The following is a 144,179-nucleotide window of genomic DNA, read 5'->3' on the forward strand; positions in this document are numbered from 1 at the left end:
GGTTTAGAAAATGCGGTGTGGTTCATTGGCGATCCGGTGGATAGAGTAGATGCAGAGTACAAGCGATTTATTGCATGCATACCTCTAAAAATGCTTATGGGCTACTTTGAGGACATGAGGTAGATTATTATGCATGCTAAACAGGAACTCATTCTGGTACGGAGTGCGACGAATAGTAACTCATACATTCAAGCTGCTCAAGAGGAGAACATGTTCACAATCCGTAAGATAATATGAAAAATGCCTCACATCAGCGTATCAAACAAGGGGCGTTTGAAGCTTTTAAAAACCCTGATTTCCGTTACATTTCTATCACTAACATTTCGCTTGTGGGAAGTTTTCGAGTACCCAGTGCTACCGACTGCAAGCAGACAAGAATGGGTTATTAAAATCTCTTTGCAGCTAGAGATGCCTAGATTCATCATATTTGGGTTTCAGACTGATAGAAGAGGGAATATAGCAAATTATTCCACTGTATTCGACAGCTGCAAGTTAACTAATTCCAGAGTCTACCTGAATTCAGAATTCTACCCCATATGACAATTTACACCTGCTGTGGGACAAAAATGTATATGGTCTAACATATGACATGTATGCGAGGTTTCGTGCTTCTTACTGTTATATCCTAGCCAGTAATGCCACCCGAGCCCGCTGCCAAAAGGTTGGCAGCATCAAAGTCCGGACGCCGTCCGCATAAGCAGCGCAAGCGAGACAGGAAATCGCCGCAAGTCTGCGCGCGCCACCGCTGGCTTCTGGCTTCTTAAGCGCTGGAGTCGCGAGCGCTAGGAGTTCTGCATTCGCCGCTCAGTTGTATACTCGCCACCGAATTGTGTACTTGCTAGTCAGTCGTGTGTTCATCGCAGCAGAGTTGTTGTTTGTCGTCAGCCGACGCTGACCTAGCCGCTCCGACTCGAACTAGACAGATTTCTGTAGACACGGAGTTCACTACTGTGTTGCTGTATCTTCCTTAATAAAGATAAGTACCGACTTTTATTTAATCAGAGTGTTTGGGTTTTCCTCTTTCTGTTCACTGTTCCAGCGGACCGGTCGGCCCGCAATTAAAAGTGTGGCGGTGACTTCGTAAGCCGTTTCTACAGCGAATTGCTTGTCGCTACGAACGCCGCCACAAAACTGGCGACGAGGACTTCCGAACTCGTGTGCAGGGCTGGTTCAACTTGTTTCTGGTTATACTAATTATCGCGATAAAATTTTGGGGGCTGGTTTAATTTGTGTTCACTATGTCTGCCGACTTACAACAGTTGATCTTGTTACAGAGTCAGCAAATATAAAGTCTGGTGGAAGCAATCGCCAAACAAGCGGCTAATCCTCCAACACAAAAGGAACAAGCACAGGCAGCACCACCTTTCCGTGCTTTTGATGCATCCAGAGAAGAATGGCGAGAATATTTCGCGCAGTTGCAGGCGCACATGACAGTCTACCAAATCACAGGTACTGAGCGGCAGCTTTATTTAATTTCCACTGCAGGCGTGGAAATCTATCGACTACTTTGTAAGTTGTTCCCGGAATCCCAGCCAGAAGCTTTAGACTATGACGTTGTTGTTAACAAGCTTGCTGAGTATTTCGAGTCGCGAGTTCATGTGGCAGGAGCCAGATTCAAGTTCTTCAGATTAAAGAAACTGCCACATCAATCTAATAAACAGTGGTTAACAGATTTACGGGGCCTCACCCGTCAGTGCCGATTTAATTGTGTGTGTGGAGCTTCCTACAGTGATGTCATGTTACGAGACGCTATTACTCAAAACATTGCAGATTCTCGTATTCGTGCTGCTATCTTAAAGTTGCCTGACCCGTCATTAGAGACTGTGATGAACATCATTGAAGCCCAAGATACTTTTGACTATGCTGAGTGTGAGTTAGATCAGCCATGTATTTCTCAAATTGCCTGTGCTAAGCAAGTTCTGTCACGCCCGCGGCCCCACCGGCAGAGTCAGACTGTAAACACTAGCCGGCCGCGTCATGTTAAACACATTCGTCAGCCGCGTGTGCAAAATGATAGAGTTAAGTCTTGCCCTAAGTGTGTTCTTGCTCATCCTCGTGAACGTTGCCCGTTAAGAAACGCGGTTTGTCACTTTTGTCAAAGGAAAGGACACATCCAGACTGTTTGTTTGCGTAAACGCAAGAACAATTCTAGTGCTGCCCAGCCCATGGATATTCATGTTCTTCAAAGCCAGCCCGCCCAGAAGGTCGCGTTTAAAGACTCTTCCACGGTTCGTGTGGGTAATAAACTTGTTCGCAATAAGCCACTCACCCAGCCCTCTGCTATGCGACCCAAGCGTAATTCAAACGCTGTAAAACGTAATGTACAGACTGCACGTGAAGCGGGAGTTGTTGTTGTTCCACCCGCCCAACCCACGAGTTGTCGAAGCAGCGAACACGCGCTAAACGCGCTGATTTTGTGTCTTCCGCCTCCACTGCACCGATCCAGAGACAGTGTAATAAACTATTTGTGAAGCTACGCATCCAGGATAAGACCTTCAATTTTCAATTAGACACTGGTGCGTCTGTGACTCTCATAAATAGTGCTACGTATGCGGCTATCGGCCGCCCTAAACTTTCAGCGGCAAAACATTCTTTGGCTACTTATAGTGGAGAACAAATTCCTGTGTTAGGTGTATGTAGCGTGCCAGCCACATTCCGTGGCAATACAAAAACAGTTTCATTCACAGTGCTCCGCGCTACAGACAGTGTAAACATTTTCGGATTAGACTGTTTTGACTTGTTTGGCCTGTCTATCCAAGACAATGTGTTGCAAATTAATTCTGTTGTTGTTCCTCAAGACAGCATAACCGATTTGTGTAAACGATACAGTGACATATTTAAAGACGAACTAGGTTGTGCTGCGAACTTTGCCGCTCATATTACGTTAAAAGATAATGCTCAGCCTCGATTTTGTCGTGCTCGTCCAGTGCCTCGCGCCCTCCGGGCACCTGTAGAAGATGAACTTCGTCGTTGGCAAAACAACGGTGTTATTCAACCCGTTTCAGCGAGCCAGTGGGCTTCTCCCTTAGTTATTATAAAGAAACCGTCTGGCAAGTTACGTTTGTGTGCTGATTTTAAGTCGACAGTTAATCCTCAGACTGTCATTGATTCTTTTCCTTTGCCTAGACCGGACGAGCTGATGGATAAGTTAGGGGAAGCTCGTCTCTTTTCCAAAATTGATCTCCGTGAAGCATATTTGCAATTGCCCCTCGACGAGCAATCACAACAGTATTTTGTCATAAACACGTCGTTGGGGTTGTTCCGTTTTCGGCGTTTGCCTTTTGGTTGTGCGTCAGCTCCAGCTGTTTTTCAGCGTTTTTTGTCACAACTTCTGGCTAATGTGCCATCGTGTTGCAACTATTTAGACGATATTGTTGTGTCCGGTCGGACGCCTGCTGAACATTTCCGTAATTTGGAGTGTTTGTTTACAGTGTTGTCTCAGGCAGGCCTACGTTGCAACATCGATAAATGTTCATTTTTCCTTACGGAGATGGAGTATCTGGGACATGTTATTAATGCTCAAGGCATTCATCCCTCCCAGTCACATTTAGCAGCTATTCGTGATTTGCCCGCCCCTCGCAATCTGCATGAATTGCAAGCAGTTCTTGGCAAATTGACATATTATATTAGGTTTATACCTAATGCATCACAGATTGCTGCACCGTTGCATCGTCTCCGCCGTAAGAATGTTCCGTTTGTGTGGTCAGCTGATTGCCAATCAGCCTGTCAGCAGCTTAAAGAGGCTTTATTGAATGATCGTTGTCTGGTCCATTACGACCCTAACAAGCCTCTGGTGTTAGCTTGTGATGCCTCTTCTTTCGGCCTCGGTGCTGTGTTGTCTCACCGAGTCGGTAACACCGAACGTCCTATTGCGTTCGCATCTAAATTGCTAAACAAAGCTCAGTGTAATTATAGCCAATTGGACAAGGAAGCGTTGGCTATTGTGTTCGGTGTCACAAAATTCCATCACTACCTCTATGGTAGACCATTCTATTTAGTAACAGATCACAAGCCCCTGACGTCACTGTATCATCCGTCTAAACCAGTTCCGCAGCGGACAGCTCAGAGACTCCAACGTTGGGCTCTTTTGTTATCACAATACCAGTATGAGATACTGTATCGCCCTACAGCTCAGCATGCAAACGCTGACGCGCTTTCTAGATTGCCGATTGCTGCGGATGATGTCTTCGATTCCTCTGACGACACTTGCCATCAGATTGACGCCGATGAGCATCAATCCCTCCGGGATTTTCCGATTGATTATCGTCAGGTGGCACGTGAGACAGCTACGGATCCTCATCTGAGTTTACTATTACGTTTTGTTCAACGTGGTTGGCCGTCCAAGGCAAAGGACATATCGGATCCTGTGGTTCGTCGCTATTATCCGCAACGTCATCTGTTGTCTGTTTCGCACAGAGTTTTGCTGTTACGCACCGAGAATGACCAGCTTCGTGTAGTGGTTCCCCAAGTGCTCCAATCCAAGGTCCTCGACTTGTTGCATCAAGGTCATTGGGGAGTGGTCCGCACCAAGCAGCTTGCCCGCCGTCATTGTACATGGATCGGCATTGATAAGCAGATTACGCAGATGTCTACAGATTGTTCGACGTGTGCCGAACACCAAGCTGCTCCGCCTCAACGCTATTTTGAGTGGGCACGCCCTGCCGGTCCCTGGCAGCGAGTACATATTGATTTCGCTGGTCCATATTGGAATTCTCGTTGGCTCATCGTGATAGATGCATTTAGTAATTTTCCGTTTGTTGTGCCCATGCAGTCTACAACGTCTGCACAAACTATATAGGCGTTGACTTCAATTTTTTGTATTGAGGGTCTTCCAGAAGTTTTAGTGTCTGACAATGGTCCACAATTTACCTCTGCTGAATTTGAAAGTTTTTGTTCTGCCAATGGCATTCGCAATGTTCTTACTCCGCCGTTCCACCCTCAATCGAATGGTGCAGCGGAACGTTTTGTACGCACATTCAAGGATCATATGGACCGCCTTCGTGCTACGCACTCTCGTCAGCAGGCCCTCATCACGTTCCTGTCGTCGTACCGGACCACGCCACGCGACGGCCCTTCGCCTGCGGAGCTTCTCCACGGCCGTCGTCATCGCACCCTACTACGGTTGTTGCACCCCCCGGATCGACCCGCCGCTTCTGAGCATCGCACGCGTTTTCAGCGCAACGACGCCGTTTTTTTCAGAGTTTATCACGGTCGCCGTCGTTGGGAACGTGGTACCGTGATAAGTGTCCAGGGTCGCGGTTTTTATGCTGTTCAAGGTGCTACTGGGGTGCACAGGAGGCATCAGAACCAGTTGCGCCGCGCTGGCCGCCCGGATTCTGCCGCTCGTTCTTTGTCCACAGATTTGGTCCGCGGCGGGTTCCAGCCGCGCCTTCCGACTTCGTCGCCGCTACCACGCCGACAGCCCGTCCCGTTGATGCCTCCCGCGCAGCTTCATCCGGGAGCGCCCCAGGTGGTCGCTCCGGCGCCTGCGGTCCCTCTTCAGTTGCCACCGCCTTCGGAGCTGATGGACGTCGACCCCTCAGCCGGGCTGCCTTCCCAAGCGGTGGCTGTGCAGCCTGTTCTGCAGCCGCTTTTCTTGGGCACCCCCAAGGAGTCTGACACCGCAGCGCCTTGTCCGGCGCCCACTCAGCAGCCGTCGACGCAGCGTCAGGAGACGCTGCCTCTCTTCGTGGGTCCCGACGCCCCGTCGCGTCCAGTACCAGAAGCTGCGCCCGTGGTCACAGGCGTGCACCCTGACCTCGGTTTTCAGTCGGTGTTTCCCGAGGCCCCGCGCAGCCAATGCTGGGGTGCGGACCGGGGACTGCCACCGACAACAGTCTCCGCCCCGGTCTCTTCTGCTACGCCTGCGGCCAGACCCCTCCCCCGCCGTCGACGCTCGCCACATCATTATTCAACGACGGTGCGGCGATTTGGGGGGGAGGAGTGTTATATCCTAGCCAGTAATGCCACCCGAGCCCGCTGCCAAAAGGTTGGCAGCATCAAAGTCCGGACGCCGTCCGCATAAGCAGCGCAAGCGAGACAGGAAATCGCCGCAAGTCTGCGCGCGCCACCGCTGGCTTCTGGCTTCTTAAGCGCTGGAGTCGCGAGCGCTAGGAGTTCTGCATTCGCCGCTCAGTTGTATACTCGCCACCGAATTGTGTACTTGCTAGTCAGTCGTGTGTTCATCGCAGCAGAGTTGTTGTTTGTCGTCAGCCGACGCTGACCTAGCCGCTCCGACTCGAACTAGACAGATTTCTGTAGACACGGAGTTCACTACTGTGTTGCTGTATCTTCCTTAATAAAGATAAGTACCGACTTTTATTTAATCAGAGTGTTTGGGTTTTCCTCTTTCTGTTCACTGTTCCAGCGGACCGGTCGGCCCGCAATTAAAAGTGTGGCGGTGACTTCGTAAGCCGTTTCTACAGCGAATTGCTTGTCGCTACGAACGCCGCCACAAAACTTACTATGAAAGTAGTGAAGAAGAAGGATGAGGGTGCCTACTCAGTCCACGGGAATTCAAGGAGCTGTTACCGATCATCGTAATAGACTGCTCGAAACAGAACGAGAAGTCTGGACCTATAGATGTACGAATTGAACTTGAATCTTCAGCAAAGTTGCCGAACACACTGCCGCATATACTCTAGTTCCACATGACCATGTGATCAACTACTGCCCACTCATCTCAAGGTGTGAACATCATGTAGACACTCAGGGTTTCTGTGATGGTGAGCGTAGACAGTTCATATTTAAAGATGTTGCATTCGTAGCGTACACAAAAGATGCAGGAATAATAGAGATATTCTCAACAAATATTGTATCACCAAGGTCTTTCAAGGATATGAAGTACGCTAAAACACGGAAGAGTGCAAAGGGGTCACACATTTCCACCATGGAATTCACTGGGATGATCCTGGTATACCCTATAAAGATTTGGTGATGTCGCTTCGATTATTCGACCACACGGATACCATGATCTAAGTGAAGGGCAAGGAGAAGATCTCATAGATGCGTTGAATCTTCAAGTACGCTGCTATTCAAGGCCTGGAATCCTATGGGTGTCCTGCTCTCCATCGACACAGGAAGAAGAATATCTGTGAAAATAGTGTTTCTGTGTCTGCTTATGAAAATGTAATATTACTTTTAAGTTGGATGAGAAATAAATGAATTTTTACTTCACAATGTCCATGTTCTTTGTTCGAACCTGTTCCCTGTTTGACAGCGTACAGTTTTAACCTGATACTATGTCTGTGGTTTTCTTCAAGCACGGGAGACATAATTTCAGACCTGTTTGCTATATGTCTTTGGAAGTGGACGCAGTCATGTTCCTCCTGCTCCCACAACCCAATCCGTGCTGTACGATAGGCAAAATTCCGTGCAACTATTCTATACATTTTGTTATTCTTGATGTTAAACTTCACCTCCTCAATAGCACTCGTCCTCAGAAAAACGTCATTTGCGACCTGCACAGCCTATTGAATAGGGGATAGGGATTTATTTGTAAATAACAACAACAAAGACGTATTCTAACGATTTTTTCCGTTTATTCAGTTCCCACAAATACAATACGGTTCTTGAGGTACAATATAATTCTTGAGGTACAATATAGTTCTTGGGATACAATAGAGTATTCTTGAGGTACAATGTGACTCTGCTATTCCAATGCAGAGGTACTTTTAACTCACATGCCACAGCATTAACATTGGTCGAGAATACCTTTTTACAATTTTTTCCAGTAGCACTGGAATTTTTTTTTATAAATCAATGCTAAAAACTAACGTGGAGATACTTTCTTTACTACAACTAAATTCCACAGTCCCAGTAGCATAGGTTTTACAATAATTCTGATAGACTGTGAACACTTAGAATCTAACTTCAACAGCCCCAATAGCAAAGGTTTTTGCAATAACAATGCTGATGAACTATGAGAAAATTGATATATATACACTTAAAGACTACTCTGACTTGGATGGCTAGCAGCAGGCGAAGAATTTCAAAACTATCCTATTTACAAGATGCACTTGGTGCAGAAAAATATATATATATGGGCTGCACAAACATTACGTATAAATAAATAAATATACAAATATCTTTTTCTATTTATGCTTTTTTGAAAAGCTTTTTTTTAAAAAAAAAGTGTATCAAGGAAGCGGAGGATAATTCTTGGCGTCATTCGTTTGGAGAATGAAATGTATTTCTCGACGCTCTCAGGTAGGACACTGATCTGATTTTTCTCCCAACAGAAATAAGCCAAGTGCTCAGCTAGAAAGTGAGCGTCATACCCGCTTAAATTATGGAAGAAAACGGGTGTGTCTTGGTAGCTGGTACTTCAAATTGCACACATTGTGGGCTGTGCCATGGAATTTCGCTGTAAGATAACAGTGGTCCATACCAGGAGTTTCTGCTATTCTATCTAACGCCAGTCCGCAAATATGATAGTCATCCTCCTTCGATTTAGTCATGGGAACGTTGCTACTGTAAAGCTTATCAACCTCCTATGAAAGGTTTTCGAGATCAGTCAGCAGCCAAACTGCAGGATTATCCCCGAAATAAGATTTGTAGCAGTTGAGATTGGAATCATAGGACGATACAATTCGGTACGCTGTCGCATATGGTATGTGTTTTTCTGTAGAGGTGGTATGTGAGGTCGTGGGATCACCTTCACAGCGGGTCACAGAACCGAAGAGGCGTTCAAAGTCGGCGTTCACTAAAAATGGGCATCGCTCCAGGTGGTGTGCAAATTTACACTTTATAAATTTGGTTGCCTCAGTAGGCATAATAATATATACTGGGTCCTTGAAGTGCAGTCCCTCTAATAATTTGTCTGAAGAAAAATAATTCAGGCACCTTAAACAAATATGGTTTTTAGATTTGTCGCTATTCAGTTGAGAGAATAGAAGTTGGGACATGTCTTTGGTCCAAACAGACAGAGAAGAGCAACATGTTTACATGCATCTTACGCTCACCAGGAAACTTTGAGAAATGGAGGCGGCTGACGACAATATTCTTGCCCTGCTCATCTGACTTGCTTTCCTTCTTCAGGCCTTAAACATGAATCGATATTCCAGTATTCTGCACTTCAGTTTAGGTATGTCCTAGATCTCGATGGGGAACTCTATACCATAAAAGTGATAACACTTATGAATGTCAAGATATCTACTGCATCAATATGTGCACCGCAGATCTTTTGTGTAATTTCACTCGCAAGGCAGGACTAATCATGCAAAACGAACGTGATCGGTTTTACTTTCAACATCAATGCATGTCCGCTTATTAGCTATGTCTTTCTGTGGCTTGATATAGCTTGACTCTCCATTTACAGGATCATAGACATGTGTGTGGATATCAGGTGTTGTATTCGGCTGAGTGCTTTAGCTGATCCTCTGACTTCCATCTCAGGAAACCAGCCCAATATAGAACTCAAGGTGGCTTTATAAAACCAATCAGCGACTGATGTGCTGGCCGGCCGCGGTGGCGGAGCAGTTCTGGGCGCTTCAGTCTGGAACTGCGCGACTGCTACGGTCACAGGTTCGAATCCTGCCTCAGGCATGGATGTGTGTGATGTCCTTAGGTTAGTTAGATTTCAGTAGTTCTAAGTTCTAGGGGACTGATGACCTCAGATGTTAAGTCCCATAGTGCTCATGCCATTTGAACCATTTGAACCTCATCTCCTCACAACAACAAAGGTCTTCCTCGAGCTCCTCCACCCACTATGGCATTTCACCCTCTCGTGAACTGGGGAGAGCCCATCGATTCATCTCCCCTAAATCGCCTGCAACATAATGATCTAATAATAAAAAAACTTACACATGTAGAAACTAAAGGAAACAAAAACAATATATTTTTTTTTAGAATATACACTCACATGAGATCTGTGATGGCTCCTGCATATCTCCCTGTCCCCCTTCTTTGTTCGCTAGGAAATCATCTACAACATCAAAGAATATACACCAGATTATGTATATGATGGAATTTAATTACATAAAGGAAAGTTGCTACTCACCATATAGCTGAGAAGTTGAGTCACAGATAGGCACAGCACACACACACACACACACACACACACACACACACAAACGCCACTCTCACACACACAGCTGCAGTCTCAGGCAATTGAAACCACACTACAAGCTGCAGCGCCAGTGCATGATGGGAGTGACGACTGGGTGGGGGTAAGGAGGAGGCTGCAGTAGGGAGGAGGAAGGACAGTATGGTGGGGGTGGCGGACAGTGAAGTGCTGCAGGTTAGACAGAGGGCAGGAGAGGTGTGGAGGGGAATAGCAGCTAAAAAGGAGAGAAGTAAAAAGATTTGGTGTGATGGTGAAATGATGACTGTGTAGTTCTGGAATAGGAATAGGGAAGGGGCTGAATGGGTGAGGACAGTGATTAATGAAGGTTGAGGCCAGGAGGGTTATGGGAATGAAGGATGTATTGCAGGAAAAGTTCCCACCTGCGCAATTCACAAAAGCTGTTGTTGGTGGGAAGGATCCATATGGCACAGTCTCTGAAGCGATCATTAAAATGAAGCATATCATGTTTGGCAATGTGTTCACCAATAGGGTGGTCACTTGTTTCTTGGCCAGTTTGTCAGTCGCCATTCATGTGGACAAACAGCTTGTTCATTGTCATACCCACATAGAATGCAGCACAGTGGTTGCAGCTTAGCTTATAGATCACATGACTGGTTTCACAGATAGCTCTGCCTTTAATGGGATAGGTGATATTAATGACCAAACTGGAATAGGTGGTGGTGGGAGGATGTATGGGACAGGTTTTCCGTCTAGGTCTATAACAGGGATATGAGCCATGAAGCAAGGGGTTGGGAGCATAGGTTGTGTAAGGATGGATGAGTATATCTACACAATACACTCGTCCATTCTTACACAACATCTGCTCCCGTACAGGGTGTCCCAGCTATCTTGTCCACCCAAAATATCTCTGGAACAATAACAGCTATTGGAAAACGACTTTCACCGGTATCAATGTAGGGCTGGGGCCCATGAATTTACATATTTGGAAACATTCTAAAACGAAAGCGTATGTGTTTTTTAACACAAACTTATGTTTTTTTAAGTGGACCTCCTACGTTTGTTCTTCAGCAATCCATAGCATGACAAAGCACATACACAATGGCGTTGATTGCATCGCAATATTCCCATTATATCCCGAGATATTAAGACGCGAAGTTGACGCTTGAAAACACCCGACATGCGCTACTAGCGCACGTCCTGAGGCTCAGGCGTGAACCCCATGCTGCCCGTAATCGCGATGTGATTGACATGTGTAATGACACTTCCATACTTATCAAGAAGTCCGAAACGAATAATACGGTCTGCTGCCCTCCTGCATTAACGTTGTACATTCCAGCAGGTATTTATCCCATAGGCTAGGGGTGATGCGGTTCTGTAACATATCTGTGTACCGCAACGTTAGTCACAAAGTTAACTTCGCTTATCGTTAATCCGTTACTAATGCCGTTCAACGTTAAAACTTTACTTTACTGTAGATCTAGCGCAAGTGACAGTTAATCATTCACACGTAATAATAAGATTCATGTTGATGGTTTTAGTGAAACGAGCAAGTGGACTAAAAGTTTTACCGTTGTTTGGGAAGTTCAGGTAGGACATAGAAGATGAATGTAAACATGTTTAACCAATTAGTTTTATTATCACATAATTATGAATGTTATGTTTATCTAATGCGTTAAATGGCAAATTGTTGCAAACAAATGTTTCTTAACATCACTGGGTAAAATGGCCCTTTGTAGAAACTTCCACTGTGATACCAGCACTACATACTAAACATAGCGTTCACATCTCATGCTCAAAGTGATGCCCATTGGCTTGCATACATAGGGTCACTCTGCGGATGAAGGATGCCCTACTTCGTGCTACTGTTTCCTCTTTGATGGCTGTACAAGCATCAATAATGCGTCTCTTCATGTCCTCTGGTGTTGTTGGTTCATGTTGGTAAACAGCATCCTTCACTGCTCCCCAAAGAAAATAATCCAGCGGTGTAAGGTCCGGAGATCGGGCAGGCCACCTAACTGGGCCACCTCGTCCAATCCACCTACCAGGGAACTTACGGTTCAGAAGTCGTCGTGCTCGTATGGCGTTATGTGCAGGGCATCCGTCATGCTGATACATGACCATTCTCCGGTTCAGAGGTACGGTGTCCAAGAGAACAGGAAGATTGCGTCGTATAAATCTGGAGTATTGTCTGCCATTTTTGTTGCCATTTATAAAGAAAGGTCCGATAATGGTATCTCCAATAATCCCACACCAAACATTAACTTTCCACGGACGTTGATGCTCTACCTGACGGAGCCATTTTGGATTGTCTGCGGACCAATAATGCATATTCCTCATACTGACAATTCCTTTGTTGGAGAATGATGGATCGTCGGTAAAGAGAACATCTGCAAAAAAATTTGGATTAGTCAGAAGTTTTTGCTGAGCCCACCGACAAAATGTTACCCTATTGCGGAAGTCATTTCCATGAAGATCCTGGTGTAAATGAACATGATAAGGATGAAATTTATGACGTTTAAGAATACGCTGTGCACTTGATTTCGACACACCAACTTCACGTTCAATTTGACGTGTGCTGATTTGAGGATTCACAGCTTTGGTAGCGAGCACAGCAACTTCAGCACGTTCATCTGTGCGTGTTCTAGGACGATGCCGAGGTCTTGGTTTAAGCTTCCCGTTTCACGTAGACGAGACGTGAGACGACCAAACATCCGGCGCCAAGGCGATGGCTTGTCAGGGAATCGTCTTCTGTACAGTCGTTCTGCCTGAACAGCATTTCGTCCACCTACAACAGGGTACAGTACAGGTATGTAGAGTAGGATAGAAAACAGACATATTAATTTAATAATCATAATGTTCGTTAACAGTACTATCAACAAACAAGCAATCTCATAACGTATTTCCCGTCAACGTACATTCTCCATAGATCAGCAGCATTTTACCATATCTTCATGTGTGTACATTATACTGTACAGTGTAAGTTCCACAACACAACGTTTATTCACAATGTGTACTACCTCCGTGCCGTCACTAGATTACTCTGATGCACGATTACACTGGCAAGCGGTGTACTGCACGCCAAAGCAACAACAAATGGGATGCTCGGAGGGTGGTGGAGTTCAGGAGTTTGCATGGGTCGCAAATCATAAACAAGGCGAAGTGGTAACTGTGGCAGTAGTGGGAACTACGTTGGACACTTGGCTAGGTAGAGCCAGGCCCTGCGCGACAGGCACAATGGGTCATATAACGCATTAGATAAACCTTATTTTGGGTGTGCAGGATAAATACGACAACCTGACGGGTGTACACCGATCGGTACTGGTTCATATTGTGTACGTAGATACGTAAAACGTGCAAGAGGGAAACCATTATGTGCTTATGAGAGTTGATGGCAGCAGACCGTATTATTCGTTTCGGACCTCTTGATAAGTATGGAGGTGTGATTACACATGTCAATCACATCGCGATTACGGGCAGCATGGGGTTCACGCCTGAGCCTCAGGACGTGCGCTAGCAGCGCATGTCGGGTGTTTCAAGCGTCAACTTTGCGTCTCAATATCTCGGGATGTAATGGGAATATTGCGATGCAATCAACGCCATTGTGTATGTGCTTTGTCATGCTATGGATTGCTGAAGAAAAAATACAGGAGGTCCATTTAAAAAAACATAAGTTTGTGTTAAAAAACACATACGCTTTCGATTTAGAATGTTTCCAAATATGTAAATTCATGGGCCCCAGCCCTACATTGATACCGGTGAAAGTCGTTTTCCAATAGCTGTTATTGTTCCAGAGATATTTTGGGTGGACAAGATAGCTGGGACACCCTGTAACACGATATTATGGGTATATATACTGAAACAGTACGAAATTGTTAGTGAAAAGAAAAGAAGTAACATTTATCGATTTTGATCCTCGAAATCATCTACACCAACAACAACATAATACGTAAATGATGAAAAACATATATACTACTCACGATGACATTGCTGAAGCTGTTGGACCTCCACCTCCAGCTCTTCCATGATTTGGTGGATGCATGCTGAAACAACAAGGGGAAAAAAATTATCACCTAAATGTGAAATTGATACTGCAAGACTTTTTTCGAAAATAAACACTGCGAAATCCGCCCTCATGCTATGAAATTAAATATATGCTTAACTGGTAATTCCCATTGCCTCAAGTGATTGTCGCCACTGGCATTGCCACTGCAGCTTGTTGCCACTGATCGCTTCATTTTTTTCACCTAAACGGCTGACACGCTCGCAAAAAAGGAGCAAACTGAAGCGTATGAGCGAGAACAGCATAGCTCAGCAGACCCCGCCATGGAATATAGCAGAATGAGAGCGACTGCACTATGATGAGGGTTTATATAACCTCAGACCCCTATACCCGCCGTTTTACCCAGGAGCCAATAGGAGTGCGACATTCTATTCCACCTGCAGACGAATGCTGATCAGAGCTCACGAGACAAGTTGGTGGTCGTCTGGCTGGCTGAAGTTCTCAAACACTCGTGGATCCGGTTGGGACAACCCGTGCTTCCGGTCTGCACAACACTCTGCTGCGAGCTGCGGCTGCGAGCAGACTCTCTGCCGCTTTGCAGGGCCCCAGTTACGACCCTGTCTCGTGTAGCAAACTACTGTGATAGTGTATTTAACAATATATTGCAGGATTGCCTTCAGAGTTTCGATGATATGTATTTGCACATATTTATTTTAGCCATGTACTTTTTTCCGAGCGTTTTTTGCCGTTCGTATTTTCATTTCAATAGCACCTGGGAAAACAGTCCAGCGTTTTGTATGCAAGTGCATTTGAAACAAATTGTTTAAATCAACATTTGCACATGTACTGAGGCGTTACACGCTTTAACTAATTTAAAATAATTTCTTTATGCGCGGAAATATTCCGGAGTAGTGGAGGAAGGTTAAGAGCTTTCACAACTGTGTCAAAACCTGTTTTTAGAGTCAATGACGATTACATCGCAAAACTGATGCAAGCTACTGTGCAGTGATGTTTTTTTGAAGATGTATTTACAGACGTATTCAGTTGGATTTAGTAACTCCTGAAGCAGCTCGTGCTCAAAGACGAGTGTATTTTCAATCCCGTCTCCGGCCATCCTGATTTAGGTTTTCCGTGACTTCCCTAAATCGCTTCAGGCAAATGCCGGGATGGTTCCTTTGAAAGGGCACGGCCGATTTCCTTTCCCATCCTTCCCTCACCCGAGCTTGCGCTCCGTCTCTAATGACCTCGTTGTCGACGGGACGTTAAACACTAATCTCCTCCTCCTCCTCCTCCTCGAGTGTATTTCCCGCAAAAGCGCGCGAAGTATCTCAGGGACGGTTTCACAAGTATGTCGCGATCTTTTCTTTTGGGATATGTGTTCAAGTGTGCCTGTGGAGGTACTCCTCAAACTTTTTTAAATATTCTCACGTCATCTGCACAGCTCTCTCTCTCTTTGTGCATTCGGGCGCTGATGACCGCGCAGTTGAGTGCCCCACAAACCAAACATCATCGATATCATCTCTTTGTGCAGTGGTACATTTAATTCCTGTGATGCCTTCAAGTTATGTATGTGTCGATATTCTGCAACATTCGTGAAGCAGTTCGTGATATACATCACAAGAAAGTGTGTCAGGAGGGTTGGGGCAGTTTTGAGTCAATGGCGAAATCGATTCTCAAACAGGCACTTACCTTGGAAGGACGGTGTTCTCGCTCGCGTCAGTATTCCGCAGGCATTTACTGGGTAAACACTGCTTTGTTTGCGCTATGGTCCGACGGTGCATGCAGGCCCTGCAGGATACGAGGAGAAACAGAGAAAGAGCATGAGTTTCGACAGGAATTACATGGATGCTTTTGTTCGAGGGTTAGTGTAACATCCAGTCTGTCAGTCACGGGACTCGAGCGAACACCTGCTTGTGGTGGCCGCTTCTGAGGCTCTCGAAAATGCGACCCGACTCCTGGCAGCATGTGCGGTGGCGTTCTGTGTGGTCCAGTGGACGGGGGACTGTGAGCGGTGCGTGCTTCGCGATTGAAAGACTTTTAACAGCGTAATTACGTGTGATGGGTGTTTCATGACAGTATTCCTTGCATGATCGGAACGAGAAAAAAGCGATCGATGTAATTACTTCTTACAAGACCTGCATCTTCCCAAACAGCAGAGAATGATGAGCAGGAGAAGTCCATCCCCTGCAAACTGAATTTTTATAAATAAGCATTATACCCTTGAATTTCCTGTCATGAAAAAAAATGGCTCTGAGCACTATGCGACTTAACTTCTGAGGTCATCAGTCGCCTAGAACTTAGAACTAATTAAACCTAACTAACCTAAGGACATTACACACATCCATGCCCGAAGCAGGATTCGAACCTGCGACCGTAGCGGTCACGCGGTTCCAGACTGAAGCGCCTAGAACCGCACGGCCACACCGGCCGGCTCCTGTCATGAGATCCTTCATCTCCACCACAGAGCCGCCAATTTCTCGATTTTTGGGGGGGGGGGGAGGGGAGTGAGAGGGGTAGGGAGTTTACCAGAGGGGGAGGAGTTAATCAATTGATCAATTTAATTAAATAGTCAATGAAATTGATGAGAGGGGGCTACTCCAATAACTCAGATCTGAAAGTCTATCTGTATCAGCGAGGGTTAGGGGGTGGGTTGGAGGTTTTGTTAGTTGTTGGGAAGAGGGGGAGGAGGGGGAGGGGTGGGGGAATAATAGGCTAAGTACCTGTCAATCAAAAGAAGGGATTATCCCCAGGGGTCATTACCTGTCAATCAAAAGAGAACAATAGTATTGCCCCTAAGCACATACTTGCCCCTGATGTAGGCCACACGCACTAACAAAACGTGTTTGTGTCCTTGTTGTCCTACTACTTTTGCAAACTCATAGTGAAAGTGTTACATGTGGAGTATGGAGAGAGTCAGAATAGACATACTGATATAGATAAGCTTTGTGACCTGTACTGAAACCACAGCCATCTCCACAGTGACTAGTCCTTGGTTGAAGATAGACACCTGCTTGAAATTTGGCCTGGGCGCCATAATGCCCATCCCATTGGTAAACTAAATTAATTTCATGGTTTTCCCAAAACGTGAACTGTTCATATAGGTACAAAAAGAGACGTACAATACTTTCAATTACCTACTTTTGGCCACATTTCAAGGTCGCCCAACTACCCACTTCCCACAAACATTGATCATCATAAATAAGAGCCTTTTTAGAATTTTTAACAGGTTAACAAATAAGACAAGAAAATATTCTTGTGCAAAGTCTTCGTTACACTCTTGTTAAAAAAATACAAATAAAAAAATGGAACAACTTGAACGGCTATAGATAGGACGTTCATATTCACAGGACATGTACATTAGTATGATCTGCAGAAATGATTAGCATTTCAGTCACCTTGGTTGAGCATTTGTCCTGCTGCCTAATAGGCACAGGGTCCACCATGAGCTTCTTCCATGCATGATTAGATTAGATTAATACTAGTTCCATGGATCATGAATACGATATTTCGTAATGATGGCATCAACGCCTATAAGGAGCAAATGGCGTCCTGTGGTATAGCCATCCATGCTGCATCACCTGGTTCCAAAGTTCATCTGTGCTGGTTGGCACTGGGTCACAGTGCTGCACCTGTTATTTCACCATATCCCACATATTTTCGATTGGTGACAAGTCTGGTGATCTGGCGGGACAGGGAAAAAGGCTGACGTCCTGTGACACCAAGAAGGCAAGTGTTCGTGCAGCAACATCTGGCTGTGCACTGTCTTGCTAAAAATTTCGCCTATGGTGTTGTGCAGAAAGGGTATAGGTACAGGTTGCTGGCTGTCATTCAGTTAGGTCACACTGGTCACAGTGCCCTGAACATGCACCAACTGTGACTTGTGGCTGTACCCAGTAGCACCCGAGACCCTAAGGCTCTGAGGTTCAAATGGCTCTGAGCACTATGGGACTTAACATCTGAGGTCATCAGTCCCCTAGAACTACTTAAACCTAACTAACCTAAGGACATCACACACATCCATGCCCGAGGCAGGATTCGAACCTGCTACCGTAGCGGTAGCGCGGTTCCGGACTGAAGCGCCTGGAATCGCTCGGCCACATCGGCCGGCTCACGTCTTGTGCAAATGCAGTCACTATGATGCCACTTCCTCTGTCTGCGGAGTACCAGAAAGCAGCCATCATTTTCTAACAAACGGTACCTGGATTCGTCTGAAAACACTGTCTGATGCCGTTCCTGTCCCCAGTGACTTAGTTCCATGTTCCATTGCCGTCTAGCATGTTTCTGTATGGTCGTCAAGAGTAGGTGGAGAAGTGGATGACCCTCATGTAAGTGATGCCATAATAAACAGCAACGGACTATCACCCCTGATAGTGTACGATGTGTTACACAGTTACACTGTCGCACCAGAGCCGAGGAGGATGCAGATCTGTCCTGCAATGCCATTCGGATGAAGTGTCGATCTTCTCGAGGGTCGGTCAGGGTGGTGCGACCTGATCCACCTCGTCGTGCTCTGCTGCCTTCCGTGAACCATTCTGCACACACCGGTTGCACTGCCGGAACACTTCGTCCCACATGAGGAGCAGTTTTCCAGACAAATGCATCACACTCCCTCATGCCAAAAATGTGCCCTCTTTCAAACTCACTGACTTGACAGTACGGTTCGCGCATACGTCTGCAAGGCGTCCTGCTCAGTTACCCTCGGTTTCTAGCGACAACGAGAGCAGCAGGCACAGTTTACCAGTAGGTGGTGTTGCGCCGCGATATCGATGTTGACCTTGAAGTCGCGGGCCTACGTGGTTCAAATGCTAATCATTGCTGCAGGGCATACTAATGTACATGTACTGCGAATATGAATGTCCTATCTCTAGTCGTTCAAGGTGTTCTGAACAAGAGTGTAATTTCTACCTGTACATTTATACATAGAAAACTGCCCTTTTTCTGCTTGTTTGGAGTAGTTTTAATGACATCCAGCTTAATTTTTAACTTATCTACATTTTAATCTTCTAATCCCTTCTCCAACCAGTATTTTGACAGGTACGAAGAAGGTATGTTCTCGAATTCCAATCTGTAACTAAATTTTTCCCTTTAAATTATCTATTTTACGGCTTTAATAGTTAGTTGCGTCCTTGCCTGCAAACCTCTAGATGAGAGCATTCAGGAAGTTTAATTTTACTTCTTATTAAAACAGAAGAAACACATTTCTTTCAATCCATGGCATTGTTCCCCGCAATGCCATCAGAGATAAGGATATCACTGAATTAGGTCTGGTAACCACACACAATGTTACCCCACAGCTCCTAAAAAGAGGGTAAATATATCACACATATTTAAGCCATTTCCCATTAAGGAAATTACGCCTTTAAGGTGCAGTTAATGTGTTGTATGCACAAAAAATAAAACTGGAGTACGCAATTGGTGAAGACAAGTGCCACAAAGGACACATACATACTGCAACTGGGAAAAAAAAACCTATTGCAGATGTGCAAGCAAGGTTAAAATACTGCTTTAAACACAGTGTAAGGCAGAATCTGGCTACTCTGGGGAATATACAATATTTTCATTTACTGTTAATAACAATGGTAAGAGGCAACATGCCGGAGTTCTGGCCAAAAATGGTGAACTGGAGTACGTTTACTACATTAAAAGATACACGAAAAATCTGTTTATAAAGCTTCAGTCCCGCCTGGGTCTGCTTAGAAAGGATGGTTACATTGTATCTAAATGTGGTGGACTAGACGTTATGCACCTAGCAGCAGAACAACCGTTTGCGGAGCTGAAAACCAACGTAATGATAACATGTAGTCATAATTTGTTTGCAGAAGCTGTAGACTTAAAGGTATAAACGGAAGTTCCACAAGACAGTTGGTAACGTCCCCCCAGGAAGATGTGGAGTGTAATGACAATAGAGCCAAGCATGAAATAAGAGGTAAATTTAAGCACCTCAAAAGCTCTTCGCTAGATGATGTGCAGCAAGGAGTGGAACTAATTGATAAAGACATAAAACAGATATTGTGCAGGAAAAAAGTTCGATACTTGTTGAAATTCGAGAACATAACGTCTTTGTACCTGTCAAGTTACTGGCTGCAGAAAGAATTACAAGACTCCAATGTAAATTCAAATTATAAGCTAAAAAATAAGCAGGATGTTATTAAATTGCTCCAAACAAGCTTAAAGAAAGCGCTCTTTTCTTTGTATAAATGTACGCGCAGAAGTTAATAAAGACTTTGTACAAGAATATTTGCTTGTCTTCTTTGATAACCTGACGAAAATCCGTGAAGAGACACCTATTTATGATGATCCATGTGTAAGGGAAATGAGCAGTTGGGTGACCATGAAAAGTAGCTGAATCTAGGCAGCTGAAAGACCATTAACCCTTGATTCATGCCTATATGAATACTTACCTAAAACCTGTGAGGGGAGGAGGATGTGATTAATCGAAAAAATTCAGTTTTAAAAGACATCATTTATTGATAATCCAACTTATAAGTATTAGGGCATTGTCTAATGAACGTGTATAATCACTTATCACTGCCATAGATTTGTCTGAGTCTTCGGATTGAGGGGCGGTTATACTCTTCGAGTTTCCTTGTTGACGTACTTTTGAAAGTGTCACGAAACCACGACATTTTTTCCCGAGCTTTGACATAAATTACGATGTCCTTATGATCGTATAGTCGGGACGATATCGCCATTTCTTCATTCTGGATTCGCTCGTCGTCTCATCTTCTGTGGTAAAAGAGAGTCAACTAATAAACTATCCATCAGGTCTTGGCACTCTGTATTGTAGTAAACGGTTCGGGTAAAGTGGCGATGGTGGAAAACCTCGTCAGTCAGTAAATGCAACATATTTAAACTTAAACTGTGCAGACTCGTTGTAAAAGTCTTGCATATCCTCGACAATGTTCTCACTTCGGTGGGCCACTGTGGAATGTCTCGAATGTGAAGCAGCACCAACACATTTATACTACTCACTGTAGGATTCCTGTACGAGACGAGTAATTAATAACGAGCAGGCTACAGTGCTCGATGACTGAAATTCAATTCCGTCGATCTTGTGTTAATACTCTCGCTTTTATTTGTGCTATCAATCACAACTGGTGCTAATTCTTTAAACTTCTGTAGGCTGAGCACAGCCCTCATATTAAGCAGCGCGAAACATAGAGTACATATCGTATAGCAGATCGAGTATCTCATTGTTCAAGTCGAGCTGTAGATTATCGTATAGATAACATGCAGAATTCAGGAACGCTTCTGGATTTGTTAGTTTACAGTTGTCAGGCACACTGGAATCCTTACTTACATCCCCTCTCTCATCAGCCTGTAGTGTCACAATAATGAATCAAGGCGTTTCAAGTTGAAGTGCTATCTTCATAGCCCAAATATGTCTGGATGTCGTTGGCAGGAACAGAAACTTAATGGCAGCTGAACTCCAGAATTTCGCACATGTAAAAACGCTCCTCATCTGATATGCACCTGTGGTGTGCTTTCCACAACAACTTATCCAAAACAATTTCATTTTCTTTTTTTAATAGAATCCATTATGGAGTCGAGGTAGCAGTTGTCATTATACTGGTTATCACTGTTAGCATTCAACCGCGATTCTTATACATACATTTTAACAACGCGTTTCAAGAGACAATGCTCTCATCATCAGGTTGTAAAGTCTATGTCATGAAATTGAACGGACTAAAAAGGCAAAATACCATCACAAATAGTTGGGAAGTCCATAGAGTAAAACAGAATTAAAAGTATATTGGACTGTTGGTCCTCGTCTTACATTGAAGTTGTTGACACAAGTCGATGGCCGTCCCATAGCTACCAAGTACGCTGTCGCACTGTGCCGGCTCGGGAGCTGTTGTGGACTGACGTGCCTGGGTGTTGTGGCGTGGTTACAGCCGTGTGCTTGACGGTAACGCTATGCTATTGGGCGCCTTATTTCCTTATTGCATTGGTCTGCCATCGTTAGCCTCTCGCAACTCCGTCAGTGACATGCTACAAGTTTAAAGTCGCATACCTACCCTAAAATAATTCTAAAAACCCGCGAAAAAATCTCATTTCTTTAAAATTATCTTGTGCATTTAGAATACTGCTTTGTTTCTTTTCACGGATAGCTACCTCGAATTCCTCTAGTAAATCAAGTTTCCTCCCTTTCTTTTCTACATGCAATATTTCTACGTTATCTTCTATGCTATTAAGGGGATGGCCTGTTTCATATATATGGTTCGCAACAGCTGATTTGTCATAATTTCCTAACCTGAACGCATCTTTATGTTCTTTATACCGGATCGCGAATGATCTTCCTGTCCGCCCTATACATTTTGCATCACAAGTTCTGCACTGAATCTTATAAACTCCCGATCTTTCAAACTTATTTCTCGCCAATATCGTGCTTAAGACTATACCTCACTAGATTATTAGTCTGAAAAGCTATTTTAACATCGTATGGCTTAAAAATATTTGCTATCTTTTGTGAGACTGTTCCGTAGTACGGCATCGTGATAATTTTCACTTTCTCTCCATCAGGTTTTTTCTTTTTGCGCTTATTACTTTTCCGTAACAGTTTTTTAACCATATCTATTCTGTAATCGTTATTCGTCGCTATTCTCTTAACGGTATTAATTTCAGTCTCCCTATCTTTTTCGCTCATGGGTATATTGACTGCCCTATGCACGAGACTACGGAAAGCAGCTTCTTTATAAGCCTGCGGATGGCATGAATCATTCGGGATCACGTCATCAGTCGTAGTTTGTTTTCTATAAACGGAGAACGCATGTTTGTTGCCCTGCTTTTTTATATTCAAGTCCAGGAACTGTAAACAATTGTCAGTTTCATACTCCACGGTAAATTCTATTTTATTATGTGCGTCGTTGAGCTTTTTTACTATTTCCTCAATGTCCTCACGGGAACCATCGACAAGTAACAGAGTGTCGACAACATAACGTTTGTAATAAACAATTTTATCCATAATGTTATCGTCAGAATCTAGAACTTTATCTTCAAGGTCGTTGATAAAAATGTCCGCCATAGCTCCTGAAATACTGGACCCCATGGCTAACCCATCGTCCTGAATATAAAATTTGTCATTAAACGTAAAATAATTAAAACTTGTAATGAGCTGTAGAAGTTCAATAAATTCAGTTGTCTCTTGCGTTGAAATTTTACCGTATTTAAGGAAACTGCCGGAAACATAAACTTTAACAAAGAATGTGTGAAGAATCATGTTATCCCGAATTACGTGAAGTTGAAACTTTATGATTGCAAGCCATGGGCGGGACGACTAACTGTTTAAAAAACAAAAAAGTTTTGGATACGCGCAGAAATTAAATATCTGTATAAAAAGAAAGAGTTAATTGAAAAACAAATACTTCAAGCAGAGACTAAGGTCAAGGAACTATTACCGGTGAACGTATGGGAAGAGGTTACATGTAGACTTCACAAAATACTACAGAAGGAGTTTATAAAGATAAAAGAAAAACAAGATAAAAAACTTCGTAAATTAAGTAATAACACGCGCGAAGATGGAAAAGATCAACAACAAAGTCTTTCGTCTTTAGGCTTTTATCCACGGGTGGTTAACAAAACGGATATTGTATTTGATAATACAGAAGTAGAAATGTTAAATAAGGCATTAAAGTTTAATATTGAGCCGTCATTTAACAAGAAGATCGCGAAAGAAGTAATAGCACTCACTAACATGACAACAGAAATTGCCAAATTAAATAATACTGACACCGGGCATGTCGGTCATAAGCTACATAAATTAGGAAAAATGAACTAAATAAGCGAAATAGTGTTAATCATAAGACTAGAGCAGACCGACTAACTGTCGATTCTATAAATAAAAAACTTAATGAAGCGAAAGCTATTGCTACGAAAGCGGATAAGGGGAATACGGTCGTAATATTAAAAGAGGAGTACGTTTGGAAGGCCTTAGCGCTTTTTGTCGAAAATAGCATTACGGAAATACCGAAAGACATAACAGCCAATTTCCAAATTAAACTAAAAAATGTTCTTAAACGCACACACTTCCTGCTGACAGAAGCCGAAAAAAGAAGATGTGTTATCATGAATCCAACGGCCCCCAAATTAAGATCACAGGTGAAGATACATAAAGATCTGCATCCGGTTCGTCCGATTGTTAACGGTCGAAATAGTCCAGCATATAAAATAACGAAATTGTTGAATCAAATTCTGAAAAAGACTTACGTGTATAAAAATAACTATGCGGTGCGTAGTAGTATGACCATGATAGGCGAAATTAAAGATACGCCAGTCATTGTCACATCCTGTTTGGTTTCGTTGGATGTTAAGAACTTATACTCCAGTGTTCCGGTTAACGAAACTATAGAAATCATTATGAGAAATTTCCTTACATACGGTAAAATTTCAACGCAAGAGACAACTGAATTTATTGAACTTCTACAGCTCATTACAAGTTTTAATTATTTTACGTTTAATGACAAATTTTATATTCAGGACGATGGGTTAGCCATGGGGTCCAGTATTTCAGGAGCTATGGCGGACATTTTTATCAACGACCTTGAAGATAAAGTTCTAGATTCTGACGATAACATTATGGATAAAATTGTTTATTACAAACGTTATGTTGTCGACACTCTGTTACTTGTCGATGGTTCCCGTGAGGACATTGAGGAAATAGTAAAAAAGCTCAACGACGCACATAATAAAATAGAATTTACCGTGGAATATGAAACTGACAATTGTTTACAGTTCCTGGACTTGAATATAAAAAAGCAGGGCAACAAACATGCGTTCTCCGTTTATAGAAAACAAACTACGACTGATGACGTGATCCCGAATGATTCATGCCATCCGCAGGCTTATAAAGAAGCTGCTTTCCGTAGTCTCGTGCATAGGGCAGTCAATATACCCATGAGCGAAAAAGATAGGGAGACTGAAATTAATACCGTTAAGAGAATAGCGACGAATAACGATTACAGAATAGATATGGTTAAAAAACTGTTACGGAAAAGTAATAAGCGCAAAAAGAAAAAACCTGATGGAGAGAAAGTGAAAATTATCACGATGCCGTACTACGGAACAGTCTCACAAAAGATAGCAAATATTTTTAAGCCATACGATGTTAAAATAGCTTTTCAGACTAATAATCTAGTGAGGTATAGTCTTAAGCACGATATTGGCGAGAAATAAGTTTGAAAGATCGGGAGTTTATAAGATTCAGTGCAGAACTTGTGATGCAAAATGTATAGGGCAGACAGGAAGATCATTCGCGATCCGGTATAAAGAACATAAAGATGCGTTCAGGTTAGGAAATTATGACAAATCAGCTGTTGCGAACCATATATATGAAACAGGCCATCCCTTAATAGCATAGAAGATAACGTAGAAATATTGCATGTAGAAAAGAAAGGGAGGAAACTTGATTTACTAGAGGAATTCGAGGTAGCTATCCGTGAAAAGAAAAAGCAGTATTCTAAATGCACAAGATAATTTTAAAGAAATGAGATTTTTTAGCGGGTTTTCAGAATTATTTTAGGGTAGGTATGCGACTTTAAACTTGTAGCATGTCACTGACGGAGTTGCGAGAGGCTAACGATGGCAGACCAATGCAATAAGGAAATAAGGCGCCCAATAGCATAGCGTTACCGTCAAGCACACGGCTGTAACCACGCCACAACACCCAGGCACGTCAGTCCACAACAGCTCCCGAGCCGGCACAGTGCGACAGCGTACTTGGTAGCTATGGGACGGCCATCGACTTGTGTCAACAACTTCAATGTAAGACGAGGACCCACAGTCCAATATACTTTTAATTCTGTTTTTCTCTATGGACTTCCCAACTATTTGTGATGGTATTTTGTCTTTTTAGTCGGTTCAATTTCATGACATAGACTTTACAACCTGATGATGAGAGCATTGTCTCTTGAAACCTGTTGTTAAAATATATGTATAAGAATCGCGGTTGAATGCTAACAATGATAACCAATTTCATTTTCTACTGCTTGAACTTCTCGAATGTATGCGTTATTGTCTGTAGCATTTCGAACAAGAATCAGATCCTGTTTTTGATTCATAATAGCGCGCTGGTTATCCTCGAAGAACACCATAACGTTTTGATATGGATACATGTACTAAAGTGATTACTTATCGATCTGTCTATGAATCATCCAGCGTTTTGTGCAGCATCTAGGTCTCAAATTGAATCGGATGTGTAAATTTTGAGTGTTGATGTGATTCCAATGTTTCTTGTGCAATCAACTTCAATGCCATTAAATTCATATCATATTTCTTGAAACAGAAAGGCGAACGCATTAGTGTAATTCACAACGTTTCTGCTGGAGCGCTTCCCTCATTCTTCATAAATGTGCCTTCCAATTGTTAACTCGTCTTGATATTGAATTAGAATTCTTATCATTATTTTTGAATGTGGCTGAAGTAAATGGTTTTTGGAACATACATTCCTGACGATTGATTTGTTCGTCATATTGAACTAGAATTGTCATACTGAGTGGCGCCAGTGCTAGGTTTTAATTTTATGACCTTGAGGAACTAGTAATTCTGAGATGTTACCACATTGTCCTTTCACTGCCGTGTGGAGTACTGTGTGGTGTGTGGGCTGGGTTAAAACTTTAAAACCGCACTGTTGCTTTAAATGAAGACATACCATAATTTCCGCTCCTCAAAAATCGACTACATTCCTGTCCTGGTCAACAACATTCAACTCGAGGTGGTCTGATGTCTGGAAAGTCACTGGGAGGTACACCAGCCTGCTCGGCACCTCAGTGAGTTTGTATCCTGGCCCCACTGTAGGGAAAAATCCGTCGATTAAATGTATTAATCACTCACTGAGGTATGAATTCGTTGCAAGATTAGTTCAACACAGATCATGCTAAGAGGTGAGATATCCACTGATTGATCCGACTCATAAAGTTTCACGGTGTTATTAGCTAACACTTGAATCGTTGAGAAACGCAGTATTAACCCTACTAAGCCTTCCTGGCTAAACTCTGTCGTCTGTTTTGTGGTTTTTAGCTCTCTTTTAAGCATATTAACTACAGCCGTAATTTTTCCCGAGGTCATGCAGCTTTACTGTATGATTACATGATGATGGCGTCCTCTTGGGTAAAATATTCCGGAGGTAAAATAGTCCCCCATTCGGATCTCCGGGCGGGGACTACTCAAGAGGATGTCGTTATCAGGAGAAAGAAAACTGGCGTTCTACGGATCGGAGCGTGGAATGTCAGATCCCTTAATCGGGCAGGTAGGTTAGAAAATTTAAAAAGGGAAATGGATAGGTTGAAGTTAGATATAGTGGGAATTAGTGAAGTTCGGTGGCAGGAGGAACAAGACTTCTGGTCAGGTGACTACAGGGTTATAAACACAAAATCAAATAGGGGTAATGCAGGAGTAGGTTTAATAATGAATAGGAAAATAGGAATGCTGGTAAGCTACTACAAACAGCATAGTGAACGCATTATTGTGGCCAAGATAGATACGAAGCCCACGCCTACTACAGTAGTACAAGTTTATATGCCAACTAGCTCTGCAGATGACGAAGAAATTGAAGAAATGTATGATGAAATAAAAGAAATTATTCAGATTGTGAAGGGAGACGAAAATTTAATAGTCATGGGTGACTGGAATTCGAGTGTAGGAAAAGGGAGAGAAGGAAACGTAGTAGGTGAATATGGATTGGGGGACAGAAATGAAAGAGGAAGCCGCCTGGTCGAATTTTGCACAGAGCACAACATAATCATAACTAACACTTGGTTTAAGAATCATGAAAGAAGGTTGTATACATGGAAGAACCCTGGAGATACTAAAAGGTATCAGATAGATTATATAATGGTAAGACAGAGATTTAGGAACCAGGTTTTAAATTGTAAGACATTTCCAGGGGCAGATGTGGACTCTGACCACAATCTATTGGTTATGGCCTGTAGATTAAAACTGAAGAAACTGCAAAAAGGTGCCGGCCGAAGTGGCCGTGCGGTTAAAGGCGCTGCAGTCTGGAACCGCGAGACCGCTACGGTCGCAGGTTCGAATCCTGCCTCGGGCATGGATGTTTGTGATGTCCTTAGGTTAGTTAGGTTTAACTAGTTCTAAGTTCTAGGGGACTAATGACTTCAGCAGTTGAGTCCCATAGTGCTCAGAGCCATTTGAACCATTTTGCAAAAAGGTGGGAATTTAAGGAGATGGGACCTGGATAAACTAAAAGAACCAGAGGTTGTACAGAGATTCAGGGAGAGCATAAAGGAGCAATTGGCAGGAATGGGGGAAATAAATACAGAAGAAGAAGAATGGGTAGCTTTGAGGGATGAAGTAGTGAAGGCAGCAGAGGATCAAGTAGGTAAAAAGACGAGGGCTAGTAGAAATCCTTGGGTAACAGAAGAAATATTGAATTTAATTGATGAAAGGAGAAAATATAAAAATGCAGTAAGTGAAACAGGCAAAAAGGAATACAAACGTCTCAAAAATGATATCGACAGGAAGTGCAAAATGGCTAAGCAGGGATGGCTAGAGGACAAATGTAAGGATGTAGAGGCCTATCTCACTAGGGGTAAGATAGATACCGCCTACAGGAAAATTAAAGAGACCTTTGGAGATAAGAGAACGACTTGTATGAATATCAAGAGCTCAGATGGAAACCCAGTTCTAAGCAAAGAAGGGAAAGCAGAAAGGTGGAAGGAGTATATAGAGGGTCTATACAAGGGCGATGTACTTGAGGACAATATTATGGAAATGGAAGAGGATGTAGATGAAGATGAAATGGGAGATACGATACTGTGTGAAGAGTTTGACAGAATACTGAAAGACCTGAGTCGAAACAAGGCCCCCGGAGTAGACAATATTCCATTGGAACTACTGACGGCCGTGGGAGAGCCAGTCCTGACAAAACTCTACCATCTGGTGAGCAAGATGTATGAAACAGGCGAAATACCCTCAGACTTCAAGAAGAATATAATAATTCCAATCCAAAAGAAAGCAGGTGTTGACAGATGTGAAAATTACCGAACTATCAGCTTAATAAGCCACAGCTGCAAAATACTAACACGAATTCTTTACAGACGAATGGAAAAACTAGTAGAAGCCAACCTCGGGGAAGATCAGTTTGGATTCCGTAGAAACACTGGAACACGTGAGGCAATACTGACCTTACGACTTATCTTAGAAGAAAGATTAAGGAAAGGCAAACCTACGTTTCTAGCATTTGTAGACTTAGAGAAAGCTTTTGACAATGTTGACTGGAATACTCTCTTTCAAATTCTAAAAGTGGCAGGGGTAAAATACAGGGAGCGAAAGGCTATTTACAATTTGTACAGAAACCAGATGGCAGTTATAAGAGTCGAGGGACATGAAAGGGAAGCAGTGGTTGGGAAGGGAGTAAGACAGGGTTGTAGCCTCTCCCCGATGTTATTCAATCTGTATATTGAGCAAGCAGTAAAGGGAACAAAAGAAAAATTCGGAGTAGGTATTAAAATTCATGGAGAAGAAATAAAAACTTTGAGGTTCGCCGATGACATTGTCATTCTGTCAGAGACAGCCAAGGACTTGGAAGAGCAGTTGAATGGAATGGACAGTGTCTTGAAAGGAGGATATAAGATGAACATCAACAAAAGCAAAACAAGGATAATGGAATGTAGTCTAATTAAGTCGGGTGATGCTGAGGGAATTAGATTAGGAAATGAGGCACTTAAAGTAGTAAAGGAGTTTTGCTATTTGGGGAGCAAAATAACTGATGATGGTCGAAGTAGAGAGGATACAAAATGTAGGCTGGCAATGGCAAGGAAAGCGTTTCTGAAGAAGAGAAATTTGTTAACATCGGGTATTGATTTAAGTGTCAGGAAGTCATTTCTGAAAGTATTCGTATGGAGTGTAGCCATGTATGGAAGTGAAACATGGACGATAAATAGTTTGGACAATAAGAGAATAGAAGCTTTCGAAATGTGGTGCTACAGAAGAATGCTGAAGATTAGATGGGTAGATCACATAACTAATGAGGAAGTATTGAATAGGATTGGGGAGAAGAGAAGTTTGTGGCACAACTTGACCAGAAGAAAGGATCGGTTGGTAGGACATGTTCTGAGGCATCAAGGGATCACCAATTTAGTATTGGAGGGCAGCGTGGAGGGTAAAAATCGTAGAGGGAGACCAAGAGATGAATACACTAAGCAGATTCAGAAGGATGTAGGTTGCAGTAGGTACTGGGAGATGAAAAAGCTTGCACAGGATAGAGTAGCATGGAGAGCTGCATCAAACCAGTCTCAGGACTGAAGACCACAACAACAACAACAACAACTTTTGTATGTGGCTCAAATTCCTTTACAAATCGTTTCATACCAAATGATGTTAAACAATCGCAGCACCAAAGGAATCCTGTCTCATAAACGAAGTTGGTAGGCGTGTTACTACGTCTGAGAGATGTTATCTATTCAAGTTTCACGCCAATCGCATAAGCGTCATTATGAGGATGCAAATCAGGTTAGCTTTAAACACGCCCTGTAACGGTTGAGAGAGTTGGTTACCTTTGAGATTGGATGTGCTGAGTTGATTTTAGTCAAAAATGTCTTTAAGGCGATAAAGATGCCCTCAGCAGTACCTCACTGAGTTTGGACGAAGTCGTGTAATAGAGCTATGAGAAGCCGGAAGTTCCTTATGCGATACTCCAAAAAGACTTGGCAGGAATGTAGCCACTGTACGTGATTACTGTCAGTGGTGTTCAGGAGGATGTACGGTCATTAGAAGAACGGGCTCCGGCCAGTCACGTGGCACTAGCGAGAGGGAAGACCATCATGTTTGGCATACGGCACTGGTGCATTGTACTGTACCTGCAGCAGCAATTTGAGCAGCAGTTGGCACCACAGTGACACAACGAACTGCTACAAGTCGGTTACTTCAAGTGCAGCTCCGAGCCACACGATCTGTACCGAACTTTACACTGACAAGTGAGCCCAAACCACTGCTATCTGCGACTCCAGTGGTGTCAAGCGAGAGTTCATTGGAGGGCAGAGAGGAGGTCTGTTGTGTTTTCTGGTGGAAGCTGGTCCTGCCTTGGTGCCAGTGACGGCCGTGTGTTGGTTAGAAGGAAGTCAGTTGAGGGCCTGCAAACAACCTGTCTGCGTGCTAGACAAACTGGGCCTACACCTGAAGTTATGGTCCGGAGTTCAATTTTGTATGACAGAAGCGGCACTTCTGTGTTTATCCCAAGCATCCTGACTGCAAAATTGTATATCAGTCTGGTGACTCGACCTGCCGTGGTGCCATTCATGAACAACATTTCAGGGGGTGTTTTCCAACTGGATAACACTCACCCACTTAGCACTGTTTTAACTCAACATGCTGTACATAGTGTCGACATGCTGCCTTGACCTGCTCGATCACCAAATCTGTTTTCAATCAAACACATATGGGACATCATCCGACAAAAACTCCAGCGTCATCCATAAACAGCATTAAACGTCCGTGTATCGACCGACCAAGTACAACAGGCATGGAACTCCATCCCAAAAACTGGCATCCGTCACCTGTACAACACAAGGCAGACATGTTCGCGTGCTTGCATTCAACATTCTGGTGGTTACACCGGTTACTAATGCCAACATTTCACATTTGCAATGGCTTATCTCGTGCTTACATTAACCTATGATCTCGGAGCGTTAATCACTTACGTATGTTACGTACACAAATTTATTCCCGAAATTTCATTACTGTATATTAATTATATTTGGTGTCGCAACTTTTTTCCCATCAGTTTATGTATTTAAATAGTCATTGCCGTATGTGTTAGGAGATATCTCTACAACTTTGTCATCTTCTAGTTGAAGTTTATTGCTTGCGTTGGTGATATTGAGAATGCAGTTGTAGGTTTCCTTAACTGAGCTGAGAGTAATTTTCGCTTATACAGATGAGCGTCCTTTTATACTCATAGTGTGTACGACCTCACTTCTAATGCTCAACTGATGCAGTGATGTGCATGCTGTTTGTTTGTTTTTATGCATTCGCCACGAGAACCATTAGGCTGAAATGACCGCACAGGTATGCGCTGAAATCTTGGTAGCATGTAATTGACGGCGCAATTCTTCTGGCAAGTACAGATCCTAGTACGAGTCAAAGTAGAAAACATTATTCCGCTTTTTTTAATATACGCGACCCATTGTGTTCCATATCCTCCTGCAATGTCTAAATTTACCGTCTCACATTCCTTACATTTCCACAACGTCTTCGGTGGTAAATCCCACATAAACACAATATGAAATCTAGGAATTTTGAGTTACTTGGAAAATTTAAGAAAATCAGTATGTGTGAGCGGTCTGTCTGGTAGTATATTTAGAAGACTATTAAATAAATAGTCCAAGTCTTTGTTGTATGATTTTAAGTAATAACCGACCGAAATTTCGGTTTCGGTTTCTACCAGTTTCGGCCAAAATATTGGTTTCCACTGCGGTTTCGGTTTGGACAAGAAATCAGCCGAATCGTCGGCTTGGACCGAATGTGCTTTCGTAAACTCACGGATAAAATCAGGTCGCGTTCAGAATGGATTCAGTCAGTAATAGTGCTTGACCTCAGTTGCTGGGATGCCATTCATCTATTAGGAGAGTATTTTCTTGAGCGCAAGAGTGTATTTTTTGTTAATCACAATATAATGTAGTCGTATCTGATAATGATACTCTTATATTGAGATAATAACAATTTAACTTAATATTCTACTTGTTCAATACTGTACTCAATATTGTATTGGGTTATCACATTGTTATACTGAAAAGTTTTATTAACGAGTTTCTTTGACAGCGAGAAAACATTGGCCATGTGGTACACAGCTTTTTCGGTTCACTTTGCGTAAATTCACACTAACAAAAATCAAACTTTTAGTCGGAACTGTGACGTTCTTTTTCGAACTATCATTCGTAGCACTGACTGAAGTTGGTTTGCCGACTAACTAATATGATTTACATAATCAGGAATGAGAAACAGTAGATGTGTCAGGTTGTTTGTCGGTTGCAAAAATGGAAGATGGCTATATGAAGCTATCGTTCCATAGAAAGGAATTGTAAAGTCAGTATGGAAGCAAACAAATTATTCTTTTCTGCATATTTTGTCGTATGGTGTGATTTGTTATTAGTCATGTCCCTGATACACCATTGCGTAGTATCTACCTGGCAAGTTTGTGGTACACCTAAAGAATGTCTTCCTACGAGAAGATAGTAGTACTGTTTCGTTTTTAATATGGCGTGGAATTTTTTGTGATAGCTATATCTAGTTCAGTTTACTTATTCTTTAACATACTTTAACTTTTGAGGTATAAAATAGCACAGCAAAGAGAAAAAAAAACAATTTGGAAGTACTTCAATAAAAGTATCAACGATTTATCCAAAGCCCTTTGCACAATTTGCACCAAAACACTTTCGTTGGGCAGCCATGAACTCAAAAGACAAACATTGCATGGATTGAAGCAACATTATCAAAATTTCATGGTTTGGAATACAAACAGATTTTAAAACGTCCATCCGAATTAGTCCATTTGAAAAATGAAACCAAATCGATTCGGATGGATTCCACAGTCTTCTTGAGTACCACTACCGAGAAGGATGAAGAACCCATTCTAATTCAATTAGCCATTCCGAGTTTGATCACTAAATTTGCACACTGGCCAGACGAACATGAAATTAGGAAAAGAATAGATAAAGCTATTAGAATTTAATAATTGATGATATGCTGCCGTTTTCTTAGGTAGAGGACTCAATTTTACAGGTCCACAGACTGTTCACAAACATCGCCTCAAATCTGAAAAATTCTTTATGAACAACGTTGATGACGTAGACCTACGACAAAGTGAAAACCAAAGTAAATAATCTGACTGCGAAATGCGAGTGTTTAAGTGCCACCACCGACTTATGGAACAATGCAAGCAAAACATGCTCACTCCACAGCTTTACAGGACATGTCATCATTGAGTACCAACGTTTGAAAGTTATATTGGGTGCAACTGCGTTAGAATAAGATCAGACTACTAACTATATCGAACAAAAGTGAACAGAGATGGTTAATGAATGGCGTACAAGCAGAAAGATGTTTCTTGACACTTTGTGACTTGGTTTGTGCAGTTCGTGGGCAATGTGAGTCTATAGGTTGTGCGTCATATACGCTGCAGTTGGTGGTGAAACAGAGCCTATTCTCAAATAAACAAAGAAAATAGATAATAAAAAAGTGCAGGTAAATCGTGGAGGCACCACAATGGGCGAGCTTCCAGATACGAACACACTGTCAGAATCAGTGTGAAGTGCCAAAACATGCTTTATTACAAGACATCGATGTGAGATGGAACAGCACATACTTGAGGTTGCAAAGACTTTTGGAACAAAAAAGGGCAGTAGTGAACATGGTGGAATTAACACACTTTCACGTCCTGAGTGGGCTGTTATAAAACGTCTTATAGACGTCCTGAAATTTTTCTACGAAGCCACATCGGACTTAGCTCTCAGCTAAGCATATATTTCTGTAATAATACCTCTGTTATCTTTGCTGAACCGCAAATTGTCATTTCAATGAGGAAATGAAGATGAGACAGTGGCAAATACGGGAAATGCACTGCATGAATCTTTAAACAAGAAATGTTCCTACCTTAAAGGACATCCTTCACTGCCTGGTGCCACATTACTTGACCCAAAGTTTAAATTTAGGATTCTTGAATGGGCATGACGATAGTGTACTGGTAGAAAGAGGCAAAGTGCCTTTAACTTCTACAGAACAGAATCAGTCTGCACTCACTATTCAGCAGGAAGAAAAAAATCGATGGGATTCACACTATCAAGTCTCTGATCAGATGCAGTCGGACACAGACAAAACACTATTGCTGGATCAAACTTTGGGATTCAAGCGGACCATCCATTGTTATCTTTCGGAACAACTGTTACAACGCAACACTGACACTCTAGTCCATATCCCACATAAAAAAGTCTTTCTACCCCACCTACTAGCGTTCCTAGTGAGCAGCCGTTCAGTGCCACTGGCAAATTTACGATTTACCTAGATCGCCGAAGTAATTTACTCGATGAAAATGTGGAAAAACATCTTTTCTTAGCTTGGAGTATGAGGCTTTTTGATTACTATTCCTAGAACTACTAACTTAGCTAAACATTTAAAGCGTTTCTGATGTTATTTCAGTCCATAAATTATTGTTATTTCTTAGGCTTTTTGCAAATGATTTTATTTTGTATGTTGATTCAATTTTATTTATCTCGAAGATATAGCCATATCGTTATTTTGGGGCCGATAGTAGGAGAATGTCAAATGCAAGATCTCAGTGATTTAATTAATGACTTGTTGAATTGAGGAAAGAATATTGCTGCAGGAGACTACCAAATGTAATAAATATCATAAAATATATTACAGAACAAGCATCTAGCTATCAACCCATTAGTAACACTAGTTGATTATGATAGATAACAAGAGACTTAAAAATTGATGGAAAGTGTAGTGCAATGGATTTCTTTCGTTATCTACATTGAACTACATCTACATCTACATGGTTACTCTGCAATTCACACTTAAGTGCCTGGCAGAGGGTTCATCGAACCATTTTCATACTACTTCTCTACCATTCTATTCTCGAAAATAAAGTGATTTCCTAACAAAACGAAAACGTTTACTTTATCTTAATGGGATAATCTATTTCATAGTTCGGGTAAAACTAGTGATTGGGGGTGTAATGTAAATCTACCGAAATTTTAACTTAATTATATAAGTTTCGGTTTCGGTCATGATTTTAGCCAAAAAAAGATGACAAGCCGAATATTCTATTATGGTTTCAATTTCGGCGACAAATTATGTTTTGGTCGGACATTGGTTTTAAATATAGTCCTTTGTCGATAGTGACTGCCTCATCATCATGTTATGCCTTTTAGATACCTGTAGTAGCTCCCCTGCAGTTGTGCGTTCCTTACAATTCGGGCTATGGCAGCAGCTCCTTTTGCTAATGATCCAACTGCTGAAAGCATTGCTGGAATTAGAAAAGAGATCATTCCACCAGACATCACAGGTATTGGCTGCCGCTTGGCATTTTAATATAGCATCTTCTTATTCCTTCTTCCTTCTTGGCCAAGAATTCTTTACCGCCACTGCCTCTGCTTAGAAGCAATTTGCTAAACATCCTGAAGGTTTCTTCTTCTTCTTCTTCTTCTTCTTCTTCTTCTTCTCAGTGCATGGTGATCTGTGTTCATAATTTGTTCGAAATTTATTCCAGCAACCAATTCAATTTTAAATGCAGTGCTTTATCAATTGCAAATTCCACAGTAAGTTGTCCTATGTCCGTGTCCTTCCTCTGATGTATTTCCTTGGTTCTATAAGCTAAAATTCTATCCGCAACATGACATTCTGCCATACCTTGATTTGCAGCATACACTAAATCATGCTCCTTGCAGGCCTCAACAAGTATAGTAATCCCCTTATCACCATGAACCAGACAGTTTCGTTTCAGACCTGCAGAAGCTGTATCGAAGGATACGTAGTTCAACTTATCAAAAATATCGCCACCATCTCAAGCGCTTCCTACCACTCACGTCATGCTACTGCACATCCGTTTATATACTAAATTTCGAATGTTCACTCAACTGTTTTGCTGTGATGGAAAGCGGTGCCATTTCATTATGGCCTTCTCCCCTCTATGTCTTATGACACACCCTACGAAAAACATGTCTGGTTTAGGACTTTTCTATAATTCCTCTGTATAAAAACTCTCTGCAAGTTCGTCACCTTCGCTGTCCTTTAAGATGTAGGTTCATGGGTTTGTTGGCTGCGCTTCGGAGAGTGTAAATATCTCTGTTGACCAGTTTGTCAGGTAATACTTCTAAAAAGCAGTTTTGTATTTCGAAATATGCACCATATCACCTACACTGAATTTCAGCTTGTGTGGATCTACAATCTTCATATGATAATATATTGTATTTAGAAGCCCATTGTCACATCCATCAAGAGGTCTCATTTTAATCATACAATGATTTGCTCGATTATACTCCCCAGTAATTTGTGACCGAATGTTTAGCCGTTTCATGAACCTTGAAAATTAAATTACATCCACATATGGTTTTCTATGGTTCTGTTCGGATGGTCCACAGTATCAACTTTCAAGTGGGAGACTGTTGAATAGTGGTTTATTCCATATCATTCGTTTCCGTTACTGACTTGAAATATTTATTATAAAAATTTGCCTACTTGATTGGTTGGTAGGGTGTCAGGATACTGATTCGTTCCTGTCTGCAGCAATTATTCAAATACATGTGCGATTTCCATCCTAGTCTTTGCCTTCACAGGAACAGGCCAGGTGAATAACAGGTATTTATGTATGATCATTAAAACACTTATGAAACCTTTATCCGATCGTGAATATTCTCTCGTATCCACGAGATCGGCCTGCTGCAAATCATCCATACCTCATATTATGACTCGCCTGAACGGGAATGCTTTGCGAGGAAGACTGTGGAGTTCATGGGCCAATGTCTCCATTATTATGATTCAATAATGCATTTTTCTTAAACTGATATACTCCAGTGGTAATGTGTTCAACTTCTAATGCTGACTGTTAAACCTTTTTTGGCCCACAGCATGAAAAACATCATAATATAACATTTTAAATTGAATCTTCCACGTTAGCTTCTAACAGTTTCTTTATATTTCATACAATAAGCCTGTTTTGGAGGTGTAGCCATTGTGACGTACACGTCTAGCTGGGTGAGATGCATCACTGAGAACTGTCAACCAGCTGTCAAATTAACATGTGGCATTATTTTACCATCATAAAAACAGCGACAGTTGACAAAAGAATTCATCATTGCTGCAGTATGTACATTTCACTGAGCTAGATGTGTTACTGATGATGGCAATACTGCCAAAATAGGCCTATTGTATGAAATAAATGTAATAAAACTATTAGCAGCTAACTTGGAGGATTCAGTCTAAAAGAATGACAGTGCCTTCGGTTTTCCTGTATACACCACTTAATGTTGGTCTAATAATGTTAATGTATTTCTACTGTTTGCACTTTTTAATCGTCCTTTTGTGGTATTGTCTCGCCTATGGACATAATTGATGCATTATATTTCAGCATATAAGTTCTTATTTTTCAGCAAATACTTTTTGGGGTTTGAAGTTTTTAGGAATATTAGTTCCACTAATGCCGATGTTACCTCAAACCCACTGCCTCCAACATGTATGGTGTCCTTGGTTTAGTGTACAGGTAGCTTTCCCAGCATACATGGTTGATCTTGGCTGACCCTATATGTGGTATCTAATTCTCTAGCACTGTGATGGTTCGTCAAATCAGTGACAGTATATTCTTCTTCTTCTTTTACCACCACCTGCTGCCGTGTATGAAAGCTATTTACTGCTTTCTGTTATTCGTCCAAACGTTTCAGAGAGAGACTGTTCACACTCCAACTGTCCTAGTTTTAAGAGTCATAGTTTGTAGTTTGTGACGAATAGCTTACCACACTTCTGTGACTTTTGCAGTTTGTTGACCTGCTGTTGCATATTAATAACACTTCAAGATAGTGCACATCTCATACAATCATATTCATAGTGTCCTCAGTATTGTCAGCCTTTCCATTCATAACATTGAGTAACCTCAGAATGGCTTCACTACCTTCTTCTCAAGGTTTTCTTTCTGGGGTATTTACTGTGGAAGATTTATCTCTTCTAATGTCTTTTCAGTTACATGGACCTTTAAGGATTGTATCGTATTGTATTGCATGTGAACCGGGGACCCAGAAACGACGGAGAGGCTCCGTCTCCGCCGCAGCCGCAGTGGTCCACTTCACCCCTGCGCCGCCCCACACCGAACCCAGGGTTGACCTTTAAGAATACTATCTGTATTTTCGTAAGAGCCTCGTTGAGATTTGTGTTTGTCGCCTCGATGTATAACTGTGTTCTGTCATTCACCTGCTGCACTGAGACTCACCTTTTGTATTGCTGCCTTGGGACTGCTACCCAGTACCTTTAATCTTGCATTGATTGTTTCGATTTTTTTACCAGTGTATAGCTACAAGTTTGGTCTGCGCTTCACACCTTCAGAATGGTTTCGATAATAACGTTTGCATTGTCCCTGACCGTCTGCTTCAGAATCCTGGGGTATATCGGACACAAATAGAGGACATCGACTTTCATATGGCGGCCAAGACAGCAATATTTACGTATCTTATCCTGGTTTTCCACAGCAATGTCGTCACATATGAATATGCTGTTTAGATTTACTTTTTTAGGGAGTAGGGTATTGCTGCTTGCACTGAGTATCTGGTATATTACTCCGTCAGTGCCGCCTCCGGGACGATGACGACTATATGCTTACATCAGCATACAGTGTATTTCATAGAGAAAACGCACATGTGGCTCTTAAACTGTTTTTGTTCATAAACACTTAAATATTGCTGAGTATATGGAGAGACTTCAGTAGCATCACATCTATGTGGCTACACTTGGGGCACTTGGTTCATACAGGGTGACAATTTTTGAACTATATGACATAAAATCGTCATAACATACGATCGGTTTGAGATAGGACGTTCAAACTGCATGGTTGACCGTGGGGCATTGTGGGAATTAGAATGTGAATATGGTTTAGTTCAGCGACGAAGCCCACTTTCATTTGGATGAGTTTGTCAATCAGCAAAACTGGTACATTTGGAGGAATGAGAATCCGCATTTCGCGATCGAGTAGTCTCTTCACCCTCAACGGATGACTGTGCGGTGTGCAAAGCCCAGTCACGGAATAATCGGTGCGATATTCCTTGATGGCACGGTGACTAGAGAACGGTACGTGAAAGTTTTAGAAGATGGTTTCATCCCTATTATACAAAGTGACCCTGATTTCGACAAGATGTGGTTCATACAAGACGGAGCTCGACCCCATCGAAGCAGGAGAGTCTTTGATGTCCTGGAGGAGCACTCTGGGGAGGGCATTCTGGCTCTGAGGTACCCAGAGGCCACCGGCTGATGCTTGTGCTCATTCATTTCTGTTATTTGTAACTCAGTGTGTGCTTGCACAAGTAATGACACTTTTATGATCCACACCCCTGTGCATGGCAGGACTCCAACCCTAGATTTCTGTGATGCTATCGTGAGAAAATGTAGGTTCTGTAAGCCTCACCTTGTTCACTCTGATTTAACGTGTCGTTTCTTTGGAAGGTACATGGCCGATTTCTTTTCGTATCGTTCCCCAACCTGTATCTGTGTTGCGTCTCTATAACCTCGTCGTGGACGGGACGTTAAATCTAAATTTTCCTTCCCCCTGATTTAACGGTAAGTGATAGCCTGATGATGGGGACTCCTGCCTGCGTCATGCGAAAATTTTCATAACAAACATGGGTCTAATAAATGCAATAAAATTTTATCGGTGAAAATTACGAGTTGTGTATTGGTATCTTAAGTCACCAAAACTATTTTTAGTATTGCGAGAACAAGTTTTCGGATTTTTTTTTTTCCTTAGGTTAGTTAGGTTTAATTAGTTCTAAGTTCTAGGTGACTGATGACCTCAGAAGTTAAGTCGCATACAGGGCCTTTTTTTTTCAGACTGTTGTCGCATTTGTCTCGAAAACTTAATTTGATATCATGTCGAGATAAAAGATAAATCAGCGGTAACGGATTTATAGACCTATTATTTTTTAATTTCAGTCCTTTGACGCATATGTCTTTATAATCTTTACCAGTTTCGTTCAAATTTCGAACATCTTCATATTCATTGTAGTTGCTGAGCACCAGTCAGTTTTATGTGCTGTGTACAGCTTCCATATGCCACTGACGGTTTCTCTGCAACTACAATGGATCTGAAGATGATTAGAATTTGCACAAAACGGTATAACGACAAACACGACTATAGACTGCAATAAAAAATTGTATTATAAATCAGTTGTCGCTGATTTACCTCCAGTTGAAATCATGTCAAGGTTTCAGAAATTCTTGTTTAATGGAACGGGTCTGAATCTCCTTCGTTTGCTGATGACATTGTACTATCTGTATTACTAACCGACTATCCAAGATCCCAGTTCTAGGAGTAGCAAAAATTTGATTTTCAATTTAATATAATCCATTATGGAGTCGAGGTAGCAGTTGTCGTTATACTGGTTATCACTGTCAGCATTCAACCGCGATTCTTATACATATATTTTAACAACGCGTTTCAAGAGACAATGCTCTCATCATCAGGTTGTAAAGTCTATGTCATGAAATTGAACGGACTAAAAAGACAAAATACCATCACAAATAGTTGGGAAGTCCATAGAGTAAAACAGAATTAAAAGTATATTGGACTGTGGGTCCTCGTCTTACATTGAAGTTGTTGACACAAGTCGATGGCCATCCCATAGCTGCCAAGTATGCTGTCGCACTGTGCCTGCTCGGGAGCTGTTGTGGACTCACGTGCCTAGGTGTTGTGGCGTGGTTACAGCCGTGTGCTTGGCGGTAACGCTATGCTATTGGGCGCCTTATTTCCTTATTGCATTGGTCTGCCATCGTTAGCCTCTCGCAACTCCGTCAGTGACATGCTACAAGTTTAAAGTCGCATACCTACCCTAAAATAATTCTAAAAACCCGCGAAAAAATCTCATTTCTTTAAAATTATCTTGTGCATTTAGAATATTGCTTTGTTTCTTTTCATGGATACCTATCTCGAATTCCTCTAATAAATCAAGTTTCCTCCCTTTCTTTTCTACATGCAATATTTCTACGTTATCTTCTATGCTATTAAGGGGATGACCTGTTTCATATATATGGTTCGCAACAGCTGATTTGTCATAATTTCCTAACCTGAACGCATCTTTATGTTCTTTATACCGGATCGCGAATGATCTTCCTGTCTGCCCTATACATTTTGCATCACAAGTTCTGCACTGAATCTTATAAACTCCCGATCTTTCAAACTTATTTCTCGCCAATATCGTGCTTAAGACTATACCTCACTAGATTATTAGTCTGAAAAGCTATTTTAACATCGTATGGCTTAAAAATATTTGCTATCTTTTGTGAGACTGTTCCGTAGTACGGCATCGTGATAATTTTCACTTTCTCTCCATCAGGTTTTTTTCTTTTTGCGCTTATTACTTTTCCGTAACAGTTTTTTAACCATATCTATTCTGTAACCGTTATTCATCGCTATTCTCTTAACGGTATTAATTTCAGTCTCCCTATCTTTTTCGCTCATGGGTATATTGACTGCCCTATGCACGAGACTACGGAAAGCAGCTTCTTTATAAGCCTGCGGATGGCATGAATCATTCGGGATCACGTCATCAGTCGTAGTTTGTTTTCTATAAACGGAGAACGCATGTTTGTTGCCCTGCTTTTTTGTATTCAGGTCCAGGAACTGTAAACAATTGTCAGTTTCATACTCCACGGTAAATTCTATTTTATTATGTGCGTCGTTGAACTTTTTTACTATTTCCTCAATGTCCTCACGGGAACCATCGACAAGTAACAGAGTGTCGACAACATAACGTTTGTAATAAACAGTTTTATCCATAATGTTATCGTCAGAATTTAGAACTTTATCTTTAAGGTCGTTGATAAAAATGTCCGCCATAGTTCCTGAAGTACTGGACCCCATGGCTAACCCATCGTCCTGAATATAAAATTTGTTATTAAACGTAAAATAATTAAAACTTGTAATGAGCTGTAGGAGTTCAATAAATTCAATTGTCTCTTGCGTTGAAATTTACTTTGCGTAATTATTGGCGGGATTTAAAAATATAAAATGCTGTCGTAATCTACTCATAATGACGGATAATCTATCTTAAAATTTTAACGCAGTAGGCCAAGTATGACTATCAGAAACTGTGTGCTTTTCTTGAGGCAGCGTAACTGAAGATGCGCAAATATGCGGACTTTATTCATCCAGTATTTGAGACTGAGAGCACTTCTCAACTTCCAACGAACTTTTAACATAATTTATAGCTGTTTCTATACTTTTTGTCGCTTACGTGCTTAACATCAAATTTTTAACACTAACACATTCGCAAAATAATCAGACGTTCGATGCTTTTTATTCACAGGAATTCTATTCTTTAAAAAATCGGAGGTTTGCTGGTTTGCCGCTAGTGCAGATAAACAACGATGAATGGAAGCACTTTTAATAGAGCATATGTGAACGTAGAGCCCGAAATTAATTCTAATTAACTTAAAATAATTTACAATGAACCCACTGGAAAAAAGAGTACAAAATAACTACGAAGTCACAGATCCAGCCGACGAGTTTTGTATCTAGCTCAGCTAAAGACAAGACTGATGATGCGGAAAAAAAGAAGCGGAAGAGTAGAAAAAGTCGAAGTTGTTTTCAAAACTAAATAGAATTTCAAAACTAACCGTCCGATTTGTCGCAAACGGAATGTATGCAACCAGTGTGTATTACCGGTTTAAACACTCTATGCTGAGATTTATATTTTTGAAGCGAAAACTGAGTGAGCAGTGGTGTGGTGCCATGTTGGAAATTACTTGGAGGGAAAAGGAAAACAAGCAAATACGTCAGTGAACAAACTCTGGTAGGAAAGGAAACTGGGTCTGCAATGCAAATTAAACGGAGAAGGGTGTGACATGTAGCCAGATGTAGATGTTAGATAAAGCATAAAATTCTTTCTGCGATCCAAGAGATCAGAAAAGACCGAGACAAGGGTCAAGTATAAGTAAATGAAATCAGAAAATATCCAGGAGCGGCAGTGGTTGTGCGTATTTGAAGATCGTAATGCATGGATAATTCTGCAGGAGGTATGTATTCAGAGTTGGATGTCACATAGCTAATGATGAAGATTTATAGCACAAGTATTGTATCCCCCACTGTCTGCCCCACAGAATGCTTTACGTAGTTCTCGTAGCTAGCCGTGTTTCCAGCTACCACAGACACGAGTAGTGGAGCGATAAAACAGAGCACCGGTTACCACTCCCTGCTGCACTGCTGTTTATGGCCTCATTCACCACGTCAGACTAAACTGTTTACAGGACATGAACGGTCTATCGAGCCCAGTTGTGTGCGAGGGCGCAAGAGTCATTTTCTCTCACAAGGATCATCCCGCCTTTCGCCTTTGGTGATTCAGAGAAACATGTCCCGGTAGCAGGGCAGGATTTTGGAAATCAGCTACAAACCCCCCTCCCGGCGCGACGAACCATTCCGTTACAAGTTGCTATGACACCACACTAAATCCTTGGGTCAGTAAACGCCAGTTTAATGTGTGGACGGGAAAAACCGACAGGTTAAAACCGATACTGGTATTTTAGTTCTGAATGATCGCTATTTTTCGGTATTTTTTGGTATCGGTTATAACAGGTGTTTTTTTATTTTATACTAATAACCAAGTGAATATCAATTAGCCACAGCAGCAGAGTTAAAATTTTTCGTTTTTAAGTAAACTGATTTTTAAATAGGAGCAATTTTTATTCGTAAGATTAGCTTTGGTTTGAAATATTGCGTTATTATAAAAACGAGAAAAGCGATCAGTGCTATTTTAATAACAATGCCGACAGAAACGACCACCAAACACGTGGCATAACAATTGGTAGAGCATTGCAGGGACGATAACGTCACTGTTTCCGTGTGTCGTGGCTTACGATACAGTACGAGTGTACGTGCAGTGGGGAAGACTTTCTCTCACCTGGTGTATACGGCAGTTTGTTGCAGTCGTCACTGGACATCCAGTGCATTGTACAATGGCACCAACCCTAGTCTGAAAATATTTTTACAAAGTGGCGTAGCAATGAAGTACAAGGGTTCATTTGCTTCAAAAGATTAAAAACAAAAGAGGGAGGAAAGTAATGCTAACAGAAAAACATACACTAGATGATACGGTGCCTGTGTCCACATAATATTCGTGGTACAATAAAATTTTTGTTTGGTCTCGGTTGTAACAGGTGTTTTTTTATTTTTTCACTTATAACCGAGTAGAAAAAACCGAACTATGAATTAGCCATAATTTTAATTGTGCCTGTCTGCAACTTAACGTGTCATCTTTATGGTAAGTAGCAATCTATCCTGCCTTGCATTGTTTACATTCCAATCTAGAGCTTCCATTGTTTAAATTAACACGAAAAAATAGAGTTCTTCAAGCTCAGTTTTCACACTTTAGTTACGACCGTAATGCCCAGATAGTGGTATAATCCCCAATACGAAATGATTTTTGAGCAAGGTTTTAAAAACTCAAAATCAGTAGGAGAATACTGGTGATTTTTTTGTAATATTCAACTGTTTATCACCTTCCGTAAAAAGCAGTTAATGGTGGACAGACTAAGTTTTCTTTTATTTGCCTATTTGATTTAATATTTTGATTCTGTGTATCTTAGGGTGACCAAATTATTTTCGGTGAAAACTGGGACACATTTACCCAGGTGCCAATGGACACCTCATTCCACATGTACCCAGGTTTCTTAATTTTAAATATTAATGTTTTGTTGATACATTTTGTTAAACCGATTATTATAACTAATAAGAGGATACAAAAGATTGATATAATCTAGATTATCTGTATAATTAATGACATTTAATAAACGTATACAGTAATAAAGTGCTAAGCTGACTGTGAATGAACCATAAGTAGGCTTCACCTAAAAGGTTACTGAAAAACTGAACCAATATTTTGGGGGCTTTGTCTTCATTTAGGAAAAAATCTTTTAACGGTTCAAACAGGCGGATTACTCTTTCAACTGCTGGAAACAGTGATAACCAGCGAGTTTTCGAGTGACACATTACATTCATATATTCAGTTTCCACATAATCACAGAACTCCTTAAGCCTCTCTGTTCTAACAGTATATATGTAAAAGTGTGAGTATAACTATCACAGCTTAAACTGTCAGCAGATGTCTGCACGCTATTGTGTAAAACATGTGCAGTGCACCCTATGCCTTCAATGTTTTCATGCAATGTTGCCTTCAATTTGGAAAATACGTTGCATTTGCCTTGTCTTTTTAAACCACCAAAGTTTGTGTTGGTGTTGTCTCCACAAAATGCCACACATTTATTTTTCTCAAGATCAAACATTTCGATAGTATTAATACAAAATCTTGAAATTTCGTCAGATGTTTCATTAGGTAGGGAACTCACCTTCAAAAGTTTGGTCTGAATTCCCTGATTAATATCGAAAAACTGAACAACAAACGGAAATATTTTAGTGGCCTTATGATTGCTGGCATCAGTGGATACCCCGTAGAAAGAAGACTTTTTGATGTATTCAAGGCTTTCCTTTACACTCTGGGGAGCAATAACTCCTTTCACTGAGGCTGACACTTTAGTTCTTGCTGAACTAAACTTTTTTGCAATGGAAGAATCATCAAACATAATGCTGTTAAGCTTATTGGTACAATCACTAAATCTATAAGTTTGGTGATGTTTTACCGTGTGGTAGGCTAGTGTAAGCTCGGCTGCTCGAACTTTCGTCTCTTCACTTAACTGATGTTTAACAAAATAATATTGTAGAGTTTTACTGCAGCTCGGTGCACTGTATCTGTTAATGTGTTTCTTTGACCTGATGTGATAAACTATGATGGAACGTCCACCATGACTTATACTAATAAAATAGTTACATACGGAACACTCTGCTTCGTAATCAAAACGACCTTTCTTAATGAAATTCCATTCCTTGGAATAACAGTCACTGAACTTGGAGGCATGTTTCGGCATTGTGTTTCACAGTACTGCAGCAATAATACCACTAATATGAGAAAAAACTATTGCAGTTTGTCTGACAAAACATGAACTACTACACTGTTCTGACAATGAGTGTGTGAGTAAGTGGCGCGACAATCGGACGATTTCATAGCTCTGTTACAATAATACAACTTACTACTTGTTGGCCAAAGTACCACTCGAAGTAAATTATTGCATGAGTGTATCAATACTGATACTGTGATTACTAGTATGGGACAATGGAGGTTTTAGACAAATGAGCTAAAATATATTCATTTCTTGTGTTGTATTTCCTTTAATATAGCGAAATCCCAAAAATTTGAGAAAGTTTCACGAAATGTATTTAAAAACTGAATTCCGGGACTTTTGAGCGTCCCGAAACAAATTTTCGGGACACCGGAACACAGGGGCGAAAACCGGGACAATCCCGGTTTTCCGGGACGTTTGGTCACCCTACTGTATCTTGAAACTGAGTGAGACAAAATTTTTCAGTCGGTTTTGATTTCTATTTTTATTATAGAAAATAATAGAAATTGAAAATAGGGTGTTTCAGATTAAACTGGCGTGGAAAAAAAACTATATAACCGATGACGGGTTGTTTCAGCGATAACAGGCGTACCTGTTTTAATGCTGCTGAAGGCTCAGCACATCCCGCTTGCTACGCCGTATTGGCTTGTGCGCGGGTGCTGGAGGTGGGGCAGGTACGTGGAGTGTCACAGTGACGTACTCGTGTCAATACAGGGAACTGCCTTTCCATTGGCTGCCGTATTTAGACCTGCCTCGCAGTCCTGCTCCTTGCGCTGCTTTCAAAAGCTCACGGCTGCACCTGAGAGCTCGAAAGTGTCGCGGCCGAATCGCTGTAGTGTTCGTCCTTCCGACTAGCCTCTAAAAGTCACGTTTCGAAAGATATAATACATCACACATGCGTTCGTCCTAGACGTTCTTTAAAATACCTTTTCTGTTTGAAATTGTACGTCCGCAAGCTACTGTAAGATGTGAGCGTCCATAATGTTTGTCATTCTACTGGGTGAACATTACTAAAAACGACAAACTACAGCGACGGATTCCTGACTGGAATGGGGAAAAAAGGTCCTATGAACATGTGTCCGGGAATGGACGGTGTGAGTGCAACGACAGTAAATCGTCCCGGAACACAGTACAGAGCTGCATCCCATCGACGTCACAACAGGTGTTGAAAGTGGCCTCCATGCGATGCAATGCACGCGTTCACACGTTGCACCATCGGCTGCTGCACTCTTTCGCTAGTTCCGGCCTCTCTCTGAATAGCATCACAGGCGTCATGAACACTGTTGAAGGGTCTGCACACCAGGGATTGGTTCAACATACACAACGCTTTTCAGATGCCCGCAGAGGTAAAAATCCAAGGGGTTTAAATCCGGTGATCTAGCAGGCCATGGTACAGAGCCTCCGCGTCCTATCCAACGTCCGCGGAAGATGTTGAGGTGTCGGCGAACTGTAATGGTCCGCAGCTCGTGGTCGTGCGGTAGCGTTCTCGCTTCCCACGTCCGGGTTCGATTCCCGGCCGGGTCAGGGATTTTCTCTGCCTCGTGATGACTGGGTGTTGTGTGATGTCCTTAGGTTAGTTGGGTTTAAGTAGTTCTAAGTTGTAGGGGACTGATGACCGTAGATGTTAAGTCCCATAGTGCTCAGAGCCACTTGAACTGTAATGCAGAGTGGGGTGGTGCTCCATCATACAGAAACCACATAACCTGTCGTATTGCCAACAGTACGTTCTCAAACAGTCCAGACAGAGTATTCCGCATGAAGTCCATGTACGTTCCTCCGTCGAAGCATTGAGAAATAATAACCAGTCCAACTATGCGGTTGCCAAGAATCCCTGTCCATACACTGATGCTGAACCGATCCTGATGAAAAGCCTCAAGCATTCTCCGAGGATTGTCTGTAGCCCACAGATGACGATTATGCATATTGATGATGTCAGTTCTGTTAAAGGTTGCTTCGTCAGTAAGTACGACGAATGACAGAAATACTATAATTGCAGTGGTCTGGTGCACAAACCACAGACAAAATCTTTCCCATAGAGGGAAATCCGCAGCTCATAATTCTACCACTCGTAGCGGGTGACAGGGATAGAAGTGGCTGTCATGCAGGAACTCATAATCGTACTTTGGCCTACATCATGTGGGCGACGCACTTGCCTGGCGCTTGTACTTGGGTTCCTCTCAAGTTTTTATAGAACTCGGTCCTCCTGTGGTGTACGCACAGCAACAGACTTCCTGCTCGTTCGTCTGTATGGAAGGACCCATGACCACACAAACGCCCAAAAAGGGAGTGAAATGTTATGTGACGTGGTTGGTGTATGTGAGGGTACTTTCTGTGGTGCAGCCTTACTGTCTCTTGACCGTTTTCATCTGCTTGGTCGTGCACAAACTAGCTACGTCAATCACACCCTGCAACACTCAGGGAACACACGGCACGTGGGTAGCGCAACTGTCATTCGTCAGCACCATCTACCGTAGCAAAGATGTGTTCTACCTCTACAACTACATCTACATTTATACTCCGCAAGCCACTCAACGGTGTGTGGTGGAGGGCACTTTACGCGCCACTGTCATTACCTCCCTTTCCTGTTCCAGCCGCGTATGGTTTGCGGGAAGAACGACTGCCGGAAAGCATCCGTGCGCGCTCAAACCTCTCAAATTTTACATTCGTGATCTCCTCGGGAGGTATAAGTAGGGGGAAGCAATATATTCTTTACCTCATCCAGAAACGCACCGTCTCGAAACCTGGACAGCAAGCTACACCGCGATGCAGAGCGCCTCTCTTGCAGAGTCTGCCACTTGAGTTTGCTAAACATCTCCGTAACGCTATCACGCTTACCAAATAACCCTGTGACGAAACGCGCCGCTCTTCTTTGGATCTTCTCTATCTCCTCTGTCAACCCGACCTGCCACGGACCGCACACTGATGAGCAGTACTCAAGTATAGGTCGAACGAGTGTTTTGTAAGCCACCTCCTTTGTTGGTGGACTACATTTTCTAAGAACTCTCCCAATGAATCTCAACCTGGCACTCGCCTTACCAACAATTAATTTTATATGATCATTCCACTTCAAATCGTTCCATACAGAAGTAACTGCTACCAGTGTTTGTTCCGCTATCACATAATCATACAATAAAGGATGCTTCTTTCTATGTATTCGCAATACATTACATTTGTCTATGTTAAGGGTCAGTTGCCACTCCCTGCACCAAGTGCCTATCCGCTGCAGATCTTCCTGCATTTCGCTGCAATTTTCTAATGCTGCAACTTCTCTGTATATTACAGCATCATCCTGCGAAAAGCCGCATGGAACTTCTGACACTATCTACTAGGTCGTTTATATATATTGTGAAAAGCAATGGTCCCATAACACTCCCCTGTGGCACGCCAGAAGTTACTTTAACGTCTGTAGACGTCTCTCCATTGAGAACAACACGCTGTGTTCTGTTTGCTAAAAACTATTCAATCCAGCCATACAGCTGGTGTAATATTCCGTAGGTTCTTACTTTGTTTATCGGGCGACAGTGCGGAACTGTATCGAACGCCTTCCGGAAGTCGAGGAAAATGGCATCTACCTGGGAGCCTGTATCTAATATTTTCTGGGTCTCATGAACAAATAAAGCGAATTTGGTTTCACACGATCGCTGTTTCCGGAATCCATGTTGATTCCTACAGAGTAGATTCTGGTTTCCAGAAATGACATGATACGCGAGCAAAAAACATGTTCTAAAATTCTACAACAGATCGATGTCAGAGATATAGGTCTATAGTTTTTCGGATATGCTCGACGACCCTTCTTGAGAACTGGGACTACCGGTGCTCTTTTCCAACCATTTGGAACCTTCCGTTCCTCTAGAGACTTGCGGTACACGGCTGTTAGAAGGGGGCAAGTTCTTTCGCGTGCATTGCCGAACACGTGTTCACAGAACTGTTTATGTTCACTCTGTATACTGAGGAACATTAATATCGCATTTTTTGCGAGAAAACGTTCCGCTGGTATCGCATTTTTTGGGTAATCCCCTCCGTTGCGGAGGTCGCAAGAGCACGTCTGTGCGGTGGCTCTCGACTCGGCGGTAACCGGTTCGAGACCTTCGTAATGAATGAATTTTCGACCCAGTGCTTGGCTGGCAATGGGAGGAGAGGTTAGTGGCGTGAAATTCCTGATCAGTAGACTTTGCTCCAATATCCTGGATTAAATTCTAAATCTCTTTGCAGTATTTCATGAAGCGCGGTCATGTGACCCCGATGATATTGATCTGTCCGTCGGATGGAGGTGTCAGGCATGGCGGCCTCCTTGGTGCTATTCGATAGTAGTAGGCTACGTGCCGGCACCGGATTTCACCCTCACCCTTCTCTCATCGTCATCATGCAACACAAACATTATACCACACTATACGCACATCCATTGCACTCATCCTCGCTCAACAAATGCACGTAAGGCACAACTCTCAGATAACCGCAAGGAAGGCGGCCATTGTGCTCGAGTGTGAAAACCCTTTCCGACTCGGCTGCTGAACCCACCCGTTAGCCAACAGCAATGCCATACGACTTCACTTTCTACTTGGGTTATTATCATTTTTTAAGTTTATGTTCTTTGCCTGAAGAGTTCGTGGTCAGTTACGTTTGTAAACACAAAATTCAGGTGTGTTTTTTAGAATTTAATAAGCATCTCTCGTGGTATGTCCTTTCACTTCCTCGCCCCATCTCAGCTTAGAATATAGCAGATCTTTTAGTCGCTGATGCTAGCTGAGAAATATTTTTAAAAAATAGCTTTCGAAAATACTGCACAGCAGACAGAAATGCTTTCTGGTTAGGAGCCTCGTAGCGAGGTGACACAATCGTTAATGCAGAGGATTAGCATTCGCAAAGAGTATGTTTCAATCCCTGTCCAGTCAGCCTCCGGGAATAGGCTACGGTCAATTTCCTATCCCTGTCTCTTGCCAATTCAACTAATACTCCATCTCTAACGACTTCGATGCCGAAGCAGCATTATGATCAGCTCTTCCTTCCTGAATGAGGATTCTATTGTAATTATGTAAATTGTAATTTTAAACAACAGTACAGTTAGCAGCTACCTTGACAGTTCATTGTTGCTTATGACGCAGTTATGCTGTTATCTAGCAGTTATGGAGTTATGCTGTTGTCTAGCTGAGAAATATTGCTGACATTCCAAAAACCAGAATCTAGCTTTTCATTATCATAAATACGTTTAACAATAACAGCCAGTCCTTTTCCTGGTTGAATTTATTATCTGCCTCTTTCGAAGCACAAACTCCACAAAAACTCAAGTCACGGAATACAAAAATATTTAGGGTAAATATACAACGGTTTTGGCGTAGAATGTGTTGTGGAGTACACAGGGATACAGAGAAGCTCATCTGCTTATATTAATAAACCGCTATCCTGGAAACCTGTATCAATTGCAGGTTGTTTATCTAAGGGCTTCAAGGGAAGGATTGCCATCCGTCCCGATATACCGGACCGTCTCCGTTATGGATCTTCTTGTCCCGACATCTCGACAAGAACCAATTTTGTCCCGATTTTGCAAAATACTGTTGCGAGCTTGTATCAAGTTCTGAAATAACGCCACCTGTTAGCGTGACATATAAACACAGCCTCAACTAATTTTATTTATGTCTTCTACCCGTATGTTATAGCAAGGATGTCACATCAGGAGACAAAAATTTTATTCAAAACATTCCGCTTTCTGTCGCTAACACTTCAGCCGAAGGACGGGTTGGGGCGTTATCCAGTAAAAGTAGGACTTACCACAAACTATTCATCGCCACATGTTATTTTATTAAACTTTAATGCCTTTTCACAGAGCAAAGGACGAGATATCGATTACCCATTTGGTCGGTTTTGTTAAAACGAGCAATACAAAGCTTAATTTTTCGGTTTCTTCATCACTTTTCGACATTCACTGCAGTCTTTGCTATCAAATTAGTAGGTGTACTTCAAAATTAAGTAGTATCTACACCATATTTACAGGCAAACTTAGACCAGTTTCTTGTGTTTTAATGAACCAATAATGTTTATTTTATCTTTAAGCGATAACGCGGCCCTCTTGCGATTTGAAATTTTTAAGAACAGACGCGCCACTGCGCAGTGGCGTAGCCATTGGCAACTGCCAACTCAAACAATAATGGAACGCGCGAGACAGAGATCGGGCGGGGCGCGGGTAGGTAGTGTCAACGCGTAATGTCTCTGCACGCACGGACCAGACAACATACATAGATCTTTGCCGGCGCTCGACAATCCGGATAATAGCGAATCCGTCTGCATAATCGAGTCTCCACAATATTTGCAGCTTATGTGGAATTATTCATTATAACATTTCAGTCTGCGCCTAACCTTGCCTTCACCTCTCAATGTGTGTGACGTTTCGCCGGTAACGATACGTGGTTCGTATTCCAAATTAAACTGTACGTCCATTTTCCCATGTAGGATAACAGGCGTAGGTTAGGGACACGCAAGTCGACGAAACTGATTGAACTGAAAGACTTGCACCAGGGTGATGAGCCAGACGGGGTTTCTATAATTATTATACTATCGTTAAGCATCCGTCCAAGATTATAAAGCTTCGTATCGGAGGAGGTGTGGAAGTCCAGGAGCAACACTTGTCACCAACAAAACACCGTAAAGAATACTTTTAGGAAATAAAATGTTGATAAGTAACATGTCACTTCTATCTGCTGCGTTCATAATTATGTTTAATAATTTTAAAAAATGCGCTTGAGTGCATCATTTACAATCAGTAACCAACGAAAAGGCTACGTATTAGCGGCAGGAATGTATTTAGATTTTAATTTCACAAAATTGATTTTATTTGAACCACAACTAAAATGACGTAAGTTCTTATATAAAACATTTTTTGAAACAGTTAACATCTCTTTATCGCACTTTTAAGATTAAATGGGAAACAACAATGTGCCCATTTTCTGATGCTCGCTACCGTGGTTGTTATTTATTACTTGAGACAAATGGAGCATCGTCAGCCTGATTAGTGAGGCAGTGCTGCAGAGAATTGCATTGCCAGTTGGTGCATGGCCAATGAATTCACGTTGCGAAAATAGTGGTGCTGCGCATGCGAGAGAGCATCTCCAAGCTTTGCCGCCTGAGGACGTGGCTGTGTTTGTCTGTCACACATGCATGCCTGCAATAACTCCCCCTGACAGTCATTGCTTACCCTCGGGACCAACGTCTTGGGCGTCCTGCCAACAGAATCGAAAGAGCTTCACACCAGATTCTGAAGCACAGCTGTTTTGATGATAGCAGTATATCTCAGTATACCACTTCCCAAACGCTCCATAATATGCACCCTGTTTGTGTCCTTACGTTTGATTGGCCAGTTCAGATTCTTCTACTCACAGTGACGTTCTTCTTGCCAGCTTCCGTTCCTTTCGCCTGTCTTCCTTTCCCAAGATAAAGGAAATATACACTTGCCAAAAAATGTTCGTTCTGAAACTATTTTAGAATTCAGCTTAACTTAGCGATATCTCCTGGTATCTTTAAACTTGGTGCCCTGTACAAACCTTGGGTCCGGCTCCAGGGACTCAGTGGTGGGTGTCTGCGACTCACCCTGTCAGGTGAGATGCTTTGCTCTGTCTCCGGGCCACGGCTGAACCTGGGACATGACGGGCTGAACCTGGGACATGACCAAATAAGCGCCTGCCAAGAGGGCGCAGGCATAGACAGCGCATAAAAACTGATCGAAGAAAAACAAGTAGTAGTAGTAGTAGCTTTATTCATCCGTAGATCTCTTTTTACAAGGTTATAGGACCAGTCAAAGTATTTATAAATTTAGACCAATTTAAAATAAGCTAATTCATATACACATACACTTAAAGACGTCTAGTTAGAGACAATCATCAGATTTACTCCTGATATACCATATTTTTTTTACAAATAACTTATTACATAATGTAATGCCACACTGTTCACTCATATCTCATTACCAGTCCCTGCACACACTATACACACGTTGTTTCATAATACTTCATTCACTACACACACACACACACACACACACACACACACACTGGTGATCTCTGGGCTGTTTTCGGTAGCGCAACTTCCCATTTGCTATACTGAAACACTGAGTCAGCATCCATCATGTTGAGCTCAGAAAAGGGAAGAGGTAAGACCGTTTAAGTATTAACCCGGTGAGGTACGTGAGTTCCCTTCGACCGGCGACTGTAAACGCAGGCTGTTGTCACATTCTCATTTCGCCCAAGAGAAGCGGCTGCTACCGAACAAATGTGTAGCATTAACATAGTTTACGCGGCAGCAGTGCACTCGGATCAGACAGCTGCGGTGCGCTGCCTCGCTGATCATGTCCAACAGAAGCGTTGTTGCCGCTACTTCTACGGTACTGCTGCATCTCAAAGGTCAGCTAGAGCTATGCTATTTGACCGAAGGCATTAGATTTTTTTCGTTCTGTAGACTGAGAACTGGAGCGGAAATCGATTATGGTGGAGAAGATATACAGGGTGTATCAAAAAGAATCATCCGATTTTTAAAAAATCGTGTACGTGAATAATGTACTGTTGGAAAGAGCAAATACTCCCGTTTTCATGGTTCCCGCTAGGTAGTAGCACTGGCATCTGGAAGTGCGGGAATTTTTAAATCAGAGGATTACAGAACGATGGATCGGTCGCACTGGACCAAATGATTCAGCCTTACATTACTGGCTTCCAGGGTCACCGAACCTGACTGTATGTGTTTATTTCTTTTGGAGGTTTATAAAAGGCTCTGTTTATGTCCCTCCGTTACCAACAACAATGAAAGAAAAATGGCTCTGAGCACTATGGGACTTAACAGCTGTGGTCATCAGTCCCCTAGAACTTAGAACTACTTAAACCTAACTAACCTAAGGACATCACACGCATCCATGCCCGAGGCAGGATTCGAACCTGCGACCGTAGCAGTCGCACGGTTCCGGACTGCGCGCCTAGAACCAACAATGAAAGAACTGAGACATTGCATACCAGCAGCTGTTGAAGCTGTAACTCAAAACATGCTCGCTGCAGTGTGGGAACAATTTGAATATCGCATAGACATATGCCGTGCATCACAAGGGGGACGTATTGAACACCTATGAAAAACAAAAAGCAAAATTCATTGTATATGTTTATTAGTTTCGAAAAATTTTTTCGAGTTTCCCATTCATCAAAAAACAGAATTCATTGTATCTGTTTATTAGTTTCAGAAATATATAAGTGCCAAATCGGATGATTGTTTTTGGTACACCATGTATAATTTAATAGCCCCTCCAAGAAGTTCTTTCGCTGCTCCAAGTTCTGGTTGGTACGATCTGTTATGTAAATAATAAAGAATACAAGAACAAACTTCAAGTGGCGGAAAAATACTATGGACGTTTTTAGTCACTGTATCTACTCTAGTCGTCAAGTTGAAAGCTCATTTAAACAAACATATGCTTTGCCAATCATCACCGACTATCATTTGGTAGCGCAAGACCACCGGACATACGAGAGACGTTTTAAAAGTCCGTGCAAAGTCCGAGAGATGGCACAACAGGCGCGTATCGTGTTCATGTTTAGTTATTAGCATCTTTGGAAAGAACGCACACCAAGTTTCAGCCATATTGGTCTATCTCTTTGTGTTTGGCATTCGTGTGAATCAAGGAAGTCGAGTGATTGTCAAAAAATGGACGAAAAAGAATTTCGTGTGGTGATGAAACATTACTTCATGAAAGGTAAAATGCCTCAGGAGACTAAAGAGAAGTTTGATAAACATTATGGTGACTCTGCACTTTCGATTAGAACAGCTTGTAAGTAGTTTCAAAACTTTCGGAGTGGCCATATGGACCCAACCAATGCTGAACGTTCTGGACGCCCTGTGGAGGTTACGACTCCAGAAATCGTTGATAAAATCCATGATATGGTGATGGATGACAGAAGAGTTAAAGTGTGTCAGATTGCTAGTACTGTGGGCATCTCGAATGAATGGGTACATAATATTTTGCATAAACATTTGGACATGAGAAAGCTATCCGCAATATGGGTTCCGTGATTGCTCACACTTGACCAAAAACGGAATCGTGTGAAATGTTGCACGGATGGTTCAGGAACAATATGTAGGACTTTAAGCGTCGTTTCGTCACTGTGGATGAAACATGGATACATTACTTTATTCCTGAGACCAAACAACAATCTAAAGAATGGATTACCAAGGGAGACTCTGACACCAAAAAAGGCGAAGACCACTCCTTCGGCCGGAAAGGTTATGGCGACTGTCTTTTGGGATTCGCTAGGGATAATCCTCATCGACTATCTGGAAAAGGGTTAAACTATTACAGATGAATATTATTCACCGTTATTGGACCTTTGAGAACAGAGCTGCTGCAAGAAAAACGCCGGCGATTGTACCGCAAAAAAGTCCTTTTCCATCACGACAATGCACCAGGACACACCTCAGCAGTTGCGATCGCAAAATTAATGGAAATAGGATTCCATCTCGTGTCACATCCCCCCTATTCTCCAGACTTTGCTCCCACTGACTACTATTTGTCCTCCAATTTGAAGAAATGGCTGGCGGGACAAAGATTTTATTCAAACGAGGAGGTGATTGCAGCAACTAATAGCTATTTTGCAGACTTGGACAATTCCTATTATTCGGAAGGGATCAACCAATCAGAACAGCGTTGGATGAAGTGTATAAGTCTAAAAGGAGACTATATAAAAAAATAAAAAAGGTTTACCCCAAATATGTAAGTATTTTTATTTTTGCACGGACTTTTCAAACGCCCCTCGTAAGCCTTAGTTAGGTGTTTTGTCATCATTCTAACGTGAGTGAAACTGACGCACGTTAAAGGATCGCACACAACTTACTGTGAGGGGAGGTTCGGGTTCTGTAAATGATAATAACTGTAGTGTTATTTGAGTAATTCATAGCTTATGATGGAAACTGTAATTATAGTCACTACAATCCTGAACTGTTTGAGCATACATAAAATGTCAGAAGCGGAAAACACGTTACACGTTGTTCAAATAACTTACGGGTTTGCTGCCAGATAAGGTCGTCGACCACCGCCGATATTTCGACAGGAGCACACGCTGCCATTCTCAAGGCAAAAATGCAAGGAGGAAGAAATGTGCAAGGGAATTTAATACCTCGGTTCAGAGAGGAGAAACAAGGAAGATACCACACACGGAACAAGTGTCAACACAAACAAAGATAACCAAAATCAGAAATATCGATAGTGACTATTAATCAACAGGTGAGGTAGCACTAATTCTGTCCCTCTGTTTTTTGATGAGAGACAGAGCCGGATTCCAAGCAGCATTTAAACAAAATCCACCATCTCTGTTTATAAGGTTGCTTGATAGTTTGATTTCAACAGCTTCCTTAATAGCACTATCCCAATAGCCGGCCATGCAAGCCATAATCTCCGTGTTGTTGTATTCCATAGGACGACCGGTGTGACGCTTATGTTCAATACACCGGTCTTCCACAGTGCTGATTGTCTGACCAATATATGACATGCCACAACTGCAAGGAATACGATAGACACCAGCCTTACGCAAACCAAGATCATCTTTAACGACCGCCAACGTTGCCTTAATCTTAGAAGGTGGTCGAAAAACACAATTCACATCATATTTCCGCAAAATACTGCCAATACTGTTGGAAATGCTTCCTGCGTACGGCAAAAAGGTGCCACTTCGTTGCTATCGTCACTCACCCGTTGCACAGAAGACTGATAGCATAACGCACGTTTGTTCTGCCTCTCACTATAACCGTTCTGAGGATAGGTGACTTCGAGATGTGATAGCTCAGCTACCAAACTTTCAGGGTTTGAGATAACGTGGGCCCTGTGAACCAAGGCGCGAAGTACTCCTTCACGCTGAGCTGGATGGTGACAACTATCAGCTCGAAGATACAAGTCAGTGTGAGTAGGCTTCCTATAAACAGAATGTCCCAACGTACCATCAGTCTTGCTTCGGACCAACACATCAAGGAAGGGAAGGCATCCATTCTTTTCCATCTCCATAGTGAACTGAATATTCGGGTGGATTGAATTCGGGTGTTCCAAAAACCGGTTTAAATTCTCACTACCATGAGGCCAAACAACAAAAGTATCTTCCAAATATCTGAAAAAACACGCAGGTTTCAAGGTCGCTGACTGTAATGCACGTTCCTCAAAGTCCTCCACAAACAAATTGGCCACAATAGGTGACAACGGGCTTCCCATTGCGACTCCATCAGTCTGTTCGTAGTACTGACCATTGAATAAAAAGTAAGTGGAAGTCAGCACATGTCGAAACAAATTTGTTAACTCGACACCAAACTTAACCTCAATTAGCTGCAACGAATCAGAGAGAGGAACGCGAGTGGAAAGAGAAACCACATCAATACTGACTAAAATATCAGAGTCATTCAAACGCAATCCCTGCAATCGACGTAAGAAATATGCAGAGTTCTTAATGTGGTATTCACACCTACCTACTAGTGGGCTCAACAAACTAGCAAGATGTTTAGCCACACGATATGTCGGAGCACAAATATTAGAAACAATAGGCCTCAACGGGACAGCCTCTTTATGGACCTTAGGGAGGCCATATAATCTAGGTGGTACAGCACAGTAAGAATTAAGACGCTTGATGGTCTCCTGTGACAAAGAACTTTTCTTCAGGAGGTTATTAGTCTTTCTCTCAACACTCTTAGTAGGGTCAGCACCGATTTTGCGATACGCCGAATCAGATAGTAAACACTGAATCTTTTGAATGTAATCGTGCTTGTTCAACAGAACCGTGGCATTTCCCCTGTCCGCAGGTAAAATAACAATATGAGGATCCATTCTGAGTCAACGTAAAGCAGCCGCCTCAGCTGCTGTAATGTTATGCTTGGGTGGACGGGCCACAGTCAGCACACGACAAGCTTCCCTCCTAACCTCTTCCGCAGCCTCGGAAGGTAGTTTATAAACAGCCTGTTTAATAGAACTAATAAAACCAACGACTGGCAAACTCTCAGGCGTCGGTGCGAAATTCAAACCTTTCCCCAGCACAGACAAAGCTGCGTCGTCAAACGTTTTCCGTGATATTGATCACAGAACGTCGAGAATTAGAATTAGACCCCGAGCCAAGGAAACGTTCAAACTTCGCCGAATGACGAGCAGTTACAGATTGAAATTCCCAGTCACACTGCGACCAAGAGGCACCGTCCACCCAATCGGCGGTGGTCGACGACGTCACGCGGCAGCAAACCCGTAAGTTATTTGAACATTCAATTCGCCGGGAAAGGTTAAGGTCTCGCGTTACACGCTATTTTTCTTCTGAAATTCTGAACGGCATTACAGAAATTTTGGGAAATAAAGTTCGAGCTGAAATAATGAGAAAGTTAAGAAGTGCTGAGTACTTCCCACGTCGCATATAGAAAAGATAAATAAAATCACCACGTCTGTCTACAGTAAGTATAGGAAATGATGAGCTGCAAAACATTTCGTTGATTTCATCACAAGTCTTCAGAAAACCGGGTGGGGATTATCAAAAGACAGATATTGCAGAAACTGAGCAGTGATGGCTTGGGCACTGAAAATCGAATCGTCAATTGTTGAAACCAAATAAATCATTTCTTGCACTTTTCAGGAGAAACAAAAAATTGAATGCTGCCTTTATCTATTATTGCTTCATCACTGGAATTTTTCAGGACTGAAAGTGATTTCATTCTGCTTTTACTGAGAGAGAAATAATTAACTTAGAGTACATCGTTTCGATATTTAATGATTTCAAAGTTTTCTGACTTATTTGGTTTCAACAATTTACAAACATGTTTTCTGTCTTTTTTTTTTGGATTTAATTGTATGAACACTTCATAATACATTAGCATGGTCTCACAAAATAGAACAAACTGAATTATTTTAACATCAATAATGGTTAGCTGTACATTAGATATGAGTCAGTCACTGGGCAAGGAAGCATTCTTCATAGAATGATTTCTTCACAGAGTTCTTCATAGAATGACTTTCTTCACACTTCCATCTTCATTCTGGAAATAGGTACTTAACGCCATTGGAATGCTGTCCATTAATCCTGGAATGATTGGCATGTGTCTTTTCCTTAAGTGAAAAGTATGTCTTACTAATCCATCGGTATAGGGAAGGCCAATCACCTCTCCTGTCTTCTTTGAAGCTACTCGGAGCGAAGTAGATCTTTTTTTATTGCGTTGTTGTCACTGTCTCACACGAAACAACACTTTTAAAAGTATATTTTGGCCACAAGTTGTCGAAATGTAGTATTTTCTCTTCATTAACTAATTTTAGTGTCACATTCCATTTAATGCTTACTATCAGTTCCAGGTATTCATAAGGAGTGCAAATGCGGTCATGAGTTTTTTATTTTCCTCTTATACTGTCCGAAGTCGCTCTCTCTGGAAATTTGTTTATTATGCTCTTGAATATTCCTTCTTGAACCATGCCTATACACAGGCGTATCAAGGTGTGATTTTTGCTCTGCCCGACACAGCGATCCGTCCCATTTTAACTGAGACCTTTTTTTATGCACTCAGAAAAGAAAGATGCTGCTGCGTTTGCACCTTTCTTTCCTAAACCTTCATGGTACAAGTACACAGTGGAGTGTACAGTTTTCAAATCATGTATGCTGAAACAGTGCACCCACAGCTGGCGCAGATAGAATATCTGTTGGATCGGGATATGTGGAAGCGGCAGGTTTTGCATGTAATCAAAAACTATGGCTCCCACAGTATCAATAGACTGGGCTCTTCTCAAGACATACAGAAGTGAGATGTAAAATTTAGGACTACAACGCTTATGAACATTTAATTCCGCTCTGGCGACAAGCTTGGCTCTTTCATTTAAATGTGGGCTTTTCAGTTTGAGTTCAAGCTCTTCACATTTACAGCAGACATCCACTTGGGATCTGCCAAAAGAATAATTAAAATTGTCCCGATAATAATTACGATAAACATCATATTTCACTTTAAAATATGCATACTTGTCATTGAACATACTGTGCATTATCTGCATATTTAGTTCAGAGTATAAATATGTTACTTCTTTTTGTGAATAATGTGAGGTTTTTCTGGGGAATAAGTGCTATAGTATTGACTGGTGTCTTCCTAGTGTTCGAGTTTTTCCCACGTTTATCAACAGGTGTGATTCCCCTAAGTAGCAATTTACAGATTCGAAGCATGAGTGAATTCGTCACTGCATATATATTCAGGAAAGCTTTCTTGCAAACCAGTTTCCCTTCACTTCCAAGCATTATATAGCAAACAAACGTAGCATCCCTACAGTTTTCACACCATTCTGGCTCAGATTTGCGAGGACGCCTCTGCTTTACTTCTTTTGCTTCAATAAGGCGCTGCAGATGTAAGTCCTGGGCATCTTTGGTAGGAAGGTCAAGAAATTTTACCAAAATACAGGGTGCACATAAAGTCTGGGAACACTTTCAATTATTTATTGCACAAGAACCAAACACTGTACAGATATCATACATATGTCATTTTGAAGAGAAACCCTGAAAGTTTCTTTTCATGTATACCGCCACAGCGTAGTTTGGTAATTTGCCGATAGACAGCGCTGGTCGCCAACATGGCGCGAACTTTCTGTGTGTTCACTGTGTTGGAGTTCGTCAAAAACAAGTGTGCTGCAGCTGTTCAACGGATGTTCAGAACCAAGTACGGTAAGAAGCCACGAACAAGTAAGGCCATTTACCACTGGCACAACAAATTCGTTACGATGGGTTACTTGTGCCCGGCAAGGAGAAGCGAACGTCCCAGTGTGAGTGTGGAGCACGTACGAGAGACATGCTGGGACGGGTATTTCAAGAATTCAAAATGGTTCAAATGGCTCTGAGCACTATGGGACTTAACATCTGAGGTCATTAGTCCCCTAGAACTTAGAACTAATTAAACCTAACTAACCGAAGGACATCACACACGTCCATGCCCGAGGCAGGATTCGAACCTGCGACGTAGCGGTCGCGCGGTTCCAGATTGAAGCGCCTAAAACCGCTCGCACACACAGGCCGGCTATGGCAAGAATTCGATTACCGTATTAACGTCTATCTGGTCACTCATGGTTTGCATATCAGATGTTTGTAAAAAAATCTTTCAGAGTTTCTCTTCAAAATGCAGTATGTGTGACATCTGTACAATGTTTAGTTCTTATGCAATAAATAATTGAAAGTGTTCCCGGACTTTATGTACACCCTGTATTATTACGTTGAATCACATCAATGAAGTCGTAACATTTCATTCTTTAACTGAAAGGAAATTAATAATGTAAGATTGGTATTGCTGATAATATTGATTTATTTACACCTATATAGTTTCCTACATTTGTTCCAAGTAAGACTGATATTTACCTGCAAAGATTCTATAATTGCGTTCCCTGGAACATGATGTCCTCTGTAATTTCGATAAGGAAGTCTTTTGGTATGGGCTGTCTTTACCTTCTTTCTATCATAATCTGCACTGCTCTTCTTCCTTTTTGGAGCCATAGTAATACAACCAATTGCCGCTCAATGACAATTAACAGTGACTGTTAGTGCCACAACAAAGGAAGTGGATAATTTTATCAACAAAGTGTAGTATGGAGGAAAACATTCTGCGCGAGAACGAGCAACCATGTGTTGAAATAAATTAAGTCAGTGACTTATTTGGATTCAACAACAAGCAGCGCAAAGTGCACCACATTTTCTACCATATGTAGCAGCATGACGTGTTTCATTTCAACACCAAACGATAGGCTATACTCTTGAATGTACTATTCATTGAAAAAACGAAAATAGAAAATGTTGACTTATTTGGTTTCAGCAATTTGCGACTCAACTGTGGTGACCAAGGAAGGCTTCGATAATAGTTCGAACATGCAGGAAAAGTTGAAGGCTTTCAAGCATATATTTGCCAAAAAACGACCTTGCTAAATTTGTGCCTTGTGCAACACACAGTTTAAATCTCATTGGTGTGAATGCCATGGAAGTGTCAGTTCTATTCGTCTTTTTTTTTTTTTTTTTTTTTTTTTTTTTTTTTTTTTTTTTTTTTTTTTTTTTTTAAAAAGGTTTACTGTTTTTGAACCAATGCGGCAGTTCTACCTTGAGGTGGGGAACCTTCACTCGATTGTATTAAAATTATTCAGGATACTCTGTGATCCAAGGTGGTCTTCTAGGCATCAAGCTGTGACACCTCTTCAGAAGAGCCTTCATCTGTGTACAAGGTGTTAAAAATATGACCAACAGTCACAAATGGACAGCATAAACAGCAACAGCTGCTATGGTCCTTCGTAGAAACATTTATTATGCGTTTGTTTGCCTTTTAGAGGAGGGTCTGGTATATTAATAAAATTGAACTGTACTAACAAATCATTGCAGGGAACGAGTTGATGTTGTATCGAGCTTGCCATATGGTTTGCCGTAAATATTAAACATCTACATGAGAAGATGTGCAGAAACTCACAGCTTAAGCAAAAAATATTTGTAATTATATACATGCATCCAAAGTAGTTTCGCTGTTACGAGGTTCAGTAATTGAAGAGGACATCTGGATAGATGGCTGACTGCGAGACACACTTGCATGTGCTGAGAAACTTTTTGAGGCAGAGTGCTTCAAAGTATCTGACAGAATAATAATTGAAATAGAAACGCATCTTACACATACGTCACCATTCCAAGTGAATTCAGTTTCCTATCAGAAAAAGCCTTATATATTAAGCTCTGTATCTTTTCTTGAAAAACATGCAACTGGTGTTGCTGCCAAATTTAGCAGGGGATCCAGTGGAACTAGTGAATGACGTATCTGCTTTCTAGTTACAGTCGAAAAAATGATTAAGCGCATTACACACCTTCTCATTTTTATACTCTGAATGTTTTCTTCAAAGTATTGGTTAAGAGATGTTTATCCAAACATTTAAATAGTTTTGGAGATATTTATGACATTGTCATTGACTGCAACATCTTGTGAACGCTATTACAGCAGTTAAAGACGATGAAACAACTATTTGAGGCTGAGTGTGTATGAAATCGGATTGTCATATTTAGCTATGTTGTTGATAGAACACAACATGGGTGCCTAACTTGCCTACAGTAACATAATAAATGAGTTCCCTTTGTTCAAAGCAAGGAAATGAAGAATAAAATTATAATAAAAACACAATTTCTCAGCTCTTAATTATGGTTGCTCCTCTTCTATACCTAATTAATAATTTATCGAGTGACAATAATTTATGGCCGCGCAGGGTAGCCGTGCAGTTTAAGGCGCCTTGCCACGATTAGCGCGGCTTCCCCCGTCAGAGGTTCGAGTCCTCCCTTGGGCATGAGTGTGTGTGCTGTCCTTAGTGTAAGTTAGTTTAAGTTAGATTAAGTAGTGTGTAAGCCTAGGTACCGATGACCTCAGCAGTTTGGTCCCATAGAACTTGCCACAAATTTCCAAATTTTCCAGATAATTTATGAGGAGCAATTAAAATCTACACTCTTTGTTAATCATCAGTAGCAGCCATAAAAAATAAGGCTGATTTTGTTTTAATTTCAACTTTTTTATAAAGTTTGTGTGGTTTGTAATTTATTTACTGCAGTGATATGTTTAATTCGTTGTCACAATATTCTTATGAGTATACTCAATTTAAATAAAATTTTCCAATAATATTTCATTTACTGCTGCAATACATGCTCGAAGAGAGTGAATGAGGTTATGCAAGGTATCGGCACGCATGTGGAGCCATGCTGACTCCAGTGTCGTGGCTAGCTGCATTAGGTACCTCGGTTGAGAATCCATGTCTCTTACAACCCAATCGAGGTGATTCCATAGATTCTCGATTGAGTTTACATCCGGGGAGTTTGGTGGCCAGGGGAGTATGGCACACTCATCCTGTTGCTCTTCGAACCACGCATGTACACTGCGAGCTGTGTGACACATTGCATTGTCCTGTTGGTAGATGCCATCCGTCCAAGGAAAACCAAACTGCATGGTGCCCGAGGATAATGCATACTTGTGTTGATCCAATGTGCGATCCAGAATGACGATATCACACAGGGGATGCCACAAAAACATTCTTCAGACCATAACGCCCCCTCCTCCATACTGGGAGCCGGCCGTGGTGGTCTAGCGGTTCTAGGCGCTCAGTCCGGAACCGCGCTGCTGCTACTGTCACAGGTTCGAATCCTGCCTTGGGCATGGATATGTATGATGTTCTTAGGTTAGTTAGGTTTAAGTAGTTCTAAGACTAGTGCTTAGAACGATTTGAACTATTTTTTATTCTTGCAGAGTGTCTGCTTTCAGACCCTTCAGGCCATACACACCAACGGCCATCTGTTCGATGAAGCATAAAACGTGATTGATCTGAGAGGGCTATCTGTCGCCACTCACTGGACGACCATTTGAGGTACTGGTGTGGAAATTCCAACCCTTCATCGGCGATGAACAGCAAACATCATGGATGCATGAACCAGGTGCCTGCTGCGAAAGCCCATAAGCAGCAACCTTCGCTGAACGTTCGATGAGGAGACGCTGCTGGTAGCCCACTTGCTATTCGTCCGTACACATCTCCACAGCCGTCGTTCGCCCCTGTCGCCTATGGACCGTGGTGCACCCCTGCTGTCTCGGTGCCATTTTCGATGGCGCCATTTTGCCTTGGACCGTGTACTTTAAACACGGCAGCTCGCGAACAGATTATAAACTTAGCCGTTTCGGAAGTGCTTCCATCCTTGGCCCGAAAGCCAATCATCATGATAAATCGTTCCAGTTCCGCATTACAATGACGACTGCATTACCTTCTACATTCCCACGACGCACTTTATACGCCCTCCACTGCCAGTGCTGCCACCTGCCGACTTTGAATGGTTACCGCACGTTGATGTCGAATATAGGTGGTGGTCATATTGATATATCTGGATCATGTAACATTATTTTTTAAGACAACTGCTATCAGTGCCCCTACTGGGTACGATCAAAAATTCCATGCTGCTTAAGGAATACTACTGACCTCGATATTACATTAGATTCTAGAATATTGTTACCGGAAAACGAAACTTTAGTAGTAACTTGCAACTTTCCAGAATTGTTCCATCATTTCCGATGAATTATTTTGTTATTACATAGCACCAGGTCTCTTATTGTAGGGAGCCGGCCGGGCTGGCCGAGCGGTTCTAGGCGCTACAGTCTGGAACCGCCCGACCGCTACGGTCGCAGGTTCTAACCCTGCCTCGGGCATGGATGTGTGTGATGTCCTTAGGTTAGTTAGGTTTAAGTAGTTCTAAGATCTAGGGGACTGATGACCTCAGATGTTAAGTCCCATAGTGCTCAGAGCCATTTGAACCATTTTTTATTGTAGGGTATACAAGAACCAGATTTAATATTGGGATTGGAATTATAACATCGCCAATAATGTAATCAAGAGCCACTACGAGCAATGGAAGTATAACTCCAGCGACTCCAGTGGAGAAGCATTAATTTCATGGGCAGAGCAACACAGCCTCCACCAAATTTTTCATGTTAAGGAGCGATCCACATTTAGAACATCTGCATGGAGACAAGAGTACACTTCTGATCAATGTTTTGTATCTTCAGACGATAACCTCCAACCGTTACTAATCGCACGAAGAGTTCTGTTCTGAGTTTCCATACAGTCAGCACATCCCAGTAACAGTGGAAGCAGGTCTGCAGATCCATAGGTAAAATTCCTGCCCCGACCACGCTGGAACTTGCAGAAAGCAAACTGGTCGGACTTCTCTGAAAACCTCGATAAGATCTTGGAATGGATTCCTCTCTTGAGCAATAACTGTAGAAGATTTGTGAGTGCTGCATGAAGCACAGAAAGAAAGTCTATTCCCAGAGACTGCCGGAATGGGTACATTTCTGGATGGTCTGAGGTCAGTGAGAAACTGTATGGGGTACTTCCTCTCTACTGGAGAACAAGAAATAGCAGACGAACTCGTGCAGAATCTTGACGTCACGCGCTCCCAGAAAAGGCTGGACACTGTTAAAGAACATGACTTCAAACCGTCAAGCAGAAACGCCCGGTCTCTGTTACGTAGCTTTGGAGGTGCAAATCGAATAACACACAGCAACAACCTCATAAAACCAAATACAGTCGCTGCACACATCATCTCAACCTCTAAACAATCTGTCTCCCAACTTCACGCCATACATGTGAAGCGAAAACTGAGAACCACGATGGCAGAACGTTTGCATAACTGCCCATATTTTCTCCCATTCACTCCTGAAGACATTTCGACGGATTTACAAGACATTAAACCAGGTGTACCTTTAGGTTTTGATAAAATACATCCAGAAGTCCTTCTACGCTGTGGAAAATATACTACAACATGGCTAGCCCAACTTTTCTCCAACAGTCTGCAAACAAGACTCTCCAACATTCTGCAAAGAGGATCCATCCCAGAAATTGTAAGATCATTGGTGTCTTAAAACCAGCTAAACCCAGAAACAAACCCGAAGTTATCGTCCAAAAATGCGCTTCTGAGTATCATGTAAAAATAGCTTGCGAGGCTGCTGTATAACGGAATACGTATTGAAATACTTGAAAGATTCCTGTCGAACAAGCCGGATTACGATCAAACTGCTGCTGTGCGGATCGAGCACTTTCATTGCCAACTAACTTAGGAGCTGGCTACCACAATCAACTACTGATCTGCCTGGAGCTTATGAGACCATATGGAGGCAGGATGTCTGTCAGCTGCTCCGTAAAATGCCCAGCAGGAGAATGGCACAACTTGTTAACAGTATGTTGGCCGACCGTTCCAGGTAAATTACAGGCAATACCACTAGTGATCCGAAGACCCTCAACAATGGTGTGCCTTCAGGCTCATCCTAGCTGTACTATTATTTTTCTTGTTTATTGCAGATATGCCAGCCACTCAGCCCAGGAAGTTTGGTTATACTGATGCTTGGGTGATGGCAACACAACACATACGAATCGAGGTCGACAAAGATGTATTAACAAAAGACCTAAGTGCAGTGAGCCAATACTTTCGTAAATGGGAACTTCAACCGAACCCAAACAACTCTGAGTCCAATTGTTTTCATCTGGGTAGTACCGTAGTCACGCGAGAACCGGACATGTTTTTCGAAGGTGATCGCCTGATCCATAGCAAATATCCACGGTACTCCAGAGTTATGCATAACAGATAGGGCCGAGTCGAGAATATGTTTGCACTCAAGGGACTTATCACTTGGGACCCTCCCCTCTCCGCCTCCTCCTCTTATCTCGCGTACACTTTCATCTTTGTCAGTTTTTGCTACTAATTGTGATATGCACTCTAACAAATCTTGCGCTTGAGCACGTCGCCTGGATCTTAAAGGGGCCCTGTTGGTAGAACGCTGCCATTTAAACAGCATCTAATAAAGACCGCACATAAATTGAGGTCAAGACATAATTTTCTTCAAAAATTATGTGTTACAACAAGGGATTCTGCAGGCTGGATCTTCCGATCATCTACCCATGGCATTGCCTACTCAGCGGCAGACTACTGCACTACTGTCTGGATAAACAGAAGCCACGCGAAGCTCAATCAAATAATGCAGATCGTTACTGGTTCAGTCAAGTCCACTCCAGTATTCTGGCTAACTGCCCCAAGCCGCATTCCATCACCAATCTGAGAAAAAAGAATAATCTTCTGAGGAAGAATAAGAAGTCTGCAACATGGAGCAGCTGCGAGTTCATGAGGAAATACCTACTATCAGAAGCAACTGATTCCACTCCAGACCTCCCCCACTCAGAATACATAGAACATAGTGGACCATAATTCACTCTCCACGAAGCTTGGACGCAAGAACGGTACAACAACACTCCGCCACATCAACAGCTTTCTCCAAGCCGACAACAGACCATGGCAACTTGATCCACCCCAGAGGGCATGGAACATCCGGACGCGAGAGATGCAGTGACTTATACTGTACAGACGGGGAAAGATTACCACTGTGGAGTGCAATGTGGCTCACCAAGACAGGCTGTCAGACACATTGTTGAAGAGTGCAGTCAAAATTCGTTCTGCCGAAACACATCGTACTTCGTGGACAGTACAGTAGATGTGATAAATTATGGACGTCAGGGCTTCCCAACCTATTCAGCTGGCGGACCCCTTCTTCAGTCGAAAATCCAAGGCAGACTCCTAGTTAGTCAAGAGCACAGTAACTTTAAATTTCAGAGCGAAACCAATGGGGACTGAAAGCTTCTTAATGGAAGTGCCATGTTATCAATGGCCCCCTCCCCCCCCCCCCCCCCACCGATGTATCAATAGTCTTTGGTTTAGAGATGAATGAAAACAACTGGAAATTAAAGATCCAATTTGAATTCCCACTGTATCCAGACACTTACAAGTGGATTTACTCCCTTTGTTCAACACACTATAGCTTGATTAAAATTGCTTGGTAATTGACATTTCACACGTCGGAGTTGTCTTCCTCCAAGAGCAATCAACGTCAGATCCAAATTGTTCGCTGTTGACAAGCTGCTGCTTGTGGTCTGTTCACTTCCACTGTTTGGCTACTGTTGTGTAAGGAGCATGCATATTTCGTAACAGTTGTGTGTGTGTGTGTGTGTGTGTGTGTGTCTGTCTGTCTGGTTTTTCGTGAAATCCGAAGAAAAATGTTCAAATGTGTGTAAAGTCTATGGGACTTAACTCCTAAGTTTAACGTCCGCTAAGGACAACATACACACACACACACACACACACATGCCCGAGGGCGGACTCGAACCTCCGGCGGGAGCGGTCACGCAATCCACGACATGGCGCCTTACACTGCGCGGCCATTCCGCGCGGCTGTGAAGAAAAGAGGCAGACCCAAAAAAACACATCACGAAAGAAAAGAGGCCAAGGAATTACCTTTAAAAGACTATTGTGACATCTGTTGTGCAATGTGTGGGAATACATTCACCCAGTTTACGTGCGTTTCCAAAACCGGATTTCGTAAGCCGATGTCCTAATTCCGCTTTTGGTTGGTCAGGTAAACACTTCAAAATCGATTCCGGAAATCTGCTTTTATAAAGCCGTTTTCCAGTTCCACAATCGCCTTTCGTGCCCATGTAAACAGCTCGGAAAGTCTAGTTATTTTTACGTATTTGCGTTATCTACTGAACGGCAGCTGTCAGTCCATAGCTGGCAGCTAGCAGGCGGCGTTGCAACAGTGCACTGTCAGTTGGTAGCTGGCAACTGGTAGGCGGCGTGGCAACAGTTTAGCCACAGCTGACAGCTCTAACTACTACTAGACACACATTAAAATTGCTACACCACGAAGATGACGGGCTACAGACGCGAAATTTAGCCGACAGGAAGAAGATGCTGTCATATGCAAATTATTAGCTTTTCAGAGCATTCACACAAGGTTTGCACCGGTGGCGACACCTACAACGTGCTGACATGAGGAAAGTTTGCAACCGATTTCTCATACACAACCAGCAGTTGACCGGCGCTGCCTGGTGAAACGTTGTTGTGATGCCTTGTGTAAGGAGGAGAAATGCGTATCATCGTGTTTCCGACTTTGATAAAGGTCGGATTGTAGCCTATCGCGATTGCGGTTTATCGTATCGCGACATTGCTGCTCGCGTTGGTCGAGATCCAATGACTGTTAACAGAATATGGAATCGGCGGGTTCAGGAGGGTAATACGGAACGCCGTGCTGGATCCCAACGGCCTCGTATCACTAGCAGTCGAGATGACAGGCATCTTATCCATATGGCTATAATGTATCGTGCAGCCACGTCTCAATCCCTGAGTCAACAGATGGGGACGTTTGCAAGACAACAACCATCTGCACGAACAGTTCGACGACGTTTGCAACAGCATGGACTATCAGCTCGGAGACCATGGTTGCGGTTACCGTTGACGCTGCAACACAGACAGGAGCACCTGCGATGGTGTACTCAACGACGAACCTGGGTGCACGAATGGCAAAACGTCATTTTTTCGGATGAATCCAGGTTCTGTTTACAGCATCATGATAGTCGCGTCCGTGTTTGGCGACATCGCGGTGTACGCACATTGGAAGCGTGTATTCGCCATCGCCGTACTGGCGTATCACTCGGCGTGATGGTATGGGGTGCCATTGGTTACACGTCTCGGTCACATCTTGTTCGCATTGACAGCACTTTGAACGGTGGACGTTAGATTTCAGATGTGTTACGACCTGTGTCTCTACCCTTCATTCGATTCCTGTGAAACCCTACATTTCAGCAGGATAATGCACGACCGCATTTTGCAGGTCCTGTACGGGCCTTTCTGGATACAGGAAATGTTCGACTGCTGCCCTGCCCAGTACATTCTCCAGATCTCTCACCAATTGAAAATGTCTGGTCAATGGTGGCCGACCAACTGGCTCGTCACAATACGCCAGTCACTACTCTTGATGAACTGTGGTATCGTGTTGAAGCTGCATGGGCAGCTGTACCTGTACACGCTGCACGCCATCCAAGCTCTGTTTGGCTCAATGCCCAGGCGTATCAAGGCCGTTATTACGGCCAGAGGTTGTTGGTCTGGGTACTTATTTCTCAGGATCTATGCACCCGTCCGCAGCTCGTGGTCGTGCGGTAGCGTTCTCGCTTCCCACGCCCGGGTTCGATTCCCGGCGGGGTCAGGGATTTTCTCTGCCTCGTGATGACTGGGTGGTGTGTGATGTCCTTAGGTTAGTTAGGTTTAAGTAGTTCTAAGTTCTAGGGGACTGATGACCATAGATGTTAAGTCCCATAGTGCTCAGAGCCATTCGAATTCTATGCACCCAAATTGCGTGAAAACGTAATCACATGTCAGTTCTAGTATAATATATTTGTCCAATGAATACCCGTTTATCATCTGCATTTCCTCTCGGTGTAGCAATTTTAATGGCCAGTAGTCTAGTTTTGTGGGCAGCATGGATCGAGAATCCAGATTCACACATGTATGTTGTGGCAAACGGAAGAAGTACACGTTTTGCCTTTTCAACAAGAGGGTAGTATTTCTTGTTATCCAAACGGTTCCAGAAGTGTGAGTAAACATCAATGTCAAAACTTGATTTGAAGGTAGTGTCTGTGGCAATTTCTATCAACAGCTCATATTCATTTGATGGTAGAATGTTCGGCTTTTTGGATACAGTGAATGGGTTAACCACCCATTCGTTTTTCTGCAGCTTCTCATCTTCAGCTGTTGGGAAATAACGCTCCAACAATGACATCAAGCTTCGGAGATGTCCCGGGATTTGATGACACAAATTCTTCCGAAGCGCCAATGTTTTGTTTTTCAAAAACTCCTTGAGAAGAGGAAAACACTCGACCTCCCCCTCCTCGACACTCTGTGTCCAAAAATTGATTTTCCTCTTGAATGCTCGAACTTTGTCGATGGCAGTGACCTTTGTTTCACTTTGCCCTTGGAGCGAAATATTTATTTCGTTCATTTTGGAGAAAATATTTGACAAAAAGGCAGGTATACACTGCCAATTTTCGTCATTAAGAAGGTCTGCAAATTTGGTGTTATGCTCCAAAAGGAAAGCTAAGACTTCCAATCTTAATTCGTACAACTGAGAGAGTGCATTCCCACGTGAGAGCCACCTCACTTGTGTGTGGAGAGGCAGGGAATGATGAAGGCTTCCCATATCTTCACACAGTATTGTGACCAGTCTTGACTTCAACGGCCTTGATTTTATGTAGTTAATGATTTGAATGGATTCGTCTAAAACTTTCTTGAAAGAAACAGGCATTTGTTTCGTAGCTAAAGCGTATCTGTGGAGAGCCCAATGACTACTGCTGAAATTCTTGGCGTTTTCTTTTATTTTCGTTATTGCCCCGACTGTAGGACCTGTCATAGCTTTTGCACCATCTGTGCACACATCTATGCAATTAGACCATGAAACTTCGTTAGTCCTTAAAAAATCGTCCAATAGACGGAATATTTCAGCACCTGTTGTGTTGGCAGGTAGTGGTCTGCACAATAAGAGGCCCTCCTCAAAACATCCAGAATATTCATAACAGATAAAAGCCAATAAAATCGCTAATCCTGCAACATCAGTGGATTCATCTGTCTGCAGAGAAAATGAATTGTGTTGGATGCGAAAAGCAAGAGTGTCTTTTACATCATTTTACATGTCAACAATGCGTCTCTTGTCAGTATTGTTTGATAATGGCACCGAAGATACAAGCTTTACTGCCCTTTCGTCTAGCATGCAAGAAACAATATCGTTAACACACGGCTCTATGAGATTTTCTGCAATGGTATGAGCTTTGCCTGTTTTTGCCACTCGGTAACTAACCAAGAAAGAAGCTTTTAATGAATTTTCATTAATTGTTTTTGCATGGGTTTTCATGCGATGCTGAAAAGCAGCTAGTTCAGCACTCTTCCTTTTGAAAAAATCGATATCTTTAGCCTGGAAATCCGAGTGAGTACCTTCAAAATGACGGCACAATTTAACTGGAACCATTGAACTGTTCGGAAGGACTCGCGCACAAATTACACACTGAGCTTTACTCTCCTTTGTCTCCATAAAGCCCATTTCTAAATAGCTTTCGTGGTACTTACAGTTCTTGGTTATTCCACTTCCACAGGATATTGGAACCAATGGAGTACTTGCAGCGTTTTCACATAATAAATCCGGCTGTGGAGCTTCTTGTGATTGTTCTTCCTTTGGTCGTCCTCCCTCCTCATTCATTTCAAGTGGAAATTTCCCTTGTTGTGAAGGCGATGGAGAAACTGCACCCTTCTTCGATGATCCTGACTTCAGCCACCGATCTATGTTAGAAGTAATAAACTGGTCAAAAATCGACTTATGAAATAGGTAGCGCACTGACAAAGCAAGTTTAACATTTAATGATGCCTGGGGCCGCATACGTGCCAGCGAGCGCTGTGATTTGTGGACAAAGCTTGCTTGCTCCACGCATGAGCAAAAGGTTTCAGCGCATCTAGCGCCGTGAGCCGGGGCGCAAACGACACCTGTATTGTTGCGAAACAGTCGATCAGAGAAGCCTCATTCTCCGGCACTAAACTGTGTATGCGTTCTCACTTAGGAACCGCAAAGGCTGCTTGGGAATACGACCTAAGTAAAAGTACACATGTTTTTCACACGACAAAATAGTGATGAATTTGATTTTCACATTTTTATTCAATAATTTTACTCATTATTTTACACGATTTGGTGAAAGGTGGCCGCGGACCCCCTAGAAAGAGCCGGCGGACCCCTAAGGGGTCCGCGGACCACACGTTGGGAAGCCCTGATGTAAGTAATACGTCTGTAAATTTGTAAATTATGTACATATTTTATTTGTATTTCTCAGTTGATGTGTAATTGCCATAGGAAAATAACCATAATCAAAATTATTATTATTCGCAGAGTATTCCCCTGGAAAGAATGTAATAGTCGGCACATTCATAGGAACATCGTGGGGAGGGCCCATTTTCTCGGTGGTAGGTTATGGTATGCCTAGGCATTACGTTGGATGAATCAGTGTGGTACGAAGATTCAAATCTTCATTGGTGACCGAAGAAATATTGTTGTTAGTAGTCACTGATACAGGTGTCCAGAAGAGAAGCTATCGCTGCAGATACCGATAGCTGTTATTCTATGATAAATAGCCAGTATTTAATACATCTCTATTTTTTTTAGAGTAGCAACTCCCCTTCTAGTTTTACTGCCATAACTTCAAAACAGTTAACAGTAATAGTTCATAGCAGCTACAAATCTGCATCAATACTCTGCAAACTACTGTGAAGTGCACGGCAAAGGGTATTTGGCATTATACCAGTTATTAGTGCTTCTACCTCTTTCATTCACGTATGGCTTGGGGGAGGAATGATTGCTTAAACGCCGCCATGTGCTCTGTAATAGATCTACGGGGCCGATACATACGGAAGTGCAGTATATTCTTAGATTCCACACTTGAAGCTAGTTCTTCGGCTTCAAGCACCTGCCAGTTAGGTATTTCAATCTCTCCGTGACGGTCTCCCATGGGAGACTTGTGGCCACTCGTGCTGCCATTGTTTGTACACGTTCAGTATTCCTTGTTAGTCCTATGTGGTACAGGTCTCACACACTTGAGAAATATTCTAGGATGGGTCGCCGAGAGTTTCGTTAAGGATTCTCGTTTACAGATTGGTTACATTTCCCTGGAATTCTACCAGTGGACCGAAGTTTGAGGCTGCTTTACCTTTTACCGAGCCTTATCATTTCATATCTCTACAAATTATAACACTCAGATGTTTCTGTTACTTGGCCGATACCAGCTGCGACTCATTGATAACGTAGTCATAGGATACAATGTGTTTTCGTTTTGTGAAGTGCACAATTTTAACTTATCTTTACATCACTTAGAAATCTTATCAAGATTCGGCTGAAAATTTGTGCCGCGTTTTTCAGGCACTTACAGACGGTTGCAACATCTGCGTTAAGTCTGATGTTGCTATTAATATTGTCCTTAAGGTGAGCGTTACTTAATTACAAGGGGTCGACAACAATATGGCAACAGTAAAAATACAACACATTACAATGTCTAATACGGGGTAGGAAAACCGTTGGCATCCAAAACAACTTCCAGTCGTCTCGGAATGGATAAATAGAGGCCCTGTATGATTTTCAAGTGAATGTTATATCGTTCCTCCTTCAAAATCAGTGACAAGCTTAGGTAATGATGACGGAGGTAGATAGCGATTAATGCGACCTTGCTGACTAACCGTGGGGCCCATGGAATATCCAGTATGGCAGCCCACCACCATGACCGAACCCCTACCGGCCTACCATGTTTCACTCTTGGACGTCGGCTAGAAGTTGGAAACAGAGTGAAACAAGACTCATCCGACCAAATGACATTCTTCCATTGCTCCGTAGCCCAGGGTTTCATGGCTTTGGCACCACGTTTTCCTGTTGCAAGCATTTGCATTTGAAATCCCCTACTTATGGGGCTCCCTTCATGTTGTTTTGATGCTGATAGGGTTTGCAGTGCTACAAGGAGTTCTGCAGTGACTTTTGCAGTTGTTGTCATCTTATTTTTCGTCACACTCCTCTTCAATGATCATCTGTCACGGTAACTCAAACACACTTTTATCATCGCTGTGACTTAGCGGATGGTTTTTTTTTTTTTTTCGCTTTCCCTGTATGCGATATAAGTCTTCGCTGTAGTGCCTCGAGGACAGCAAACACTTAGGATACCTTAGTTACGGAAGCACCCATCATACGAGCACCCCAATTTTCCTACGTTCGGATACATTTAACTCCGAAATAATGCACTCATAGCTATGCAGAACACTGTTCTGGCCACGACTGACACTTGCAACGTATTGAGGACACAGCACAACTGTCACTCGTGGTCAAAGGCAACAGCGCCACCTGCAGGCTTAGCTAACGCCTGCATTAGTGTTCGAGCATACATTTCTAGCATTGTTTCCATATTTTTGACCAATTCCTGTTCATTCACCGTCTAAAGCAATCATTTTCATGGTAATGTATAAATTGACTTGTTCCACAACCATGAAGGTTCTCGTTCACAACTGAATCCTCGAAACTAGACTGATGTATTATTTAATCAGTTAAAAATAGTTTCAGTTGCGTAAGTAGGCTGGGGCAAGCGGTGTATTGCTGCGAATCTCCGAGGACAAGGAGTCAGCCTCCTGGCACACAAAATAAAAAAAAGGAAAGAATGTAAGGAAAAATTAAAATGTAAAAGAAAAATGGAAAAATAGAAAAATGCGACAAGGGCCGATGTATTTTCTTTCCCTTGTAGAGTAATGCAGAAATAAGAATCGTGACGCTATTTACAAGAAAAACATGTGAATTGCAGAGAATAATTCAGACTAAATGGAGAAGCCATGTCGGCCATGGTGGCCGAGCGGTTCTAGGCGCTTCAGTGTGGAACCGCGCGACTGCTACGGTCGCAGGTTCGAATCCTGCCTCGGGCATGGATGTGTGTGATGTCTTTAGGTTAGTTATTTTTAAGTAGTTCTAAGTTCTAGGGGACTTATGACCTCAGCTGTTGAGTCCCATAGCGCTCAGAGCTATTTGAACCATTTTTGTAGAAGCCATACATTATACATTTAATAGACAACTGAATGACTGAGCACATATAAGAGGGAAAAAAACACGATTCCTCAAACTTTGCACGGCTATATCCTATTTTTCAACAATAAAGCTTTGAAGTTCACTGAGGTGACACGTCATGGGATACCTCTTAATATAGTGTCGGACCTCTTTTTGCCCGTCATATTGCAGCAGCTCGACGTGGTATGGGCTCCACAAGTCGTTGAAAGTGTGGCGTTCTCTGTGTTATACGGTGTTTTGGTATTTTATTAATTTGTAAATGAAAATGATAATATTATTTTATTACATTGAGTAATTACTAAATAATTTTTCTCCCGGCTAAGATTCGGTCAAGTTGCTAAAGAACTCCAAGTTAACGTCGTGTTAAAGTGTTATCTGTAAGTTGTGTAAGTGTCACTAAATCACAGTTCGTAAACAGATTCTATACAACTATTGATTATGATGGAAACAGTTATCTTCAGCAAAATGGTCATTAAAACCACCGAATATCAGCCGCGCACAACACTGGCGTATGTTGCCTGAAACAATATTCTTCGCAACTCGTGCTTAATTAATTTCGGCTCCATACATCAGCTAGAAAAGTTTGTTATAAGGATCGTGCTGTTTTTAAAGAACCAATCTGATTCGACTTATTTTCATTAAAATGAGTTCGGGACCACCTGTGCACATTTATTTTTACACATTTTTATTACCTTCGGCATTTACGTCTGCAGAGTTGCGTAATTTGAATTTGCCGCTGAGATAATTGTTAAGATGGCGGCAGACAATTGATAGAGACTTTCTATTGTTAGAGCAAATAGGATAAGTATTTGAAATGCTTATTAAACTTTACTTTCGTATTGTGCACTATTTAGACTTCATCAAGCAAACATTTGATTTTTTTCTGAGGAAAACACAGACAAAAAAGAAACCGATTCAAATTGCTATCATCAATGGCTGCGCTCCTTGCAGCGGAAAGAAATAATTAACACAGATAATACTTACTGAGAGAGAAATTAAAGTTACAAATAATTATTAACTCATATTTATAATAATAATGAACTCTATTCTGAAGTAATAATTAACAAATAATTACAGTTTCTTAATAGACCTCAGTTTGATATGCGTCTTGCGTCCTGAACCTACAAAAGCCAACCAACAAAAGGTAAAAACAAAAGAAGACAAACGCAGAACATAAAAGGAATTTACAATTATCATTGTATTTGTATGATACCCATCGATATGTCCAATTATATCATAAAATATTATATAAATAATTAATATTTATCATCGTTTTCACTGTTGTTTCAGATGACGAATATATAATGTTTATAACTGTTAGAGGCATAATTTCCTCTCGTCGCACTGTAGCTAAAATTTATCTCGTGGATGTTACAGAAGTCTCCTGCAGAAATACTCAGCCATGCTGCCTCCGTAGTCGTCCAGGATCGCGAATGTTTTGCAGGTGCACGATTTTGTGCACGAACTGACCTCTTGATTATGTCCCATAAATGTTCGATGGGATTCATGTCGGGCCATCTGGATGGCCAAACCATCCGCTCGAACTGCTCAGAATGTTCTTCGAAACCAATCGCAAACAGTTGTGGCCAGGTGAGATAGCGCATTGTCGTCCATAAAAGTTCCATCGTTGTTTGGGAACATTAAGTCCAAGAATGGCTGCAAATAGTCTCCAAGTAGCCGAACACAACCATTTCCAGTCAACGATCGGTTCAGTTTGACCAGAGGACCCAGTCCATTCCATATTAACACAGCCCACACCATTATGGAGCCATCACCAGCTTGCAAAGTACCTTGTTGAAAACTTGGGCTCCATCGCACGTGGGGTCTGCATCACACTCGAACCTTATCATCAGCTCTTACCAGCAGAAATCGGGACTCATCTGACGAGGCCACGATTTTCAAGTCGTCTAGGGTCTATCCGATGTGGTCACGAGCCCAGGTGAGGCGCTGCAGGCGATATTGTGCTGTTAGGAAAGGCACTCGCGTCGGTCGTCAGCTGCCCATTAACGCCGAATTTCGCCGCACTGGCCTGGCGGATTCGTTCGTGGAACGTCCTACATTGATTTCAGCGGTTATTTCACGCAGTGTTCCTTGTCTATTAGTACTGACAACTCTAAGCAAACGCCCGTGCCAAATGCGGTCGGCCACTGCGTTGGCCATGGTGAGAGGTAATGCCTGCAATTCGGTATTCTCGGCACACTCTTGACACTTTGGATCTTGGACTATTGAATTCCCTAACTATTTCCAAAATGGAATGCCCTATGCGTCTAGCTCCAACTACCATTCCGTGTTCCAAGTCTATTAATTTCCGTCGTGCGGCCATAATCACGTCGGAAACCTTTTCACGTGAATCACCTGGATACAAATTACAGCTCCGTCAATGCACTGACCTTTTATAGACTACCTTTTGTACGCGATACTATGGCCATCTGTACATGTGCGTGTCGCTATCCCATTGCTTCTTTCACCTCAGTGTAAGGCGCCCATCTCGGTAATGTCTGTGGTTCATGAGGGACAAATGAGTCGTGTTTAATTAAAAGCAACTACGCGAAGTCGTCTACACCAGACTGTTTTTAATGTCTTTGCTTCAAATAGAGCTCTTACCTTCTGTATATCAGCTGTGGTTCTATCAGCTAAGGTTCTACAAGTCCCTCAACATCCTCAAACGACAAGCACTCTGTCTTGCTTTCCACATCAGTTTAGCCTCCCCCAGAAGGATCCTCTACCATCTTACCTCATTCCCACCCCTCCTCACCCACATCGAACACCTCTGCATCTCTTATACTATCCACAAACTAGGTTCTAAAAACCTATTGTCTTGCATCTGATCGCTAACTCTGGTAGGCTGCTGTGCCTTCATAAACACGTCCCGCCATCCCTACACCTTACAGACGCTCCATATCCTATCTCGCAACTTCAGCCAATCCCCTCTCCCAGACAATGAGCTCTGCCCGATATTTATCCCTCCTACCATTGCTAAGCTGCCCCCACCTATCATACTCGACATCAGGGCACCTCTCTCCTTTTTCCCTCTATACCCACCCCTATCCCTTTCTTCTTGTACCACTATCATCTCCACACACCATTACTCCTTCTCACCCTCTGTCCTTCCCATCAACTGTACTCTCATTGCCGGCTTCACCTCCCACCTGTCATCTCCAATTACCCCACCTAACTGACTCCCGTCTCTTTACCCACAATGCGGTCCGCCCCGGTAGCTGAGTGGTCAGCGTGACAGCCTGTCAATCCTAAGGGCCCGGGTTCGATTCCCGGCTGGGTCGGAAATTTTCTCCGCTAAGGGACTGGGTGTTGTGTTGTCCTAATCATCCCCATCGACACGCAGGTCGCCGAAGTGGCGTCAAATCGAAAGACCTGCACCAGGCGAACGGTCTACCCGACGGGAGGCCGTAGCCACACGACATTTCCATTTTACCTACAATGCCAAACTTTTATCGAACGTACTCCCCCCTCCCACAACACTTCTAACCCAGTGAAGGTCCTGCAGATGTTAAGTGAAAGTCAGTACTCCAGTGCTTTTTACATAGAACAATATCACCTCGTCACAACTACGTTTTTTAAACTGTGTATATTTTTGTCCTTTCAGCTGTCTGTCATTAATCTTTTTAATTCAAAACATAATCAATAACAATATTTTTATTTTTCTATTATCTTTATTGTATCTTTCTGAATGTTCTGTGCTGAAGAGCGGAGTATTGTCTCACAGGCAGCCCCCCCCCCCAACCCCCTCCTGTATCGGGTGTGGGGAATGAAATAATAATAAAGACAAAATGCAACAATTTGCACAACCCACGTGAAATGGCGAGACTGCTTCAAAACTCAGAAAGTGAAAGATCCTGAGCCAGAACTGTTCAGTGATATTCTCTATACATTCCTAAAATATGAAAGAGAAGAGGAACACTATTGTGGACTGAAGTGCGTCACTTTTAAGTCCTTTGAAGCTGGCAGTTGACATTGACAAAGGTTGCGTTCTGCGATATGCGCCTAAAACTTATTCAATCCTGAAACTGTGTGCTTAGTAGCGAATAAATCGTGTCAGTCATTAGATAAAAATGGTAATTCTCTTAATACGGTTACTGGGTGGTCAGCACCTTGTACTCGCGAAGCTTGTAGGAATTCTTCTTTTCTGAGTGTATTCTCTTGCCAAGAAGTTTATACTCGACGCCCCCTCTTTGCCAGATGTTGACAGCATCTTCAAGCAGTTTATCGAATGATCCTATTTCTAACACCACCCATTCTAGGAGGTCTTGTGCAACTGGAGTGTCTGCTTCTTTCACTTACTCAAACGTAATGTTACAACGAAGTACTCGAGACGAAGCAGAGGGAGACCACGTGCGCAGACATGTGACGGCAACCGATTGGTGCATCAGAATCACCGTTTCCAGCATTTTCCGTGATGGACATTTCTCTTGTTCATTAATATGTCTTATAAATGTTTTCGGGGCCAGTTTTATTTAATAAATACTCTACTTATCGTAGTCGAAAAATGTCGAAGTACAGTGTAATGGTGTATCAGTATTGATAATTTATGTGTTATTGGTTCTAGTATTATACTTAATAAGTAATAGAGACAACTTAGATGCAGAAAAATTTAATTTGAAACTTCACTGTACTTGAAAAGTGTGCGAAATCGTACATATAATACAATCTCATTTTTCCTCGAATTTCGTATAGATCTTGCATATTTTAAATAAGCATGCGTTTTAATAAGTAATACAGACAATGCTGAAAATATTTAATTTGAAGCTTCACTGTGCTTGCAATGTGTGGGAAATCTCACATATAATACCATAATGATAAATTTACTTACTTTCGAGAGGCCGACTCTAACGTTGTCTTTGGAGAGAGTCATATCTCTCACTGTTATCATCGTTGGTTGTCTCCTGTGTGTGTGTGTGTGTGTGTGTGTGTGTGTGTGTGTAGATAGTCGATGTTGTTCTGCAGTTTAAGTCATATATCATAATAAAACACCTTATTCCTTCCTTGCCTAAAAAGTCGTGTTGTGTGTGTGTGTGTGTGTGTGTGTGTGTGTGTGTGTGTGTGGTACTTTTATTAGATGTTAATGTAGTTTATTACAGGTTTTATTTATGTGGGCCATAGTTCTGAATGCAGCAGCAGTTTGTTTGTAATACTTGTCATGCACTTTATTTTTTCTTGTGCTGCATTATCTCGGCTCCCCTCCTAAACTGTGATGAAAAACAAATGTTAGGTGATGGTAGTACATACATGATCAGATTGAATACACTTTATGTGTTTAGATACTGTTGCAAGGGAAACATTACATTTGCTGACGCATTTTAGAATACTGTGACATCATAGCTGGGTAAACTAATTAATCTGAGCCTGACAACCGTTTTCTTGTACTTAACCTCAACTAGATCCCAGATAATCACCGTAAAAGTCACAATTTTCCGTTGGCAACGTATGTTGCAGACATTTTAGAATATTATGGCATCATATATGTGGAAAATAATTAAAAAAAGATTCATGAATCGAAATTTGAATGTTTTTACCCAGTGCAGCCATCATTTGGTAACAATGAGAAAAACTCCTGATACAATAATTAAATTTTTTGTCACTCTTTAACAATGGCCGCAAATCGCCGAAGCGGCGTCAACTAAAAAGGATACGCAAAACGGCGGCCGAAGTCCCGCACATGGGGCCTCCTGGCCAACAATGCCATACAATAATTTCATTTCATTTCAGTGGAGCCACTTATTGGCAACAGTAAGCAACTGGGATGTGAAACAGGAGTTGATTTTATTTTGCATTTTCAGGGTTTACAGAACATAATTTGAATTAAAACTCATGTTCGACAACTATGTGTATGTGTGTACGTATCAATTGTAGTTTGACTCCATTTTTACGCTAGCGGTAAATGTTTTTCGGAAAAAATGAATATCTTTGACTTTAATCTGAAGGTTACATAATACGTCACTGCATATTTCGTGCTATTTTTAATACTACATTCTGACTGGTCGGAGGTACGGAAATGTAGATTGGAAATAATGTAATTTATCACCACTTTTACACTTCATTTATGCTCTGGTTGGTTGGGAAGACAGGAAGGGGAGCACACAATTTGTCTGTTTCCATCATCATGCACTTAATACTGCACTATAATTCGTTGGAGGTTTGGAGAGGGGAGGGGTTGTGACTTGGTGTGTATGTCAGAAATAATGTAAATTTAACACCATGTTTGCGCATCATTTTAACATTACTAACTGGTTGGTCGGAGATAGGGGGGAGAGTGAATTTGGGATAGAGGGTGATTCAGCTGCGCCTACCGATGTCGTTTTATGCAACCCGCAATGTTATTTTCGGTCTTCATAGATCATACGCGAGATATACGCTGTTAGTTCTACAGAAACAATGAACAGGACCTTTTTGTTAGGAAATCTAATGTAGTTAAATTTTGTAATAGGATACGGTATCGCTAGCGAGTTGTTCGAGAAAAACGCACACAAGCGACCTTCAAACGCACCCCCAGCTCCCACTGATCGGGATCCCTAGTACGTAGGTCAGGGCACTCCCTCCACCACTTTACAGTACTGGAGACTGCACTAATTATTTCCTACATTCGACCTTTTTTGGTATTCATTAACTGGTCTTAGTACGCCACCAGCTTAGTCGACCACTTAAAATTGTAAAACTGACGTTTGTATAGATTTTACCTAACAATTTTGTGAATTTTAACAGCATAAAATAAACAATTACATTGTTGTATTCGTCACGCCTTCTGACCACGAAACTACTTACTGTGATTGTAAAAGCTGTGTTTGGATCGAATTGTCACCGTAATTACGTAGTTTTACCGCAACGTTTACAAAAGTCATTTTTCTTTCATTACCCTTACAGGTACATTTAAATTAGTAATGTTAACGAAACTGCTGACTATGGTGGTGGCGTAATAGCCCAATCAATAGAGATCAAAAGAGGGCGAATGTCGGAAATACACTCCTGGAAATTGAAATAAGAACACCGTGAATTCATTGTCCCAGGAAGGGGAAACTTTATTGACACATTCCTGGGGTCAGATACATCACATGATCACACTGACAGAACCACAGGCACATAGACACAGGCAACAGAGCATGCACAATGTCGGCACTAGTACAGTGTATATCCACCTTTCGCAGCAATGCAGGCTGCTATTCTCCCATGGAGACGATCGTAGAGATGCTGGATGTAGTCCTGTGGAACGGCTTGCCATGCCATTTCCACCTGGCGCCTCAGTTGGACCAGCGTTCGTGCTGGACGTGCAGACCGCGTGAGACGACGCTTCATCCAGTCCCAAACATGCTCAATGGGGGACAGATCCGGAGATCTTGCTGGCCAGGGTAGTTGACTTACACCTTCTAGAGCACGTTGGGTGGCACGGGATACATGCGGACGTGCATTGTCCTGTTGGAACAGCAAGTTCCCTTGCCGGTCTAGGAATGGTAGAACGATGGGTTCGATGACGGTTTGGATGTACCGTGCACTATTCAGTGTCCCCTCGACGATCACCAGTGGTGTACGGCCAGTGTAGGAGATCGCTCCCCACACCATGATGCCGGGTGTTGGCCCTGTGTGCCTCGGTCGTATGCAGTCCTGATTGAGGCGCTCACCTGCACGGCGCCAAACACGCATACGACCATCATTGGCACCAAGGCAGAAGCGACTCTCATCGCTGAAGACGACACGTCTCCATTCGTCCCTCCATTCACGCCTGTCGCGACACCACTGGAGGCGGGCTGCACTGATGTTGGGGCGTGAGCGGAAGACGGCCTAACGGTGTGCGGGACCGTAGCCCAGCTTCATGGAGACGGTTGCGAATGGTCCTCGCCGATACCCCAGGAGCAACAGTGTCCCTAATTTGCTGGGAAGTGGCGGTGCGGTCCCCTACGGCACTGCGTAAGATCCTACGGTCTTGGCGTGCATCCGTGCGTCGCTGCGGTCCGGTCCCAGGTCGACGGGCACGTGCACCTTCCGCCGACCACTGGCGACAACATCGATGTACTGTGAAGACCTCACGCCCCACGTGTTGAGCAATTCGGCGGTACGTCCACCCGGCCTCCCGCATGCCCACTATACGCCCTCGCTCAAAGTCCGTCAACTGCACATACGGTTCACGTCCACGCTGTCGCGGCATGCTACCAGTGTTAAAGACTGCGATGGAGCTCCGTATGCCACGGCAAACTGGCTGACACTGACGGCTGCGGTGCACAAATGCTGCGCAGCTAGCGCCATTCGACGGCCAACACCGCGGTTCCTGGTGTGTCGGCTGTGCCGTGCGTGTGATCATTGCTTGCACAGCCCTCTCGTAGTGTCCGGAGCAAGTGTGGTGGGTCTGACACACCGGTGTCAATGTGTTCTTTTTTCCATTTCCAGGAGTGTAGTTCTGGAAGTTGGAAATTTTCATACAGTGGTAGGAGGGAGCGGCACTGACAATACGCTAGAATTCCTGATTGGTGAAGGATGAGTATGGGGATGTGTGTTTGTTTGAAGGTCACTTTGTACATTTTTCTTGAATGACTCGAAAACTACGGCCTTCAGTGGAAACGCATTCCAGTACAAAATTTAAATAAACTGAATTTCCTACAAGAAGCACCTGTTCATTTTTTCTGTAGGACCAATAGTTTGCTCGTAGCGAGCGAGAGAATTAGAAAATCTGTTGCGTGTTTTTTGAAGGGCAGATATAACATTGCGGGCTACACAAAACGGCATCGACAGGGGCAGCCGACTCACCCTGTGTAGGAAAATTGATTTGTTTCCATCATCTTCGAAAATTTTTAATACTATGCTATGATTTGCTGGGGACAAGGAGTAGGATAGGGGCATGACTTGATGTGTACATCAGAAGTAATGTGACACCATTTTAATACTGCGCTCTAACTGGATGGAGATAGATGGGGCGTGGGATATAAAGCACACACAACTGGCATGTTTCCAGCATCTTGCTGTTCTATGTCCGGATGGAGACAAGGAGGAGGAGAGTAGGGGGATGTGGAGGGGGTGAGGGCTGTTCATTTTCCATTAACACAGTCGCGCGATTTCCACCGTCTTGGAGTTTTTCAGCATTATGATAGGCTGGAGATAAGGAGTACTGCACTATACAACTGGTTGGAGGTAAGAGGAGGACATGGTTTTTAATATTCCACTACTGCAGTTAGGCTATTTCTGCCATTTTGGATTTTTTTAATACTGCATTATGACTGGCTGGAGATAAAGAAGGGTAGAGGAGGGGAAAGGTGTGCGATTTCACTCTGATGAGGAAGATAATGTCACCGATATCAGTGATGATGTCACAGGTGATGTTACTGATAAGGATGATAACGTTACTAGGTCAATTAGGTCGGTCACTTCGTGTAAACGTTTCCGAGTGTCCAATGTAAACAGAGTATACCTATAGCACTAGCAACAATCGGTGTCACGTTATACACAGATAATTCCAAGTTCTAAATACCGTAATTATTTCGAAACCAGTTATCGGATTTTGAGGATTCAATCGCCTTTGTATTCACGTCTTTTAGAACTACGATAACAGCAGCAGAAATGTCTGTAGTTCCATTCTAAAAAGTGAACTTGAAACCGATATCCCTGTAATTAATGTAGCTAAGAACAGAGACTTTACGTCGTTTAGTGTTTATTTTCACACAATTCATAAAACAGAACTGAAATGTCGTGTGGCTAAGGCCCCCCGTCGGGTAGACCGTACGCCTGGTGCAGGCAGGTCTTTCGATTTGACGCCACTTCGGCGACCTGCGCGTCGATGGAGATGAAATGATGATGATGATTAGGGCAACACAACACCCAGTCCCTGAGCGGAGAAAATCTCCGACCCAGCCGGGAATCGAACCCTGGACCTTAGGATTGACATTCCGTCACGCTGACCACTCAGCTACCGGTGCCGGAAAAAACAGAACTACAATACCTTAAACGGTTACAGGAATGTTTGATGAACAGGTTTGCTGAATCACAAAGTATTTTTCAAAATACCAAGTTTTTGAAGAGGTTTCTCCAAGACATTTTACCAAGTGGTAAAATTCTTACAGCAAATGGAGAACAAGCTAATTTCTTCTTTTTTAAATCACCTCTTGCAGTAATCATTCGTACTGCAAATATGGCCGAAGTAAGGTGCTTAATTAATTTCATTTTCTTTCCCTTTCTTTTTTTGTATACTACTTACACTTAGGTGACAAAGGTCATGGGAAACCTCATAATATCATGTCGGACCTCCTTTTGCCCTGTGTGGTGCAGAAATTGGACGTGGCATGGACTCAACAAGTCGCTGGAAGTCCCTGTAGATATATTGAGCCATTCTGTTCATATAGCCGTCCATAATTGTGAAAGTATTGCCGGTGCAGGATGTTGTGCACGAACTGACGTCTGGATTAGCTCCGATAAACGTTCGATGTCATTCATTTCAGGTCAGCAGGGTCACCAAATCATTCGCCCGAACTGTCCAGAATGTTCTTCGAGCCAGTCACGAACAACTGTGGCCCAGTGACGTGACATCGCTTTTGGGAACATGAAATCCATGAGTGGCTGCAAATAGTCTCCAAGTAGCGGAACATAAGTACTTCCAGTCAACGATCGGTTCAGTTAGAACAGAGGACCGAGTCAATTCGACATAAACACAGCCCACACCATGGAGCCACCACCGCCTTGCACAGTGCCTAGTTGACAACTTGGGCGCATGGCTTCGTGGGATCAGCACTACACTCGAACCCTACCATCAGCTCTTACCAACTGAAGTCGAGACTCATATGACCGGGTCACGGTTTTCCAGTCGTCTGAGGTCCAACTGTTAAGGTCATGAGCCCAGGAGAGGCACTGCAGGCTATATCGTGCGCGTCAGCCGCTGCTGCCATAGCCCATTAACGTCAAATTTCCCTGCACTGTCTTAACGGATACGTTCGTTGTAAGTCCCACATTGATTTCTGCAGTTATTCCGCGTAGTGCTGCTTGTCTTTCAGCAATGACAACACGTAAACGCCGGTGCTCTCGGTTGTTGCGTGAAGGTCGTTGGCCACTGAGTTGGCCGTGGTGAGAGGTAATGCCTGCAATTTGGTGTTCTCGGCACATTCTTGACACTGTAGATATCGGAATATTGAACTCCCTAATGTTTTACAAAATGGAGTGGCCTTTGCGTCTAGCTCCAACAACCTTCCGCATTCGAAGTCTGTCAATTCCCGTCGTGCGGCCATAATCACGCCAGAAACCTTTTCTTATGCATCACCTAACAACAAATGACAGTTCCTCCAGTGCACTGCACTTTCACTCCATGTGTACACGACACTACCGCTATTTGTATGTGTGCGTATCTCTATCCCATGACTTTAGTCACGTCGAAGTATATCGCTTGAAAGATCCCCTTAGAAAAAAAATTTATGAATTACTGTGCTGGTAAACCTCTTCCGTTATTTGATTTTCAAACAGCTGAGCAAAACTGAACGTACTCAGACATTTCTGTCTTTACTTATTCTGATCGTCACTAAACTGACACACAATATTTTTAGCGCAACGCAATCTGACTTTCAATCATCCCTACAAAAGAATGGCCGTGACTAACAATAACCTATACCTTTCATGAATCACTTGCCTCACAAAAATCTTCGTTACTCGAACTACTACAATACAGCGAGCGCCAATACTGCCAGCTAAATAAAAGAGCTGGCCGGAGTGGCCGAGCGGTTCTGGGCGCTACAGTCTGGAACCGCGCGACCGTTACGGTCGCAGGTTCGAATCCTGCCTCGGGCATGGATGTGTGTGATGTCCTTAGGTTAGCTAGGTTTAAGTAGTTCTAAGTTCTAGGGGCCTGATGACCTCAGAAGTTAAGTCCCATAGTGCTCAGAGCCATTTGAACCATTTTTGAAATAAAAGATTCTAACTACTGAAGGCACTAACTACTGATGGGAATAGCTAGCAAATGAAAGATTTTGATAGAGAACAAACAATGTATTTACATTAATAGCGTTCATGACATCCAGTCTTACAAATTTCGTTTTTCTGACGGACACACGTCCTGATCGTCCGCTCTCAAAACTCTGTCATATCTCTCTCCACATCCATCACTGCTGGCGGCTCACCTCCAACTGCGCAACGCTACGCGCTGTTCACATCCAACTAACCAACACTACAATAGCAAATATTCCAACAGTGCAAATCAGCCACAGACTGCACACAGCACAGTCAGTGATTTTCATACAGAGCGCTAAGTGGCGTTGCCAACATAAAAACCTAAACAGCCTACTTACACGCTTTCCAGTTCTATGTGAAGTACTGAATTGCGTGTTTTGTCAAAGTTGAATAATAATACGTTTGTCTTGAACCATGTGTTCACGTTTTCAAATAGATCGTTAGCTAATTGTTTAGTACTGTAAGGGGACTGCTACTGTTATTCATCCGTTTGTGTCATCTGCAAAAAGGGCAGAATTTACTTCTTCTAATAGTGCAATCCTGGCTGCAAATACTCCATTACTCGACAGTCTATTTAATCATACATTTGCACTCCTCATGGCTCTTCATATTGAAGATAAAGGGAATACGTAATTTAAAGCGAATCATGGGGATAAACGTTTGTGAAGGAACAGTGGCCGCTGATTAGTCGCCCTTACTACTCTCGCGCAGCACGCCGGCGGGCGACTTCCAGTGGACGGAAGCCTAAACTGTGCCCCAAAGGAGGCGAGCAGAGGCGTCAGGCCCACGCCATGCCCCACGCGGTGGTGGCGTCCGTTATTATAGCCGCGGCGCGACAGGTGGCTACTGCCTGCACGCAGCTGCGCTGGGCTGTACTGCGTCACGACTGCACGTGTTCTGTCCACACCCATCTGACTGCTATGGAGTGCGGTGTGCAGTGAAAATGGCGGCCGAAAACTGACGTTCAGTTCTACCCAAAATACGACGACTCACAAGATCGAATGCAAATACGGAGCTAGACTTCTTGTTCTAGAAGGTGAGTCTCATCAACGAACAACTAGTATCAAAACTGTCGTTTCTGGCCCAAGTGCCACGTACGCCAAAAGAGATAGCGAGAGCCGTAGAAGGGGGCAATACACTGCCACGTATGGCGTCGTGGAATCTTTAAAGTACGGCGCACCACGTGCACACTGGATACACACCAAAGAGTGGGCCTCACCGACCTACAAAGGAAATGCGCGGCGCTTCTGATCCACCGTTTGAGTGCCACAGCGGAAAAAAAAATCCAAATTGCTTTGACAGCCGCCTTGTTAAACGCATAGTGGGCAGAGTCAGAAAAAGCGCCGGTAAACTTAGCATAGCTCCCTTTCAAACTAAAATACATAAATGAGAAAATGAAATGAAATTATCGTGTGCCATCGGTCGCCGGGAGGCCCAACCGGTGAAGTTCGGCCGCCGAGTTGCTAGTCTTATTGCAGGTGAGGCACATTGGGCGACTTGCGCGTCGGTACCACCCCGGTCCGGAATCGAACCCGGGTCTAGTGCATGGTAGGAAAACACATTACCATTCGGCTAAGCAGATGAGCTGCATAAAGGAACATTACTTGCTAAAAGGATACATACTAGAAGCAGCTGATACCCATGCATAACAACAACAAAAAAGCTATACGCAGAACTCAGAGAAAAAGCTTGATCCAACAAAATTGAAATAAAAAAAATAAAAAGAAAAACAGATTTTCAATGGAAACAAGTGTGGCAAAACTTGGTTGAAATTGCCTTAAATACCAAACTACAAACAACCTAGTATAAGATAATAAACGACATCGTGCCCACAGATGTAAGTCTTGCAGCAATCAACCTGAGACTAACAGACAAATACTTTAACTGCGACTCCAGTGGCACATAGGACATCGCTTCCAATGCGGGAACACAGCAAGAATATGGCAAGCATGCAAATACAGGGTTATTACAAATGATTGAAGCGATTTCACAGCTCTACAATAACTTTATTATTTGAGATATTTTCACAATGCTTTGCACACACATACAAAAACTCAAAAAGTTTTTTTAGGCATTCACAAATGTTCGATATGTGCCCCTTCAGTGATTCGGCAGACATCAAGCCGATAATCAAGTTCCTCCCACACTCAGCGCAGCATGTCCCCATCAATGAGTTCGAAAGCATCATTGATGCGAGCTCGCAGTTCTGGCACGTTTCTTGGTAGGGGAGGTTTAAACACTGAATCTTTTACATAACCCCACAGAAAGAAATCGCATGGGGTTAAGTCGGGAGAGTGTGGAGGCCATGACATGAATTGCTGATCATGATCTCCACCACGACCGATCCATCGGTTTTCCAATCTCCTGTTTAAGAAATGCCGAACATCATGATGGAAGTGCGGTGCAGCAACATCCTGTTGAAAGATGAAGTCGGCGCTGTCGGTCTCCAGTTGTGGCATGAGCCAATTTTCCAGCATGTCGAGATACACGTGTCCTGTAACGTTTTTTTCGCAGAAGAAAAAGGGGCCGTAAACTTTAAACCGTGAGATTGCACAAAACATGTCTACTTTTGGTGAATTGCGAATTTGCTGCACGAATGCGTGAGGATTCTCTACCGCCCAGATTCGCACATTGTGTCTGTTCACTTCACCATTAGGAAAAAATGTTGCTTCGACAATGAAAACAAGTTTCGCACTGAACGCGTCCTCTTCCATGAGCTGTTGCAACCACGCCGAAAATTCAAAGCGTTTGACTTTGTCATCGGATTTCAGGGCTTGTAGCAATTGTAAACGGTAAGGCTTCTGCTTTAGCCTTTTCCGTAAGATTTTCCAAACCGTCGCCTGTGGTACGTTTAGCTCCCTGCTTGCTTTATTCGTCGACTTCCGCGGGCTACGCGTGAAACTTGCCCACACGCGTTCAACTGTTTCTTCGCTCACTGCAGGCCGACCCGTTGATTTCCCCTTACAGAGGCATCCAGAAGCTTTAAATTGCGCGCACCATCGCCGAATGGAGTTAGCAGTTGGTGGATCTTTGTTGAACTTCGTCCTGAAGTGTCGTTGCACTGTTATGACTGACTGATGTGAGTGCATTTCATGCACGACATACGCTTTCTCGGCTCCTGTCGCCATTTTGTCTCACTGCGCTCTCGAGCGCTCTGGCGGCAGAAACCTGAAGTGCGGCTTCAGCCGAACAAAACTTTATGAGTTTTTCTACATATCTTTAGTGTGTCGTGACCATATGTCAATGATTGGAGCTACAGTGAATTTATGAAATCGCTTCAATCATTTGTAATAGCCCTGTAAATACTGGCACTCATCAACAGAACCACTCCGGCAAATGTAAACTTAGAGCTGCTGACTGCACCAGGCACAAAACCTTTCCCTAAACAAAACATGCTAAGCACTATATGGATTTTAGGCCAGGTTTTATATTCAGTAATCGAAATAAAGCACAGAGACAACATAGAATACCTGTCATACTTAAGGGAGGAATATAAAAAAGCCATGGTCTCCAAAAGATAAGGATTAGAATTCGTGAACTTTCTGCAAATAATTCTCGAGGTGGCCTTTAAGAAAGCCACTCAGCCAGCGTGACGTCGCCGCCTCCCCCACCCCACCCCCAACCCTCTGAGGAGAGGGGAGGTCGCAGACTACGGCGACGCCGTACCAGCCCCCAGCCACGCCCCGCCCGCACAGCACCCTCTCCTAAAAAACGTCTACAATGCAGTGATTCAGTGTAGTGTGAGATTTGTTTTTGTTAGTGCCATCGAATATCGTCGCCAGTACCAATGAATAGTGAAAAGCAGAGAAAGGAGAAAGCAAAAGGAAAAATTAATATTCCCTCACTACCAAAAAAGTACAATGATTTCACCGAAAAGTTTAGTGATTTATTAAGTGCCATATGCATAAATTAAACCTGTGTTACAAATATTACTATGTTAAAACGCAACCATAAAAAAACTAAATTCTACTCTGAAATCTCAAGCCTAATCACTCTAAACATGAAGTGGTTGATTTAAACTATCCCTCAATATATGTTTCCCCATATTCCTTTCATTTAGGTATTACAAAGTATCATAGTCTCCTTGTCAATTCTTAATAATATTAAAACTGCAAGCCATATTATAACCATAAAGTGTTTTATTTGCATTGCCTCAAAGCTAAATGTCAGTGTCACCTTTTCCATATAAAATATGGAATTGTGGAATGAAGTCCTCAAAAGTTGGAAAGATACTAAATTCCACTGCAAACTACGAGCAATAGTGCAGGCAGGCAACCTACTCTCATACATTTGTATCCTATAAAAAGTTGTATGCTAGTAACATAAAACTGAGCCCGCCGGCTGGTCGTGTGGTCTAACACACGGTTTTCCGGGCGGGAAGGAGCACTTGGTACCCGGCACGAATCCGCCTGGCGGATTTGTGTCGAGGTCCGGTGAACCGGCCGGTCTGAGGATGGTTTTTAGGCGGTTTTCCATCTGCCTCGGCGAATGCGGGCTGGTTCCCCTTATTCCGCCTCAGTTACACTATGTCGACGGTTGCTGCGCAAACAAGTTCTCCACGTACGCGTACACCACCATTACTCTACCACGCAAACATAGAGGTTACACTCATCTGGTGTGAGACGTTCCCAGGGGGGTCCACCGGGGGCCGAACCGCACAATAACCCTGGGTTCGGTGTGGGGTGGCGGAGGGGTGAAGTGGACTGAGGTAGTCGTCGTGGGGTTGTGGACCACTGCGACTGCGGCGGGGACGGAGTCTCTCCGTCGTTTCTAGGTCGCCGGTTAACATACAATACAATACAACATAAAATTATGTATTTGTTGAGATTAATGGTCAAATAACAACTCATACACAATGAGGAAGGAAGTCAACAAGCCTAACTTGAAAAATTCACAAAAAGACTGAAAGTGTTCCAAAAAGCAGAAACAATGAATATATACCAAGTCCAAAAACAAAACGAACTCTCAACACCGAAAAGACATTCAGTGAAAATATAAGAAAAGAGGAAAGTTTTAAACGGAAAAACTGAAACGAAATGTCATTTGACATTCCTCCATAATATGTGCTATTTGTATGTATATACACACGTGGAAACATGTTTTGCATCACCTCGGTTCCGAGAGTTCCGGAACCTGTACAGAAAATTGGAATAGAGATCAGCATAAACATCGTTTCCGCCCTTTTTATTGCTCATGAAAACCATACATTGCACGTTGTACCACCAACAGCGAGACCTTCAGAGGTAATGGTCCAGATTGCTGTGCACACCGGTACCTGTAATACCCAGTAGCACGTCCTCTTGCACTGATGCATGCCTGTATTCGTCGTGGCATAATATCCACGAGTTCATCAAGTCACTGTTGATCCAGATTGTCCCACTCCTCAACGGCGATTCGACGTAGATCCCTCAGAGTGGATGGTGTGTCACGTCGTCCATAAACAGCCCTTTCCAATCCATCCCGGGCATGTGCGACAGGGTTCATGTCTGGAGAACACACTGGCCACTCTAGTCGAGCGATGTCGTTATCCTGAAGGAAGTCCTGTCTCCCTGTATTTATGTCCGAACACTCTGAGATACCTGGACACTTCCCTTGTTGAGAGTCGTTCCTGGCACAAAGTAACAATGCGGACGCTATCGAACCGCGGTATTGTTGAACTACAGACAACCCGAGCTGTGTACCTGCTTCCTGGTGGAATGACTGGAACTGATCGGCTGTCTGATCCCCTCCGCCTAGTAGGCGCTGCTCGTGCATGGTTGTTTACATCTTTGGGCGGGTTTAGTGACACCTCTGAACTGTCAAAGGGACTGTGTCTGTGATACAATACCCACAGTCAACGTCTATGTTCAGGAGTTCTGGGAACCGGGGTTATGCAAAACTTTTTTGCTGTGTGTGCTAAATTGCATAAAGTTTTACGGTTGTTAAAAAAAAAGATTCGATTTCCGACTGGGTCGCAGACTTTTTACGCTTGGGGACTGGGTGTTGTGTTGTCCTCATCACCATTTCACCATCATTGACACGCAAGTCGTCCATTGTGGCATCAACTAAAAAGAGTTGTAACTCGGCGGCCGAACTTCTCCGGGTTGTGAGTCCCAGCCGTCAGCGCCATAAGATCATTTCAGTCCATCAACGTGGAACACAGATATAGTCCGATATAGATATAGATTGTAGAACAGAATACAATGCAGTTTTGTCTCACTTAAAACAAATGGTTGTCACTTGTATCTGCAATTGAAAGGATACTGCAGATATATGATGCTCTAAACGGTTATTTCTTATCTGGGCAGAACTGCCCTGTCACTACTAGGCTCTTTTTAGAAAATCCATTGGCAGAAGGCTACTTACGGTTTGTACAAAGTATAATGAGTTTTTTGCAAAAACAAATTCTACACATTGAAGGTGAGAACAAAACTCTGTTTTACAGAGCACTGCCTCCAGTTTGCATAAAAGTGCAGAATACCATATTTTCCCTTTACAAGTAAAGGAAATTATTGCTAAAATACGAGTAGCTGTTACCTGTCAATGCACTTGCACATAAGTAGTTGCATTATGATGAGTGAGTAAACTGCCGTAGGTCCCATAGCATCAGCTGCCCTCGCGTGTGTGCCGGTTCGAGTGAGCGTAGCTCGTGATGTGCTCCCCACCAGTGTTGCCAACTCTAAAAAGCCCGAGTCACTAGATTCAATATCAAAAGTTGCTAGAGAGTCGCTGAAACTGATTTTACTAGGGGTGTACTGAAAATTTCGTGCTGTGAATGGTGCAATAAGCCAGTGTGGTGGGGGTAATAAAATATTAATAAAAATTGTCTTATACGTAATTGCTATATTGTCTTAATTAAATGACGCATCGCTTGCAACAACATACATATAAAATACGCTAACGTTTAATTAAACATGTTATCATAATTGACGCAACACATAAATTGTTGTTTCAATCACAGTAGTCAAATATACTAGAAATATACAACTATACTTGTAACAAAAGAAAGCACTTACTCAAACTAGGTTACAAAATATATACATACCGGTATGTGAGCTATTCATCGTTGTCACTCAGAAGATCGAATAACTCTTCTGTTTCATGCTCTGACAGAACTGTAGTTGACGTAGAGGGTTGAACGTCGCTCAAAAGATGATGTTGCAGTTGGACTGGTTTTGTCGCAAAAGAGTAACTTTTGTTCGTTCCAATAAGCTCCAATACGTCTGACGGTACGTCAAAAGTTGCACAATCTTTATTTTGTTTCTTCAGCTGGTCTCTCAATATGATCAAAGCGTTAATTGTCTTTAACGATAATCTGTAACGTTGTTTAGATTTTATAATGTTTATAGAACTGAATATTCTTTCCACTTCTGCATTTGAATGCGGTAGGCATAGAACAGTCATTGCTAGCTGTGAAATCAAAGAAAAAGTATTCTCCCCTGCGGCATTTTTATACTGCAAAACCTCACTCCAAAATCGAACAGTGTTAGTAGTGTTATTCCACCTAATGAAGTGGATATTATGCCATTCTTGCAGCATACCGTCTATGAAATCGCCACTAAAACCCAATTCTTTGGCTATATCCGCTACAGCATTATTTTTATTCACTTTTAGAGTTTCTTCAACATTCAGCATTGACATTTTTTTCAGGGTCGTAACGTTACTTGGCAGTCTTTGTTGAATTTCTTTTATGAGTTTCAGACTAAAATGAATGCATCGCTTCTAAAAATAAACTTTATTTTCTTGAGACAAACTTGACTCAGACAATTTCTGTTAAAACATAAAGCCAAGGTTCGGATTTGCATACATACATTCGCTTGGAACTGGTGTTGTCAACAAATCAACAGTTAGAAAAACTATGTTTTGTTCGAGTGACTGCATGAGAAATACAATTGTATCTAGTAATTTAGTGGGGTCATAGTCCTCTCCTTCAAAGGCTTTTATTGCTATTTGTACGTCTTTTAAAGCATGTTTAAGGTAAAACATGTAAAGATGATTTAGAGTCGTTACAATAAATCTTGTACAAAATGTAGCTTTAGTTCTTCCCACTGCTCCAGAATTCTTCGTATTGCTGGTTCAACTGAAAGCCAACGTGTTGCACAGACCTTCAAAACTTTTAGTGGCTGTTTTCCACAATTTACTGTCTCATAAACCTTTTTATATTCCTCTTGTCTTTTGGGTGAAATGGAGAACCAATTGTAGGTTTCCCGTACAAGAAACTCTATGTTTCTAGGTATGGTATTCACGGAGGCGTGCGAAACTGCAAGCTGAAGAGAGCGACAAATGCAACGGATCAATACCAAATGCTTCAAACAATATTCTCTCTTTAGTTGTTCGAAAAGCCCATTGTTTATTCCAACCATTGCAGAAGCTTTATCTGTGCCAATTCCTACCATATTAGCGACTGGAAGTTTGAAATTTTTCAAAGAATCACAAGAAAAGCAGCCAGATTCCTTGCATCTGCGGTCCCTACTACTGCGAGTTTGAGAAATGCTGATCTAATGGTTTGGTTGTTTACGGTGTAGTACCGTATAACGATACCTAGCATTTTAGATATTGATACACATCTGTGGATTCATCTATTAGTACACTGTATTTTTGGTTGCCTATATCTTCAACCAATGATTGTGTAAAATATGGAGCCAAAACTTCAGTTATAATCTTAGTGCACTTTGTACGAGGTAATTGCATGTTTTTAGCGCCCTCATCACCGGAAAACACCTTCTTGCACAGTATTCCTAAATGATCTAAAGCCAAAATAGAACAATGTTCAGCAATAAATAAAGAAAGGGCGCCTTCCGCTCTGCTTGCTATTCTAACTGTAGTTTTCGGAACAATTTTCACAGGTAAGGCGGCTTATGTTTTTCTTTAAATCAATTTTTTGTTTATGCTTAATAGTTTTCGAATGCTTCCTAATATCACACAATTTAGCATAAAACTCTGTTGCAAATACTTGACATCATGCCTTAGATAAGTCTCCAACGACTGGTTTCAGCCACCCATAGAATTCAGGTTCTGCTTCCCACGCATCCCGATATTTTTGAGCGTTCTGCTTCTTCTTCTGCGGTAAATCCATTGTGTAAGCCACCACAACGTAAGTTTCACCAATTTATAATCACTGAAAATACATTAAAACTCAGGCGAACTAGAGGTCATGAAACAATCTACTCAGTCGGTAACTAGATATCTGTCCTATTGTTCATTGTTTAAAACGTAATAATGTCTGAGATACACCCACCGAATTGTTCTTGCGTTACCACTGTGCATGTGGTAATAGTTTGACTGCGAGTTAACATTTCGAAAAATTTGAGGTTGCTGGACAGAAATGAATTTTATTATACTTAATATTACGTGTGTTTTTTGTCAATTCGAAAAATAAAGGGAGTTCAAAAGTTGAAGAATTATAGATCGAAACGCTATCGACGATAACAGGCTAGTGGTTAATGAATAATGAATTGTTCTATAGTCAAGGTTTTCTTACTCTGTAGGGAATTCCCGCATTCAGGTTTACTAAATGCTGAACAATGCTACATGATGTGCTAAGAACTTAATTTAACTTAGTAAATCTAGAACAAAGTCAGTGTAGTACCCATTCTATTGTTAAAATCTTAGTTTTGTTAATGAAAATACTGGCCCAAAACAGTTTTGATTTGTACTTCAAAAGTCGTCAATACTCCAAAAGTCGCCAGATAAGTCGCTAAATAATTTTTGTCGCTAAAAAGTTATTTTTTGTCGCTAAGACGAAGGCAAAAGTCGCCATTTCTAGCGACAAAGTCGCTAAATTGGCAACACTAGTCCCCACTCTCCTCCCTAGGTGTCCCATTGCACGACCTGCCGACTTGTGCGGCATCGCTGCCAAGCAGTGCGTACAGAGGGTCGTGCGTGGACAGGAGTATGCATCTATGCATCGTGCTATTGAAGTGCTGTAGAAGTATGGATTACGGACATTGAATATTGTGTAAGCATTGTATTCTTTACTTTGAATTATATCACGTAGCACATATCAACCAATGAAATCATTTTCACAAATATGATAGATTATAAAGTCAAAGCGTATATGGGAGCCTTTATATTTTATGAAGTAACAGCTTTTTCATGAGATGAGAAAACATTTTATTTTCCAAGCACAAATCAAAAACTAACAAGAATAAACAACTCGTAACCAAGCCGAATACGGCAAAGATAAATATCTATCAGCTGCAGCTTTCACCCGCTGTTTTTGGCGCAGTGGATAAATGACGTCGCCACATCAGCCCCCCTCCTTTTGAAACCGGGTGCACCAGGTATGTGGGGAAACTTGCACTTGAGTTTTCTACCAGCTGTCGTGAAAACATCTGGTGCAGGCAATGGCTGCTCCTGTTCTGCACTTGCTGCTTCGTTGCCCTCTTCTGAAACCGAGGGCTCGGCGAGACTATCTGCTGTTTCTTTGGCCTCCACGTTTGAGGGTGATTTTGCAGACCGAGGAAGGAGTGTACCCTCTTCGGTGTAAGCAGGTTTAAGCCGCTCAATTGAGACTGTCTCTTCTTTACCATCCTTATCGATTTTAAAGCTGTGGCTTCCTCTTGTGATTATCCTGTATGGTCCAGAGTAAGGCGAAACAAGCGGCGGGCGCACCGTATCATCCCTAAGCCACGCGTGAGACGTTTCTTGCAGGTCTTTATGCGCAAACACTTTCCGGTCTCCATGTCTGACAGCGTTAGTGGGTTTGATGTTTCTCATTCTAACGCTGAGTTGTCTCGCGAATTGCGTGCATAGCTCAGGTGCGAACGGCTGTGTAGATGCTGGAACGATAAATTCTCCAGGAACCCTCAATTGCTCGCCATAAACCAATTCTGCGGAATAGCATTGTAAGTCCTCCTTCACGGCCGTTCTCAACCCGAGTAGGACCAGCGGTAGTGCTTCAGGCCATGAAGTGGAACTACACATTAATGCAGCTTTGAGCGTGCGATGTAGCCGTTCCACCATTCCATTACTAGATGGATGATAGCTTGTGGTACGTAGGTGGTTGCACCCGAACAGTAGTAAAAGTTCATTGAAAAGTTGGCTTTCAAACTGCCTTCCGCGATCTGTTGTTATGTTTTGCGGAACGCCAAACCTGGAGAATCATGAATGCAACAGTGCTTTTGCAACCGACTCCGCAGAAATGTCTTGTATTACAACTACTTCTGGCCACCTGGTAAAACGATCAATGACTGTGAGCAAATAGCGTTGTTCTGAAGAGCATGACAGTGGGCCCACAATGTCCACATGTATATGTGAAAATCTTGCAGATGGCGTCGGGAAGTCAGCAATAGGTGCCAAGACATGTCTGCTGATTTCATTACGCTGGCATGTTAGGCATGCACGCGCCCATGCACGACAATCTTTTTGTATTCCAGGCCACACTACTTTGGAAGAAACTAACTTGGCTGTAGCTCGTACTCCTGGATGTGATAGGTTATGTAGTGCATTATAAATCTCGCGACGATATTGTTCTGGTATGTAAGGTCGCTCCTTTCCTTTTGCTACATCACACCAAATTCCGTCTGGAACATTTGGGACAGACACACGTCTGAGCTGCAGCGCAGTTCTCTGTTCTTCTATTAGACGGCGCAAGAAAGGATCTTCTCGTTGTTTAGACGCTAACTCGGTCCAACGAATTGAATTTAAACTGGCACAATTCCTAGACAGGCAATCTGCGACCAGGTTGTCTTTTCCTTAAATGTGACGCACGTCAGTTGTGAACTGTGCAATGTACTCGACTTGCCTGCACTGACGTGGTGAATTGAGCTCTGTCTCGTTGAAATATAGCTACTAACGGCTTGTGATCGGTAAAAATTGCAATTGCAAAGTGCCTCCCTTTGACAGACGTGCGAAAATGCTTTATGGCTAAGTAAATAGCAAGCAACTCACGGTCAATAGCACTCCATTTTTGCTGCTGTCGAGTCAGGTTTTTAGAGAAAAATGCGAGCGGCTGCCATCTGCCATCAACTTCTTGCTGTAGCGCTGCACCCACAGCTGTTTGGCTCGCATCGACCATGAGCGCTAAATGAGCGCTCAATCTTGGATGTCCCAGTAGTGTTGTCCGAGAAAGACATTTCTTTAAGTCATGGAAAGCTGCTTCAGCATCTGGGCTCCATGGAATTTTATGATTTCCTGTTGTATTTTTACCTGCAAGTAACGTTGTGAGTGGCTCTTGGGCGGCAGCTAATTTTGGTAAGTGACGTCTGTAATAGTTGAGCGTGCCTAAAAATCTGCGAAGTCCTTTGTAAGTTGTGGGAAGGGGCATCTGTTGTACTGCTTCAACCCGCTCAGGCAAAGGTGACAGGCCTGTTGCTGAAACCAAATATCCCAGGAACTTAACCTCGCGTTTTCCAAACGTGCACTTTGTTTCGTTAATAATTATGCCATACTCTGTCAGACGGCGGAAAAGCTGCCGCAGATGTTCGACATGCTGATATACAGAACCAGAGAATATTAAAATGTCGTCCATATAACAAAATACGAATGGTAATTCTCGAAGCACCTCTTGCATGAATCTTTGCCATGTTTGGGCAGCGTTTCTGAGGCCAAATGGCATAAGATTGTACTCAAACAAACCGAATGGTGTGATAACTGCTGTTTTTTTAATGTCAGATGGAGCCATGGGAATCTTGGAAAATGCTTTGGCGCAATCAATCACACTAAATATTTTGGCATTGCTAATCGTACTGTTAAAATCAGTCACATTGGGTACTGGGTAGCGGTCGGGAATTGTGCGGGCATTGAGCGCCCTGTAGTCTCCACATACTCTCCATGAATTGTCTTTTTTATGGACCATGTGAATTGGAGATGCCTATGAACTATCAGACCTACTTACAATACCTGTTTTTAGAAGTCTGTCGAACTCAGCTCGCGCCGCGAGAGCTTCTCTGGAGGCAGACGCCGCGGGCGGAAGGCAACGGGTTGACCTTGTGTCGTGCTGATGTGGTGTTGAGTATTGTGTCTGCATTTCCTGGTTGCGTTGACGTGTTCGGTAAGTGCTGGAAAGTCTTGAAGCAGTTTACGAAAAAGTGATTCCTCCGACAGTGCTCTGATATTGCCTACAGTAGGAAAGACACGGGCACATGGCACTGCACTTGAACCGACGCGGAAGACGCAGTAGGCAATATCCCTTCTGTGGGAACTGTCACCAAACGACGGTTAACCAGGTCGGGCATAAGTCGGTAGTTCCGTAAAGAGTCCGCTCCAATTATAGGACTCGGCACATCAGCAACCACAAAAGTCCATTTTGGATGGAAGTTGGAATTCAGATGTAATGCCAACTGTTTCTCACCATAGGTAGATATTCTGGAATTGTTTGCCGCAGTCAGCACATGTTGCGTTGTTGTCGTGAGTATATCACCTCTCTTTCTTGGATAAACACTGGCTTCTGAACCTGTGTCAATCAGAAACTTCTCACCTGAAGAGAGGTCCAACACGAACAATCGGTGTGATTGGTTGACTGCAGATACCGTGGCGTTTTCACCTCTTTGAATCACGCTATGACTCGGGCGTCTATGTTGTTGTTGACGAACATTAGCGCCCATTAACGCCCACCTTTTAAGTTTGAGTAGCTGCGGGGTTGAACACATTGACGGGCAGTGTTACCGAAGCGTCTGTGGTACCAGCACCATTGATCTGTCAAATCCTGTTGGATAGCATTTCTTCGTCTTTTCCAGCTGCGACTTCGTAGCTGCTGGTGGTGTGAAGTTACTTGGACGTTGAGTTTTGCCACTTGTGCTGCCTGTTGCTGTATGGTGGGTTCGGTCGATGAGCACTGATGTTGGCAAGTATTATTGCATGTTCCTGGCTCACTGACGTCAGATTCCATCACACTACACGTTCTTGGGCCTCTATCCTGGCTGTAGTTGAATTCGGAACACGCAGAAACTTCGGTTAAGGTGTTTGCGATGGTGTCTGCCTTTTTTGCTAAGACTTGCAATGGTAAGTCTGTTTCTGCTGCAATGACGGCACGGATGTTGGCAGGAAGTTTACGAAGCCATAGTAGACGTAAAGACTCTTCAGGTAGGAGTTCCGGACCGGCTAATGTACGTAAGGCTTTGAGTACTTGTGACGGAGTCTTGTCGCCCAACTCTTTGTATGCGAAAATTTTTTGTAGTCGCAAATCTGGTGACAACGTATAATGCTGTATGAGACAAAGTAATTTTGTTGCGACAAGGTTTCTTCTACTTGCTCTGTCACTTCTAAATTTAGATGTGAAACTACTATATTAAATTTGTCAATGTTGTTACAATGTTGTTAGACACCCCACGCTGCCGAAATATGCATTCAGCCTGCGAAAACCAAAGCTGGGGGCGCGTCGGCCAGAACGCGGAAAGCTTAACATTTCCGTGTCGCGCGTACTCCCATCTTTTGCGTTAACATCTGTCGTTCCGTTTTGTGGCGAATCAAAGGGCGTGGACCGCGATCCTTGGTCGAACAGACTGTAATCTTCTATCTTGATTCCACTGCCCCATACTTTTGTCTCTGAATTCATTATTCTCGTCGGTATATATATTTTCTTTATGCTTCTGCTACGATTTTTCGGGGTCACCACTATGGGAGCCTTTATATTTTATGAAGTAACAGCTTTTTCATGAGATGAGAAAACATTTTATTTTCCAAGCACATATCAAAAACTAACAAGAATAAACAACTCGTAACCAAGCCGAATACGGCAAAGATAAATACAGTGGCGGTCGAAATAATAGAGCCACCTCTATTGACGAGATTAAGAACTAGGATATCTATTAGTTCGCGAAATCGCCACGAGTGCCGTGTTGTCAGTCCCTTGTAGACAACATCAGGGAAGACGTTGCTGCTATCTTTAGTCGTCCGAAAGGAAGCGTTTGAGCTAGACGTGTGAAAAGAGGCATAAAGGTAAGAATCTTATGGGTCAAAATAATAGAGCCGCTTTACACATGTGCCTTTAAATTGATTTTCATGCAGTTGTTTTGTATGTAAATTGACGTGTGGTTTTGTTTACATTCGTCTAGATGGGCAGAGCAAAGCATACCAGTGAAGATGAGCGTATAGTAATGTTCCGGATGTTCAAAAGTGGGATGTCCATGAATAAAATAGCCAATGTCTTGCACGTTTCGCGAAAACGAGTCCAGAACGCCATGAGACGGTCAAAACAAACAAAGCCGCAGGTGGAGAACAGGGGGCGACCTCGTGTAACTACTCCTCGCGTAGACAGACTCATCACTAGGGAAGTGAAGAAAGACCCATTTTTGTCAACACCACGACTGAAAGCCATTTTGTTTAGCGACGAACATGATGTTCAACCATCAACCTCAACGATTCAAAGACGACTGAGATCTGCAAAATTGAATGGGCGCATTGCAAGAAAGAAGCCACATGTTTCACAAGCTAATGTTCGGAAAAGGTTAGCCTTTGCCCGGAGAAATGAACAAAAACCTAATACTTGGTGGAGGAACATCCTTTGGTCCGATGAATCCAAGTTTAATAGGTTTGCCTCAGACGGAAAAGTCTATGTGCGCCGCCCACCAAACCAGGAATTTAATCCCAAGTACACTTTAAAAACTGTGAAATACGGTGGCGGAAGTGTTATGGTATGGGATGTTTTTCGTGGTACGGCATTGGTCCAATACACCGTATCAATGGCATAATGAACGCAGAAATGTACAAAGACATCTTGGCAAATGTGATGCTGCCTTATGCTGAAGAGGAAATGCCGCTGAAATGGAAATTTCAGCACGATAACGATCCAAAGCATACTGCAAGGATCATAAGGCAGTTTGTTCAAGAGCACAATATCGAAGTATTAGCGTGGCCACCTCAGTCCCCTGACGCATCACCCATTGAGAACTTATGGGAGATCTTAGACAAGAGAATTGACCGCTCAAAAGCTACATCGTCAGAAAAACTGTGGGAAGAAATCCAGAGAGCCTGGTATGCGATCAGTAGTGACGAATGCAGGCGTTTAGTAGACTCTATGGGTAAGAGGTGCAGGGCAATCCTCAAAAATAAGGGTTACCCCACGAAGTACTAATGCAGTCCTATGCAAAAAAGACTGTTCCTGTACGTTTCATAAGACTGAGATCAAGTACAATATATTTGTTTCAATTGGCTCTATTTTTTTGACCCTGTGGTCTGGTATTCTTTTGAATATTATCGATTATTACTGATTATTTTGTGTTGTGTTATCGATATAACTGACTATAGTACAATGTGACTCGGTTGTAATGGTTTCCATCATAGTTCAAACATGTCAAGTAATAAATGTGCACTTTATTCCAAACCTTTGCCAGGTGGCTCTATTATTTTGACCGCCACTGTATCTATCAGCTGCAGCTTTCACCCGCTGTTTTTGGCGCAGTGGATAAATGACGTCGCCACAAGTAAATAGCTTTTTTAAAGAGTAAATATTTTTCCTTCATTCGCGTAATATTCTTCAAATCAGTAAGTATCTTGTACTACTCATTTTATAAAGTGTTTTTCTTGTGAGTGATACCTGTGTGTCTTAGGAGGAGAGAAACGTAATACTCATATAAGCGAGCAACTATTAAAAAAAACGCAATAGCAACGACTATTTTACGCTACGAGTGCGTCCCGCCCTTAATTCTACTGGAAGACCGAACACTGTAATAACATCACACAGCTATATATATATATATATATATATATATATATATATATATATATATATATATATATATATATATATATATATATATATATATAACTTCTACTAGAGCAGTGCATGTGTCTTCACCTTGATATGTGGACAGAAACTAAACAGCTAGGAAGCGGTCTTGCCTCCCCTCCTCCCTCCTTCTACTCCCACATGGGTGGAGGTACTGATTTTCCTGGCTTGTCTATACTGTCACTGATGGTACACAAAGAGATCTCCTTGCGATGTTCTGCTGTGCTCGGTGTCGGGTCGACAATGATATCCTGTTTCAGCTCTGCAGACGTCACACGTATTTCTAGAAAATGCCAACACTTGGAACTGCGAAATAGGTCAACAGCATCCTACGGCCCTCAGCCACGTCTCGCAGTATGAAGAGACAGCTGTAGTGGTTAAATAAAAAAAAATGATGGGAGAAGAGAGACCGTGAAAAAGGGAAAGAATGAAAAGCAAATGGGACTTTGTATTACAGAAAAGCTATCGGACTTCGTTATTCGGAAAAGCTATTGTTGGGGTGGTCCTTGCGGCGTTTTTGAGCAAAAGTTAAACCAATTTTCACTACAAAAGTTATTGAAAAGAAACAGAGAATAACAAAATGTAACGGACAGGGGGAAGTGGCGTAGACGAGAGATCATCCTTTACCAGATTAACTTATCTTCTTTAGGGCGGCGTCCACGTCTTCAAAAATCTCATTCATTTCAGCGTGAAAAAATCTGCTCCGAAATCTTGCAATAGTCCAGGGACCACTAATTTATACCAATTAAAATCATCTTGATACTGTATGCAATTTAATTCACTTTGCTACTTCCATCCACCGAATTTCTTAATAATTTCCACAATGTCTACACATTACAATCAGATCAAGATTAGCCATTAAGTTTTTACGTCAGCATCCGATCATGCCTGCCTTAAACTACGGCTATCAAGAGACAATTGAAACGGAATAAAAAAAACAAAAAAAGTTAACAATTTTGGTAGTTTCTCTGCCGTCGAGCGCTCATACCGCTGCGACGAGATATTTTTTATCTGAGGGAACGAGTGTAGCGCGGCGAAATTCAAAGCCCCGCTACATCGCCCCCTCGACTGTCACGCTAAAACATTTAGCGTGGCAGGCTAGCAAACCTAAAAGTCAATACATGTAATTTTCATTGGAAAGGCCACGTGCATCCATAGGGGATAATCTTAACCAACACTTACTTTCTAAACCTATATACTAAATACAATTATTACAGTTTGGATCCTTTTTTACACAATTAATATATATATATATATACATACAGTTTGTTTGAACAAGCTGTTCACCAGAGCAGTTAATGTTGTGTGCTCCCAGCGTTGGTTTCCCAATGCACATCTGGCAGCACGTAATCTTTGCGCATGCGCAGTAGCATCACTGAATTTCGCGTGCGGCAGTTTCAAAATCGCTGTGTTATGACAGTCTTCAACAGTATTCACTCTCACATAGTGTTCATTACAAGTTGTTATTCCAGCATAAATGGCGTGTTAAGTTCGGTGACACCATAAGATTGAGCGTGTGCGTGATCTGAAGCAACGTCCATGTCTTCTGTTACGATACAACACTCCAGGTCCTTGTGCGTTTTCATGACTATTGTTCCCGGGGCATATATGGTCGATGTAGTTTTTAGCCTCCACATCGCCTACGACAGGTGCTGAGTTTATTGTCTCCAAGCATCTGAAGGCCGGCCAGGAACAACGGCGTCGATGTTCGCAAAGGTAGGTGTTTCACCACATTGTTTACACTTGCCAACAAACGTTCATTTGCAGTGTGAAAATCCTCATTATCGTCGAAGTAAATTGCAGTTTATATCGATTTACAAACAGTTATTTGGTTTATGCAACATAAGTTTCACAAACAACACAAAATTCGTCGTTTATAACGTTCACAGTTTGCAACACTTTTTGCCACATTCACATTTTAACAGTTCACTTTGTCCAAGCATGTTTACATCGTTAATTATGAAAGCTTACATTTCGTGGTCATGTTTCAAAATGTTGACAATATGCAAAGTCTTAACACATATACAAATACATATAAATTTACAAGAATATACACGTGAAATATTTACGCTAAAAAAAAATTATACTAAGTCCCATTGGCTTTCTTTTATTGGGGTTTATGGTCATTTTGATTTTCTTTATTAAGGTTTTGACGTGCCAAGGGATATAAGACTTAATGTTTAAAAGCACGGGCTTTCCTTTATTTATTATTTATTTCTTTTCTTTGATTCCATATCTTGGCTGGCTAGTGGTTGACCAGGCTTGTAATGCCATCAATATTCAGTTTTCTTCATGTCTTTTTATTCATACCTGAAAGTTTACTGTCACACAATATATTCTTACATTCCATAAACAAACAATACCCAGCTGCAGTATGTGGTAGGATAATGGAGAAAGAAAGAAAGATAGACTGGAAGAAACTATTCACTACCTATAAACTACCAAATCCTACAGCTAATACATAAAAAAAAGAGAATTGTAACGTTTGCATCACCTTCAAGGGGTGTGTGAAAGGAGGTGCTTACAATTTACCAAATCATGGGTAAATGTAAGTGTCCTTACGTCAAGTCTGTGTAGTGTAACATCATGACAGATTCTCTGTTTGTGTTCTGACTGTTCATATGACTTAGTGTATTATACCTTAACAAATCCTTGCATGAGTGAATCGCATGTCCCCTCAGTGCTTCCTCAATATCTCCACTTCTTGTGGATACCGTCTATACAAATGGAAAATGTATCTCAGAGATTGTCTCTCTCATAATGTGTATTATATGGTAACATATCAAATTTCCTCTCAAGAGTTCAACCATGAACTTTCTTCGACTTTAGTGAAGGTTAAATATCATGTATGTAGTATATATATATATATCATTTCTATCTATAAATTATAAACAAAGAACATATTATTATAATTGACAGCAAAATGTCTCTTTCTCACTGTCCGTTGCTCGACGTCGGCTGCACGGATGGTCACTGCTCCTTTGCACTTACCTTGCATAGCCTAAAAAGTCAAATGTCTTCAACGTAGATGTAATTTTGTCATCTGTTCGCTTAAGTGGAGGTGTTGTACGAGTCGCAAAACGGCCTTAATAACTCTCCTATCTTTTGCTTCCTCAGGGTTTTCTGTCATATGTAATTATAATAAAGGCTAATATGGCACTAAATTTCACTTCGTATTTTTTTTTTTAACAAATGCATTCACATGAGGGCTGTGTAAAAACTTTGTTTCAACTTAAGTTCCTTAAAATATCATTCTCCTGTCTGAACACGAACTATAAATGTTTTCTTCCACACAATGGCGTAACAAAACTTAACGAAAGGTTACTAAGTTACACTTCTGAAATAAATTAAAGCTAATGTGTTTCCAAGTTACATTCTTATTACACTTCTTTCCACAGCTGTAATCATCGTTATGTTCACTCTGCTTTTCTTGCATTCATTCCTTTTCAAGGGCACTGAAAATAGATTCACATTTAACGTCTTGTACTCACGTGTTCTAACTCATCACAAATGTTTTCTTTCAAACTGAAATTCTTATGTAATCTTAAAGATATAAACTGTTTACTCACTTCTCCATGTAGCACAATATTACCAAAACATTCTCACTCATTCCTTACTCACATATTCATCATAATATATATATATATATATATATATATCCTTATACATTAAACATATTCCTCATGAAACATTAATATATCACATACGTGGGGCCATTTGGCACTTCCATTCTCATAAAACTCCAATAATATTTTCCTCAAATAATCTCTTGTCTCCAACCACTTCACAGTAACTTACCTTCTTATATTAACTTAAATATTAACTCATTCATACTGATCATTCATTCTTACATCCTCATTCATTCTGCTACATACCTATGTCATTACTGATGTCAATAGCTATTATTTCCTCTCATTATAGTGCCTTGAAATAACTAACTAGTTGTTGATTCACCTTATAATTTACAATTAACAACCAATGTAACCTGCATAGACCTCATTCCTATATGAATATCTTTTCTCATTCAGCAAGTGTGCTCACCTGGGTTTACCTTCTCTTCATAATTATGTGTGTAAGTGTAACTGCAGTATATAATTTCCATAAATGAATGTTTGTGTTCTTAGGCTGTATAACTTAATGTTCGTGTATTCAATACAAATATTTATGATCTCGTTTTCACAGCAACTTGCTCATGTTCAACTTAGTTATCATTATATTATGTTGTTTTAGTGCACAAAGGGTTTCAAATGTCTGTGGGGATGCAGCCCCCTCGGCTTGCGAGATAACGGGTATTCTAGGGAGTAACAACCTGGGTGAGGTATGCTTGCTATTCTGAAAGGACCTGAATATAATAGCTGTCATTTTCTGTTCAGTTGTTTTAATGTTGTAGACTTGGGACGTGAACGCAAAAGAACAAGGTCATCAACCTGATAGGTTTATTAATTCCTGTTCTGCTGTCATTTTGTCGTCGTACCTGAGGAAACAAACCGTCTCAGCCGTTGCGCTCTTACAACACCTCACGACCGAAGCACGAGCGCTTAGCTCGGTCGTCGACTGTTTTCCGTCGTCTGCTGTGTTTGGCCGGGTTCATTGACCAGCTCCACTATGTTTACATACCGGTCGGTTGGCGCCCACGCGTCAGCTGATGGCGCGCCGCATTTGTTATTGCTACTTCGTGGCGGGGAGTGCATAACTGTACCGGGGAACGGCGGCGGATTCCATGGAGGGTTATGATTTGTCATGCGTGAATTTTGTGTGTTCCACATATTCTGTCGGTGATTGTTGGGATTGTTGTTGTTTTGGTGGTAATTATGTCTGTTATATGTCATGTTCCTGTCAAAGTAGCCCGGGTTGTACCGGTTATTCTCACGTCTCCTATTGTTGTTGTTGTTGTACTGTCTGCAATTTTCATTTTGCTTGTAGTTACCATTTTGATATGGGTGATAATTATTGTTATTATTATTATTATTCCACGAATTTCTGCGGTTGTTCCTACTGTCATACACGTTTCCATTTGAATATGTTTCGCGCGCAGGCGGATGGTTCCACCAACCACTGTCACTACGGTTCCTTTGGGGTGGGTACTGATTTTGTTTACTAACATGCGTAAAATTTGAATGGCGTGAATCGCCTCTGTAAACTACGTCCATTTGATCTAAGAAGTTTAAGAAAGTCTTAACGTCATTCTCCGGTACTCCTATTAATCTGTCTCGGTATGGAAAGGGTAAGTGGCTCTTTAAAGTGTCAATTATCGCTGGCAAGTCGGCTGGTTTGGACCAGTACAGTGTCTTGTCTAGGTACCTCTCAAAGTATTGTCTTAATGTCTCTTTTTTAGGGTCATAGGTCTCGGGGTTGCACACTTCTCTCCTTAGACTCTGTTGCTCATTCTCGGACCAGAATTCGTCCAAGAAGGCTTGTTCGAACTGTTCAAACGTAAGGCACCGCCGCTTCATAGCGGCACCCCACTTAGCTGCTCGTCCTCTCATGAGATTGGTGACGTATCTGATTTTATCGACTTCTGACCAACTACTTGGAAAAACACCGTCAAATGATCTAATAAACACAATAGGGTGGACTTTGTGCTTGTCCTCACTGGAAAATGTCTGGAAATACCCATGTCTTACAAACGTGTCATCGGCCATGCCGGTAACGTAATATTGCTCGTTCGGTGGAAAAGAAAGCGGCACATTGTAATTTTGATTTGAAATAGGAGATTCCACAATAGGTGTGTCTGTGTCATTAGCCATGGTTTTAGCTGTTTTGTCGTTTCCTGACGATGCGTTTGCACCTATCGCCAAACACGGCACAACATTGTCTCGTAATTTTGTCACTTCGTCTTCTATGTGTTTTGTCTCGTCTTTAACATGTGTCTTTGTTTTTGAAAGTATGTCCTGTGTAATTGTTTCAAGTTTTTTGTCCAGATAGTCGTCACACAATTTACATTCATGTACAATTCTTTCGGCCATGTTGGTGTCGTTGTTTAGTGACGCGAGGTCCGCTCGATCTTCTAACTTTTCTATCTTTTCTTTGAGGTGGGTCTGTTCAAGAACTACCATTGTAAGTTGTTGGGTAATATTTCCCACTTCTTCAGTCAGCTTTTCTTGGGTGGAGCTAGCTGAAGTGTGGGCCTGAGCTAACTCTTCCACACGGGTGTTCACTTCCTGCTGCACATTAACTATTTGAGTTAACTGATTCTCACATCGGGTGATATTGTTTTTTGTTTCGTGTGTGAATGTAACCAAAGTTTCTTCCTGTTTAGTGACTCGGTCGGACAATGTCTCAAATCGCTGGCTGAGCTGTTGAGTGGTGTTATTTAATTCTGTCATCTGTTTTGTCGTCCGTTCAAAATTTTCGGTCATAGTATGGTTTAATATGTCAATTTTCTGACTAACGTCTCGTTTCATGTCTGCAAATAACTCTAATAGTCGGTCCAGTTTGTCAGTTTCCTGTGTCCGATTTGTGTCACATTGCTGAATTTGTCTCATATTCGGTTCTGACATTGATGTTAACAATGGTGCTGACGGTCTAGCCTCGCGTCCATTCCACATTTCGTCATTTAAAGTCGCCATCTGTGTATTATCACAAATGTTGCGAGTTTGAGGCAAAATCATTGCATTGATCTGTGAACTGGTCCATGGAGGGAAACGCGGACTTTCTTGTTGGTTGAAAGATGAATCTACTTCACTTAACTCATCTGCCGAAACTATCTCTACCTTACCACGTTCCATTGTAATAGGATGTATAATAGTAAGTCAAAAAGGGAATAATATAAGTCTGATTAATAAAGATTTGACTCAAATTTAGGTTGAAATATTTTCTCGCCAATGTAAATGATTGCTCTATTGCAAACAATGGTTGAGAAAGATGCAGCAGGGCGGACAAAATTTTTCGTAACAAATGACTGTTTGGCGGTCAAATTCACGATCTTCATATGCAGCTACAACAATACTATAATTACCTCAAACTACAATAGAAATAGATAATTTTGGAAAAATCTAGAAGAGAACTACAGGATGTGTGGAAAGGGAAAAATGGATTCTGCAGTTGGCTATTGAATGTTTGAATGAAACATAATTGTGTGACTCACCATTAAATTTTCTGTCCTGCAGCGGCTGGTCAAACACTTCTGCCTAAATCGTATTCGTTAAAATATGGATTTTCTTAATACATCTCCATCGGATCATCACCAAAAGGTCTCAAAATAACAGTTTTGCATCAATATATGCCATGAAAAGAAAAACAGATTGAATTAGTTACAAAAATTCTTTACAATATTGTGGTATCATTTGCTTAGGTACAATAAAGTTGGTGTTTTAGTTACCATTTAAAGTTCAGGATTTTTTGATATTCTCTGTTGGGAAAAAATACAAATTAAAGTTTCAAATTTGCTCAAAAACGACACATCCGAAAATTGCGTCCAGTCGCGGGAGCCAGTTGTATTGATTAATAAAAAAAATGGGAGAAGAGAGACCGTGAAAAAGGGAAAGAATGAAAAGCAAATCGGACTTTGTATTACAGAAAAGCTATCGGACTTCGTTATTCGGAAAAGCTATTGTTGGGGTGGTCCTTGCGGCGTTTTTGAGCAAAAGTTAAACCAATTTTCACTACAAAAGTTATTGAAAAGAAACAGAGAATAACAAAATGTAACGGACAGGGGGAAGTGGCGTAGACGAGAGATCATCCTTTACCAGATTAACTTATCTTCTTTAGGGCGGCGTCCACGTCTTCAAAAATCTCATTCATTTCAGCGTGAAAAAATCTGCTCCGAAATCTTGCAATAGTCCAGGGACCACTAATTTATACCAATTAAAATCATCTTGATACTGTATGCAATTTAATTCACTTTGCTACTTCCATCCACCGAATTTCTTAATAATTTCCACAATGTCTACACATTACAATCAGATCAAGATTAGCCATTAAGTTTTTACGTCAGCATCCGATCACGCCTGCCTTAAGCTACGGCTATCAAGAGACAATTGAAACGGAATAAAAAAAACAAAAAAAGTTAACAATTTTGGTAGTTTCTCTGCCGTCGAGCGCTCATACCGCTGCGACGAGATATTTTTTATCTGAGGGAACGAGTGTAGCGCGGCGAAATTCAAAGCCCCGCTACACAGCACTCGCCAGAGGGGTGGACGCTGTGTCCGAGCTGTCTGTGCACTGACAAAAAGGACATTCCTGGGCAAGAAAAATCTACTAGTATCAAATATAGACCTTCTTTTGAGGAAGAAATTTCGGAAAACGTACGTTTGGAGCGCAGCATTGTACGGTAGTGAAACGTGGACTATGGGAAAACTGGAACAGAAGAGCAACGAAGCATTTGAGATGGGGTGCTACAGAAGAATAATGAAAATTAGGTGCACTGACGAGGTAAGAAATGTGGAGGTTCTCTGCACAATGGGCGAGGAGAGGAATATTTGGAAAACACTGACAAGAAGAAGGGACAGAATGATAGGACATCTGTTAAGACATCACGAAATAACTTCGATGGTACAAGAGGGAGCAGTAGAGGGTAAAAACTGTAGAGGAAGACAGAGAGTAGAATACATCCAACAAATGATTGGGGACGTAGGTTGCAAATGGTACTCAGAGATGAAAAGTTGACACAGGAGAGCAATTCGTGCCGGGCTGCATCAGTCCAGTCAGAAGACTGATACTCAAAAAACAATTCACGCAGATTTAACTTGCTGCCTCAAGCGTTTATAAATAAAGTGCTTCTTTCTAATTGTGAGCCCTACTGTAAACATTATGATGTAATTGCACGATGCCAGATTGATGGATCACCTCCTATGAAACTGCACTGTGTTAGTTGTAAAAAGGGAATTACATGACTTTTTCTTCTCAAGGTATTTTAAAAAAGATATATGTAGACAAACCTATTTAGCAAGTGGGCTGTGTTATGGTAATGTTTAACACGCTACTCACTGAGCCACAGTGGCTGCATTATTTCACCACTTCATACATGACTACTGCTGATGTCGCAAGTGTTGCAGCAGATACATACTCTGGACGTTACAGAGGTGGGGACTTCATCACAGTTTATCGCATTCTGTTATCTTCTATAAGCCTTAAATTCCGCCCGTATAGCATAAAGTACAGCAGTAGTACAACGTACATGGGAACTCCGTCCGTGAACTCCACCTCTATGGACTTTATAAGATCTACTCCTGTACCCTTTGGCACTGGGGAAATCCAGCCATTTACACATTGTCCCAGATCGTGATACACCACTGTTACATACAGAAGTCGTCCGCCCCGATATCTGAGTGGTCAGCGTGACAGATTGCCGTCCTACGCGCCCGGGTTCGATTCCCGGCTGGGTTACGGATTTTCTACGCTCAGGGAGTGGGTGTTGTGCTGTCTTCATCATCATTTCATCCCCATCCGGCGCGCAGGTCGCCCGCCCAATGTGGCGTCGAATGTAGTAAGTCCTGCACTAAGGCGGCCGGACCTGCCCCGCAAGGGGCCTCCCGGCCAATGACGCCAAACGCTCCATTTCCATTTTCCATACAGTCGCCAGTGGCGGAGTGTGTCTGTTGTCATCATTAAGGCGCAATACAGAGCATTCAGTTTTACTGCAAATTAATATCATGTCCCATAATGTTAACTGAACCATTTCCTCTCTATACGTATCAACTATGAATACCTTATGACTTAACATTTGAGTGTCAATAGGAGTGTATGATGGGTCATATTTGGTCATCATATATACCCATCATGTTACAAAAGTACTCCCACTCATACCATACATACTTAAGCACCGACAACCGAGTCATTGGCAGTTGCTAGCCTACACTTACGCACTTAGAACCATTAGCAGTTACATTGTGTGTGTTAACGATCAACAGTACTCTTATGGGACTTAGATGATACGAGTAAGCTGTGTGACGGTGGTACAGAATAGTCGATCGCTAGGTCTGGTAAATCGGAAAGGCCGCCTACAAGCTGCTGCTGCTGTCGCAGTGCGGACAATAGTATACTGAACACTTGGGTGTCTTCTCCCAGCAGTTTTGCTACTGCAGTTCTGGGTCGTTCTGTACTACTGCTGGAATAAATAACAAAAAGCAAGGATAAAGGAATATATTTATTAATAATAATATTAGTAATAATCATAATGTTACTTTTATTATTAATTACTATAATATAATATACAGGGCGTCCGAAAAGTCTTTCCCTGATTACATACATTGATAACTCAGGCTAGAAGTAAGATACAAACATGAAACTGGTGTCTAATTGTTTTGAAACTATCAAAGTTTTTTTCACACATCAGTAAACTTCCACATGAGTACCCTTGGTAGCACGTAGCACATCTAGGCGATATTCAATTTCCGTCCACACATTAGCCAACGTCACTGGAGGGATCGATTCAACGACTGTGGTTATCCGTTGCCGCAGAGTTTCAATATCTGGTACACGTGTGCGTTAGACCTCGTCCTTGACATAACCCCATAAAAAGAAGTCTAATGGGGTTATGTCAGGACAGCGTGGAGGCCAAACCGTTGGCCCATCACGACCAATCCATCGCCCAGGAAAGGTCATATCGAGATAGGCACGGACTACCAAACCCCAATGAGGTGGTGCACCGTCTTGCTGAAACAAGACATCGGGGTGATACTGAAGCATCTGAGGAACAGCATACAGTTGCAACATGGCCAGATACACTGCAGATGTGATGGTAGCCTCAGCGAGGAAGAATGGCCTGATAATTCGATCGTGCAATAGCGCGCACCAAACATTCACCTTTGGACTGCCTCTGGTGCACTCCATGACTTCGCCAGGGGGTTGTGAACCCCAAATGCTCACATTATGGCGATTCACTACTCCACTGACAAAAATGGTCGCTTCGTCGGAAAACGCAATTCGTCTGAGATAACCATCATTGTCCTCAATACGTGATAGCATTTCAACCGCAAAGTCATATCGACATGTATTGACATTGGGCAACAAAGCCTGAACGATTTGCACTTTGTGTGCACGAAACAATAAACTTTGTGTAAAATGTCATGGAGAGAGCTTTTTGGCATCTGTATTCACGTGAGGCCTGCGCACCGATTTCTTCGGACTTCGCAGAGAAGACTGCCTTACAGCTTACACCCTGTCTGCTGAGGTTCTTGGTCGACCAGACCTCGGAAGGTCAGCAACCGATCCTGTGTTCTTGAACTTCTCATACCAGGCTTTAATGTTCTTGACATCAGGTGGATTCCTTCCAAATGTTGTCAGCAAGTGTCTCTGCACTGTGGTTGGTGATCGTGTCTCATGGTACCACAGGACACACTGTACCTTCTCCTGATTGGTTAACATGGCTTCTTGGGCACTGCACCTCATCCACTACTTACGTACTGCGAACCTAAAACAGAAAAAATTTTTTTGATAGTTGTAAACAATTAGACACAAATTTCATATTTGTATCTTACTTCTAGCCTGAGTTATCAATTTATGTAATCAGGGAAAGTCTTTTCGGACACCCTGTATTACTATTACTATTATTATTAATAGATACTTACTTTCAAATCTAACAGTCTATAAAGGAACTTAATAATTTTTTCTTATTGACAAATTTATAGATATTTATTCGACTCTCATACCAGAGATTCATTTGAAAAGTATTTAACACTGACGGACAAAAGAAGATTTTACGCTCTTCGTTTATTAGTTTTAGTAATAGTTACCTTTCGTTGTTCTCAAGTCCTGGTGATAAGACGTGCTGTATGATTTAAAGTGAAATTGTGTTATATAATGAAAGCAGTTTATGAACCATGTGATTTTCTCATTTACGATACCATGGATCCCAGCTCCTGAAACTCTGGAAGATTATTATTATTTTAATTTTATATGGAGAATTTAGATGGAGGCGACGATCTTCACGACGACGCTGCTCAACAATAGAGGTACGTGAATGTGTTCATCTCTTTCCCTTCGTGGCTGCCAATGACAATTTCAATATTTAGGTCATATTTGCCGCTACATTCAGAACCTGCAGTCTTTCTTTTCGTTTAATTACGAAGTCAGATAATTTTCTTTCTTAGATTAATAAATGCTTTTTAATCACAGCTCTTTTTACCAAGGCCACGGGGAATGATAGTACTTAGAACGTACGTGCCTCTATTCCAATCGTACGTTCGCATCCAACTGAGTGTGTACCAACGTAACTATACTTATAACCCATTTCCCTTGCAGTACTAATTATTATCTTGAACCGCTCACTCGCGAATATACGTGCCCTCATATTTCGTGTAGTCAGTCGAGTGTATTCCTTAGTAATATTACTTACAATATTCAGTGGCTTAGTTTCCACAATTGACCTTTGCCTGTGTTGCAACGGCGCTTCACGCGAAGTATTTATCACGCGACAATCATACGGACTCTTATTTCAAAATTACTCCAGCTGACTAAGCTTCTAACAATTGAATAGGGCGGTGACAAGCTTTTTTTTCTTTTTTTTATTTGGTCATCAGTCTACTGACTGGTTTGATGCGGCCCACCACGAATTCCTTTCCTGTGCTAACCTCTTCATCGCAGAGTAGCAATTGCAACCTATGTCCTCAATTATTTGCTTGACGTATTCCAATCTCTGTCTTCCTCTACAGTTTATGCCCTCTACAGCTCCCTCTAGTACCATGGAAGTCATTCCCTCATGTCTTAGCAGATGTCCTATCAACCTGTCCCTTCTCCTTATCAGTGTTTTCCACATATTCCTTTCCTCTCCGATTCTGCGTAGAACCTCCTCATTCCTTACCTTATCAGTCCACCTAATTTTCAACATTCGTCTATAGCACCACATCTCAAATGCTTCGATTCTGTTCTGTTCCGGTTTTCCCACAGTCCATGTTTCACTACCATACAATGCTGTACTCCAGACGTACATCCTTAGGAATTTCTTCCTCAAATTAAGGCCGGTGTTTGATATTAGTAGACTTCTCTTGGCCAGAAATGCCTTTTTTGCCATAGCGAGTCTGCTTTTGATGTCCCCCTTGCTCCGTCCGTCATTGGTTATTTTACTGCCTAGGTAGCAGAATTCCTTAACTTCATTGACTTCGTGACCATCAATCCTGATGTTAAGTTTCTCGCTGTTCTCATTTCTACTACTTCTCATTACCTTTGTCTTTCTCCGATTTACTCTCAAACCATACTGTGTACTCATTAGACTGTTCATTCCGTTCAGCAGATCATTTAATTCTTCTTCTGTTTCACTCAGGATAGCAATGTCATCAGCGAATCGTATCATTGATATCCTTTCACCTTGTATTTTAATTCCACTCCTGATCCTTTTCTTTTATTTCCATCACTGCTTCCTCGATGTACAGATTGAAGAGTAGGGGCGAAAGGCTACAGCCTTGTCTTACAACCTTCTTAGTACGAGCACTTCGTTCTTGATCGTCCACTCTTATTATTCCCTCTTGGTTGTTGTACATATTGTATATGACCCGTCTCTCCCTATAGCTTACCCCTACTTTTTTCAGAATCTCGAACAGCTTGCACCATTTTATATTGTCGAACGCTTTTTCCAGGTCGACAAATCCTATGAAAGTGTCTTGATTTTTCTTTAGCCTTGCTTCCATTATTAGCCGTAACGTCAGAATTGCCTCTCTCGTCCCTTTACTTTTCCTAAAGCCAAACTGATCGTCACCCAGCGCATTCTCAATTTTCTTTTCCATTCTTCTGTATATTATTCTTGTAAGTAGCTTCGATGCATGAGCTGTTAAGCTGATTGTGCGATAATTCTCGAACTTGTCAGCTCTTGCCGTCTTCGGAATTGTGACAAGCTTTAGTTTTATTATTATTCCTGAGTGCACTGGCTGGTCCCTGCTGTTACTTCATGGTGGTCCTTTCACTGTGACACACAAAACATAAATGAGGAAGACTCAGGCAATTGTATTCATAAAATAATAAAGCGGAGGGGAGAACTCGATTCCTAATGTTCCAGCTGTTCCCAAACTGAAGGGGAGGAGAGGGGAGGGGAAGGTAATGGAAAGGTGGAGAGGGGAGGGGAGGGGAGAGGACAGGAGGAGAGGGGAGAGGGGCAGTGCATGCGTAGGGTGAGGGTTACCTGGGATGACCTTGAATGTACCACATGCAATTGCTAGTGATCCTCAGGGGGGGGGGGAGGGGGGGCGGAGGGAAGCGGACTGAGGATAGAAGTTCGTATCAGTGACTCTGCGATTAGGTCGTTATTGTGGCCAGAAGCCACAATAGATAACTATTCATGTCGCACCTTTTGTAACGTCCACAAGACCATCATTAATTGTGGTGACATCAGTGTAATTATTTCCTTTGAATAAAAATGTCATTTCAGTTCGTCTCATTGCGTATTTCTTTGAGTTAACTTCTGCACTATATTGTACCAGTTCTTTCTAAGTATGTTCCAAATATCATCGAGCTACGTTACTTGATAGGACACATCATGCGAAAGTAACTTTCGTCTTTTAAGTTTTACACACCTGTATACATATATACTAGTGGACCCAGCAATGCTTTGCAGTTGCTAAATGTGTTTCGGAATTGGATATAAGTCCTCATCTCCTCCTCTTCCCCTCTCTGTCCATCAGTTCTTCCCCACTCTCCTTGTCCGTCTCCTCCTCTCCCCTACATCTCTCCACTCCTCCACCTCCCTTTCTCTGTCCACCTCCATCTTTCCCGTCTCTTTCATCACCCTTCTCCTCCCTGTCCATCTACTCTTTCCTCCCTCTTTCTATGACCTTGCTCCTTGTTTACTATTGTTGCTGACGAAACCTTAATTGGAAACTGAAGCTGCTTAAAAAGAATGAGCAAATAGGTTGGAATCTTTGGTATAAGGGGTATGATATACCTCTCCTGCAGCTGGGTTTGTGAACTAAGAGAGGTGACACAGTGGTTAGCACAATAGACTTACATTCGTGAGGATGACGGTTCAAATTCACGTTCGGCCTTCCTGATTTACGTTTTTTGTGGTTTCCTCAGTCGCTCCAGGCAAATGCCAGGATAATTCCTTTGAAAGGGCGCAGCCGATTTTCTTCCCCACCTTGTGCTCTCTACCTAATGATCTCGATGTCGACAGGACGTTAAACCCTAATCTCGCTTGCTGGCTTGGATCTGTTAACATAGTACCTTCAATGACAGTATTTCACAGACTTTTATTTTGCAAATGGGTAAGATTGCCACGTTTCAGACAATTCAGGTTGCTTAGTAGTATTTCAATCATAAGCTGATGAATCATAAATACAACTTTCCTGTTTTCTGTTAAAACCGACTGCGAGGAAGAAAACATATCCACACATAGTTATGTATACAATTTATGGATAAAATTATTTGTAAGGACTAACGGTTTAACCCTAGGACGCCCAAGCCTTTTTTTCTAACTTGGGTGCTTAGGGGGGGGGGGGGGAGGTTCGGCGAGCCCACAGGTATTAAATAAGTTTACTGACGAAAAATTACAACTTTCAAAATGGTTTATGTATCTTAGCTAAGGCATCGGTTTGTAAATGTTGTTAATTGTTATAGATATTGGATTGAGTGAATAAAAAAATGACATATTACAATACAAAATACAGATGTGTTCATATACAATAGACTACTCTGAGTCCTCAACTTCAAGGCAAGAGACACACTTCACAATTTTTTATGAATGAGTGTTACACATATGTTTATGACACTGTCCACAATACTGTTTTGGTTTACTTAGATTGTTGTACTTCTGCTTCTTTGGTTTAGCTTTTCTTACACAAATATGGCACCGACCTTTCCCTGCAGGAGGCTGACTTGCTTCTGTTGTCACTTCTTTGATTTTCTTTTGTAGAATAGTCTCCATTGATTGAACAATTTGGTTAGATAACCCTCTTGCATTGGCACTTCTTTCTTCTACCTGTAATTTCACTAGTTCCATCCCAGCTTGCAGAAGATAAAGTTTCCGTTGGTTGTGTTTCTTTCATTTCATCTTGGATGTTGCTGGATGAATATGGTGGTTTCATTGATAGCACAAATGTCGATGAGAGAGTAAAATACAGATAGAGGCCATCTCTTTGTTCCCCTCTTGCAGGTGTACATATGCGCCATTTGATTAATAGTATCAATTCCACCTTTAGTGGAATTATAATATGCATTTATCTCGGTTTTATTCTTCTCTCCTCCAACAGTGCCTTTATCTTGGTGCATTGTTGACAACATCAGTAAGTTTTTACTTGGTTTCGTTTTTGCTGTGTAGGACACCACTGGAGGCCTACGTGTTGGTAACTGCACTAACTCACTGCAAGTTTACAAGATAAATAACAGCTGACTTACATCAACAATCACTTCCTCTGAAAGTAAACCGATTGTTGTGAATATCAAGAATACCAACCAACAAGAAACTAACTTGCATTGTTGTAGAGATGAGAAATACGAAATCCTACTAAGGGAAATTTTCTATAGCATGGAAGCCTAAGGGGGGGGGGGGGGGGGTTGTTGGACCCATAATAAGTTTATTTATTTTTTCCTTCAAAGCAGAATTTTCTATAAAATATATTGACACTAACGTTTCATAAAATAGCCAACAAACAATAACTCAAAGGGAATATGTAGCATGAAAGTTACTAAAAAATATTGTGTCCTAGGGTTAAATGTCCTGCTATCGTAGATCATACTGACTGCGAGAAATAAAACTAGTCCCCACATATTCACAACACAGCGTAGCACAAGATTTTTCTTTCTCGTAGTCGGTTTTACCAGAAAACGTGCAATTTGTAAGTTAAGAAAATATATAGCAGCTGTTTGTCTGAATGTTTACTAGAGTATTGCGCAAAAATTTTAACTAAATCAGTCAAGAACTTTTTGAGATTTTTTCCTAACAACGTTTCCCATTTATATATACGAGGCATGATCAAACAAAAACGGCAAATAATCTTACTAGAAACAAAGTAATAAGCTTACATGGGATTTGATTTACTCTCCTCCATAGCACTGCCTAGGCTAATAGTGCACTCATCCCAACTTTGAACCCGTGGCTGGAAGCATTTCTGGGTTTCTTCTGGAAGGACCTTCAGCTGCTCTGCTGGGTGCTCTCAACGTCAGGAATTGTGTCGAAACATTTTCCTTTAAGCAGCGTTTCAAGTTTTGAGAAGATCCAGAAGTCATGTGGTGCTTGATCTGGTGAGTACGGCGGATGTGGACAGACACGAACACTTTTTGCGGCCAAAAACTCACGAATCAAAAGTGAGGTGTGGCATGACACATTGTCATGAAAATGGAAGCCAGTGGTCCATTTTCTGGGTCTCTTTCTTCTTACATCGTTTCGCAAACGTTGCAGTACGCTCTGGGTAAATTTGTAGTTTACAATCGTTCCTCTTGGAACGGATTCTGATCGCACTATGCCCTCAGTATCGAACAAAAAACAATGAGCGTGACTTTTATATTCGGTTTTGATTGGCTAGCTTCTTTAGGGCGAGGAGATTCACTAGTTTTCCGTTGGGAACTTGGTATTTTCGTGTCAGAGTCATTACCACAGACCCTAGTTTCACCTACAGTTGCAATTTTGGTCATGAAGTCCGGATCTGAATGAAGATGATCCTTTAGCTAAGGGTAAACTGACACACAATTTTCCTTCCGTTCATACCTCAAAAGTCTGGAAAGGAATTTTGCACTCACTCCTCTCATTTGCAAATTATCGGTTACAATGCTTTTCATGGGCCCATACAAGACGCTCTGTTTTTCGGTAAGCTCTCGAATAGTTGTTAGCCTGTTTATATGAGCAATTTTTGCCACGGTTAGCAAGTTTTCTTCTGTTTTTGAGGTTAGTGAACGTCCCGATTGTTCGTCGTCTTCTTCCGACTGCTTTCCGATTTTAAATCGCACATTTCAATTGTAAACAGTCTTCACACTTATAGCATTATCGCCATAAACCAACTTTAACGTTTCCTGAGATTCTTTGTCACTTTTTTACAACTTGAAAGAGAACTTAATGTTCACATGTGGTTCGAAATCCATGATTTGCAGCATATGCGGTAAGTACAACCTCACTCTAGTATCTCTGGACGCTGACTGACAACTTGACGACGCTGCCTGTCTCAACGGATCAGGCTATCGGACAAATAACATGGAATGGGTGCAGCGTCAGCAGTTGCCAATAAAAAATTCATTAATCGTATTTTTTGATCACGCATCATTTCTTAGAGCATTCTATAAATATTTGAAATAAATCGGCGAAAAACTTTTTGATATCTTTGCTAACAGCGTTGCCCTGTTATATCATAGATATCTACACTCCTGGAAATGGAAAAAAGAACACATTGACACCGGTGTGTCAGACCCACCATACTTGCTCCGGACACTGCGAGAGGGCTGTACAAGCAATGATCACACGCACGGCACAGCGGACACACCAGGAACCGCGGTGTTGGCCGTCGAATGGCGCTAGCTGCGCAGCATTTGTGCACCGCCGCCGTCAGTGTCAGCCAGTTTGCCGTGGCATACGGAGCTCCATCTCAGTCTTTAACACTGGTAGCATGCCGCGACAGCGTGGACGTGAACCGTATGTGCAGTTGACGGACTTTGAGCGAGGGCGTATAGTGGGCATGCGGGAGGCCGGGTGGACGTACCGCCGAATTGCTCAACACGTGGGGCGTGAGGTCTCCACAGTACATCGATGTTGTCGCCAGTGGTCGGCGGAAGGTGCACGTGCCCGTCCACCTGGGACCGGACCGCAGCGACGCACGGATGCACGCCAAGACCGTAGGATCCTACGCAGTGCCGTAGGGGACCGCACCGCCACTTCCCAGCAAATTAGGGACACTGTTGCTCCTGGGGTATCGGCGAGGACCATTCGCAACCATCTCCATGAAGCTGGGCTACGGTCCCGCACACCGTTAGGCCGTCTTCCGCTCACGCCCCAACATCGTGCAGCCCGCCTCCAGTGGTGTCGCGACAGGCGTGAATGGAGGGACGAATGGAGACGTGTCGTCTTCAGCGATGAGAGTCGCTTCTGCCTTGGTGCCAATGATGGTCGTATGCGTGTTTGGCGCCGTGCAGGTGAGCGCCACAATCAGGACTGCATACGACCGAGGCACACAGGGCCAACACCCGGCATCATGGTGTGGGGAGCGATCTCCTACACTGGCCGTACACCACTGGTGATCGTCGAGGGGACACTGAATAGTGCACGGTACATCCAAACCGTCATCGAACCCATCGTTCTACCATTCCTAGACCGGCAAGGGAACTTGCTGTTCCAACAGGACAATGCACGTCCGCATGTATCCCGTGCCACCCAACGTGCTCTAGAAGGTGTAAGTCAACTACCCTGGCCAGCAAGATCTCCGGATCTGTCCCCCACTGAGCATGTTTGGGACTGGATGAAGCGTCGTCTCACGCGGTCTGCACGTCCAGCACGAACGCTGGTCCAACTGAGGCGCCAGGTGGAAATGGCATGGCAAGCCATTCCACAGGACTACATCCAGCATCTCTACGATCGTCTCCATGGGAGAATAGCAGCCTGCATTGCTGCGAAAGGTGGATATACACTGTACTAGTGCCGACATTGTGCATGCTCTGTTGCCTGTGTCTATGTGCCTGTGGTTCTGTCAGTGTGATCATGTGATGTATCTGACCCCAGGAATGTGTCAATAAAGTTTCCCCTTCCTGGGACAATGAATTCACGGTGTTCTTATTTCAATTTCCAGGAGTGTATATTTATATATTAGTATATTTAAAAATGTGTTGCTGTACCCGACCAAATGTTTATTAGAGCATTGTGTAAAAACTTGGAGTCAATCGGTGAAGAACTTTGCGATATTTTTGCTAACGGTGCCGGCCGCTGTGACTGAGCGGTTTTAAGCGCTTCAGTCCGGAACCGCGCTGCTGCTACTGTCGCAGGTTCGAATCCTGCCTCGGGCATGGATGTGTGTGATGTCCTTTGGTTAGTTAGGTTTAAGTAGTTCTAAGTCTAGGGGACTGATGACCTCAGATGTTGTCCCATAGTGCTTCGAGCCATTTGAACCATTTTGCTACCGGCGTTCTGTCTTTATTCATTATTATGCATACACGCTGAGGTGACAAAAGTCATGGGATAGCGATATGCACGTTTACAGATGACGGTACATCACGTACTCAAGGTACATTGGCGGAGCCGTCATTTGTTCTCGGATTATTCGTGTGAGAAGGTTTCCTGCGTGACTATGGCCGCAAGGCGGGAATTAACAGACTTTGAACGCGGAATGGCAGTTGCAGCTGGATGCATGGGACATTCCATTTCGGAAATCAGTAGGGAGGTCGGTGTTCCGAAATCCACAGTATCAAGAGTCTGTGAGCACACCAAATTGCAGCATTCCCTCTCGCCACGACCAAGGCAGTGGCCGACGTCTTTCACTTAGCGATCTAGAGCAACAGCTTTTGCGTAGAGTTGTCAGTGCTAACAGACAAGCAACACTGCGTGAAATAACCGCAGAAATCAGCTACGGACGTACGACGTTAGGAGAGTGAGCGAAATTCGGCGTTAATGGACTGTGACAGCAGACGATCGACGCCAGTGTCTTTGCTAACAGCGCTACATCGCCTGCCGCACCTTTCCTGGGCTCATGACCATATCGGTTGTACCCTAGACGACTAGAACCGTCGACTGGTGAAATGTGTCCGGTTTCAGTTGGTAAGAACTGATGGCAGTGTTCGAGTGCGGCGCAGACCCCCCGAAGCCATGGAACCAAGTTGTCAGGAAGGCGCCGTGCATGCTCCGTAATTGCGTGGGCTGTGTTTATACGGAATGGATTGCGTCCTCCGGTCCAACTGAAACGATCATTGACCGGAAATTGTTATGTTCGGCTACTTGTAGACCATTTGCAGCCATTCATGGACTTCATGTTCCCAAACAACGATGGAGTTTTTATGGGTGACAATGTGCCATGTCACGCGATTGGTTTCACTGGTTTGAAGAACATTATGGACAAATCGATCGAATGATTTCGCCAGCCAGATCAACCGACATGAATCCCATCGAACATTTATGCGACATAATCGAGATGTCAGTTTGTGCACAAAATCCTGCACCGGCAACATTTTCGCAATTATGGACAGCTAGAGAGGCAGCATGGCTCAGTATTTCCAAGGGCAGTTCCAATGACTTTTTAAACATATGCCACGTCGAATTGCTGCACTAAGCCGGCCAAAAGGAGGTACGTCATGATAACGTTTGGCACCGCAGTGAGTTTATATACCATAAATGTTTAAGTCCCCATTCGGACCTCCGGACGGGGACTACTCAGGAGGACGTCGTTGTCAGGAGAAACAAAACTGGCGTTCTACGGATCAGAGCGTGGAATGTCAGATCCCTTAATCGGGCAGGTATGTTAGAAAGTTTAAAAAGGTAAATGGATAGGTTAAAGTTAGATATAGTGGGGATTAGTGAAGTTCGGTGGCAGGAGGAACAAGACTTCTCGTTAGGTGAATACAGGGTTATAAACACAAAAACAAATAGGGGTAATGCAGGAGTAGCTTTAATAATGAATAAAAAATAGGAGCGCGGGTAAGCTACTACGAACAGAATAGTGAACGCATTATTGTAGCCAAGATAAACACGAAGCCCACACCTGCCACAGTAGTACAAGTTTATATGCCATCTAGCTCCGCAGACGACGAAGAGATTGAAGAAATGTATGATGAGATAAAAGAAATTATTCAGATAGTGAAGGGAGACGAAAATTTAACAGTCATGGGGGGCTGGAACTCGATAGTAGGAAAAGGAAGAGAAGGAAAAGTAGTAGGTGAATATGGAATGGGGGTAAGGAATGAAAGAGGAAGCCGCTTGTAGAATTTTGAACAGAGCTTAGCTTAATTATAGCTAGCACTTGGTTTAAGAATCATGAAAGAGAATTGTATACATGGAAGAAGCCTGGACATACTGGAAGGTTTCAGATAGATTATATAATGGTAAGACAGAGATTTAGGATCCAAGTTTTAAATTTTAAGATATTTCCAGGGGCAAATGTGGACTCTGACCACAATCTATAGGTTATGAACTGTAGATTAAAACTGAAGAAACTGCAAAAACCTAGGAATTTAAGGAGATGGGACCTGAATGAACTGAAAGAACCAGAGGTTGTAGAGAGTTTCAGAGAGAGCATTAGGGAACGATTGACATGAACAGGGGAAAGAAATACAGTAGTAGAACAATGGTTAGATTTGAGAGAGGAAATAGTGAAGGCATCGGAGGATCGAGCATGTAAAAAGATGAGGGCTAGTAGGAATCCTTGGATAACAGAAGAGATACTGAATTTAACTGATGAAAGGAGAAAATATAAAAATGCAATAAATGGAGCAGGCAAAAGGAATACAAACGTCTGAAAAATGAGATTGACAGGAAGTGCAAAATGGCTAAGCAGAGATGGCTAGAGGACAAATCTAAGGATGTAGAGGCATATATCACTAGGGTTAAGATATATACTGCCTACAGGAAACTAAAGAGACCTTTGGAGAAAAGAGAACTACTTGTTTGAATATCAAGAGCTCAGATGGAAAACCAGTTCTAAGGAAATAAGGGAAAGCAGAAAGGTGGAAGGAGTATATAAAGGGTCTATACGAGGGCGGTGTACTTGAGGGCAATATTATGGAAATGGAAGAGCAGTTGAAGATGAAATGGGAGATATGATATTGCGTGAAGAATTTGACAAAGCACTGAATGATCCAAATCGAAACAAGACCCCGGGAGTAGACAACTTTCCATTAGAACTACTGATAGCCTTGGGAGAGCTAGCCCTGACAAAACTCTACCACCTGATGAGCAAGATGTATGAGACAGGTGAAATACCCTCAAACTTCAAGAAGAATATGATTATTCCAATCCCAAAGAAAGCAGGTGTTGATAGATGTGAAAATTACCGAACAATCAGTTTAATAATTCACGGCTGCAAAATACTAACACGAATTCATTACAGACGAATGGAAAAACTTGTAGAAGCCGACCTCGGGGAAGATCAGTTTGGATTCCGTAGAAATGTTGGAACACGTGCGGCAATGCTGATCCTAAGACTTATCTTAGAAGATAGATTAAGGAAAGGCAAACCTACGTTTCTAGCATTTGTAGACTTGGAGAAAGCTTTTGACAATGTTGGCTGGAATACTCTCCTTCAAATGCTGAAGGTGGCAGGGCTCAAACACAGGGAGAGGAAGGCTATTTACAATTTGTACAGAAACCAGATGGCAGTTACAAGAGTCTAGGAGCATGAAAGGGAAACAGTGGTTGGGAAGGGAGGGAGACAGGGTTGTAGTTTATCCCCGATGTTATTCAATCTATACATTGAGCAAGCAGTAAAGTAAACAAAAGAAAAATTGGGAGTAGGAATTAAAATACATGGAAAAGAAATGAAAACTTTGAGGTTTTCCGATGACATTGTAATTTTGTCAAAGACAGCAAAGGACCTGGGAGAGCAACTGAACGGAATGGACAGTGTCTTGAAAGGAGGCTACAAGATGAACATAAACAAAAGCAAAACGAGAATAATTTAATATAGTCTAGCTAAATCAGGTGATGCTGAGGAAATTAGATTAGGAAATGAGACATTTAAAGTAGTGGATGAGTTTTACTATTTGAGGAGAAAAGTAACTGATGATGTTCGAATTAGAGAGTATATAAAATGTAGATTGGCAATGACAAGAAAAGCGTTTATGGAGAAGGGAAATTTGTTAACATCGAGTATTGATTTGTCAGGAAGTCTTTTCTCAAAGTATTTGTATGGAGTGTAGCTATGTATGGAAGTGAAACATGGACGATAAATAGTTTAGACAAGAAGAGAATAGAAGCTTTCGAAATGTGATGCTACAGAATAATGTTGAAGATTAGATGGGTAGATCATGTAACTAATGAGGAGACACTGAATAGAATTGGGGAGAAGAGAAATTTGTGGCACAACTTGTCTGGAAGAAGAGATCGTTTGGTAGGACGTGTTCTGAGGCATCAAGGGATCACCAATTTAGTATTGGAGGGCAGCGTGGAGAGTAAAAATCGTAGAGCAGATTCAGATGGATGTTGGGTTACTTGGAAATAGAAGAAGCTTGCACATGATAGAGTAGCGTGGAGAGATGCATCAAACCAATCTGTGGACTAAAGACCACAACAACAACAACATATGGGTACAGACGTTTATTATAGTATCGTGTTAAAACTTTTCGAGTATTTGTTACAAAGTTTCCCTTACATAAAAGAAATATGGAGCCTGTGTCAGTCCAAACGTTTATTGCAATATTCTTTAAAACACTGAAGTATATCGGTCGAGTATTTTTCGAGATTTTTGGTAGCAGCCTTTCCCCTTTATATATTTAATATAAATTTGTACAAGGTGGCACCCTATTAGGCTTATAAAAACACGCGTGTATTCGAAAGCAACGTCGTTTCAAAATTTCGTAGCAATCCGTGAAGTACTTTCGGAGATTTAAGATTTTGAACAAATGAACATTTACATTTTTATTTATATAGATAAAAGAAAAAGCTAATATCTGATTGTAGTACAGCTTCTGCCTCCGTTAAGGAGTATGTCAGCTGTGTTTAGTAAGCATGCAATGCTAAGGAAGCTTCTCTTTCTTATTTACTATTTTGTGTTTTGATTTCTTGATAATAATCGGACACACACTGTTCTCCTTAAAGGAACCTGGTGAAGCGAAACCTGTATTCGACTGTTGGTGTAAGTGAAGTGATGCAAGGGAAGTGGGATGGTGCTGTTAATGTAAGATTCTAGATACAATTAGATATATATATATATATATATATATATATATATATATATGATTAGGACATCAATTATTTGTGTATTTATACGGGGTGTACCATAGAAACATCGACAAACTTTAAGGTCAGGTTCCTGGGTTGGTTCAAATGGCTCTGAGCACTATGGGACTTAACATCTGTGGTCATCAGTCCCCTAGAACTTAGAACTACTTAAACCTAACTAACCTAAGGACATCACACACATCCATGCCCGAGGCAGGATTCGAACCCGCGACCGTAGCGGTCGCGCGGTTCCAGACTGAAGCGCCTAGAACCGCTTGGCCACCGCGACCGCCCAGGCTCCTGGGTTCCTTATACAGAAATGAGTAAAAAATGTCTTGTAAAGATGGACTCTAAAATGCATACCTTAAGAGCTATGAGCACTTGTTCATCTTCGCTAGTGTGAAACACAGTTCTTCTACTGAACAAATGCTCATAGTTCTTAAGGTATGCATTTTAATGTCCATCTTTACAAGACATTTCATTCTTGTTTTGATCCATACCATTTCCTCCCAAAATATGAAGAGCAAAGATAGAAGAAAAGTGTTTCTTAATATCGAAGATGCACAAGCGCTCACATATTTTAAGGTACGCGCTTTAGAGTCCTTGTTGATAAGACTTTTTTTCCTTCTTTTGGTGTAAGGAACTTGTCCATAAACTTCATTGGTGTCTTTTTAATTTGTTTTCTTTGGGGGGGGGGGGGACACTATATACACATATTCTTTTGTATGTAATGTACTGTGTACCCCTTTATAATGTGTCTTGCCCTTAGAGTGGTACAAAGTGATCAGAGGACGAACAATTATAAAAAAAATATTGGCTTGCATAAACCAGGGTTTACTTACGAAAGCATGACGTACCAGTGCAGAATCAGTGGACGATAAAGGACCGGAGGCGTCAAATATCCGGCAACAGACCACGAGATCCGATAACTCCGTGGACTGGTAGACACCTCATCCGCTGTGAACAGCTATTTCTCAAGCGTTAGCACGATCCAGTAAGACTAGTGCAGATACAACTTTGTCTGCTGCCACAATGGGGCTGCCATTACTCAAAAACCAGTCACTCAAAAGCCTGAGTGCGAAGTTTATTTCTTTTCGTACTGTTTCGGAGCTAACGATTCCTCGCGCTAGTATTACTTACTGCACGAGTAAAGGTACTGATTTGGAGACCTGTAACGATAATTTCACGGATGTCTTGCCATGATATGCATTTATGAATGTAATTGTATTATGACAAGGGCCACTATTCGATGTCTATTTCTGAGTGTCGCAATTGAGCAAGTCTTTGACGATAGGTCAAGGACTACAATAATTCTGCAACAGGAGAGGCAGTAATTATATCTACCGGTTCTATTCTTCCAAATCACGTCCGTGCGCGACACCCATCTTCAATGGCATGCGCATTTTTCTGTTAACCTTCTGTCGTGTAACAGGTTTGTTTTGCATTTTTTCGTAGCTGAAAACGTGTGGACGCCATACGTACTTCCTATTGTTTCGATTGAATGAAGGAAATAACACTTTTCTGATTCACCGACTGGATCCCGTAGCATATTTCATATCTAGTGCCCAAGACAATAAAAAAAATGTTGCTAGCGTAGTTCGCTGCTGTATACACATGTATGCGTTACCCAAAGTTATCCTGGAGTGTGGAAAGAATGATTGTTTAAATTCCTCTGTGCGTGCTGCACTTACACTAATCGTGTTCTCATGATCCCTTTGGGAGCGATATGTAGGGGGTTGTAGTATATTAGTGTAGCCATGAGTTAATTCAGGAAATGTATTCGCAGTTACAACTTCCAACTGTAGATCAGAATGACGACATTTGAAATTTGTGCCACACTGGGAAGCAAACCCGGATTTCCCACTTATTGCGAGCGGTCGCCTTAACCATTTGGCTATCCGTGCACCCTTCACGGCCAGACCCAAACTTCCATATGCCGTCGTCGATGCATCATTAACCTGCACTCGTACACCAACTGTAATTCTTTTGCAGGGGTGACATTTTACTCGAAAGTCGCTAGTCTGGCATTGGCGGATAAACACGATACTGCAGTACCCGTGTTTGTAATAAGACCGATGCAATTATACTTCGTGCTTCTTACAAACACGGGCACTGCAGTATCGTATTATCATTTAGAGCCATTTGTTGAGGCTATGTTAGTTTCCATCTATCTTCAGGTATCTGCCAGTTCAGTTCTTTCAACATCTCTGAGATACTCTTCTGCTAGTCAAACAAACCTGTCCTTCTCTACATACTTTCAGTATCCCCTGTTAGTCCTTCCTGCTGCGGGTTCGACATGCTTGAGCAATGTTCTAGGATGGGCCACACGAGTGATTTCCAAGCAGTCTCCTTTGTAGGCTGACTGCTTTTCCTTATCAATAAACCGAAGTCTGCTACCTGCTTTTCCCATGACTAAGCCTCTGTGATCGTTCCATTTCATGACCCTACTGTTACTCGCAGGTATTTGTATGAGTTTACCGATTCCAGCTGTGACTCACTAATATTATGTTCATAGGACACTATGTTTTTTCGTTTTGTGAAGTGTACTGTTTCACGTTTATGAATATTTAAAGGAAGTTGCCAAACTGCATCATTCTGAAATCTTATCACGGGTGACTGAATATTTGCATAGTTTCGTTCAAACTGTACTTCATTGTAGATAACTGCAATATCTGCGAGAGGTCTGATGTCGCTATTAATGCTGTCTGTGAGGTCACACCTTGTACACCAAGCGACCCAACACAGTTCCCCGGGTTAGTCCTACATCTGCCGATGATTCTCCATCCAACATGCTGCGTCCTCCCTATCAAAAAGTCCTCCGTCCAGTCACAAATTTGGCCTGATATCCCTTACAATCGTACTTTTGAAATCGGTGCTGGTTGGCTTGGAGGAGATAGTTCTGCTCGAGATACCTCGTTTCTTTGAGCTCAGATTATTTTCTACGATTCTACAACAAATGGATGTCAGACATATTGGACGGCACTTTTGTGGCTCACTTTCGCCATCTTCTTGCAGGCAGGAATGTCCTGTGCTTTCTTCCAGCTGCTAGGCACAGTTTTTTGTTCGTGAGATCTACGATAGAATATAGGGACTAACTCAACGATTACAGGCGTTTCTCAACGCCATGGCGCTAATATCCACACTGATAAGTCAAAACATTATGGTCACTCCTCAAGGCGATGTTGGATGCCGTCTGGCGAACAGGATATCACCCTAGCGAAGATATGGGATGCAAATGAGGGCAATCCATTGAGATGCCGTCTGGGGGTGTTGCGCTGTAACAAAAGTATGTAAGCAAGGCATACATGGAGGGGGTATCACCCTAGCGAAGATATGGGGTGCAAATGGGGACAATCCATTGAGATGCCATCTGGTGGCGTTGCGCTGTAACAAAAGTATGTAAGCGGGGCAGACATGGACGAAGTATCACCCTAGCGAAAATATGGGCTGGAAATGGGGACAATCCATTGAGATGTAGTCTGGTGGCGTTGCGCTGTAACAAAAGTATGCAAGCGAGGCAGACACGGACGGGGTATCACCCTAGCGAAGATATGGGCTGCAAAAGGGGGCAATCCATTGAGATGCTGTCTGGTGGCGTTGCGCTGTAACAAAAGCATGTAAGCGAGGCAGACACGAACAGGGTATCACCCAAGCGAAGGTATGGGCCGCAAATGGGGACAATCCATTGACATGCAGTCTGGTGGTATTGCGCTGTTACAAAAGTATGTAAGCGATGCAGACACGGACAGGGTATCATCATAGCGAAGATATGGGCTGCAAATGGGGAGAATCCATTGAGATGCCTTCTGGTGGTGTTACGCTGTAACAAAAGTATGTAAGCGAGGCATACATGGAGGGGGTATCACCCTAGCGAAGATATGGACTGCAAATGGGGACAATCCATTGAGATGTCATCTGGTGGCGTTGCGCTGTAACGAAGGTATGTAAGCGAGGCAGACACAGACAGGGTATCACCCTAGCGAAGATATGGCCTGCAAATGGGGGCAATGCATTGAGAAGGTGTCTGGTGGCGTTGCGCTGTAACAAAAGTATGTAAGCGAGGCAGACAAGGACAGGGTATCACCCTAGTGAAGATATGGGCTAAAAATGGGGACAATCCATTGAGATGTCGTCTGGTAGCGTTGCACTGTAACAAAAGTATGTAAGCGAGGCAGACACGGACAGGGTATCACCCTATCGAAGATATGGACTGCAAATGGGGGCAATCCATTGAGATGTCGTCTGGTGGCATTGCGCTGTAACAAAAGTATGTAAGCGAGGCAGCCACGAACAGGGTATCACCCAAGCGAAGATATGGGCCGCAAATGGGGACAATCCATTGACATGCAGTCTGGTGGCACTGCGCTGTTACAAAAGTATGTAAGCGATGCAGACACGGACAGGGTATCACCATAGCGAAGATATGGACTGCAAATGGGGAGAATCCATTGAGATGCCGTCTGGTGGTGTTGCGCTGTAACAAAAGTATGTAAGCGAGGCAGACATGGAGTGGGTATCATCCTAGCGAAGATATGGGGTGCAAATGGGGACAATCCATTGAGATGCCATCTGGTGGCGTTGCGCTGTAACAAAAGTATGTAAGTGTGGCAGACACGGACAGGGTATCAGCCTAGCGAAGGTAGGGACTGCAAATGGGGACAATCCATTGAGATGCCGTCTGGTGACGTTGAGCTGTAACAAAAGTATGTAAGCGGAGCAGACATGGATGGTGTATCACCCTAGCGAAGATATGGGCTGCAAATGGGGACAATCCATTGGGATTGCGTCTTGTGGCATTGCGCTGTAACAAAAGTATATAAGCGAGGCAGACCTGGACAGGGTATCACCCTGGCGAAGATATGGGGTGCAAATGGGGACAATCCATTGAGATGCCATCTGGTGGTGTTGCGCTGTAACAAAAGTATGTAAGCGGGGCAGACACGGACGAAGTATCACCCCAGATCACGTAAGAAACAGATTGCCCCATCGCTTGGTCTAGGAGGCAACCCTTTTCAGGGAACAGCCACCAGGCGGCAACAGCGTCACACCCTTACTTGTGGAATCAACCACTAGATGGCACTCTGTTCTGTGAAAATGTGGCAACATCGGCCGAACGCGTGCAGCTTTCCACTATTTGGCGTCTGTGAAGTACAGCTGTTTCTGACGTACCAGTGGCAGTGGATCGAGTCGTCATGCCGAGGGCCTGCGATTATATCAACTGTGGAAGGAGTAGACGAACAAATCCTGAATTGAAATTGTTCAGATTTCCCGTCAAAGATAAAGAAAGGTTACGCGAGTGGATTTTAAATTCAGGTAAATCAATAAATTAGTTACCAGTAAGAACTAATAAATAGCCCTAAGCATTCGATCCTATCTAAATTTTGTCGATCTTATATTCTGATATAACGTGGCAGCCCTTCCTGTACAAGAATCATATCATATAATTTTTAAATGAAATCTTTGCTGCGATTTGGACTTTTTTAAACTGTTTATTCACTTCACTATCGTAATTTTGGGTGTAGAGGCATTTTTGTGTGCAATATGAAAACTGAAACCAATATAAGATATGGATAACAAAATGCAAAGCATAGTGTGGTAACATTTGGTAAACAATTTAAGAAGCATTACCTTACAAGACCTTTCCCTTGGTACTTGAAAATGGCTCTAGAGCTGAAATCGCAACAGTGAAATAAATGAATAATAGCCGTCATCTAACTGCTAGGTCATCGGTCCCTCTAAATCCTGGTATATACTAGAGCGAACGAAATGAAGGAGTGTAAAACCTCGTTACACTGCTGCCAATGAGTATTCATAGATAATTCGCCAATGTTCACTGCCATTCGTTTATATGTGGGAACAAGCGTTTATACTGGAATGAAGGGAGGAGGATAGAAGAGAACGAGCATAGCATTTTTTTTTATCTGTGCGCTAATAATCCTCACACAGCTTTCACTTGAAAACAACACTACTTGTAGTTACAGGTCATCGCGAGTGCGGATATCCCTAGTAATTACTGTGTTGCAGATAAAAGCGTACGTCTGTTGCGAATATTTGCGGGTTATCTTTAAACTGTACAAAGTAAATTTTTAACTTAATTATGGTTTGCCGTCTGTGGCTCTTCAAAGTTGACACCGCCAAAATATGCTCGAAAAACACACTTTCACTTATATATTACCGCGTTTGCAGCCCCCTTTCAACAACAATCCAAAATTAATCGTTTTGTGCCACTCTTATATCATTTACGATAAGTTACAGGCAAAGTAAACGATTTTAAATTTGAAATGACTGTCACTGAAATACGTCCAGCCTTAATTCGCATCGTAACTGATTGCGGGCATCAGCAGACAAAACTTCAGGCCAGGCACAAGTCTCTTTTCAGAGCAGTGGTGGGTTAAACAGCTTTACAAAACGTTAATATCTGAGAATGCGGATACGCAACTTGGCAGATGTGGATAATGATCTTGTGGATGCGGTGCACATACGGACGGCGGCATTTTTCCTGTCCGCGCAAACTTCTAGTTACAGCTACGATGTAAATCTTTGATATTGAGGTAAGATTATTTTGCCCGAAGGTTTTGACAAAGCAAACAAAGTGGCGTAGGAAAATAAATATGTTGGTGGCTTAATCTGTTACGTAGGTGTGAAACGCTTGGAAGTAGTGCCAGTGCACTTAACACTGAATTGCAGCTCCAGCCTTCTTTAGATTTATTCCACAATTTTGCACATATGTCAGTTTGACGCCTTTCGCTGGCTCCTCATTACACCTGACGAGGAAATTTACTAGCAGCAACATAAAGCAGTTCGCAAGAAGACGAGTACTCTCCGTGCTGGTAACGCCAAAGGGGACACGAGGCAAACTTCTTTTGATGCTTTGCTCAAAAACTGACAGCCAGCTGAACACTAACGAACACTACCGAATGCGTACCGAAAAAGACTGAATGTTATTGTCTCGCAGTGGTGAATGAAATTGAACACTACAGAATCAGCATTTCATCACGCAAACACTTGCAAACATTGATGTTATGCTTTCGCTACTTAATTGTTTCTCACTGTGAAAAGCTAAGCACTAAATGGGGAAACAACATTATAGGCAATGTTTTTTTTAATTACGAAGCAAGTAATGTCACGCAGAAGAGTTTAGAAACCAAGTGTTTCTTAACTTTTGCAGGAACTTCAGAGGCACTGTGGGCACCGAGTAAAGTTTACGAACCAAACACGACTGAATGACGTTTGCTCAAATTCGTCTACACACATGAGATTGCTGTTTTTCCTGTTTTAGTTCGCTCAGTGTTGACCAGGCTTAAAACGCCATAGGACCACATTCCCAGAATTAATCATAATATTTAAAGACCAAAAAAGTTGCACACAAAGATCCCTCTTAGCAAATATTTAATGCAAGATTCCTTTCTATCATGCTAATGTAGACTGAGCTACTAAATGTGTTAATGGTGTATACATATATCGCATTTTTCTGATGGATAGTTATTGTTACAGGCAATGTCAAACTGCTGGATATGGACCCAGGAAAACTGCACAATAGACTCCTGTGTGATGTCCATTTTGATGAAAAGTCATTCATGAACAGTACGAGACAACGGCTTATGCACACAGCAGTTCCTGCAAAATTTACATCTGACACTGGTTCTTCAGCAGTATGTGAGGGAACTAGTGATAAGAATAGTTTGTCATCACCTGAACTGAAAGTGAACATTCCAAGGAGAACATACAGTGCAGCTAGTCACCTTCTGGTAGAAACAAACGCAACACCACAAAAGTGTGAACCATTTCCAGACCTGAAAGAAATAGAAATGCCTGCGAGACAAGTTAAAAGAAAACTCTGTATGATACGTCGTGATGATGAGGATACGCCTAGAAAGCAAAAACTGAAACAGAAAATACATTACATGAACAGATCACTGAAAAACAAAACTTCCTACTTGTCAAAAGTTATGAGTAGATTATTGCATTATAGGAGCTCAAATAATATTGCCCATGTGTTAAGCAGTTTCTGCTTCCCATCTGATTACTCCAGGGCACTGGCTGCAATGCAGTGCAAGAGCAAAAAACGCCCGTGGTCTTCTATCGAGAAAAATCTCTCTCTGATGTTGTTTTACAAATCTCCTGCAGCATATAAATTTTTGCGAAAATTGGGTATCGTATTACCTGGACTGTCCACAATTAGACGATGAATTGGCGTCACAAAATTTCTACCAGGGTTTAACAAAAACCTTTTTAGTCAACTTAGCAAGAAATTTGAGGCACAAACTTGTTTAGAAAAGGCATGTGTAGTATCTTTTGATGAGATGTCGATAATGCGTCATCTGGAATATGCAAAAGATCTTGATTTAGTAGAAGGTCTAGAAGATTTGGGTGATAGGGGAAGGAAACCACTTCCTGCAAATTATGCACTTGTTTTTATGATCAGAGGCATCTACAGTAACTGGAAATTGCCTGTTTCATATTTTTTGTCTAATTCAGGAGTAAAACATGTGGATTTATTGGGACTCTTACAGGAACTAATTATTTTATTGCAAAATGCAAACCTAGAGCCAAAATTAGTCGTTTGTGATCAGGGAGCTAGTAATCGAAGTGTTGTGAAGCATTTACATGTTACGCCTGAAAAACCTTATTTTATTGTAAATGGACAGAAATTGTTTTACATTTATGATGTCCCACATTTATTCAAAAGCATACGAAACAATCTGCTTAGTGGCGACTTCATTTTCAACAATGCTGTTGTTTCATTCGAAGATGTCAGGAAAACATATGACATTGATAAGAAGAACAAAAAAAGCAGAATGCTGGTAAAACTCACTGATAGTCACTTGCAACCTGATTCATTCCAGAAAATGAATGTAAAAATGGCAGTCCAGGTCCTCAGCCACTCTGTTGCTGCAGCTATCAGAACTTGTGTAGCGACTAAAGAATTGCCGAGTGATACAGCAGAGAGCACAGCTACTTTTATAGAATTTATGAACAACTTGTTTGACGTTTTGAACAGCAGGACAGCATTTTCCTCTAATCCATATAGGTGTGCATTATCAGAACAATGTCCAGTAGTAATGGAAACGCTACAGAATGCAAAGGATGTCTTAAGTACCATAAATAAAATTGAAGAAAAGACAGGTAAAATAACGACACCACCATGCATTACGGGTTTAATCCAGACTGTGAATGCTATTGCTCAGTTTTTCCTTGAGGAACAAACTGTCGGCATTAAATTTTTACTGACCAGCAGATTGAATCAAGATGCTCTTGAGAATTTATTTTCTGTGTACCGTCAGAAAGGAGGCTACAACCGTAATCCAACAGTTAGAACACTAAGGTGCTTGTTCCGAACAAGCACTATTAACTCACTAATGAAGCCTTCTGACGCTTCAAATTGTGAGAATGACACTGACAAGATGCTGTTACTGAACAACTGTGTGTTGCAAAAAGAAGGTAATGAATCTCAGCTGTTGGAGAGCTCCGGAAAGGTCGGAATTCCGAACACCCCTGGTTCCTCTACGGATGAAGAAGGGAGTACCATCGAGACCGACGAGTATTTGTCTTCCTCACAGCAAGACCTTTCCTCTGAACAGTGTTCAGTAGCATATTTTGCTGGCTACTTAGCACACATATGCATCGAAAGGTATGGTTGTTTGAAATGTAAGGAGACACTTACTTGTAGCAGTGAGCTTCAAGAGAAGAGGGAATTATTTATTCTCCATAAAAAATACGCAACTGGGAATTTGTGTCATTCTTCAGTGGGACTCAGCGCTCCAACTGTTGAGTTTAGCAACATTATTGAAATGTCTTTACAGGCATATGAGTCCTGTTTTTTACAGTTGATTTATAAGAGAAATATAAAGTTTAGGATTGTTAATTACATCAAATCAAAACTTGAAAACTTTCACTGGTTGGACGATGAGGAATGTGGAGAACACAGACTTTTCATTTTGAATCATCTTGTGAAATGTAAATTGTATTTCAGTTGCAGAACAATGTTCAAAGACAAGTGTAGTAGAACTGTCTCAAAACTGAAAATTATAAAAAATAAGTAGTTTATTCATATTGAATTTAAGTACCAAATAAAGATTCTCCGTTAGGCTGCACAAATAAGTTTCGTTGCCTTTCCTTCATCGTTCTACCACGTTTAACTAGAAAGAAGTAATGCGTTAAATCTGAGCAAAACAGTACTGCTTGTGACAATAGTAGATGTGCTGGCCGCAAAGTTAAGATGTTTACCATCATAGATTTTTTTTTTGTTTTTACTCACGATATTTAAAGTTTCACAGTATTTATTTTTTTCGAAGATATCGTTGTTAAGTGCGCACATGAAATTATATTCGTTTACAACAAACTGTAATCAAATGCAAAATGTGGTTATACTTAAGAACGCTTACAGAAATACTTAAAAAGGAAGCAAAATCTGTTTCTTAAACTTATTTACAGTCTCAATGTGAAAAATATATTGTCGTTATAACTCACCTAATCCCTATACATACTCTATGCAAAATAAATAGTAATGTCGGTAATGTCAGGACGCGAAACCCACTGCTCTGTGCAATATTTGTCAGTAAATTATCGGATTATATTTCAAAGACGTTGAGAAGGTTTTGAAAACTTTCTAGTGTTAACCTGCACGTGGAGATCTTTTTTACCCCCATCATCCTTATCAGAAGAGCTTATAACAAAGAGGAAATAGACGGCGAGTGTAAAACCTATGCGACTGCAATACAGTCTGCATTTAAACAGTAACTCACGAGAAATATTTGTGTGTTACTTTTCATTTATTTCATTTCGCTTATGATTGTGAGAAGTATCCCTACAGTAGAAATAAACTTGGTTTGTAGAATTATAGGAGCTAATTTACATTCTTCGATTGAAAACTCGGGAAAAACCATAGCCGATCATGGTCTACAGTCAGCTGTGTGACGAATGTATTTCGCGCGCAATGCTCTAGCCGAACACAAATCAGCGTCATTCACGTCACCGAAGACACAGCGTTGCCAATTCCGCGACATGGACAGGTTAGTTAGCATTGTAGCGTCGCCTGCGACATCTGTTGACCGACGGGAAAACTATTTTTACGGTTGCCTGTTCCGCCGTAAGGACGGTCAATCTGTTTCTTACGTGATCTGGGGTATCACCCTAGCGAAAATATGGGCTGGAAATGGGGACAATCCATTGAAATGCCGTCTGGTGGCAATGGGCTGTTACAAAAGTATGTAAGCAAGGAAGACACGGATGGGGTATCACTCTAGCGAAGATTTGGGCTGCAAATGGGGACAATCCATTGGGATTGCGTCTTGTGGCATTGCGCTGTAACAAAAGTATATAAGCGAGGCAGACATGGACAGGGTATCACCCTAGCGAAGATATGGGCTGCAAATGGGGACAATCCGTTGAGATGCCGTCTGGTGGCGATGCGCTGTAACAAAGGTATGTAAGTGGAGCAGACATGGGTGGGGTATCACCCTAGCGAAGATGTGGGTTGCAAATGGGGACAATGCATTGAGAAGCTGTCTGGTGGCGTTGCACTGTAACAAAAGTATGGAAACAAGGCAGACAAGGACAGGGTATCACCCTAGCGAAGATATGGTCTACAATCGGGGACAATCCATTGAGATGCTGTCTGGTGGCGTTGCGCTGTAACAAAGGTATATAAGCAATGCAGACACAGATGGGGTATGGCTCTAGCGAAGATATGGGCTGCAAATGGGGACAATCCATTGAGATGCCGTCTGGTGGCGTTGCGCTGTAACAAAGGTATGTAAGCAAAGCAGACACAGATGGGGTATGGCTCTAGCGAAGATATGGGCTGCAAATGGGGGCAATCCATTGAGATGCTGTCTGGTGGCGTTGCGCTGTAACAAAAGCATGTAGGTGAGGCAGCCACGAACAGGGTATCACCCAAGCGAAGATATGGGCCGCAAATGGGGACAATCCATTGACATGCAGTCTGGTGGCACTGCGCTGTTACAAAAGTATGTAAGGGATGCAGACACGGACAGGGTATCACCATAGCGAAGATATGGGCTGCAAATGGGGAGAATCCATTGAGATGCCGTCTGGTGGTATTGCGCTGTAACAAAAGTATGTAAGCGAGGCAGACATGGAGTGGGTATCACCCTAGCGAAGATATGGGGTGCAAATGGGGACAATCCATTGAGATGCCATCTGGTGGCGTTGCGCTGTAACAAAAGTATGTAAGCAGAGCAGACATGGATGGTGTATCACCCTAGCGAAGATATGGGCTGCAAATGGGGACAATCCATTGGGATTGCGTCTTGTGGCATTGCGCTGTAACAAAAGTATGTAAGCGAGGCAGACATGGACAGGGTATCACCATAGCGAAGATATGGGCTGCAAATGGGGACAACCATTGAGATGCCGTCTGGTGGCGTTGCACTGTATCAAAAGTATGTAAGCGGAGCAGACACTGATGGGGTATCACCCTAATGAAAATATTGGCTGCAAATGGGGACAATCCATTGAGACAAGCAATTTTGACAAAGGGCAGATTATTATTATGGGAGCCTGTGGACGAGTATCTCGAAAACGGCGAAAGTAGTCGAATCTTCAAGTGCTAGTGTCGTGATCATCTGCAGAAAGGGGTAGAAAGTATGAAATTATCACTAGGCACTAAATGGTTAGACGTCCATGACTCTTCACAGAATGTAGGGCTCGGAGGTTTGTCTCCTCTGTAAAATTGAATTGTTGGTGATATGTGGTATCTCTGCCGAAAGAGCACAATGATGGTGGACGCACAAGGGTTTAGGACCACACCATTCATCGTACACAGTTGAACATGGAGCTACCCAGTAGACCATCTCTACATGTTCACATGTTGACCCAACGACATCGTCACCAGTGGGAACGCGACCATCGGGATTCTACCGCACATATGTGGAAACTTGTCGGCTCTTCTGGTGAATCACACTTTTACTACACTAGGTCGCTGGTCGTCTCCAAAAACACTGTCATCGATGTGAAAGGCCGCTCGAAACGTGGAACACGCCAGGGATGCAGGCTGTTGGGAGCAGTATTATGCTATGGGCAACTTCTGCGCTTGCGTGGGACTGACAAGCTGACAACTGCGAACCACCTGCAGCCCTTCATGCTTGATATCTTCCCCGACGGCGATCACATCTTTCAGAAGTATAATTGTCCGTGTCTCAGAGCCAAAAACGCCCTATAGTGGTTCGAGGAACATTTTAGTGAACTCACATTGATGTCCCGGTGACCAAATTCACCTGATGTA

The sequence above is a fragment of the Schistocerca americana genome, chromosome 2 (genome assembly GCF_021461395.2).
Source record: "Schistocerca americana isolate TAMUIC-IGC-003095 chromosome 2, iqSchAmer2.1, whole genome shotgun sequence".
In the NCBI taxonomy this organism is placed as follows: Eukaryota; Metazoa; Arthropoda; class Insecta; order Orthoptera; family Acrididae; genus Schistocerca; species Schistocerca americana.